The sequence below is a fragment of the Perca fluviatilis genome, chromosome 16, assembly GCF_010015445.1.
Source record: "Perca fluviatilis chromosome 16, GENO_Pfluv_1.0, whole genome shotgun sequence".
NCBI classification, from domain to species: Eukaryota; Metazoa; Chordata; class Actinopteri; order Perciformes; family Percidae; genus Perca; species Perca fluviatilis.
The window spans coordinates 31,743,215-31,880,714 of record NC_053127.1 but is presented as its reverse complement, the minus strand read 5'-3'; the positions used below and the strand labels follow the sequence as shown (position 1 = coordinate 31,880,714).

General features: G+C 40.9%; 7 protein-coding genes and 6 non-coding genes across 15 annotated transcripts in view; 7 read left to right on the top strand and 6 right to left on the bottom strand.

The window, feature by feature from the left end:
* The window catches only part of kptn (kaptin (actin binding protein)), a 14,112-nt gene extending 7,803 nt beyond the window's left edge, over positions 1-6,309 (top strand). Inside the window, exons 8-12 of the mRNA XM_039778213.1 lie at positions 2,525-2,629; positions 2,755-2,818; positions 2,953-3,088; positions 4,465-4,638; positions 5,421-6,309. Coding sequence (XP_039634147.1) covers positions 2,525-2,629; positions 2,755-2,818; positions 2,953-3,088; positions 4,465-4,638; positions 5,421-5,651 — 710 coding nt within the window. The 3' untranslated portion in view covers positions 5,652-6,309. The remainder of the gene's footprint in view (positions 1-2,524; positions 2,630-2,754; positions 2,819-2,952; positions 3,089-4,464; positions 4,639-5,420) is intronic.
* Positions 6,310-7,304: 995 nt separating this feature from the next.
* Positions 7,305-30,609, top strand: nova1 (NOVA alternative splicing regulator 1). Of its 2 annotated transcripts, none has more exons than XM_039778245.1 (4): positions 7,305-7,953; positions 16,121-16,264; positions 26,834-27,000; positions 27,380-30,609. In XM_039778245.1, the coding sequence occupies exons 1-4, from the start codon at positions 7,776-7,778 to the stop codon at positions 28,397-28,399; spliced, it is 1,509 nt and encodes a 502-aa protein (XP_039634179.1). In that variant the 5' UTR covers positions 7,305-7,775; the 3' UTR covers positions 28,400-30,609. The 2 variants fall into 2 exon arrangements, with proteins under 2 accessions (XP_039634179.1, XP_039634180.1); XM_039778246.1 differs by lacking the exon at positions 7,305-7,953 and adding an exon at positions 12,801-13,487.
* Positions 30,610-48,004: 17,395 nt separating this feature from the next.
* capns1a (calpain, small subunit 1 a) lies at positions 48,005-59,491 on the top strand. Its single transcript, XM_039778156.1, has 11 exons — positions 48,005-48,134; positions 49,336-49,392; positions 49,483-49,519; positions 49,610-49,702; positions 50,358-50,415; positions 50,563-50,627; positions 53,671-53,739; positions 56,136-56,214; positions 57,448-57,564; positions 57,693-57,751; positions 57,873-59,491. The coding sequence occupies exons 2-11, from the start codon at positions 49,346-49,348 to the stop codon at positions 57,897-57,899; spliced, it is 651 nt and encodes a 216-aa protein (XP_039634090.1). The 5' UTR covers positions 48,005-48,134; positions 49,336-49,345; the 3' UTR covers positions 57,900-59,491.
* Positions 59,492-60,238: 747 nt separating this feature from the next.
* zgc:153990 (uncharacterized protein LOC768125 homolog) lies at positions 60,239-64,017 on the top strand. 2 transcript variants are annotated; one of them, XM_039778528.1, is made up of 5 exons: positions 60,239-60,446; positions 61,239-61,439; positions 62,194-62,613; positions 62,730-62,783; positions 62,882-63,318. In XM_039778528.1, the coding sequence occupies exons 2-5, from the start codon at positions 61,310-61,312 to the stop codon at positions 63,316-63,318; spliced, it is 1,041 nt and encodes a 346-aa protein (XP_039634462.1). In that variant the 5' UTR covers positions 60,239-60,446; positions 61,239-61,309. The 2 variants fall into 2 exon arrangements, with proteins under 2 accessions (XP_039634462.1, XP_039634463.1); XM_039778529.1 differs by lacking the exon at positions 60,239-60,446 and having other exon boundaries at positions 61,310-61,439; positions 62,882-64,017.
* Positions 64,018-71,808: 7,791 nt separating this feature from the next.
* trnas-gcu lies at positions 71,809-71,890 on the bottom strand. The gene has a single exon. It is a non-coding gene; the product is annotated as a tRNA-Ser (tRNA).
* Positions 71,891-72,910: 1,020 nt separating this feature from the next.
* trnas-gcu lies at positions 72,911-72,992 on the bottom strand. The gene has a single exon. It is a non-coding gene; the product is annotated as a tRNA-Ser (tRNA).
* A 626-nt stretch (positions 72,993-73,618) lies between these two features.
* On the bottom strand, positions 73,619-73,700 carry trnas-gcu. Its single transcript has one exon. It is a non-coding gene; the product is annotated as a tRNA-Ser (tRNA).
* A 1,291-nt stretch (positions 73,701-74,991) lies between these two features.
* trnas-gcu lies at positions 74,992-75,073 on the bottom strand. Its single transcript has one exon. It is a non-coding gene; the product is annotated as a tRNA-Ser (tRNA).
* Positions 75,074-75,531: 458 nt separating this feature from the next.
* trnas-gcu lies at positions 75,532-75,613 on the bottom strand. Its single transcript has one exon. It is a non-coding gene; the product is annotated as a tRNA-Ser (tRNA).
* A 2,189-nt stretch (positions 75,614-77,802) lies between these two features.
* On the bottom strand, positions 77,803-77,884 carry trnas-gcu. The gene has a single exon. It is a non-coding gene; the product is annotated as a tRNA-Ser (tRNA).
* Positions 77,885-81,516: 3,632 nt separating this feature from the next.
* dlb (deltaB) lies at positions 81,517-88,503 on the top strand. Its single transcript, XM_039776646.1, is given in 8 exon segments — positions 81,517-81,739; positions 81,842-82,081; positions 82,251-82,308; positions 82,871-83,037; positions 83,039-83,129; positions 84,764-85,125; positions 86,034-86,250; positions 86,939-88,503. Coding segments are annotated over 8 exon segments (1,905 nt in total). The 5' UTR covers positions 81,517-81,688; the 3' UTR covers positions 87,658-88,503.
* Positions 88,504-90,457: 1,954 nt separating this feature from the next.
* Positions 90,458-97,927, top strand: ppp1r14aa (protein phosphatase 1, regulatory (inhibitor) subunit 14Aa). The gene is made up of 4 exons (XM_039778671.1): positions 90,458-90,699; positions 93,498-93,578; positions 93,892-93,924; positions 96,663-97,927. Exons 1-4 carry the CDS (start codon positions 90,496-90,498, stop codon positions 96,843-96,845), a joined length of 501 nt encoding a protein of 166 aa, XP_039634605.1. The 5' UTR covers positions 90,458-90,495; the 3' UTR covers positions 96,846-97,927.
* A 5,075-nt stretch (positions 97,928-103,002) lies between these two features.
* exoc3l2a (exocyst complex component 3-like 2a) lies at positions 103,003-116,645 on the top strand. Its single transcript, XM_039777069.1, has 13 exons — positions 103,003-103,213; positions 105,270-105,833; positions 107,217-107,437; positions 107,922-108,663; positions 109,307-109,421; positions 109,504-109,614; positions 109,716-109,816; positions 110,071-110,181; positions 110,277-110,412; positions 111,506-111,628; positions 112,254-112,409; positions 113,968-114,089; positions 115,747-116,645. The coding sequence occupies exons 2-13, from the start codon at positions 105,295-105,297 to the stop codon at positions 116,066-116,068; spliced, it is 2,799 nt and encodes a 932-aa protein (XP_039633003.1). The 5' UTR covers positions 103,003-103,213; positions 105,270-105,294; the 3' UTR covers positions 116,069-116,645.
* The last annotated feature ends 20,855 nt before the right edge of the window (positions 116,646-137,500 follow it).

Sequence of the window (137,500 nt, the reverse complement as noted above, 5' to 3'; positions counted from 1 at the left end):
GGAAGGGTCTGGCTACTCCACACAGCATTCGGGGATGGGAGGAAAACATGCTCTGGTTTAATGGCTTTTCTTTAAACCAATCACAATCTTCATGGTCGGTGCTAAACTCCGCACAGAGCCGCTGCGTCACGACATTGCATCCGAAGCGGAGGGCCTCGTGTTGCCAGTGCTCTGATTGCATAGTACACTTTTGCTAATCGTCACTAGCTAACAAGCTGTGGTTACATCGTGACTTGCAATCTAGTTTAGCACTAGCTTGCAGTACTGCTTTCTCGCTGTCTCACTCGACCGCCGTCAAGGTAATCTATGTTCAGAGATGACTTGAAGAAGCACGGTTTACTGCACTGCACTGAAGTCTTTCAGTGGTAATATATATGTTGATTGGAGGCATCCCAGCTGAGATGGGGTTGCTCCTTCTATTTCCCTGACTGAGGTGGGGTGAATGAGGGGGAGACTGCCGGATGCGTGCAATCCCCAAACAGCCTCTGGAATCCGCTATTCCCTCCCACGTGCCTCATTTCACCAGTAAAGAGCAACCTAAGCACTTTGCATTGCTGCACTGATACACAGGCTGTTTCAAATACATATCATAGTTGATTAGAGCTCCCGCACCTCTGGGTGGGGTTGCTTCTGTCTCCCAAACTCAAGTGAGGCGAATTCAGGCAGATGTCTGATGCATGTTTTTCTCTGGCGTTCCCCATCTTTATGTTTTCTCTGCCATAGCCCAGCGCGTCTGGGCTGGCTGCGTCTTGGTCTTCCACATTACCTTTCATACAGTCACATCTCAGGGATATAACATCGGACTCTGCGTCTCATTTGGTGCTTGGTGCTACAGGCACCTTCTGGTTCAGGTTCATGGTTTTTGGTTAGGTTGTGGGATCCCTGTAAGCGGGTGGTGCTCAATGGCCTGACCATGTGACCTCTTTCACCCAGGCACCGGTTGGGTCCGAATTGAGTCTGGGCCCAGCTGTGAGTACATTGCCTCTAGTGTTTACCAATAATGAAGCCCGTTAGAAGGCGTAGCACGTACGAGATATAATTAGTAGTTACTTGATGTAACTCCAGTTCTGCAAGTACGTGCATAGCCCTAACTACAGACGTAGCTGGCCCCTGTTCTATTGCTGTTGCTGAGTAAAAAAAGCAGATGAGCAGGATGTTTGCTGGTGTTTATAGGGTGTGATTGCTACCTCCTGACTGCAAAGATCTGTGTCAGGGTGCCAAGGCAGAGCCTCGATGGGGGTAACTACTAGTTTTCCTGCTCTTCGCATTCTGCTGACATTGTGTGAAATCACACCCTCTTTCACTCATTCACTGTAGGACTTTTTCACAGCAGACATTTTGACTAGTCATATTAGGAAAAGCATTTGTTAATAATAACATTACCAATGGCTCTGTTCAATTCAAGTGTTCCAGTAAGGCTGCATTCAGACCGACTTGAGCCCCGTGTGAAAAAATGCACCCCTTTTATTCATTTGATTGGAGCCAGTCCTGTGGTGCAGGGGGTGCCAACAGAGGGGGCTCTGTCAAAACAATGCAGGGTCACCTCACCTGCCGAAAAAAAAAAAATTAACCAGGCTCAACTTTTGCTGCAACGCAATGTGACATCATCCAGCAAGGCGCTGTGTTGGCCAATTAAATGCATGCAAACTCCCATTCCTGGTGGATTGATTTCTAACATAAATGCCGTATTTAGAAATATAAGATAGTTGCCACTGTGGCAACTATCCCGAGATGTAAAAATATCTCAGTCTGTGAGTTTTACAAACCCTTGTGGAGTGTTTTGGCGTCTGATAAGCTTTTAAATGATTTATGTTACTCCAACTGGACTCCAACTGGTACTCTCACTGGTAACTTAAAAACATTCACCAATCAACGCAACGCTCTGTTTTAATGCGGGGCCGTGGCAGTGTGACAGTGTGCTAATACCAGGACCTTGAAAGCTACATGGAATTGAGCCATCATTCATTTTATCATTATTAAAGTTATTATTTACACCTGTGTCATGGCTGTACATTCTGTATCTATGAGATGCTCTGTATCTAGATTGCTAGCAGAGACTAAGTTACATGCTATGGATGCTACTGGTTTCATTCCATTGTGGAAACTGTTGAAGGCACTACGTAGTGAATACATTTCACACTCATTCAGGCACTGGTGGACAGTAAGAATAGTGCATAGTAAATTGGGAGTGATTTCATATACAGCCAAAGTCTAATCAAATCACCTGTGGGTGTGCAGGGACTTTACAAATACTATATTCATGTTGGAAGCAAAGGTCTTAGTTTGTCAATTTGAGTATAAAAACTGGTCCTCCTATTCCTCTCTGATGGGATTTTCAAAATCTAACATTTGTATGATTTCCATCTTGGTTCAATGTTGAATGACTACAACATACTACTGTTTTAAGGCTATATATATATATATATATATATATATATATATATATATATATATATATATATATATATATATATATATATATATATATATATATATATATATATAATGTATCTGTTTTTATCAGAGGTTTTGCAGAGCTGGCGGTTCCAGTTCGACAGTCCAATCTCTTCAGTGCTGCTGTTCCCTCTGAGCTGCCAGACTGAGCCCAACCAGCCCAGCGGAGAGCAAAGTATGTTCCTGCTCCTTCCTTTTTCTTCAGTTTGCTCTTTTTGGATAAGCGGTGTAATTTATGTCTGGTCGTCACTGTGATACAAAAATCAAACATTTTGATTGTCTGTGTCTTTCCTTTTTCAGGTGTGGAAATGGAAAGCTACAACCTCCTAGTAACCAGTAGTATAGAGATGGCAGTCGTCTACAGGTCAGAATCTGATAACTTTATAAAGACATCAGTGGAGTAATCACTTGGTTTTGTGCATTTTCACTCCGGCTGTTTGGCTCCAGGCTGAGTTGAGAACAGTGTGTTACAGTATTTGTGTGTCTGTGTTTCCTCAGAGATGTCCAGGAGCGAGGTTTGTCTTGCTCGGTGTGCCTCTCAGAGAGTGACCAGTGGGACGCTGTGCTTTGTGCTCTGGTCATTGACCTGGATTTTGACGGGCAGAAGGAGGTGCTGTTGGGAACATACGGGCAGGTCAGAGCTCCTCTTTACTAATGGACTTTATACTTTATACTTTATACTTCCATATCCACGACATTCCACTTCAGGGATTGCTCCGTTGCCGACGGAAATTCCACATGATTTCACTCATTTAGGCCGGATATCCGTTACCTTCCTCTTTCTTTGTGTTGGTGTTCTAAACTCCGGTGGATTTGTGAGGACTATGGTTAACTGCTCCTCAGATCTCTGCAGGGTAAATCCAGACAGCTAGCTAGACTATCTGTCCAATCAGAGTTTTCTGTTGCACGACTAAAACTACTTTTGAACGTACACATGTTCTACCAAAACAAGTTCCTTCCAGAGGCTATTTTGCAGAGGGACCGTGGCTCCGTCTGGCGCTTAGCACCACCCAGGACAATTGTGATTGGTTTAAAGAAATGCCAATAAACCAGAGCACGTTTTTCTCCCATCCCGGAATGCAGTGTGGACTAGCCAGACCCTCCTCCACAACACTGTAGAGGAAGGTCTGGCAATGCGAAACTAATAATAGGATAAAGCTGGTCATATTCTAGATTTTTTTTTACTGTCAATAAATTCCATGAAAAGATCAAAACCTCAGTGGTTCCTACTGAGGACGTAAATCTTTTTGATAAAATAAAATACATCCTACAATCCTAAAACAGCTTTTTTTTTTTATCAAACATTACTAAAACAGGAGGAAATAGGGAATTTGTTGGGTACTATTCCCAGCCAGGATTACTACACATTTGGTGCTCTCACTAGAGCACCAAATGTATTTGTGTATTTGTAGGACGGTGTGTGTGGAATTAAGTCAAAATAAACTACTGTGTGTGTGTGTTCATGGTAATAAGGGATACATGTCACCAGTGCAACAGTGTGGATCACTGATGTGTTTTTTAATAGCTTTTAGCTCAACAATGGAGCTCTATGGTACAGAGCAGGAAGATATGTCAGGCTTTGATACACACACAATACTTAATACTTAATATTTATTGATTTTCCATCCATAACAGACTTATTTTACCTGTAGACACAGCATTAACCCTTTACCCTTCTCAACTACAACAACATTACATTGATAATAACAAAGCCTAGGGGGCTTTAACAGCAAATGCTCAGTCACCTTTGGTTTTCAGCCGTGACAGCGGAACAGATAGCACAGCGTTGCCTGAGGATCTCAGGCAGCGTGTTTGGTCATAAGGGGAGAGCAGCTCGGAGATATAAGGAGGTGCCAAAGCAGACAGGGCCTTAAAAAATGACATACAGTAGGTCAAGAGCAATGGAATGTAATGGAACATGACACAATATGCCACGTTGATAATTAGAATGGCCGACTGATGTGGCGAGATCTTGATGATGACTGTGTTATCTGCCTGTGTGCCATGCAGGAACTTCTTTGTTACAAATACCAGCCGGCAGGGAGAGGACAAGACGGACAGTTTCAGCTGCAGTGGAGGCGGAGCTTCAAGAGTCCTTTGCTGTCCATCATCTACTTAGACTTGACCGGGGACGGTTTGAGAGAGCTTGCCGTCCTCACACTGAAGGGACTGCATATCTTACAGGTACGTAGCAGAAACTGCCTCACAGCGATCCAAGATACTAATAACAGATACGCGGTAGCTTCCTGCCAGGGCCGGTGCCTCTCTGCTGTTGAGCCTACTGTTGTTCTGCATATTGCCATAATAGCTAGATAATCTGCTCACTAGGGTCAAACACAAAAAGAATACGCTCTTGAACTGGGAAAAGATATGATTTCTATTGGAGAAGAGACTTGAAGCATCAAGTAGTTGCTGACCTCCACTGGCCACCAGAAGAAATTGCCACAGAATAGAACTGATTTTACAGTCCCTTTGCATGTTTTGTCTCCTCTGTTCTTTTGATCTGTGGTGGCCTGTAATTGTCAAAATCAATCAATTTTTACGTAAAAAAAGAAAGAGAGAGAGAGCGAAAGAGATCCAACACAATTATCTACTTAGACAATGAAAACAACGCTTTTTTATTTGCTTTTCTACATTGAAATTATGTTTTTCAGTGATTTTGTGATGCCTCTTATTGCATCATTCTCCATCGCAACAACAACAACAAAGCCCAAAGAAAACTGATTCCCATTAACTGCTATTAAACATAAATATGTCACTTCATGTTCCTTTTCAGCTTTGTCTCCCTCACACGTCCAACACCAGCTCAATACAGACCCAACCAGGCAGCTGCTGGGTCATATCTAGAGCAGAGATCAGTGCTGACATTTCTCTCGTGCAAATGAATTCAACTGACTTTCTCAAATCTGTCTTACATACTGTATATCTCATTTGATGTTGTGTTGTTTTGCTCCATGTCTTTTCAGCATTCTCTCACCAGCACTGCTGATTTGGTCCTGGAGCGGCTCGCCCTCAGGGTGTCAGCCCTCTCAGCTGGGTCCGAGCTGGAGTCAGCCAAAGCACGAGACGCTGAGGAGAAGGATGCTCCGGCTAAGGCAGAGGAGAGTACAGCGCCGACACCACCGACAAAAGAGAAACCGTGCATTGTGTTTCCATGTGGAAGTCTTGACGGTTCGGACTCAGGGTTTCGCCCATAAAAGTTGTTAAGCCTTAGGCAAGTGTCTTTTTGAATTGGAGATTTGAAAATATGACTATGTCTAAGTTTCCAACCGTTTTTCTAAGATTATTTTTTGGCCATTTTCAACCTTTATTTTGATAGGACAGCAGAAGACATGAAAGGGGAGAATGACATGCAGCAAAGGGCCGTAGGTCAGAGTCGAACCCGGGACCTCTGCGTCGAGGAGTAAACCTCTATATATGGGCGCCTGCTCTACCAACTGAGCTATCAGGGCGCCCTTCCAACCATTTTAAAAGCGTCTTAAAATATATAAAAAAATACTTCCCAGTGGCTTAGGCCTTGTGGGGAGAAACTTAGGCCCACCAGGCTTACAGTACACTGGGGGAAACCCTGAGACTGAAGTGTTTGCCTTATTTACACGTGGGACGTGAAGGATTTTCTCAGGGGTGTGTATTCCTGAACAGTTACATTGTAGTTGTGCCGCTAGTTACAAAATCCAACATCACATTAGCCACCAAAAACAGTGCCACTCTGCTTTGTGGTGGAATACTGAACGTAGGTGACAGTAAAAGGAACTGTGTGAAGAGCTGACATTAAGCTATGAGCTGATACATTGATACACTGATATGTGCTGTACATTTGCAGATAATAAATCCCGTCTGGGTCTATACACTCACTGTTGTGGTTGTCTGCTGGGTTTTTATCGCCTGTGTTGTCACCGTGTTCTTCCTTTTTTAATTTGAGTTAATGTTGACTTTCAGAATGTTACTTTAAACAAGTCAACACTGATGCCAATGGAGTGGGATTATTTAATCCTTTCCAGTTCATCTTCCTGAGACTCTCATGTGGCTCAGGATAGCGACACCTGTTACTGGAGAATTCACACACCTGCACCACTTTTCTTTATTCATTTTCTGTATCAATAAAAATCTATGTATATAATGAAGTAGATTTTAATACTGAACATGGGATCAGATGAATTTTTTTTTTCCAGTGCTTAGTAGAGCTGGGCGATATGGAGAAAATCAAATATCCCGATATTTTTGACCACACGCCTCGATATCGATACCGCAACGATATTGTAGTGTGGACTATTGGTGCTTTCACAAAATATTTATACAATGAGATTTTAGATAAATAATCATCAGTAATGTGGATATAATGTCTAAGTGGGTAAAGGCAAATAATAGAACAGCTAGAACAGTCTGGTAAGTTCAGAAAATGACATCACGTTACTGTAATGCAGCCTTTAAAACCAGGAAAAGACAACATTTATGCCATATTACAATATATAGTCTGCTATCAAGATATCGATAATATCGATGTATTGTCCAGCTCTAGTGCTTAGTATTACATAATCATGAAGTTCCCACTGCTGTTCTCATTTTACCTTAGGTGTTCTATTTTGAGGTTCAGACCAAACTAGAAAAACTAATGTAAAAAAAAACAACAAAAAAACATTTAGGTAAACTATAAAAATCTATTCAAATATTTTTTTTTCTAAAGATGTAAATGAAAAAAAACTGCGGCTTCGGTGCATATTGCTTCCCACAGATGGATCTTTGCCTTATTGGCCTCGTCTTTCAGCCGGTCAGTGGCACTGCAGCCCTCCCCGGAGCTCTCCAACTCTATTCCCCCCGTCCTGCACTACAAAGGCAACAATAACAACAGCTGCACGGAGAAACACGGCGTGGAGATGACTTAAGAAAGCTATGTTCCAGCGCCTTTGCCTCTGCGTAGCTGTTGCACTTGTCCTAATGGCTGATCGGCTCTCACACCGTGGTGCTGCTTTATTTTAAGCAGCGGGCTTTGCTCTGCGCGTCAACAATAAGGAGCATGCTGTCGGAGCGGCGGCCAGCGCGTTAAATGAGCACATTTCACTCACTGGGCTTTTTTAGATTTAGCTCTGTGAGGGACGCACTGGACGAGCAGCAGAGGAGACTCTGATCCCGGGCTTTTCTGACATTTTGATCCATTTGAGACCGTTTGAGCCCCCCCCAAAAAAACTTGTCGTTCATATCGCGGTGCGCGTTGTCAGGCTATGTGGTGCTGAGTGGCGCCGTGTGTGTGTGTGATTGTGTGTGTGAGTGTGTGTGTGTGAGGGGGGATACCGCAAATCTATCTACAGCTCCCGGGAGAAACGATGATGATGATGGCCGGTGGTGTCGGAGCAGCCGTGGACCATAACGGGATCTACTCTAATCCTAACCTCCACAGCCTGCAGCAGCCCCTCATGGAGGCTGACAACCCGGACTCCCGCAAGCGACCGCTGGAAACTCCGGCGGAGGAGGCCGGCTGTACCAAGCGCACCAACACTGGAGGTAAGAGAGCCGCACAACGAAGAAGCAACTCATCCACCTTGTGTCCTCCGCACGAAGTCCAATCTGTTGTTTTGTAGAAGCCTTTGCATGCACTTGTAAGAGCAAAAACACCGGCATCACTATGAGCCCCACTGCATGCAAATAGACTGTGTCTGCTGGCCGCATGTTCGAGGCTCTAACATGGTCCACCTGTGCAGTTGGCACGCTTGAAACCCTGGCTGTGTTTATGGCTGTGTTACTTCACATCCCAGCAGGGAGAGCAGCAGCCTGACTGAGCGAGTGGCCTCCTCAGGTCAGCTTTGAATTCTGAACCCAATCACCTCTGTGCTCCACATCTGGAGTTATGCTATCAAGTCCTTTCATCCAGTGGAGAGATGATTGCGTGCAGAGGCTTTAATAATACAAAGGGGATAAGTATTTAGTGTTGGTGTGGACTACCTTATGATTTCCTTTACAGAGGCCAATGATAAATCTGAACATTTTCTGAGCAACACGATGGGAGCAGGCCTTTGTTGACCGATCACAGGGTGAAGAAACAGAGAGAACATATGGCAGACATGGCATTGCAGTTTCTTTTAGTGCTGACATCCTGTGAATCCATTGTGGAGTCAAACATCTTGCCCCTGAGCCCTGACTCCTAGCGTTTGGGAAGCACACACCGTTGTGTCTTGGTACAGTGGACAACAAACATGTCTCCCACTGAAATAGCGTCACTTAGCTTCATAATGTCTTAATGGCCTAACAACCCTGAATACAATGTGGACAGTGTGGCTGTTTTAGGGCTGCGCGACATATGGAGAAAATCAAATATCACAATATTTTTTACCAAATACCTTGATATTTAGGGTTGTAGGGTTTACTATTAGTACTTTCACAAAATATTTCCACAATGAGATTTTGGATTAATAATCATCAATAATGTGCTAAGTAATTTGGTAGAGGCAAATAATAGAATAGCTAGAACAGTCTGGTAGGTTCAGAAAATCACACAAATTTACTGTAATGCAGCCTTTAAAACCAGGAAAACCACATGTCATATTACAACATTACGATATCCAAAACTAAGACGATATCTAGTTTCGTATCACGAAATAAATATGATACCGATATATTGTCCAGCCCTAGTTGCCGTTTGACCTTAGAGGGAACGCAACTCTCTGATCCTGGAAGGTTCAGTGCTGACTTGTGAACGCTGACGTGAAATAGCAGAGCTGTCGCGTTCACCTGAGAGCCGTGATGGACTGTAGGTTTAGTTTCGGTGCTCTGGGAGATTCTGCTTCAGGCGTGACGTGACGCTGATTTAGATTTGTGAAATGGAACACTGTCAGGAGCTGTGTGTGCGTTTCAGAGTACAAATGTTGAGGTGAGCTAAGCAGGAAGACCGTCTAGTGAAAATCATACAAGCCTATAGATAGTCTCATTACCACTTGTAGCCTAGATTCCTATCAAAGTCAGGTTATTTATAGGTTGCAGCGGGGTGAGCCAAATCTCAGCATCTGTTAGCCTGTCATGATGTTGATGCCACACCAGCTTTTAGGCTGTGTGACCCGTTAGCGCACTATATAATGGTAAAATTACAGTGAGTGTACGAGCAGAGCTGGGCCGTGTAGGTGTTGACAAATTAGGAGCTTTTATTTTGGGACTCGCACATTTTAAATTGAAGGATAATAACAGATTGGAAATGTAACAAGCACATCACAGAAAACGGGGGGAGTAGTGAGGACAACGAGAGCTACTTGGTGTGGGGAAGGACTACAGAAACACTGCAGTGCCATTTTAAGCTAATTGATCCTGATTTCTTTTTGTGGAGGAGAAATAGTGGCGGCCAATACAGAATCAACCAGGAGGTGTATATGTGTGTGTGTGTATGTGTGTGTGTGGGTGTGTGTGTGTGCACACTTGCTTTATTACTCATCAGTAAGATGTCGGAGTGCAGTAGCCGGGATGACGGCTGATTCAGTGTGCCAGCTACTGTACATCTTATTTCAGCTTGTGATTGTTATGGTCTGCGGCTCACAGGGACCACTTATTCAGGAACTTAATGTTAATTAGACATCCGTGGAGAACAGGCAGTCTCTTCGCCATATGTCACTGAGATTTGCTTTGTCTGTCTTTGTGTCTGAGACACCCCACCGTTCCATGATAGCAGCAGCATTATATCCCATTTCTAACAGAGTGCGTCTTTACAGCACCCCTCTGCCCCGCAGAAATGTCATTTCAGCAAGGCACATAAGGGCTCTTGTGCCACCAGACAGTGTTTTTAGATCAGATTCAGCCTCATATGTCCTCCATCAGCACCCCTAAAGCCACTGTAGAATAGGGCTGCACGATATGTGGAAAATATGCGATACCGTTGTTGAATATCGCGATAACGATATTACTTGTGATAAATAAACCGATATTAAAGTGTAGGCCTACTCAGTTCTGCTGCTTTCAGTATTCTGCTAAGACACAACACATTGCTTGTTGAATTTATAACAAATGAAATGAAATCATTCCCAACATAATTTTATTGAACAAATTGAACATTGCATTGAACATAAAAAAAAGACAGATACATGTAAATGTACAGTTTTCTACTGATATTTTCTTTCACGATATGTCGCAGCCCTTCGCAATGTATTTATTGTGCCAGTTGATATCACGATGGCGATGAAAAAAAAGCTAGATTGCGCAGCTCTGCTGTAGAATGGAGAAGTCACATAGTGCTCCCGCTTCCTCCACTTCACCATGATCTCCCCATCCAATATCCAGGGGATATGAATTGCATTTGGAAAATCTTAATAAATGCACAATTCACACAGACAGCTCTGACTTTTTACTGCTGTCATTGCACACCATTTTACCAGCCTGACTCCATGTTCTTTTCAAGGCATCTCTTTATCACAGCCTCGCTTTACGTCTAGAATCTGCTGCTGCACAATGAATCCAGTCCTGATGATGGGCTAACTCTGAAGAGGCCGCCTCGTTTTCTCACAGGCAAAGGTCTTCCACACGGCTTCCTAAACAAGATCCTATCTGTGTAGAATACCTCATCACTTCATCAAGGAAAACAATGAGAACATTCCATTTGTAAGCATCAATGTCTAACTGCCCTTATTTAGTGCGTTTTAGAAAACCAGGTGGACACACAATTCATAATGCAAATTATAATACAGTAGGTGTATACTTTCTGTCACCACAACAACCTATGGTGACCCATTTTAAAATAAAAGATTTAGGTACTGTATGAACTGAAAATGCAAAGGAATAACTCATTTTGTGGGACCTTTCACATGGTTGATTTTTAACAAGTACAATTTATTTCATGTATAGTTTGACCTGAACAGTTGAGCCAAGCAGCATCTGTGTTCTGTGAAAACACTCTGCAGGCCCTTTATTGCTCTCCAAAATCAATATAAATTTATTCAAGGAATTTTATTCTAAAATAAATGACATTTATGTGGTTCAACTGAGCCCGGCATTGTCTGTAAGGTGTTAGCATATAAATGCAGCAGCTTACCAAAATTAGATTTACAGAGGTGAAATGGCAGCCAATCCTCCGGCCATTCTGATAAGTATCTGAGGCTAATTTGGACCACGGCGCTGCAGGCTGAGCTCAGGAACCGAAACACTCTGTATATGTGCACATGAAATGCACATTTAGACCATTTGTGATGACTCCCGCACAAAACAGATGCTTTTTTTTTTTTTTTTAAATATCTTTGCACCCTGTGCTTTATGTGATGTGTTTTAGCATCACCTCCCGTTTCATGTGATCTACATGCATCACACTGCAAACCCACAGCCTTGTCTGCCAGTAGTGGTAGACTGCCTGATACTCCTCAGCCGTCCCTGTAATCACCAACCCCTCGACTACGTCTGATATTGATCACGTTATTCCTACCGAACTGATCATTAACATGACTGGCAGTTGCAACAAAGAGAAGAAAGCCTGTGCTCTTTCAAAGCTGAGCCCCCTCGTTGTGCATTACGAGCCGTGGACACTGAATGAGCGAAATGACTCCTCTTTTATCAGCATTGCCCTTCTCTCCTCAGAATGAGCATCTTTCATTCATTTCTCTCCCTAATTACCCATACTCTGAGCCCATGTTGCTGGCAAGCATGTGCCTTCCAAAAGGTTGTGTGGCTGAGGGATTATGTATGATCTTGTAATGTTACTAATGGAAAGGTTGGCACAGGAATGTGGGCTGTATTTATTTATTTTTTAATATTTTTTGGTGGGAAGGACACAGGTGCCCTTGCAGAGCGATGTGACGTGAGCGGACTGTGAATTTGCCAGGTGGCAGTGAAAGAGAGAATGAGAGAGAGCGATAGAAATGAAGACAGAGCAAAGCGGAGAGAAAAGGAGAGCTACATAGACCGTGAGAGGGAGTGGAGTCTACAGGGAGGCTGTGTCTATATAATAGAGCATCTCTCAGTGAATAGTAGAAATTTCTGGAAGCCATTCGCTCCAAAACCAAACGGGCCACAGTGTTAGGGTTTGATTTGTGGATGAAACTAATCGGCAGCCAGGATAAAAAAAAAAAAAAAGGAGTTCCCTTTTTACAGGTTCCCTGGAAAGCACTATCAAAAGAAGCTGGACATCCCATGTCCACACACATGCACTTACACATGCACATTGCAGTTTTTACACACATTCAGTCGCTTAAGATACCTCTTGGCGTAAGATTTATAGGCGTAGTGATTGGCTTCATCACCCCCCTCCACCATTCTGCGGCACTGCCATTTGCAATGGTTGATGAGCCCCTCCGCCCTCTCAAACATGGCCGTCTAAGGGATTGGGGGTGGGGGACAGGAGGAAAGAAGGGTGGGTGGCGTAAGGCACGCTGCCTCAGATCACTCCTCCTCCACCTCCTTCATCATCTGCTTATGCTATCCGTACACCTCTTCAGCCACTGTTGAAGGTCACTCTACATGCTTCCCCATTCAGCGCTGAAGCCCGCTCCCCAAGCCACTTCACCTTTGTCACTTTCCACTAAAGAAAGTGAGTGAATGGACTGCCATACTTTATAGTGCTGCGTCAAAAGAGGCGGAGTAGAGGAGAAAATTAAATTTTTTGGGACCGGCATCAGGGGGTGGGGACATGACGTGCTTGAGGGAGGAGGCTACCCATTGGCCGAGCGAGGTGTCAGTCCTGCGTGCTGCTGCAGACGGACAGGCCACTCGATGAATATGGATGAGAGCAGTGAAAAGGGTGATGCGGCAGGGAAGACCCCCCCCCCCTTCAAACCGATGCAGGCTTGAACAATGCGTGCCGTCTTTCACTGAAAACACTGAGAGCCTGCATTAGCATTTTCTCAGACAATTGAGGCTCTGGCCAGCTGCAGGCATGGCTCGGATGCTGCGGTGAAATCTCTTTTTCTGCACCCACTGATGAATTAGACCTCGGTGGAAAAAGTCGACCGGCCGCATTCCTCAACACTACCATTGCACCTATGCCGAGGCTAACGTTCAGATCCCCTTTAGAGATTTTGCCCCGGCATTGATGGCGATCTGACAGAGGACTTGAGAAGCAGCAGATCTCAGAATGGGTAAGCCTCAAACTCTTTTTGTCTGACTTGTTGAATTTATCCATCATGATAGAGTGCGTGCAATTTCTAACACCTAAGGCTCATTTGTCCGTTATTGCTCATTTTTATTCCATCGTCCTTGCTGCCTGTCAGCAGCAGGTTAGTCCATTGAAATGCAGAATGGGTACTTGGAGGGGTAGTGAGAAAGGAGGGAGGACGGTCACAAGGCATTTCCTCCTGACCCACCCCCCTTGAGTGACTTAACTAAACACATTTGGCTCAGCGTCCGTGCTTCTCCTCTAAGCCATCCTTCCAGCGTTGGAGGCAGGGGTTTGAACTAACACCCCACTGGCTGAGCTTCCCAATGTGCCCCGACTGCTCCCGTTCCCTGGCGGATTGCAGCAACAGATTGCCATGTTTACTCTACCACATGACGCCATTAAAACCTGTTACTGTGATCTCAGACACTAGGGCAGAATTAATTATTGACTAATGACAGCCACCGTGGCTGTGAGGGCAATGGAGAGAATCTTAGTGGCTTCCTCTCCTGCTGGGTTTACTCTGGTTGAAGAGGAGTAGAAAGTTACGCAGTGGGTTTTTGGCTTGCCTGTCAACAACAGGTCTTTGGATGTTTGGATCAGCGTCATTCAAATTCAATTCTTTGTGTAGCTACGGTATCGGATATCTTGTGATTAGGAGTGAGGGCTCAGAAGCTTTACGGCCACCGTGTCAGACATGCATGATCTTTATTTTTCCACCAAGGTCATTTTATTGTTATTCATCGTGAGAAAAGCCAAGAGCTGACTGCAATATAGCCTGAAATACAAAGATCCGACAATGGCCAGAGATGAACATAGCTGGTTATGTGATGTCCAAGTTCAGGTTTATCTCCTATTTCTCTTTCTAGGATGTTCTCAGAAAAAAATTACATATTGACCAGCACCTGACATATTTACTAGCTTTCGATGGTGATGTAAATTTTCATTTCATGTCTGTGCTCTCAGGTAAACGCATGCGGGATATGTTCTGGGATTTGGGATTGTCGCCCCAACTATGGCTAATTAATCTAAATCAAAAGTGAAATTCCATTAACAATCGTGTCATTGTCCGCATATTTGTCAGAGCCATTGATTACGAGTGATGTGCACGAAAACAAGCCTGTGTCTGAATGGAACATGAGGGGCATATTAATGCAATAAGGAGAAGAGCTCCTTGTAGGCTGTGAAATTCCTTAATGTCACAGTGCCATGTTCATTCACATCTGAATCTAATGAGTGCATTACTGAGGCAACAGGTTGGTCTCAGTGCAGGGCGGTCCTCCTCCATCCATCCGTCTTGTCTCCCCGCCATGCCGGTCAAGCCCCCACATTCGATACCCTCCACAAACCATAGGATGCAGTGACATGTCGGCCGACCGTGTGGCTTTGACATCTGCGATCCGAAATCTCTTATCACACTACACCTGAAAACGTATTAGAAATCTGGCCCTACAAAGATGGACGGTGCCTTTTTTACATCTCTGCCCGCTCGAGTGACGTCACCCTTGAGGCAGCTGAAAAGGATCGAACATGACGTCATTGCATCGAAATCAGCATGCAGAGGAGATTATTTGTACCAGTGCTACAAACGCACCTGAACCAAGTGTTTACCATGATGTCACCGATATAATATTTGGAATTCAGTGGGGAATCAAAGCCGCTCCACATCAATAGATATGTTACTTTTGGTGTTGTCAGGTTTTTTTATTATATTTGGGCCAAGCGCCATATACTGTACATGGTTGATTGCTTTTTACTAGATTAGCACACTCAATGTGATCAGGGTTTTCTTGGACGTACACTGCCCACTTTGGTGCGGATTCATTCTTAATTAGCATTGCAGGAAAAGGAACTTCCACAACTGAAAATGAGAAACATGTTTGCTGGCAAATTCTTCCAACTGACGGGCTGTCAATCACTGACTGCTACCAGCCACTGTACAGTAAGCCACAGAAGCACCTTCCAAAATGGAGGAGATTTAGACCATCTTGGCAGTATACCCTTTGAACAAATCTGTGGGATTGGTTCCCATATGTTCTTCTCAAGTCTGTTAATTACAAAGGATCACTCTGTATTGGCGTTCATGAACACTTGTGTTTGCAACCCTCCGTGTGTAACTTTCTTTCTTAGAATAGACAGGCTACCTTGTGCAGTCAGATTGGACTGTTCATTCTACATTCCTTTTATCCATGTTTAAAGAATTACTGGTGACAAAGGACCTGGCTTTGTATTTAGTCAGAGGTTTTCTAAAACTCCTTGAAAACAGTTAAAATTAGACCTCTGCAAACTGGAAAGGAGGTCATCATTTACTCTACAAGAAATCTGGGACAGGACACAGAACATGTCACAGTCTCTGATAAAATGTGAATACACTGAAAGCAGCAAGGAACTCAAATGGCAAAATCTTTTTCCAAATAACTTCCTTCGCCAGAGCAGTACAGACACAAGATTCTATTATTGCTTTTCCCCGTATATGTCAAAGCTATGTTTCCCCATTGTGATGTATTCGCTTGCTCAGGATATTGGGGGATTGGGCACCAGTATGGTGTATATGCTGATGTACAGAGCTACTTCACGAGATGTGACCCTTTCCCACTTTGTGTGTCTCTCCGCCAGAGGAGGGTGAGTACTTCCTGAAGGTGCTGATCCCCAGCTATGCAGCCGGCTCTATAATTGGCAAGGGCGGCCAGACCATCGTACAATTGCAGAAAGAGACGGGTGCCACCATTAAGCTGTCCAAATCCAAAGACTTCTACCCAGGTAAGAATGAACGCTCAGTTATTAAAATCGATGAGCATTAAAGCTTATTATATATATATATGTATATGTATGTATATATATATATATATATATATATATATATATATATATATATATATATATATATATATATATATATATATATGAGAGGAGTGGTCTGTCTGAAGGTGTGATGCTTTGGTGCAAGAGGGCATTTGATACTGTATGTCCTCTTCATTTGGCTTCCCCCTAGTAATTGCAATCTATTTTAATCACAAACCAATCATAAACACTTTGGACTTGATTCTTTTTATGTCATTGAGGGATTAAACATGCATGTAGATGTTAACGTTAATGTTAATGTTTTTCCATGTTCGGCCATTGGCCATATCTGGACACATCCGGTCTGACGCCGTTTCCGGGCCTTTTCGCGGTGCTTTTCCTGGGCGACGTTTATACACATCCAAGAACATATGTGTGGATTTTCATATATGTACGTGGACATTTACATGTCTAATTTTGATGAGAGAAAGCAGTAAGAATGCATGGGCCACGCTCAGGTGGTGGTATAACTTTACATTCAAAGTGGAAATTTAAGGAGCTTTTACTGCGTCATTTGGAGTTGTTGAAGCATGCAATTTCGTTGTGAAGAACAGAAGGACCGTCCTGGATGTGTTGACAGGATTGATGTTAATTTGGAAGACTCGTTATTAAAAAACCAGCAGCGCCCAGTGAGTTTTTACAGTGGGGAGATAGGGGTGTCCGAGTATGGCCAGGGGTAGCACACGGCAAATTCACCGGTATTAGCTTCATTTAGCAGATTCTTATAAAGACAAAGCTAAAGTAAAGGGTTAAAATGATATTCCGTTAGAAAGGTAAGAAGTTACACTTTAGTTTGACATGACTAAATTAACTGAAAACATTACAAGGATATTTATATTCATATTTAAACAAATATTCTAATTGAACATTAGCCTAAAAGCTTCCGAGCATGAACAGTGCCGTTCCAGCTGTCAGACGCAGCATTTAAGTCTGCCACAATTTCAGTTTCAATTAAGGTGCTTGCTAGCAGGTTGCAGGGTTGATTTGCTTGTACAGCATTCGCAGTTTTATGCCGGTGCATTCACTCACTTTTATGGGGAAATTGAATGAACGGGGCATCCATTTTATTTCCCCCCCCAAAAATGAGCACAAATACTGTGACGCAGAGGGCACGGCATACATCGAAAGCATTTATTATGCCGGAGAGTTTCACGGGCAACAGAAGTATGGTTGTGCAGCTCGGTGACCCCTATCACATGGAGGTTAAAGCTGAACCATCTTATCCTGCAAACACAAGTGGCTGAGCCGTAGAGGAGTCTGGGTGTTCGTCCTTCATGCCTCAGAGGAGGCTTCAACCTGCTGAAAAATAACAGGTGCTGAGCATCTCGCTGCTTATTAGGTCCAGATGTTTTGTGTGATACCTGATGCAAGCAAATAATCCCTGTGTAGTAGTACACTATTTACTGTATACATATTAGTATAAAACAAAACCCTTACATAGGAAATGGCTAGCCGTGCACAAGACCTATGAAATACGAGTAGCACAAAATATGCATGTGAAAAAATACAGATGTTTTTAAATGATAGGGTTCACGGTCAGTCCTCTTTAACGCAACTACCACTATAAAGCAGCAAAAGCAGAGAAAGATTTCTCCCCAGAACTCAATTTTGCATCCTAACGGCTACCTTCATTATTGAATCTGTCCTGTGACATCTGCAATTTCAGCTGATCCTTGGATTATTGAGAACACAAGATGTTACACCTACTGTACAAGAAAAATGCACAACGTGGGTTGAATTAGACCGGTTCTGTTGGGAGTTACATTTGATATATTGGACTGACAGAATCGTGGCAAAGAATTACTCGGCACTGGGGGAGAGAAAAAGAAGGATGTGCGAGCAAATATTTGTTCTGTACTTTTTCTTCCACCTTGCTTCTGTTCTGGTCTGCCATGATGAAAGGATGCGTGTTCGGAGGGCACGGCTCAAAATTCTCCACATACGAGGCCAACTATGTTTAAGGGAATGAAGTATGGCTACTTCACTGGCATGGGAACAAGGAGTGATATGTATCCTTATTTCTCTCTTTGGATTGTAGATGTGTTCATAGGCCACCACCTGCTCTGCCCATCCCCCTACTCATTATCGTGATGAGTGAGAAGAGGAGTTCAGGGAGAGGGTGCTGGCAAGGATTTGATTGGGTGCTTGTTCTGGCCCACACAAGTAAAATGAAACGACTGCTACTGTACACTTCACAATAGCTGAGAGTGCCACTTTCTGAGAAGTCAGTACAGGCTAAAGCTTTAAAAACCTCTAACTGTATTCAAAGTCCAGTCCTGGATTTTTACAGGCGAGCAATTCCGCATTGTCAAACTTATCAGCTACATCGGTTTTCCCTTCGTTCATTGTTGAATCAGCTGCAGTTTGGGCTAATATGGCATGCTAATGCCATTACACACAGTCCAGGCCCTCACCTCTCATCCTGCGGCAGCCTGGGCGCACTCCAACTACAGCACAATCGCACACTAGAGAAATCAAGGGACAGCAAGCGATGCAGCCATTTTCTTCTGCACTCCTTTCTGTGATGGCTCAGTCTGAAACTCCCACCCACCTCACATCTCCCATCCGTCAGTGTAAGACGCGAGACCCTGAATTCAAAGGTCTTGATAGGAACTGTACAACTGGGCCCTGCTGTGTCCGACTGAGATGGATGAGCGGAGATAGTGAAGGGTGTGGATGATACATGATTGTATGTGAGCGAGGGACGGGGGCAGGCCCAGAAATAGCCTGTTTCAATCTCTCTCTGTGGACATGACCCCTCTCCCAGCTGTAGTCAAGCTGCTCCAACACTTGCCAAGTTTCCTTTTTCCTCCTCCCCGCACACTGTTTCTCTCAGATTTGGTTCCTGGTAGTTGGGAGAGTTCAGGCCAGATAAGATGACATCATACTTCTCTTAAAAGTTTGTTTGCATGCTTGCCTACTAACACATGGGCAGTGACCGTTTTGTTTTTACTATTTGGTTTGAACCCATCCGAACGGTTGCGTGCTTAATTACTCGAGCCCCCATAAATGCAGCACGCCGTGCATTCACCCACTCGTACAGCGCATGCAGCACATACACACACCTACTCACACCTACTTACACACATCCGCATATTTAAGCGGCTGCAGTGAGAGCCGTGGGAGTTCACGATTTGATCACAAACTTAGAAACAAAACTTCAAACCCTTGGCTTGGTGCTGCTGGCCTCCGGCCAAGATCATGTATTATGTTACTTTGTACAGCACAAACAGATGAGGCTGTTGTGATGTCATAGTAACACTGGGTGTATGCTCTCCATTATGTGATCATTTTAATCAGTCACAATATGTGACCTCAAACTGGAAAACACCACTATTCCATTAGGTGAGGTATTTCCCTCCCTCAAAAAAGTCAAAGACAGACAAAGAAACTACAGCAAAGGCACAGATAGTTGTTTTTCAACTGTAGCTTCATACGCAGTATACTTACTGCACTCACTAACGCTCCCTATAGGACAGAATCACTTCTGTCTGAGATGACATCATGGGCTTCAAACTAACCGCAGCCTTTTTCTTTCTCCAAATTGATGGCTGGAGTGAATAACAGCTCTTCCTGGTGACCATCAGGAGCAGTTGTAGTACACTGTAGTAGTCTGAAGTATGGTTCTGCTTTATGGTGCAGTATTGGAGGGCAAGCCTCTCTATTCGCACAATATCGGATGTTATACACAACTTCCGAACAGCTGCCGCCATTGTTTTGTGATCGGCAAAGGTCAGTCGATTCAAAGGGCACTCCACCAATTTTACACATGGAGGTCAGTTTACTACACCAGGAGTAGTGCTCAGCCTGTGGAAATAGTTGATGATGCAATCAGGGTTATCAGCTTGTTGTCATAGACTATACATTTTAATTGAAAGCCTTCATTACAGACTGGAGGTGTGGCGTTTTAAAAAAATGGACGTTTATCAGTCCGGGGGGGGGGAGGCGTGGGGTCCTAATGACCATTCAATCATTATGTTTGTATTCCGTGTATAAGTCCCCAAACTTTATGGAAGTCCATTACTATATTGCCGAAATATCCCTTTAAATAATAAACTTCTCCCCCAAACTAGTGGCTAGCATAGCTGCTAATCGTGACTAGTTAGCAGCTAAGCTAGCAACTAGTTTAGGGGAGAAGTTCATCATTTAAAGGGGTATTTTGGCTATTGCTATGCTAGCCACTTTTAGCAGCCATAAGTCTTGAAGTGATAGCCTACAGAATTAAAGTGCTAGCCATTTGGAAAAATAGTGACTTAATAAGGAAAAGAAATGAGGCAGAGGCAGTCATTATGTAGAAAATATATATTTTGTGCTTCTCTTTTCTTGCCCACTAATGAGTTAATATGTTGCCAGACATTGCCTGATTGCTTTTAATTACTGCAAGCTGTTTTGTAATTCCATACAAAACTAATGCTACCAGCTACACATTTTTACTAATCACGACAGTGCAGTATTTTGGTAGTAAATAAGATATTAATGTGCTTCATAATTTTTTGCTAACAGGAAATTATACAAGACGCAAATCATTTGGCATAAATAACCGTGACTTTAGAACCTTACAGTCAGGGTCACATTTTTAGAAGTTCACTGTTAGTGGTAGCATTCACAAAATGTCCCTGGATTTGTGTAGCTGCTCCTTTATGTTGTACATCATGCAACATGGCATCCATCAACACTATAATCAGAGATCTAGTCATTTTAGTCTGCAAATGTTGTCATTTCTTGGTTAGAATTAGCATTGGAGCTGAACTCGCTGAAATGATTGTACAGTCTCATTCAACGCACAGCAAGATGTCCTCACATGAAACTGGTTTACAGTGTCACGTGACCAGCCGACATTTTCCAAGTTCACATCTTGTTTTAGTTTCTTATTGCAACTCTCAACTCTCATGTAATTTATTTGATGTATTTGATTTGTGTTTCTGATATGTATTTCTGATACATACTTGAAAAGTCCGTTTTAGTAAGGATAAGTCTGGTGCTATTTTCTATTTTTGTTATTGTCGACAAATCCCACGTAAAGACCCAAACCAACTATGATGTATGTTACAGTACTATCAAGTATTGTGTGTGAATCTAAAGCCTATTTTTCCTCTATGCCATATAACTCTAATGTTGTCCAAAAACTACTAAGATCAGTCCAATGAGAAACTGTTACAATAGGTAACATGTTCCTTCATTACCATGTACACACACACACACACACACACACACACACACACACACACACACACACACACACACACACACACACACCAGCACACACACACACACACACACACACACACACACACACACACACACACACACACACACACACACACACACACACACACACACACACAGTAGTTTATCCCACATACACCAACCTGCTGCCCCAGATACTTGCTAAAGCACCACCATGTGTATTAATTCACTGCTGAAAATAGTCGCCAACAAATGCAAATGTCCTCCTGTTTTAGTAATCTTTACTAAAAACTACAGTGCCCTGCTGTTTTAGGAAATCACTGAGCTTTTTGAAAAAAATGAAACAATACACTTGCGACCTGTTTTTAAAGATTTAGTAGGAACCAATGGTCTTGGGGCTGACTGGGGAAAGAAGTGAACAGTGGACTAATGTGTTGTTGGATCTTTTCAAGAGATTTCTTGACATATAATAATAAAAATGTAGGATATCCCCAGCCTTACCCATTAACACCCTTAAAATGAAAATTGAAGGCTTTAAGCCTTCCTTTAGGTCCAACCCTGGAATAGAGGATGGATACCAGAACCGAGCCCGTTGGGACCCGACGGTACCCGACGGGCCGGGCCAGGTTCGGACAGATATTTAGAAATGATGTTGGGGTTCGGGTCGGGCTCGGTCACATCAGTGTGATAAGGCATTGAACATTTTAAATTTTAAAAAGCTTATTATGTAGGAGCGCGCCTGCGTTAACGTGCGCTTGTTGCCCCGTGTGCGCTGATGCTTCATCTGTTGACATTTCTGAATGCCTTTCTACTACAGTTGCTTAATAAAAGCGGGCATTCCACACAAACAAACGTATGTGTCATTAGTATAAGAAAAAAAATAGATTTTAACTGTCTCGGGCTCGGGTCGGGTTCGGTTACTGCTCTGTCGGACGCGGGCCGGGCTCGTATAGAAATATGCGGGCCGATAGCACCCTACCCTGGAAGACTGAACTTTATGTCAGTAGTCCCTCTAATATTAAAATTCCTGGTGAATTGGAATGCGACAGACATCAAATCCTCCTGCAGATTACTGCAGTCCTACTATCTATTATTCCAAATGTCCCACAGTATCCGGTTTCTGCCTACATTATCAATTTACTGGTAAAAACTGTCTTACAGCATGTTAGGACCAGGTACATGACAGTCAGTAATTGAATGGCTTATGTCTTTATTCTAAATGCCAGAAAAAGTCTATTATAAGCATGGTGTGGTTACTGTCTTTTTTTCAAAGACGCCAACAGGGCTTGTTGCGAACGTGTGGTCAGGGTGTCATGTCATGTAAAAGTTGTCCAGCACACTGATTTACTGGATATAAATAGCATGCTACAAAATATCCTTAAAATCAGTGTTTACATTTTAGAAAAGCAAGCCATATGGCAACAACGTGACACAAAGAATATATTCAGCACTGGGATTTCCGGAAAGAAAAAAACAAACATTCCAGCTCAATTTGTAGTGTGAATAATTACTTTAAAAATCTGCTGATGTGTTGACAGTAATTATAAGTGATACTTTATGTGTGGCATGCTAACAGTCTGAATAAATCAGAAAAAGTCTCATCACAGAAAAGCTCAATCAACAAGACAGAAGTATTGAAACTGTCTTGCTTCAAGATCAAGATAGAGTCATTGGTCTCTTGGGGAAAGCTGAAGCCTATGATGTGTGCTCTCAGGGGCACTGACACATTTCTCCCCCTCCTGCCAACAAAAGGGCGAGCCAACTCTTTCTGCCTTCCCAAACCCAGAGCTTTTATTCTGAAATCCATCACCCTCAAGGTGAGACGGAAGGCAAAAGCTGATGCAAGCAATTAAGGAAGTGAAACGGGTTGAGAATAAAAATGTAACATTCAGACAGTTTCATGTCCTCTTTATGGTGTGGACAAAAGTTGTAGTGATGGCCTCTGTCTTAGGATAAACTCACCTGGATGCAGCACTGTCACTCCTTCAAATCCTTTCTAGATGCAGAGATGTTTAGAGGATGCTGTACCAAGCGAAGTAGAGTATTCCAATAAGTCAGACTAAGGTGAAATTGCTGTCAGCCTCTGTTTTTTAATGCTTACCTCTAGTGAGATTAAGTTTTGCATGCATACATTTCACTTCCAACCTCCTCGTATTTAAAAAGGCATGCTATGCAGTTTCCATTTTTGTCAAACAGCTACCCCTAGAGTCGCTGTGGAGTACTTGTATCTAACGTTACTGTCGTAAATACCACTCACACAGAGCTGTCTCTGCACTCACGGCCTGATCCCCTCCCCCCTGTAGGACTGGTCTTATTATCAACAGTGGATGAATCAACAACTTCGTAAATTAGATTAGATTAGATTAAACTTTATTGTCATTGTGCAGAGTAAAAGACAATAGAACGAAATGCAGTCTACGAATGGAAGAAAAGCAGAGAATTGCAATGTGAAAAACACAGGAATGGTTTTTTTTTTTTACTACTGTTAGCGCTCTCAGTAGAAAAAAAGGCCGGCATCTTACAGACATGTACTCGAGGTCATCGTCCCATTATTACACCAGTTCTCATGCACGTACATACAGAGTCCCCCTCCTCTGCTCTTACAGTCCTCAGTCCTGTCCCAGGGAGCAGAGTGCGGCCTGCTAGCTGCATGCTAGCATCGGGTATCCCCGGGTGAAGCCAGGTTTCAGTGATAATCAAAACCCAGCAGTCACGAACACAGCGATTTCCAGCGAGTTGTAATTCCAAGTCGTCCGTTTTATGCATGGGATGTTCTGCGTATAATGAAAGACACTCGAAATAGATATCTGGTGCTGGTCACCGATGTCCAAAAGGTTCTGGCGGGTGTAGCGGATGTTCGCAGAACCGACAGTAGTAAAGCAATTTGTGATTCTTGCGAGATTTGGCGGGGCGCCACGTACCAAACCTGCATTGTTGGTTTTCTCAGAGGCGTCCCTCCCCTGCTTTGCTATCGGGGTGATTCGCCCTACTACGAGTTTGTTTACCATCGAAATGACTTCGAAGCTGTTATATTAAAGTGCCCATATTATGAAAAAAATCACTTTTTCTGGGATTTATTATATATATATATACATATTTACACATATATATATATATATATATATATATATATATATATATATATATATATATATATAGTTATTTTGTGTCTCTGGTGCTTCCACACGCATACAACCTTTGAAAAAAAACATCCATGCTGTTCTGAGTGAGATTCGGTTTCTGAATGTGTCCTGCCTTCAGTCTCCGGGTGAGCTGTTCAAAATCTGCACGGCTTTCTACGTCACTAGCCGAAACGAGCTGGCTAACCGCAACCGTTAGCATGCTAGCGCTAGCATGCTACCTCGTTCTCAATGGCAAAGCACTGCTACAACACACACAAATTCACCATAATCTACAAAAGAACTACTTCCATGTGCGCCCTCTTAGAAGAAGTCTCCCAGCTAATCCTGCCTTGTAACTGACCGAAGTTGGAGAAACAGGCTCTCTTTTACTGTCTATGGAGCTAGCTGACATGATCTACATCTGAGCTACTGAGCATGTGCGAGTGCAGTCAAAGATAGTACAGAAGAAAAGATGTCTCACTCTGTAGCTAAAACAGAGACCTGAACACAGGGTGAAAAGAGGAGCTGCAGCAGTGAGAGAGAGCTGTGCAGTACAACAAAAATATGGTGTTTTTTTGAAAATGAAACCATGTAAACCTTAAAATACAATTATGAACCTGAAAATGAGCATAATATGGGAGCTTTAAGGTACAGATATTGCATAGTGTGCCTTTAATAATTTGTGCCTTATGTTTGTATCCTGACTGCACATACAAGAGCATTTAATACACAATAAATAATGTTCTTTTACAATTTCCTCCAGCAAGACACCCTTAATAGAACAATGGGAAACAGCAGTTTATCCTGTCTGTTTCATTTTTAAACACCTGACTGCAGATTTTATGGGCCGACATAAAAATCTCAAGTTGCCTGTACTCGCAGGCTTCAGCCTGTCACTTTGTCACTTCAGGAATGACCGGCAGGTGCAGCACAGTAACACCTGTGCTTCTTCTTAACATCTTAGAGATGTCATGTATAGCCTGCTTATTTGTCTTTCAGCTGGATTTGTATTTTGCTTTATTTTGGTCACAAAAACTGTTTTATTTTAATGTTTTTCATGCATTATGTAGGCCTTTATGTCTATAATGGTGAACTTAATAACTATGGCAATAAGTTGAGGCAGATCAGGTGCCCTTTCCCCAAATTTGCCCAATTAGAAATTCCTACTGCTTTTCGTGCTTTATGTGCTTGAACCGCCCTATTGACTTTTTACATCCATTATTAGACATGTCTGTGCCATAAAGCCAATCAGGTCTGACTTTGACTTATTTCCCTGGATTCATTTTAGCATTTTCTGTGTTTAAATGGCAGAAATGGCTAGGAGGACCGGTACAGATGTGTGTGTGTGTGTGTGTGTGTGTGTGTGTGTGTGTGTCATCCAATCTTTTAATTTGAGATTCAATTGAATTAGAAATGCAAATGCCAACAATGAAAGTAAAGCAGTGCCTCTCAGACACTACAGAGAAACCCCTTATCAGCTGGTCTTACCATTTACACATTTTACTCAATCAATGGGGAAAATGTGACACTTTCCTCTGAGTAAAATATTGACCTTATTCAGATTCATGCAGTCTGCTAAGTCATCTAAGAAAATCAGGAGACATTTCATATTTACTTCAGCCAAAGAACAGTGAAATGTTAACAAGGCAGGGAGGGTTGATACAAAAGGGAGAGTGTTTTAAAAATCGTGCAAGCAAGTATAAAGGACTCGCTGTTGCATCACCTGTTTCCACGGCTTGGCCCCTTTACCATGGCAACGGAATGCCGGTTGGGTCGTCAATGTGGGTGTAGAAAAAAAGCCTAGAGGAGGAACAAGCGTGTGTTTAGTCTATTGGAGCTGCAAGGCAAGGACGGGCTCGGTATTATTATCTGAAAGAGTTACATCATTGAAGAGGAATCCTCCCCCCCCCCCCCGTGGCTCGCTAACCAAGCACGGTTCTGTCTTTCAGCTGTTTCTCTGTTGATTGTGTAAATGGAGGAAGCGAGGAACAGCTTAGTAATTGGTTCTCTTTGTGAAATGTCAAGAAACATTTTTCATTGCCAAGACATCTTAATATAAATGTAGATTTTTAGTCCAACCCGTTGCAAATCCCTCAAATCTGCTCGCCAAGTACCCACTCAGAGCACATTACAGTAACGGATCACTTGTGTTTGTCCTCTTCCTCCTTTATCATCGCAGGAACAACAGAGCGCGTCTGTCTGATACAGGGTACAGTTGAAGCCCTCAATGGTGTCCACAACTTCATTGCGGAGAAAGTCCGCGAGATGCCCCAGAGCGCCCAGAAACCTGAACCAGTCAGCATACTGCAGCCACAGACCACCGTCAACCCCGACCGCGTCAAACAGGTGAGCTAGTGTGCGGTCAGTAAAGGTCATGAGGATGTGTGGTCACTATGTGGTACTAACAGTTCACTTCCAGGACACCTTGTTTATTAGTCTGGAGTCTTATTGGTTCTCTGGGCCATGACCCACAGTCCGGTGGGGTCAGGAAAATGTGAGAGTATGTGGTTATTTTTACCTTCAGTCTTTCATAGCAAGACAGAGCCGTGTGGCAGCTGCAGCCTAAACCCCTGGGATTAACAAATTGCTGAGTAAAGCGGGGGCTGGTATAGTACTCTGACTCAGTGAGAGATAGCCCTCTTTCCGTCAACCATTTATGCTGTTAAAGCCTTCTCTTGTTGCCTTGTTCTGCTACTTCAATCTGGTTTTTTTTATTTCTCCACAGGCCAAATTGATCGTGCCCAATAGCACAGCTGGGCTGATCATTGGCAAGGGCGGAGCCACAGTGAAAGCAGTGATGGAGCAGTCAGGGGCTTGGGTGCAGCTCTCCCAGAAGCCAGAGGGCATCAACCTCCAGGAGCGGGTGGTAACCATCAGTGGGGAACCCGAACAGAACCGCAAGGCTGTGGAAATCATAGTACAGAAGATCCAGGAGGACCCTCAGAGCAGCAGCTGCCTCAACATCAGCTATTCCAACGTCTCGGGCCCCGTGGCCAACTCCAATCCCACTGGCTCCCCCTACGCTAATACGGCCGAGGTGCTGCCCAACGCAGCCGCGGCAGCTGCCACTGCCTCCAGCCTCCTGGGCCAGGCCGGCTTGACAGGAATGGGCGCCTTCCCCGCTACCATGTCCACCTTCTCTGGCAACGATCTGCTGGCCATCACCTCAGCCCTCAACACGCTGGCCAGCTACGGCTACAACACTAACACCCTAGGTCTGGGCCTCAACCCTGCCGCTGCTTCCGGGGTCCTTGCTGCAGTGGCAGCTAGCGCTAACCCGGCCGCTGCGGCTGCAGCTAACCTACTGGCCTCCTACGCTAGCGATGCCTCCGGCGGCGCTGGCCACCCCGCTGCAGGCCTCGGGGGCTTCTCCCTGGGTTCTCTAGCAGCTGCTACAGGGGCATCCAATGGTTACCTAAATGCTTCGTCCCCACTGATGGCCTCCTCCCTATTGGCAACAGAGAAGCTGGCTGATGGGGCCAAGGACGTGGTTGAGATTGCTGTGCCCGAGAATCTGGTTGGCGCCATTTTGGGGAAAGGAGGGAAAACGCTGGTAGAGTACCAGGAGCTAACGGGAGCCCGCATCCAGATCTCCAAAAAGGGAGAGTTCATTCCTGGTACTCGGAACCGTAAAGTTACCATAACAGGGTCACCGGCCGCCACGCAAGCAGCGCAGTATCTGATCAGCCAGAGGATCACTTACGAGCAGGGCGTGCGCGCTACCAACCCACAAAAGGTGGGCTAAAAAGGAAAAAGAAGAGGAAAGAAGGAAAGGATGAAGACAGAGATAGAACGGAATTGAGAGGGTCACAATGAATAGAAAAAAGAAACGTCCAAATATCTGTTCAATATTTCAGTCTCAAATGAAAGAATCACAAAGGAGGAGGTGGGGGAGACATCCAAGATAAGTGTGTGTGATATGTGAATGTGTTTTTAGGACTGACGTCCTGATGTTTTTTAAAAAGTTTGTGTCGAGTCCTTTTGACGATGGTGATCAGAGTAAGCTGAACTGGTCCACTGCCAAGCTGCAGATTCAAGGGTGAGGCCGCAGGGTTTCACCCTCCTCCAAAACCTCATAGCTGTTTCTTTTCTTTTGGGTTTGGGTTTTGTTGGTTTTGATTTGGGTTGCAGACCTCAGCTCCCGGTGAGTTGAGCGGTTCAGATGAAGTTCTAGCCAGCTGATAGAGCTGTTTTACAAACCTTGCTCTTTGTATACAATGCAGAAGGCATTGCTAACAGGGGAGAGGTTTTACGACTAGCGCCTGAGGTCATCTCAGTGTATGGGGAAGCAATCTGAGTATCATATCTTTAAAGAAATCACATCTATGTTGACTTATGTTGAATTCTGGCTCGTATCATAATTGAAGTTTCTAAATTTGGGTATTTTATATTTGTTATCCTTTTTATTTATTGACATGGTCTCATTCAAACACAAATAGATTATTTAAACCTGCGAATGCAGGTTGATCTGAATGTAAAAACGATATTAGCCTATCGCTATTTTTTATTTACAGGGATCAAATATTGTGTTGCAGTGAAGAAAAAAAAAAAAAAGATGTATAACTCAACCCCAGTCTGAACTTCACTGTTGCTGTCTGCAATTATAGTTCAGGGGTTAAATAATCAATGTGAGAGGATAGAGGAGACACACAGGAATGTATGAATATATTTCACACGAACACGCTTAGATAACGCTCCCACAAACACTGGAACACATTTGCATATTCAGTCACAGCTACAAACACACCGAAATATGTTGTTTAACCCGTTCTTGGTGCTATAGGATTAGGTTTCTATCTCCTTTACCATGAATTCAAAATCTCTCTGGCGACTATTCTCTTGGATTAAAAAAGCTGATATGTCGTCCAGCCATTAGTAGCCCATTGGATCTGACCCAGCCTCTCACCTACTGAAAAAAGGATTGATTTCAGCCTTTCATGTTAGAAAGCAATCCAGTCTTAATATTTCAAGCCCATCCGCGTTCCCAATGCAGGTCTTTTTTTTTTTTTTTTTTTTTTTTTTTTTTTTTTCTTTTTCTTCACAAGAAAATTGGCCATTCTCTTGATTTTCACCTGACAAAGTGTTTGCCTTAGTCACACATTTGTAACTCCCAAGAAACAACTTAAAGCTCAGACTACCTTTTGAAGCAGTGTCTAACCAGTTCAGTCAGCAAAGGGAACAAAAGCACTACAAAAGCATTTTTCGTAAGAAAAAGCTGTATGAACCAATATCTGTGAACAAAGAAACGATTGCCTTTACATTAAGGGTACCAAATAGTCAAGAGACACGCACCAATGAAAAAGGGAAGTCGAACGACACTTGAAAAGAAGGTTTGGACTCACTTTTTTTTCTTTCTTCCGTGAGCCGTCCTTCCCAATTTGCATCAAGACAAAAAAAAAAAAAACGATACTTCAGTTCAGGCAGCCTGTTATCGTTCCAAAAACACGTTAACGCTCACTGACTGCGGGTGGAGCACGTAATAAAAACACCGTGAAGTGTTGCGGCATCGTTGTCTTTTATGGGCAATTGTTTGTCTAATGCAGGGAGGCTAATTGTCTAGAGCATTTCCAAGCACTCGAAGATTACCTTGGCTTCCTTCTGTGCTGCTATCCATGGTGTTCATCCTGAGTACACTGGGTCTCTGAAGACTGCACTGTGAGACATTAAGAACACAATGTAAAGCATGTCTGTCCCTGCCGGGATGTGAGTATATTTTAATGTGCACATCTATGTCACATAAACCAGACCTATACCAGTACTGACAGAAGGGAAATATTTCCACAAGAGCATTTATTCTCCAGCGTCTTGTGATGTTTCTGTTTTACCAGTTCCAATGCATTGCACTTAAATTAGCAGACGTTCTTTTAATTTCAATTTTTTTCAATCAGCGAAACCACAAATGATTCCCTCCACACTTTTCCCTGCACTGTATTTTCTCCAGTCCTATTACGTCCCGTCTCCACACACACACACTTTTAAAGACATTTTTCAATTGTCCCCATCAACCCAAGCTCTATGATCAGCTTCCTGAATACACGGCTGTGAGGGTTGGTGCTGAACAGTGTCCTAGAAAATCGGAACCATTCCCGTTTTTTTGGGGGGGGGGCGGGATTTAACAAATAGCCTTTTTGTTTTCTCTTTTCACTTTTCATAAGTCATGTTTAAAAGTAAAGGGATTCTGGAAGTGTTTGAAACAACTCTTTGTGTCTGAACATTGCAACAGTGAGCCTTTCTTCCTAACTGAAATCTCTCCTTTCACTACGTGTCTGGAAGGCTTCACCGTCATCCATAACTACGTACAATCTGGCCACCGATGCAATCATAAAAAGCATAAAAATGACCTGTTACTGCCCAAGAGTTTAGCATATAATAAGATACAAGCACAACAACAACAAATGGGGATGTTTTATCAATGCAACTGGACTGCTTGACTGCAGAGAGCTGTCCTTCAAAGCTCTCCGATCATTACATTGTGCCAAACACTATTTCTCTCTGCCCCCTTCATTCAATTTCCTCTTTCTCTCGACATTTTATTCCCCCTGCATGTCGCCGTCCCTCGCCGCTCTGAGGTTCCTCCTGTGTCCTAATCCCTGTATGTGCTTCTTCCTACACTGTGCTCTCCCCCTCTTTCTCCTTTCCTCCTGTCTCGTCTTCTCATGGGTGGCGTGTCGGGTGTGCTGGTGGCGGGAGTTATGCACTATAGGTCATAAAGGGTAAGAAAATATTCCCCCAGGCCGTAGAGTTCACAAGGCTAAAATGCACAGAAAAACACCTGCCTCCGAAACTGTGACACCCACAAGACCAACCAGCAACGTTCAACGCTCAAAGTATCAAATTCCCTCTAGAAGAAGAACACGTAGGATTTAGAAACGTTTAGACCGCGAACTATGGCCTTTTTTTAAGGGAAGAGAACGTGGCGTTTTTTTTCTCCCAAAAGAAGGCAGATCGTGGTCGAATAGATATTCACACGTCGGCTGAACAAACCGAGCTCAAGTTTCAGCCTCTAATGAAAGTGTAGTAAGGACAGAATGCGTAAGATAGTGAGAGTAAGGTGGGAACTTGTTTGTGACCTCAAGCCGAAACAATGACATCCTTTATGCATATCCTCTTATCTGAAAAATGACTAGAATTCATTTCTGTGGAATACAATATGTCACGTCATATGATCTATATGTACTTTATTGTAGCTATTCTAGTTTGTAGTCCAAATGCAGTCCAGCGTTGTCGATACAATGTGAACTATGTTATATTTGTGTGGATGATGAGAGTGCCAACTAAGCCTGATTAAGATTAGCTTCGCAAAATTTGTTTGTGCATTATGATGACTCATCATCAACCGGTGGTGTCCATATTTCTGTCATTGATGATTTAGTTTGACAGTAAGAAAATGTAAAGAATATTGGAAGCAATATAGTAGCATGTTGTCCTGTTTTGTGTTTTATGTCTGTTGTATGAACCTTTGAAATTACTAAGATTTTTGAATGAATAGGTTTACATGTACTTTTTGTAAGTTATGAAAATGCTGCTATTTGATAAGTAAACTATACAAAATATTTTAGTTGAAAAGATGTCTGGTCTGTTAAATAGAAACATGCTCTAAACGGCTGGAGCATAAAACGAGGTGTATAGACTACTATACAGTATTGGTAAGATAGTAAAAGTAATAATAGACTCCATAGTACAACCTGTGCCAAACTAGACCTCCGCAGCTTCTGAAATTGTAGATGTGCGATCAAATGTTAGATATCAATAACTTGTTTAGAAGTGCTGATCAAAGTGCCAATCAAACACTGTCTTTTAAGTTAAGAAAAAGATAATCAAATACATAACTTAAGAAAACAAAGAACTTTTTTGTGCATTGTTTTTATCCCATAGGTACATAGAGTAAGAGTTAAAGATTGTGATTTTTATGGATCCATGTTGTTTTACACGCCATGCATCCCTTGTGTGTTTGTTTGACCTGTGGCTTCAGTACTGCTGTCTCACAAATGTCTCTATAGGCCAGCATGGACTAAGCATAACATGTTATAAGCATTCATAACATACCATTAACAATCAAAAATGTGTTTGTGGAGTTAGGTGTTATCTTTTTGCACGTCTTCTATTGCATGGTATCAAAGTAAATTATGGAGGAAAAAAAAAAATTAACAAAAATTTTTGCGAGGTGTCTCGCAACATTCAAAGACATTACGCTGCATGCAGTCAAATGTAAAGCACTTAAGTTTACTCGCCTCATGTTAAAAAAAAAAAAAAAAAAAGAGTTGTTTTTTTTTAATGTTGGGAGTTGGGAGGGAGCTCATTATTGTCATGTTGGCCCGAAAAAAAGGCACACACACACACACACACACACAGATCAAATCTTCATCGATCAAGTTCTTGTCTCTAAACATCATCCAAGAAGATATTTTGGGTTTTAGGTACAGTGAGGAGTATTACAAATGTGAAACAAGCAAACGTGAAAATGTTATTCAGTGCATTGGCTCCTTGTGTTTTTTTTAGGGTATCAGGCACACATTTCTTTGATGAACAGGTTGAACCTCATATAACCTGTCCCATAATGTTTTTTTTTTTAGATTTGTCACAGCTTGAAAGCCCAGATCTAATCTATGAATGTACCCATTTACTCTTTTTTTCTTCTTCTTTCATTTCTGTCGAATGTTACCAGTCTATTAATGTAAATTCAGGGCAGGAATGTCAAATACATGTAGAGTTAATATCTATGTCAATAACCGATTTCAACTATAGTCAGGTAGGCCACACACGGCCATAGTCATGAACCAGATATGGTTTTTTTTTTAACACAACTTCCGATTCGCTGTCAACATTATCTTGTTTGTTTGGTGTTGCATAAATGCACTTTACTGATCAGTGGGGGTCATATTGGGCGTGAAATGAAGCGAAACCATGTTGGCTTTCAACAGTATTTGATTTGTATTTTGCCATTCTTTGTTGCTCTGATGTTACTTTTCTTCTTTGTCTTCTTATTATTTATTCCCTGATCCTGTTGGGTCTCATGAATGATGGAAAGGGCTGGAGTCTCAGACAAAATAGAAAAGTAGCACCTGTTTTCCTCGCTCGAAGGCTTCTCCTTCACATTCCCTTCAGCAGAGGTTTGTGTCAATCACTGAGTGCTTCTGTTTTTTGAACTAACCAGGAGGGATCTGTACACTTTTGTGCTTTTGTATCCTCCTTTTTTTTTTTTTTTTGCTTAAAATTGCAAATTGGAAAAATGCGTTTCATATCTCCAGCAAATTGGGATTGAAGCACTGGGCTGAAGGTACTGAGGGATGTAAGCTCAAAGTCTGGCTGATGTAACAGTCAGATCTGCGAGACCTAATCGGCACCAGCATAAATGAAGATTGCCTCTGCCACCTCAACGCGATACAGATCACGTCACAGAGGAAAACCCGGTAGACTTTGAGTGGTGAAGGCCGCGTTACACGAATGCTGTTTCTCTCATTCTTTTGTGTCACAACCCCGTCCCGGTCCCTTGCATTTACCGCTTCACATCCGAAATGCCAAACGAATTACAGTATCATTCCAGAAGTTATGTGTCCCGGACGTTGATCCGCCCCCTCACGGAGCCCTTTCACGAGAAGGCTAGGACTGGTTTTAAACACAAATACAAACTGGCTGAGACTGCTCGCTCCTCTCTTAAAAGCTCTTCCCCCTGAGCGTCACTCTCTCAGCCCACACCGCATCGCCATTTGTGTTCCATCACACCTAGCACCTGCTACTGTGTCCACCCTTTAAACGGATTAAGGTATTTCTGAGCCCTTTCGTCTGAGATAAATACAGGATTCTTTGCCAACCTGACATGAGGCCATTTTTTTTATTTGATTTTTTTGTCTTTGACCCTCTGAACCTCCCATGAACTTAGTTGACCTTCTCCATCCCCCGAAGAACACATGTATGTGTTGGATATTTTACACCTCGTTATCTGTCAAAACTCTGCGAGACTGTTCTTTTGTTTTTCTGGTTATCTGGACAATTCTGCAGGGTTCCAACGCTTGCTTTAAGTGTAAACTGAAGAAAGCATGCCAGTACCTTGCAACCATTTTCACGTCATTGTAAAATTTCTTTTTCCGGGTTTCAGTTTTTTTTTACTTCGTTAAACCTCTGTTCTTTCCATCTCGGGAAAAAAATTAATAAAATGGACTGACAGCATAAGATCAAATATATTCCAACCTAAGAAAAGTGATGTTTTGTTGATTGGGTACATTTCTCTTTGGTATTAATGACAACGGTTCTGTCTTACGTTTGTGACGAGGAGAATCTGTGAAAGTCCACAATGTTAACTACCTAAAGGGCTTTCTAGGACAACATTTATATGTCTTTTAAAATGAAGAAAAAAAAAAAAGTCCTCTGAATATATTCAGAAATGAGAGGGACATGTCTTCTTGTGCCATTTTCGAAAAAGTGTGAAAGCTTTTTATGGCAAATATTTGTCCGAAAGAGTGCCAAATAATTCCATACTGAGCCAAAAGGCTGCCAGCCTACATAACTAAATGTTAGATCACTGGAATGGTTACGTCCCATCTCCACTCCCCTTGATAAACATCACCCTAATTGTGCGACGTTTGAGCTCATGTGCCATTATTGTTATGCTGCCAGTCTGTTTTCTGCTTTTGTCAGAGAACCATCTCGGAAGCAGTATATTTTCTAAATGATACACTGTTGGTAAAAAAAAAAGACAACAGCTACTATGGCGAGGAAGTGAGAGGATTTTAAAAGTGTCATTGTTTTTATTATTGGTTTATTTGAACATTCTTCATTAATAGATTTAACGGTAATGACTATTTAATGTAACTGTAGTACTGTGTTTGTAAAAGAAATTCAGTGAGTTGTGTTTTATGACTCGTGGACTACCAGTGAAGTCAGCATTTCAGTGTTAATAATTGAATTGTTTTTTAAAGATTATTTTTGCGACGGCAACAAAGAGTCATTATAAATGTTCATTTTAACATCACTTCTGTCTTCTGTTCCTTTTATTCTCCACCTTGTCCCTCCACACCAGGACTGTTAAAACTCAACTTCACCAAGGGCCACACTGGAAAATGAGAATCGCATCAAGGGCCAGACACATGTAGTTTATTGCTTTTATTTCATCAAAAACGTGAAATATCTCTCACTGTATTATTGCATGTCTCATATGGTCTTCTCACTTACAGTTTGGTCGACATAAAGCCCTTAAAAAGTCAGCAAATAAGTTCCTTAGCCATCGTAGAGTTTAGCAAAGCAAGCAAAACGATGATTACGTTTTAAAGGTCCCATGGCATGAAAACTTCACTTTATGAGTTTTTTAACATTAATATGCATTCCCCCAGCCTACCTATGGTCCCCCACTGGCTAGAAATGGTGATAGGTGTAAACTAGGGATGCACCGAACCCAAAGTTCGGGTTCGGGTTCGGCCGAATATTGGGCTTTTTGACTGGTTTCGGATTCTGCCGAACCTTAGAATTTTTTTCCACCGAACGGAACTCTACCAAAGAGAAGTAACAAGAGGCGAAACTCAATAGAACGTTCCATTGCAACAAACGCACCCGTGACCGAGCTGCAGCTCCGCCATCTTGGTCTGAACGCAACACAACGTTCTATTGAGTTTCGCCCCTTGTTACTTCTATACTCTTTGACTCTACGCTTGCACTACGGGCGCTACGCTGGTCGACGTAATGACGCCGCCATTGATCACGGGAAGGTGTTTACATAGGTGGAGCATTCAATGCAGTAGGCTGTGAGAAAGTGAAAATGGAACTGGTGAGCAGAAAAAGTTGTGGTTTGGCAGTACTTTCAGTCAAAAGAAGACCATTCAAGTCCAGCTCCATGTTCAATTTGCAATGCCGATTTGTCTGGTGGTGGCGAGGACCCTAAACTATACACAACATGGCCGCTGTTACAACATTTGGTGTGAAACATCCAAAAGAATACGAGTTGTGCATGAAGGAATCTACAGACAGCAGCAACTTCAGGTATGGCAAAGGAAGGACAGTCACTGATAAAAACTTGTGCACTTCTGCACCAAGGCTGAATTTTGGGAAAGAGACTTCAGATACCTATTAGGGGACCACTAAGGTCTATATAAAAGAGACTTCAGATACAGTATTAGTGGACCACTAAGGTCTATATAAAAGAGACTTCAGATACCTATTAGGGGACCACTAAGGTCTATATAAAAGAGACTTCAGATACAGTATTAGGGGACCACTAAGGTCTATATAAAAGAGACTTCAGATACCTATTAGGGGACCACTAAGGTCTATATAAAAGAGACTTCAGATACAGTATTAGGGGACCACTAAGGTCTATATAAAAGAGACTTCAGATACAGTATTAGGGGACCACTAAGGTCTATATAAAAGAGACTTCAGATACCTATTAGGGGACCACTAAGGTCTATATAAAAGAGACTTCAGATACAGTATTAGGGGACCACTAAGGTCTATATAAAAGAGACTTCAGATACCTATTAGGGGACCACTAAGGTCTATATAAAAGAGACTTCAGATACAGTATTAGGGGACCACTAAGGTCTATATAAAAGAGACTTCAGATACAGTATTAGGGGACCACTAAGGTCTATATAAAAGAGACTTCAGATACAGTATTAGGGGACCACTAAGGTCTATATAAAAGAGACTTCAGATACAGTATTAGGGGACCACTAAGATATACAAAAATAACCTGGATGCATGGATGTATTTTTGTATGGGACCCATACAACGTTCTTCGCAGGTAAAATGAATGATTACTTCGCATTTTGGGTGTTTTATTTACAGGATATTTCAGTACAGTATCCTGACTAAACTTTGACAGGTACCCGTCAGTGATCCTCTGATCTTAACTATTAGTCAAAATAATTCATAATTTCTGCTTTGTTTTAACTAAAAAAGAAATGGGTATAATTTCATATAAATTAGGTTTATTTAAAATGAAATAAGTGACAAAAACTTTGTAAAATAACCATCAAAGGCATCGGAAAAAGCGTCAAAAACGTTGAAAAAAAGAACAAAACAATTACATTTTTGACCCGGAGGGACAACGTTCATGGTCGATGGGAAGACAACACAGGTGTTAATTTGAAAACTCTCTGGTTGTGTGGGAATTTTGTATTCTGCTTTGAGTGTTGCGTAATTGCAGTTTAAAAAAAAACAGTTATTCAGTTTTTGGTTCGGCGCACAACTAGGCGCACAAAAATCTATTGTGAACCTAAATTGATATGCGGGCTGGATTAAAATTTCCGAGGGGCCGGATTTGTCCCGCGGGCCTTGAGTTTGACACATATCCTCCACACTGCCTCACTTGAGTGGAAGGTTGAGTGTATAAATAATTGCGACCAACGCGTTTTGTGAATAGATCGATTCCTGTAGTGCTGAATCTGAGCACATTTGAAATGTTAAAGAGCGCTGTGTTTACATGGACACAAAGCTTCCCTAATGAGGAATCAGATTGTGGTGCAACAGGCCCGTGGTGACAAGCAGCATAAATTTCACACCTGCTTTACATGGATTTATTTAATAGTTGGGTTTGTTTACTGAGTGTAAGGTGTTGGATAATAGATACTAGATTTAGTAGCTCATTATGTTGTCCAGATTAAAGAGCTTGCTTTGTTTCCATAGAGTGGCAGTGCCTGAAATGGGCCAGTACTCACCAGTACTGAGTACCGGCAATAATGATTTGTGATCACATGATTACTCTTACTTGTAATTGTTATTAAAAGTATTAGTAATATGCTGACATATATAAATCGTGATTTATTGGGAGAAAATAAGAAATTCTATGTAAAATCAACATTCAGCACCCCCGCTATATAACTGGAATGATGCTGCGACGATTCGACTGTGTGATTGACAGTCGAATCAGGTTCTTTAGATAGAATAGTTGAATAGTTGACTATTCGGGGTCAGCCCTACAAGATATATGTATAAATATAAATATGTCCAAGTACACATGCAACTATAATGTCATTCAGCTGCTGAGTTAGGGTGCTGGTACCTTTTTTGGTCCAGCCCAGGCGCTGTAGAGTGGCCATGGCTTTGGTTAGAGACCATTTACAAACATCCGCATTTGGATTACACTTCACACAATCTGCTACACCAAAATGTGAGTAGTTAGTAAGATAGGAGTGAGGAACGAATCGGGAACGACTTGATGATTAATAACTGTGATTCAAGGACTATATGAGTTACTAGAGAACCGACAGGAATATACCATATCACTGAATCATTAGGTAATGATCCGTTCATAAATATCCGTGAATCAGAATAACGACCACTTTCTTTATGAGTCTGATAAATTGGGAATAAGCCACTGAGCGGCAAAAACTAGTGACATCTCATTACTTAATCACTGCTAACTCTTTTTGTGCCCCCCCTACAGTACAGTGGTACATCATATTTAGTTAGTCTCTCAATACTTGATGATTATCTGACCCTTACTTAGCTTTCTGTGCCCCCATCATTATCTATGCAGCCATCGATTTGGAGTTATTCAGAAAGTACTTTAATTAATTATCAGGTCCTCATTACTATTTCCATTTTTGCGTAGCTTTAATGTCTGTCTCCTCTGTGATCACATTTGAACGCAGGCGGTTTCACTGCAAAATAAACTGATTATGGGATTTCACAGGACAGGACCAATCCACTATTTTATACCTATATGCCCAAAACACTCACGCAGGTATTTGTGGCTGGGTCCGTGAGGCCTTAGTCTCGCATTGCCACACCTTCCTCCACAGCGTTGCGGAGGAAGGTCTGGCTAGTCCACACAGCATTCTGGGAGGGGAGAAAAACATGCTCTGGTTTTTTGGCAGGGGCGATTTTAGGATCAGACCATTAAGGGGGCTCAGCCCCTAATGAGAATGTGACATGGATACAGTGCCTTGCAAAAGTGTAATAAATCAGTAATTTTACTGGATAACAATGAATACATGTATTTATTATTATAACAGACTGGGGCCATGCTCCATTCATTTACAGCAGCTATGTGCAGTATTTTTTTAAAAACCATTTCATAATAGAATGCTTAACAACCTGCACATTATTTGAGAGAAATGATAGTTGCCAAAGAAAAGACTCCTCCTGTAGAGCCTGCATCCTGTTTTGTATCTAACTGTTCTCCAACTGTCTTTACCATTCTGAAACCAGAACACAACAAATGTTGAGAATTAATAATTTTCACCTCGGCCACCTAAAAAAAGGGAAAAAATGGATGTTACTATTTCATAATGTACAGTAGTAAGGGTAGTAATTTGGCGACTTGTAACTTCAGTCAAGTTAGTGACAATTCAAAGTTCTGCAACAGGTTAGACCGCCATGCCTTTTATGTAATGACGTCTGTGAGCCATCCAGCGCACAGCCATTCCTCCTACACTGTTTGGCCTTGTTCATTATCCAGCAAATACATCCCTAATCTTCTGAGCTCAGCCACCCAAGTGAGTAAGGTGACATCACACGCGCATGTGCAGGGCTGTATACTGAGGTTGTGTCCGCAGTGTTTCTTTAGGGAAGATGTTTTCTTTTATCGACCTGAGAAGCAGGAAAAATGTACCTGTTTAGACTACGATAAAAAGATGAAATAAAGGGGATTGAATATTTCCCCACAAGAATGTTGTTCCTGGCAGTGTTGCAGTGTGAAGAAGGACAGAGGCCGCACCTGGCCCATGCCAAGAGGCAGCATTTAGACCAGGGGTGTCAAACTTAATTTCACCAAGGGTCACACTGGAAAATGAGAATCACATCAAGGGCCAGACATGCGTAGTTTATTGACATGCTTTTATTTAATCCAAAAAGTCTAATATCTTTGACTGTATTATTCCATGTCTCACATAGTCTTCTTACTTACAGTTTGATCGACATGAAGCCCTGAGTAAGTTCCTTAGCCATCAAAGAGTTTATCAAATCAAGCAAAATAATGACTCCATTTTTAAAAGCTGACTCACAGCAACCTGTTTCACAGGCTGAATATGAAAACTCTGCTTCTGGGAGTCAGCAAATCTGCCAAATTCTGCTTTGAGTGTCAATATAATTGCAGTTTGAAAACAGTTTCCGGTCTTTTTTGGTTGGTGCACAACTAGGTGGGCTAAAATGTATTATGAGCCTAAGTTGATATGCTGGATCAAGTTTTGTGAGGGGCCGGATTTGGCCGGCGGGCCTTGAGTTTGATACCTGAGATTTAGACCATCAATGCATATCAGAAACTGAGGCCAATAAGTCAAACATTTAAAAGTGAAATTAGAATTACATAGGGAACAAATAGATGTACAAAATTGAATTAATTACACTAACTATACATATATATATATATATATATATATAATTACAGTAAATATATATATAATTACAATAAATATATATAAAAGGTGTATATATATATGTATATATTTATATATAAACAATATATATATATATAGTTAGTGTAATTATATATATTTACTGTTTTTGGTGTGTGGTCAAAAATGATCTGGGGGCAGACAAATGTTTACAGCAGTGCTTGTGGTCACGATCTCAATATTTCTATAATTCTGAACATGAAACATTCAGTCATGTCTGATAGTTCCAGTATTTCCCCTCTTTTCTCTAACTACTCTGGGTTTTCTAGAACTCAGAACTAAAGGTGTATTGCTAATGATTTAAAATACCTTTGGAAAATGATGACATTCCTTCCTGGATGCTTGCGGAATTCAGTGAAAGAGACACACAACAGCAGATGGACTTGCCTCGCGGAAAGCCTGCATGTAGCTTGCATAACAATTATCAGAATGACTAACTAACTTGCAATTATGGCCTGACAATTAGGCAAATAACTGCCTGAGCAAGTCATTGGAAATAGCAACCACCCTGAGGTCACTGGTGTTTGGAGAATTCCATGTTGCCAATTTGAATGTATGAACTCCTCTCTCCAATCCCCTACAGTTCATCCCTCTAAATGCCACGCCAGTTCGGAAATATTTTGAATGCTTAAAATATCTGCCATGTGGTTTAGTTCTGTGATACACAACAGCATGTTCAGTCTTGATTCTCTTATTATTTTAAAACAGTATCTTCCCATATCTGCTTTAATCATCCAATCTGCTTTGTGGTTAGCACTTTACATCAAAAGCGCCTCTAACATGTAAAGGCAAGACAATCCTCTTACATTGTTTTTTGTGCAGCGACAGAGTGAAATCATAATTCAAAATGTTCTGCACATCTCAACCCATCCGATGTCTCATTTCTACCTTGAATTGAGGTGTAAAACCCTGCAGCAGTATACATTTAAGGCACATTTGATTCCTGCTGTGAGACAGGGTAGCAATGGGCTTGAATGATAAAATTGCGTTGTCAAGGTAACAAGTTGTTCTGAAGACTGCAAATATGTCGTACTGGGGATGCTCCTATACAATATTTCAACCCGCAGCAGCCTCTGTAGCTCTCAACTACGTGAGCTCTGCATTTCACTGCCTCAAAGTCAAGCAGGTAACCGCAGGTGTAATATGGTTTGCATTCATAATTCAGTGATATTTAATAGCCATTCTGTCTTCATCAATGTTATTGAAATTATTCACTGCAAATCTCATTTGCAAAACCAAATCATAGCTGTCGGAAACCTTGAGGTGCCACAGTGATTTCTTTCAAATGATGAATGAGGAAAAAGGTGGGGACTGCAAGAGAACAGAGATACGCTGAGGCACCCTTTAACATGGCTCCTGATGTAACCATGGATACCTCTATTTCATGGATGGAGTAATTTTAGCTGGAGTGGGATCTGAAGGACACATATCACGTTTTCTGCACTACACATAGTATACATATGATCACATCTTAAACATCAGGTTGCACTCCAGTGGTATTGAAACACAGTAGTAAACAGCAGTTGTGAATATCAAGCCTGTAGTTTGGCAGAGTAGATGCCAGCGAGTGAAGAACATTCAGTTTAAGGGGGAATTGCAGAGTTAATGTAAGGAAGAATAACTGAATCACCATCGTGATCACTGTTAAAGCTGTGACTGTGCTGGGAAATGCTCACAGATTCTTTAGGATTGCATGTGAGGTACTAAGGGGGCAGTAACTAGAGAGAGGTTTTGAAATGGAACATTATTTGAAATGCTGTTCATGGCCATGTTGCTGTTGTATTTATGAATCGTATGACTGTGTGGGATGAGAGTGGAGAATACTGAGACAGGAGAAGTCTCTGCACTGTCAAGGCAACCAAGCTAGAGCTGGCCACAAGGGATTAAGGGGAGATGTAGCTACGATAAAAAAAAAAATACAGAGCAGCACTGCGACCAACTCAGACACTGTCTTGAAGTCAAGAAACAAGAGACTCAAAATGTCAAAGTGTCAGAGACTCTCGCTAAATCCACTTTTATACGGCGATTGGTGTCATGGTTTAATGGGAGATGAAAATAGATAGTGATCAATGGTGCCAGGGTACTTTCTATATACAGCAATATCAGCAGGTAGAGGTTTACAGATGATTCTTTAAGGTTATAAGCACAAAATATCTGATGATGTCATTGTATCAGGTTATTTTGTTGTTGAGTGGTGCACGTGAAGGATCCTGTTGTAAACTGATTTGTGAAAAAAAAAGATTGTTATCCATCAAGAACCTTGTCATGATTAAAATATATATCACTACGTCAAAAAAATACAGTTAGACAGAGCTTGAAGGCCTGACTAAAATGCACTAGTACAGACGGTGGGGGGGCACAGTGACATCAGCCATGGCTACAGTGAGCGAATCGTAGACAGATCTAACTATGTGTACCTATTTTGTGCATTCGAAATGCAGAGTATACAGTAATGTGTGTGCTCTAACTCAGCTCTGTCAATTGCTCTCTGACTCCACCTGCTGGTTTTCACACACACACACACACACACACACACACACACACACACACACACACACACACACACACACACACACACACACACACACACACACACACACACACACACACACACACAAGCCACTTTTTGATGAACAAGCTCTTAAACCTGTGTTCAATCCAATGACTGTATACATCGGTTCAATCGCAGGTTTAATGTTTATTTGTATAGGGACAAGTATGTAGCATAAACCTGTACCACACACCACAGCATTTATAGCCTAAGCTAATTTGCAATGCCTGTCCCTAGATGGGCCTTTAAAATACATAAAACTCAACAACAAATACATGAAAGACCAAAATAAACACAAACTCAACAATAGACACATACAATAACACCAACCTGAGGAGGCTGCTGTTCTGTGGCTGAGCTTCTTGTAGCAGGAATGATTATAGCCCACATTTGATCTTTGTGCCGATATTGTTCATATTCAACCATTTACATGCCAGTTGGCCAAGAATTTCAGTAATACAGTATGTATAGTAAAGATGAAATACAGCTAGTTTTTTTCTGATATCTCCATAAACAGTAAAATTGATGGACAAAGCGACTCCGTAGACTTCCACGGAGACCAGTGAAGTATATTAGAAGCACTTTTCCGGTGCTGGCTGAGCGTTACTGCGCAGCCTCCAACTGAGCTTGAAGACGTAGATGTGACGTCAGCAACCTGTCTGAAAGTTGTAAGTCTTCTGGTAGCTGTGCCAAGAGAAATCTCAATCATTCCTAATCTTACAGAGACGGAGAGCGTAGGTATATGTAAGGAGATAACATGGGCACAGGCTAATTATTGCTAACTAAAATGCTAGTTAACATTAGTAATTCAACTTAAACAGCTAATGTAAGTCCAAACTGCCTGTGAGCTTCTCCTGTACTATACGGTAATTCCTCTACTGTGTGACAGTAAGTCTCGTGGTTATGACCCAATCGTTAGCCTATTTTTACAAAAACGTCTGCTACGGAGCCATAACGTGAGGTACAAGGTAATGGAGCCTTTTATACATTGTCATGTTTCTTTAGAAATAAACAACGGACAAATAGAGTCTTTAAACGCTTCAGATGTGAAGTTATTCGCTGTCAAAGTGACGTCAAAATGAATGGCAGTCAATGGAATGCTAACGGCAGGTGAGTGTTTGGTAGCATCAAAATGGCGCCATAGGAGCTACGCTTTGCGGATGCTCACTTACCCCCTTGGATATCTCCTCCGGCAGACTACAAACTGACCCCACTGGTTTATCTTCCTGTAGAGTGAAACTCAGTAGAAGAAATAAACTTCATGGCTTTGCGGCTTCTTTTTAAGTGGTTTTTCTTGTTGACATTTTTGTGCTTCTATTAGTAGGTCGACAGTGGAGGGATGATGGGACAGAGGGATAATAATAATAATAACTTTTATTTATGCAGCGCCTTTCATAAAACCCAAAGACACTTTACAGAATTACTGTGGCTAAGCTAAGGGAGATTGTAGGCTGTGGTGAACAGGTGGTGTTTGAGGAGTTTTTATTTTTTTAAATGTATAGCATTTTGGATATCTTCAGGGAGGGTGTTCCAGAGGGTTGGGGCTGCAACACTTAAGGCTCTGTCTCCGAAGGTACAGAGTCTGGTGTGGCGATGGGGAACTACCTGCAACAAAGGTCCCCAGTTGGACATGAATCAGAGACGTTGTGGTTCATGGTCAGCGCCTTAAACCCCAAGCAAGGCCCCAGTCCGGCTGGATGGATAAAACATACTAATACTTCAGGCTCTTCTCCATATGCAGAAACAGAAGCACTTTTCCTTGATATTAGTTCCCCCCTGGCAGTTTGGCACAACCCATTACAAGTATGGGGTAATCATGTCTTATGATCCAATTATCAGAGAATAGGATTCTGTCAAAATAAATGACAACACAATTGTCTCTTCATTCTCATTAAGCTGTGTTAATTATGGTGTGCTATCATATTTAAACACGCCCCAAGTCCATTGGCAGATATTCAGAGGGATTGTTAGGGTTTCTTATACACTAACAGTGCTCCAGTTCCTCTATGAAATTGTTTAACCGCTATAAAAAATATTCTTCTCCGAAGACATCTTTAATCGATAGATGTAGCAAAGTAAAACTTGAAGGATGTATGGCAGGGAGAAAAAAACATCCTGCTCAAGCTCCAAGCTCCAGCGGGCTTCAGCTGTCACTTTAACGCAGCTGTTCTCGAACTAAATATTTGTTGTTAAGATGTGCATAATTCCTAAAAAGAACCATCCCAAAACACGTGTAATGTTTGAAATTTGCAGAAAGTTTTAAACGATGCAGCAGATTAATCAATTGATAATAATATTTACATGAATAAAACCATTTGCATGCAGAAAAGGCACAAATTGTACAAAATTGCACAAAAATTCACCAGAATGCAGGAAATAAAGCGTTTGATGCTCGAAATTTGACCCTGGATATGATGTGTATGTATGTATGTATGTATGTATGTATGTATGTGTATGTATGTATATATATGTATATATATACAGTGCCTTGCGAAAGTATTCGGCCCCCTTGAACGTTTCGACCTTTTGCCACATTTCAGGCCTCAAACATAAAGGTATAAAACTGTAATTTTTTGTGAAGAATCAACAACAAGTGGGTCCCAATTATGAAGTGGAACGAAATTCATTGGCTATTTCAAACTTTTTTAACAAATAAAAAACTGAAAAAGTGGGCGTGCAAAATTATTCAGCCCCTTTACTTTCAGTGCAGCAAACTCTCTCAGAAGTTCAGTGAGGATCTCTGAATGATCCAATGTTGACCTAAATGACTAATGATGATAAATAGAATCCAGCTGTGTGTAATCAAGTTCCCGTATAAATGCACCTGCTCTGTGATAGTCTCAGAGGTCCGTGTAAAGCGCAGAGAGCATCATGAAGAACAAGGAACACACCAGGCAGGTCCGAGATACTGTTGTGGAGAAGTTTAAAGCCGGATTTGGATACAAAAAGATTTCCCAAGCTTTAAACATCCCAAGGAGCACTGTGCAAGCGATAATATTGAAATGGAAGGAGTATCAGACCACTACAAATCTACTCGAACGACCCGCCCGCCCCTCTAAACTTCCAGCTCATACAATGAGAAGACTGATCAGAGATGCAGCCAAGAGGCCCATGATCACTCTGGATGAACTGCAGAGATCTACAGCTGAGGTGGGAGACTCTGTCCATAGGACAACAATCAGTCGTATACTGCACAAATCTGGCCTTTATGGAAAAGTGGCCAGAAGAAAGCCATTTCTTAAAGATATCCATAAAAAGTGTTGTTTAAAGTTTGCCAAAAGCCACCTGGGAGACACACCAAACATGTGGAAGAAGGTGCTGTGGTCAGATGAAACCAAAATCGAACTTTTTGGCAACAATGCAAAACGTTATGTTTGGCGTAAAAGCAACACAGCTCATCACCCTGAACACACCATCCCCACTGTCAAACATGGTGGTGGCAGCATCATGGTTTGGGCCTGCTTTTCCTTCAGCAGGGACAGGGAAGATGGTTAAAATTGATGGGAAGATGGATGGAGCCAAATACAGGACCATTCTTCTGGAAGAAAACCTGATGGAGTCTGCAAAAAGACCTAGAGACTGGGGCGAGATTTGTCTTCCAACAAGACAATGATCCAAAACATAAAGCAAAATCTACAATGGAATGGTTCACAAATAAACATATCCAGGTGTTAGAATGGCCAAGTCAAAGTCCAGACCTGAATCCAATCGAGAATCTGTGGAAAGAACTGAAAACTGCTGTTCACAAACCCGCTCCATCCAACCTCACTGAGCTCGGAGCTGTTTTGCAAGGAGGAATGGGCAAAAATGTCAGTTTCTCGATGTGCAAAACTGATAGAGACGTACCCTAGCGACTTACAGCTGTAATCGCAGCAAAAGGTGGCGCTACAAAGTATTAACTTAAGGGGGCTGAATAATTTTGCACCCAATATTTCAGTTTTTTATTTGTTTAAAAGGTTTGAAAATATCCAATAAATTTCGTTCCACTTCATGATTGTGTCCCACTTGTTGTTGATTCTTCACAAAAAATTACAGTTTTATATCTTTATGTTTGAGGCCTGAAATGTGACAAAAGGTCGAAAAGTTCAAGGGGGCGAATACTTTCGCAAGGCACTGTATATGTGTGTATATATATATATATATATATATACATATATATATATATATATATATATATTATATATATATATATATATTATTTTTTTTTTTTTAAGCGAAATACAACAAAGATTATATAGCTAAGGAGAGGTATATCGTCTATCCCCGAAATGTTGTCGTGTTAAGACGGTACGTTGCGCATGTCCAAAACAAACATCTGCACATGGCATGACAACTGCACATGGTTGACATTTGCGCAACCAGACCAACCTTACAACGAAAGAATAATTTAAGTGTATTGATTCCATAGATGGGTCGAATCATATCGAACCAATCATTTTACTGAAACCCACAGCAAAGACGGAAACACGTGTGAGTCATCCTCTTGTATCCCATTTTCTCTCTGTAGCGTCAGTCGGGGCGTGTCACGGACTCCTGAGTTCAAGAGTTAGAGCAACTCAAATTATCCTGCTAGCGAATCTACGAAGTGCTGTTGCCTTACGGTAAATACACACGTCAAGTCTTATATTATCAAAGTACCAACATAGGATTAGATAGTTGTTAATTACGGTAAAGTTTAGCGGAATTTGACAGATAGTGTACCTAGCCATTGCGCTAAATTAGCTTAATTCTAGCCTGGCTAACGCGAAATTAGATGGCGTTAGCATCTTTACATCGTCAGTAAGTTAAGTTCTAGCTTAAATCCATACTGTTTAGTTAATAGGTTGCACGGTTTGTATAGTGTTTTGATGGTATTATAAGTAGGCAGACGTAATTGATTAGGTCAATAACATAAGCTAACATGACATAATGCCAATAATCGAGCGTATAACGTTAATGTTAATATACTGTAACGCTAGCTAGCTCTAAATTAGCTAACGTTATATCTTCTGCGGGGTTAGTTTCGTTATCTGTTAATTTTAGTAGTAACGGGACATGCTAATTATCTACTACAGTGGACTCTTTAAAGTTCATTACATATTATGCACCAATATAACTTTTTAAACCTGGTCTTTTTTTCGCAATCTGGGTGCGGCATTGAGATGTTTTACATATTTCCCATAATAGGAAAACCTTTTTATCAGGGAATAGTGGGTGTGCCAATAACACGGTGGGATTAAAGACAAAACAGGACATGCCATGGCTTGATGGATAACAAGCTTAACCAGTTGTTGTATGTTGTATGTTTGAGTACGCTATAATTCTGTGTGCCATCTAGTCCTGCTTTCTGATTCTTATTGGTAATTATATTTTCGCAAGGAATTAAACAGGCCCCATGCACAGCACCAAACAATTCCCAGAGTAAAAACACATCTGAGAGGAAAAACTGCAGCACATTGGAATTAAGGTCTAGTTAGTACTAGGGCTCTGGGGGTTACGGTGAATAAGCTAAATTCCCAATAAGTCGGCGTGTTCCTTGAAACTCAGAACTCTCATACATTTTTCACATGTGGCCCTAATACTCTTGTTCCATAATTTAGTTTCTATAGTCAGTTTTGTGACTTTCTTTTCATTTTTTTACCTGTATTACACTAGTAACAAGTGATCACTGCTGCCATAAATTCTAATTCATTTTTTTTAATTATACTTACTGCATAGATACATGCCTAAAACCATGCTCCCACGGTGCTGAAGTTGTTAGTCAAGAATCTGGACTTTGGTGCAAATCGTTTGCCTAATTCATGTTGCATTTTGCATTCACAGTTGACAGAAGATGTTTTTTGCCAAGAAATTTATGAGTGGCCTCATTGATGTTGTCAGGTGAGAATCTGCACAAAGTCTAACCTGTCTAAGCCAAAAAGGTGGTTTGTGGCTAAACTTCTGTCTTACCCGTTGCTCCTGTCTTTGTAGCAACATCGACCCAGCCCAGTTCGTGCCTTCTGACCCTGTGAGTGACAGCCATTACATGTCCATCTCTATCTGACCATCAGCTCTGCTAACTGTGGATTCTAATGTTTGCTGTGACTCTGTCCCGCAGCCTCCCCCCCGCAGACCAGTCCAATATGCAGAGCATAATGAGAGCAATGAAGAGAAACAGTTCCGCAGAGTCTTCCAGCAACTTGCTGGAGATGTAAGTGCTATGTCTGCCTGTACTTCTCTTTGATTTTCTGTTGTTTTCGGCAGCAACCACACTATCTATATACAGTGTTTTCCCTCGATTTGTAGAAGATTTAGGTGCACGTATTTGTCGGGGGTTTAGGGTTTATCTGTCAAAATTTTTTTTTACGTTTGTCATTATTATTACCATATCTGTGTCTAAAACGTTGGAAAAGCTAGCGCAGATAATAAATAACACTCAATGTGGCCAAAGAAGTCCACTGGGGACCGACTACAATCATCAGAACTGGGAAAAGTCTTTTAGTCAGATTCGTTCGGCATAGGTGCATAGGGTTCAAAACCGCTCGGGTGCGGCACCTAAATCTTATAACGGTAGGGAAATCCCTGTGTGTGTGTGTGTGTGTGTGTGTATGTATATGTATGTATGTATGTATGTGTGTATATGTGTGTATATATATATATATATATATATATATATATATATATATATATATATATATATATATATATATATATATATATATACGGCAACATCTAAGACTACAGGGGGTTTGAACGGTTCAAAGAATGTTTCTGCATCATGCATTTTGTTACACCATACAGTTGGGTGTCTGTACAGGTTTCTGCTGACTTTGGGATGTTTACAGTGCTTAATATTTGTCCTATAGGATATGGAAGTGAGCCCATCTGAGCTGATGAACATCCTAAACAGAATCGTTACAAAGCGTAAGACGTCATATTTACTTACTTCTTTCTTTCACAGCCCTGCGTGTATTTCTTGCAGTTCTTTGTGATCTTCTATGCTCTTTACACATTTGTATGTATCTTTTAAAAGAGATAAATGACATGGAAACATGCTTTCTTGTATTTCAGATCAGGACCTGAAGACAGAGGGTTTCAGCATTGAGTCTTGTAGGAGCATGGTGGCAGTCATGGATGTATCCTTTCTATCATTAGTAGGCTTTAAGTGTTGTGTAACCCAGGTGACAGTGAGGGCACAGTAGAAATACACAGAACAGAACACACACGTCAACAGTTGGCTAATGTTAAGGGCCGTGTTTGCTCACCAGACTCCATCACAGCCACAGCTCATCAAGGCTGCGGACAGACAGGTATACAGTACAGGCCAAAAGTTTGGACACACCTTCTCATTCAATGTGTTTCTTTATTTTCATGACTATTTACATTGTAGATTCTCACTGAAGGCATCAAAACTATGAATGAACACATATGGAGTATGTATATCACAAAAAAGTGTAAAATAACTGAAAACATGTCTTATATTTTAGATTCCTAAAAGTAGCCACCCTTTGCTTTTTTGATAACTCTGCAAACCCTTGGTGTTCTCTCAATGAGCTTCATGAGGTATTCACCTGAAATGGTTTTACCTTCACAGGTGTGCTTTGTCAGGGTTAATTAGTGGAATTTTTCCCCTTATTAATAAAAAAGCAAAGGATGGCTACTTTGAAGAATCTAAAATATAAGACATGTTTTCAGTTATTTCACACTTTTTTGTTAAGTACATAATTCCATATGTGTTCATTCATAGTTTTGATGCCTTCAGTGAGAATATACAATGTAAATAGTCATGAAAATATAAAGGAAACTCATTGAATGAGAAGGTGTGTCCAAACTTTTGGCCTGTACTGTATACAATGAAACATTATGGCCTATTACTGCCATGTTTTGGCCACCAAAACAGATTTTCACAAGTAGGCCGAGCCGCCACTCTGTTTGGATGATGAGGATGATTGACTTTGAAATGTGTGAGGGTTAACACCAGAACTGCCAGACACTTTATGGGTACTATGACTGCTAGAGATGGTCCAATTCCGTTTTTGGTTCCCGATACCGATTCAATACCTGAAATTGAGTGTCGGTCTATACCGCGTACCGATCCGATACCAGTGTGTTAAAAAATACGTATATTTTATTATGTTTTAACAGCTGTATACTACTATCCCTGTATGGATGTGATATAATTGCTATCTTTGTTGTCGGCCTGGCTCGGGTTAAACTCTTTGTGAAACATGAACAAACGCATACGAGTGTAAGCATTCAGTTTGAATGGGGGTAGTGTGTGTAGGCTGCAGGGGTGGGGACTGCAGGAGGGAGACAAAAAAACAACCTGCGGCAAAAAGTTAAGACCGATTAAACTTTTTAAAGAGAAACGCAACCCCACGTCACGCTGCGCCGGCCAATCATGTAACCGGAGATCAGACCTGTCGGTGTGTTTTCAGGCGGTGTGAGAGTCCCATACAGGAAACAGGAAACATCACTGCCTCTATCGCTGCCAGAAAGAAAGTTTAATACACCAAACGCAAGCACTGAACTGCCCGGGAGTTTGTGTAACAGCTGGCTGTTTCCTCTGTCGCTTTGTCTCTTTTCTTTCTCTCTGTGAAATGAAGGTGCCTTCAAGTGCGGTCCGAAAAGTTGAGCCCTATAAACAATTTGACGAAAAACAGTAACTGTGAAATATAAAGTCTTCTTGTGCTACGATGTGGGGGGTTAAAGCACACAACATGACGTAACACAAATGGGCCGTTTCAGTGACCCTCCTACAACGCCGCACAACCCAGCATATTTCCCCTTTTGCTGGTGTTAACTCGCCCTAATCAGTCTCCATCTCTTTAGAAGCAAGGGCCCACCCATACGCAGCCCCCACAAACCATACACAGCCAGGTAGCCTGTCTAACAGCTTGAAGCCACACAAACCATGTGAGGTCTTAGCAGTGTAAAATCTGCTATTTTGCTATTTATTTTTAGAATAAAATATTTTCACGCTGTCACCCGATGCAGCCACAGTCAGGCCGTTTGCGCTGTATGTTCAGTTCAGTACACCGTCTCAGAGGTTATTGTGAGACACACCTGCAAAACAAACAAAAAAAATCAATTTCACGAAAAAACACCTCTATGTTCTATCTGATGCTGATCGGAGTTGTAAGCTGCATTTAACCTGCAAGTATAAAACCTAAAAGGCTGGAAAGGAATGCCCCAACACATTGGAATCATTTTCAGCATTTTTTATTTATTAAAACGAAAGATTGACATCAAATTGAGAATTTGTCTCTCCAGCTCTCCCGTGTGCAGTGTGTCTTTCAGTTCAACAGTCAACAGACACAACCTGCCATCTGATCGCACACATCAACACCTACCTAAAATCATACGATTTATTTGTTCAAATGAGTCACATAATTAACATTTGTGACGTTATTAGTGTTTAGTGCACACACGGGACTCCTGTGACGGGACACAACTTTTTTTAGTCGGGTAGAAAGTGTAAATGTTAGTTTCGCTTTCATTTCTGATATTTTACACATGTGACAGGATGAATACTGGGGACCTACATACCTTAGTGTGCTTGTGAGTGAATATTGGCATGCAAATTAGTTTCTATGTTCCATTCATTGTCTCAATGCAACGTACGGCCATCATGCCAATGCCTCAATTCGGCTGCAGGAGGAGAGGTGATGAGAGTACCACCGTTAATCAGCCCCTATCCTGGCGACTGAAGAGGTTTTTTCTTTGTGAAAAACGGCACCAATTTTTTGGGGGGTTTTCTCAACGTTATTCTGTCATTATGACGATACAGGCATATGCAGAATGGGTATTTAGGGAAAAGTCAGGGCAGGAGGGAAACAGCACACATAAGGGGATAATTTTTAGAATCCCAACGTTAAATGGTTCTAGTGTTAAGCACTCAGCAGATATTAGATTTCCAAAAAAATAAGGGGCCATGATCACAACAATTAGGTGAAACTGTTGAAAGTTGTGTATGCTGGAAAATGTATTACTAGTCAGTGGGTTGGAAAACAAAGTTGGCATTCATTCTCTCCTGTGAATTATATACCACATGAATGAGGAAGTCGCGGAAAAACACGCCTTGGGCAAATCCAGCGTGTTCCCAAGAAATGCAGCTGTTTGTCTAAGCTGGAGCCATAGAACTACACTTTTTGTCTGTTGTCCTTAATGCTGTTTCAGGAGGACAGCACTGGGAAACTGGGCTTTCATGAATTCAAACACCTCTGGGACAATATAAAGAAATGGCAGGCAAGTACAGCAGACCCACGTCACCTGTCCTACACATGGTCCTGCGCTCCAGTTACTTTACCACGGCCGGTGTTAATCATCTCCAGTACATCACATTTGCTGTTTCCTCTCCATCCATTTTCCCTCTTGGCCTCCAGCTAAGATGTACACCCTTCTTTCTTTTTTTTGTTTCGGTTCCTTTTACAAAAAAATAATTTTTTAAAACAAACAAATAAAAAAACAACTTTTTTAAAAAAAATTTTGAAAAAACCAAAAAAAAATATAAATTAATTTTTTAAAAAAAAAAAAAAAAATATTTTAATTTTTTTTTTTTAAAACCTTTTCATTAAAAACTATCCACAATATTGTGCTTCTTCATCCTTTCCCTTTCACTCCACTCTTCTTGTCTCCATTCTCCCAGCCCTACAATTATTTTGCGGTATATCTCTATCAGTTTGCATCCAAGACTGTTTATTTCCACTCCACCTTAAAGGCGCGAGCTCAGTAAAGTTGGATGGAAGCGTTTGTGAACAGCTTTCCAGTTCTTTCCACAGATTCTCCGTTGATTTGGCCTGGCTTTGAGCAATTTTTCTTTGCGCATTCTATGTTATGTATGTTGTACCTTCTATTGTACTATATGTTTGGATCATTGTCTTGTTCTGTCCATCCATCTCCAGGGCTTTCCATCACAGGTTTCTTCAGGTGGTCCTCTAGTCTTCACTCCATCCATCTTTCCTCTTCCTATACCTACTAAAAAAAAGCCCAAAACAAGCGCCAACAACAATTTTACAAGGGGGGTGGAGTGTGTGGAGTGTGGGGTTTGCTGAAAAAAAAAAGAACAAAAAAAAAAAATAAAAAAAAAATATATTTAAAAATAAAAATAATATATTAAAATAATAAAATATATTAATTTTATAAAAAAAAAAAAATTTTAAATTATTATTAAAAATTTATTTTGTTCTCATATTAAAAAAAAAAAAACCCAAAAATAATAATAAAAAAAAAATATATTTAAAAAAAATAAAATAATATATTAAAATAATAAAAAAATATTTAATTTAAAAAAAAAATAACATTTTCATTTTACCCTTCTTCCTTTCTTCTCTTACTACATTTCTTTCCTTCTTCCAGTATTATGCTCATTTTCCTGTCCTTTTTATGGATATCTTTGGCTTTCTTCACCTCTTCCTTAAAACCGTTATTACAGTGTCTGCGATTGTTGTCCTGGACAATCTCCTTCGTCTCTACATTCATCCGTGTCTGCCTCTGTACATCTCATATCAGTCTCTCATGTATAGCTGAGAGTTAGAGGGCCGGCGGGTCTTAGTGTGGTAGTCTGTCTCACTTATTTATGTCTGCTTGCTAGTGCTCCTTGGGATGTGTGCTTCCATCTTTTGTATCCATCCGTTTGCTTCTCCACTACTGTGTCTCTTACTACCTGGTGTGTTCCTATTCTTCCTGATGCTCTCCTTTAGGTCCTCTGGCACACAGAGCAGGTGCATTTATGCGGAGACTTGGTTACACACAGCAAATTCATTTTTTGGTCTACTTCTGGCCTCATTATTCATTGCGTCTGTGGGATCGTGTCCTGGCGCTTTTGCTGCGCGGTTTGTTGCCTTGGCTTTTCTGTCCGTTCACCACCCACCAAAAACCAAACTTCCCTCACCCCCTCCACTTTGGTTGTTGTTCTGTGTGTGTGTGTGTGTGTGTGTGTGTGTGTGTCTGTGTCTGTGTCTGTGCTGCTGCTGTGTGCCTGTGTGTGCCTGGTGTGTATGTGCTGTGTGTGTGTGTGTGTGTGTGCCTCTATGTGTGTGTGCGTGTGTGTGTGTGCTGTGTGTGTGTATGTGTGTTGTGTGCTGTGTATGTGTGTCTCCTATGTGTGTGTGTCTCTGCTGCTGTGTGTGTGTGTGTGTGTATATGTGTGTGTGTCTGTGTGTGTGTGTATGTGTGTGTGCTGTGTGTGTGTGTGTGTATGTGTGTGTGTATATATGTGTGTGTGTGTGTGTGTGTGTGTGTGTATGTGTGTGTGTATATGTGTGTGTGTGTGTATATGTGTATGTGTGTGTGTGTATATATGTATGTGTATATGTATATGTATGTGTATATATGTGTATATATATGTATATATATATGTGTGTATATATATATATATATATATATGTGTGTGTATATATATATATATATATATATATATATATATGTGTGTGTGTGTGTGTGTGTGTGTGTGTGTGTGTGTGTGTATGTATGTATATATAAATGTATTCATTTTTTACATTATTCTTTAGAGGAATTTCTCCTGTAGTTGTCATGTTGACAGCTATGTAGGTTGTTAGAGATAAACTGTTGGTTGTGAATCAGCTTACCAGGGAAACATTTTTGACATGCATGCTTATATACTTTTTGTTGTTATTGTTTAGGGAGTGTACAAATCCTACGACGCAGACGGTTCCGGTTTCATTAGTGCAGATGAGTTGCCCAACGCTTTCAGAGCTGCCGGTGAGTTTTATTGTTGTTCCACAGCTACTGAAGAGATGCAGGCAAAACACAACTTGATTAACACCAGTAGTAAGAGCCACAGGTAAAGCAGTAATCATGGATGCAGTAAGAGCTTAAAAAAGGGCTTTTAATTAACCGTCAACATGTGGCTGGGCATGATTTAACATAGAAGGTATTGGATTATGATAGTTTCGTAAGACAGACCTACATGAAAACATGATTATTTAACCATTATTAAGATTCTAGCACATGTGGAATTTGTAAGGTTGGGTTTAGCTTCGCCTCTGCAAGCATCCTTTTACTGTAGGGCTGCAGCTATCGATTACTTTAGTAGTCCATTATTCCAGGATTATTCCGTTGAGTTATCGGATAAGAAATCCTTTTGCTTCATTAAAGAGCAATCGTAAATATTCAAAAGACAAAATAAGACATGTCTCTTAAAATGAACAACTAACCCAGTCAGCTAACCAGCTCTTGTGTCACAGCAGTGTGTGGGCTCCCCACACATCCGCCTGCAGGGGTCCCCGGGTTTAGCATCACCCGGCAGACTTTTGGCAGCTCTCCTCTCAAACTACCAATCCTATTAATTGCTCCGTGAACTGGGTGCGTGACGTTAGACTGGATGCTTTCTGCTGAAATGATGATGCTAAGCTAGCTCGGTTTTACAAATAGGCACACTGGACAGAGTTTTTTGTTCTGTTTCAGCTTGAAATGATTCCAAACGTTTGGACACTTTCTGTCGTTTTCTCTGGCCTGTCTCTTCTCTTCGCCCTTCGCTTATGTCTCTCTCGTCGTCCATTTTGCAGTCTTCTTCACTTCATCTGTACACAGCCCGTAAGCTCGTTGTGTGACAGTAAAAATCATCCGTGCAAAAACAGTGGGCTGAATGTAGTTATATGGATTAAACAAAGCTTTGATGATTTTAAGTTATCAAATTACTCAAGTTACTTCAGGAATCGGTTCAGCCCTACATAGTTTTATTATCTTGTCATGGCCAGTGAACACTAGTTGCATAAATAAACTGCTTGACCAATATCCCAACACCTTGACAGATATGGGCAACCAGTCCAATATAAGTCAACCTTTTCTGATGTGTTAAGGGTTAATGATTTGAATATCATACCAGTTGTTTGTATATATTGGTGTTATGCCTATGTACAGTACATGTACCCTTTGTGTGAATGCTGTTTAATTGTAATAGGCAGTGATTTAATGTGCTGATCTCTTCCTCAGGCTTCCCCCTCAATGACCAGCTGTTCAGCATGATAATTCGCAGATACAGCGATGACAATGGGAACCTGGATTTTGACAACTACATTGGCTGCCTTGTGAGGCTGGACGCCATGTGCCGTACGTTTGAAACATCAGTCCTTAAATAAACAAATTCATGTATTTGTTTAGCGGCTTTATCTGTGTGATAAGAACGGTTGACTCATAAAGTGAAGGTGTTGAAGGCGTAATGTTTGTTTTTGATTCAGGTGCCTTCAAAACCCTGGATAAGGATAACAATGGGACCATCAAAGTCAACGTTCAGGAGGTAAAGTGATCTCAGTTGTTTTAAATATTGATGGCGATTTGTAAAAGCATTTGATTGAATTGATAGGAAACATTCCCTGTTAAACTCATCCTCTCTGCTCTTTTTTTTTTTTTCCCCCCAGTGGCTTCAGTTGACCATGTACTCTTGAGTCCAGACGATGTCTCTCCTGCTTGTTATATGAAACCACTTTTTGTTTGTCCATGCAGTGCAAAAAATATATTCTCAGCCATCTCTACAACATCCTGTTGTCCAGCAGTATCCCTTGTGTGTGCAGGTTTCTTTTGTATGTTAATGCAAGTGTTGTGGGATTGTTCACTGTTCCATTATACTTGCGAGACAGAATGTATACTGTATTAAGCTAACCAAGAAAAGCACAAACCTGCACTCACAATGGTACCCCATAGCTGAGGATCAACTCATGATTTAGGTGCATAAAGATGCTAGTATGTTGAATTGGTATCATTTGGTCCGTCTATTTGGCATATACCTTTTGATTTTCCTCATGCCTGAGAGCAGGCAGGCCAACATCAAGAAATTTTACACAGTGACTTTCATGAAAAACCTAATGTGAAAGCAGGAAGCTTCCGTTCATATGTGGCTGCGGCTGGTTTCACAAATACTGTATGTTAGAGGGATCTGTGGAGATAGGCCGATATTACTTTTGCTCTGAGACTGTTTAAATGGTAAAATGGTGATGCTGGACAAAAAGACGTCACACCTGACAACTCTGTCACTTGCTAGCAAAATCAGGAAAGCCTACCTCACTCGTCACTGCAACAAAAAAAAAGGCACACAAATTCAGATGTTAACAGTGTGACGCTTTCTCTCTGCTGTTATTTTTGTTATACCTTTAGCGTTCATATTGGGGGAGTTGTGTGACCAGATTGCAAAGATTCTTAGAAAAACTCCACCCAACTTTAACCTGAGCAGGACTTACCAGCTTCCCCACTAACTGAAAACACCTGTGAGGATGTGCAGGGCCTTTGAGAGAGTGTTAATGTACCCATATGGCAAACAGCAAATCTGTCCTAAAGGCTCAGCACACAGCATATTTTCAGGTATTATGACTGAGTACACCTCTGATTAGGGTGAAGTTGGGTGGAGCTATTCTGTGAATGACTTACCAAATCCCATTAAGTCATAAGAATCATGACTAGGGTGTTGTCCCAGCCAAAGGGGGAAAACAACACTAACAGGAGCGTTGGCGAAATGGCAGTCAGTCTGTTCACACCTACAGTATGCAGCCCAGAGAGGAGGCCTAATTTGGGTAAATATAAACAGGTATGGGTGGAACGTGTCTTTGCAGAGACTTTCAGAAAGACTTAAACAGACAGACAGCTTTGTAAAGTTCAAGGTGTAACTTCACTATTTCTTAGACCGCAGTCCTATTCAATATCCTTGTGAAACCAGCCCCAAACCGGTAGGCTAATATTTTTCCATTTAATGTTCAATGCTGGTAATGCAACTTGGCCATAGAAATCTCCCATGTTTCAGCTCACTGATCCCTTTACTTATCACAGTATACTTATTCAAAATGCCTGCACCAGATCATGCCCGCACAATGTGTAAATTGATAATATATGACGTGTGTATGCCACTTATGCATGCAGCCAATAGTAAAGATGCCATTAATAAGTGTTTTTAACCACTTAGTATAGCCACAGTCATTTACGTGTTACTGAAAATGCTTGGTTGATAAATATCTGTGCCATATTTGGAATAAAAAGGGTATGTTAAAATCTGTCACTCTTATTCTTGATGCACTACCAACAGTTGTTGCAGGCTAATTTTAGACATTAGTCAGTGACCTTGCGCAAAATTGTTTGCAATTGAATGCAGCTCTAAGTGGTGTTTCAAATGTGGTTCTTGTGCTTCAGAGCTTTCTGTCCATACATCCAACCTTAATGTCCCTATTAGATAGTGTATCTATCTAAATACATATAAATCAAAAATACTTTATCGATCCACAGAGGGAAATAAGGTTATGTTACATTTGCTACCATTCTACAATATGCAACAGTATATAGAAAAAAATAGTAACACAATACAACTACAATATATAATGTAAGTAGTGTAAATAATGATTCTGAAAATGGGATATAGATTAGAAAATGGGATAGATTAGTGTTAAATTTTATATATATATATATATATATATATATATATATATATATATATATATATATATTATACTATACAGGAATAGTATACATATCTATTACATATACATGTACATATAGCGTGTGTGTGTGTGTTTTTTTGTGTGTGTGTGTGTGTGTGTGTGTGTGTGTGTGTGTGTGTGTGTGTGAGAGAGACACCAAGTCAGCCTGAGCGATAGGCGTGCTCCTTCAAAATAAAAGCACGTTATTACAACGGGAAAATATATGAAATAAAACGAAGCGATGCACTTTTAACAAAATCACCAGATTATTCGTGGTTATTGTTAAATTACACGTGAATCCAATACGCAAATGCCCCGTATTATTGTCATACTAATATTAGTATGTTCGTCAATAATCCTTTAGCCAGCTGCTTTAGTTAACGTTAGCTAGCTAGCTAGCTAACATTTGACGTTAACCGGACATCTTTTGTGTCGCGTTAGCTTTACACTGGCTAGCTTGACAGTAGCTATCTTGCCGATAGGGAAGTTTATCATTACGTTTCGGGACCAAATCATAACTTCTTTGACTTGGGGGTATGTTTATTGTCTAATTAACTATTTTTTTGCCATTACGGTGTTCATTTCGAAGTGCGGTAACGTGAACTAAGTGCTTCATTAGCCATTTCTGTCTCTAAGGTAGCGTTAGCTAACGTTGTCTTGCTGCAAAGAGAGCTAACCTAGTGTGTGCTGTTGTGTAACATTAAACCAAAGCTAACCAACTAAGTGCATGTTTCACAATATGAGGGACATTAAATAACAGCTAGTTGTTAAGAATAAGCAGGCCAGTGTTGGTATCAAGGTATAATTCGAGTGGAGCCACGAGTGGGCTCTACACAAAGCTAACTAGGCTGTCGTGTGTGTAAACCGACCAAAGCATCGTCCATTGTCCATTCACTGTCACGGCTAGCACTGACATTGTTATCATTAACGTTACGCGAAACATGCTCCAATTCCATGTTCAACGATATCAAAACCGTTAGACCGATGCATGTAATAACGTTTCAGTTACATGTTTTTAATATTCATTCATTATCTGTTAACATTCATTTATAAGCTATCATAATCGATTAACTAGCTACACCTCCACACACGCTTTTTGCTCAGCTGTTGTGCCTGAACGTATGTAACGTTATCACTGTATTAATACTAAAGTCACTTATCTTTCATCGAGTCAACTTTTTGTGTAGACTATAACCTTCATTCTTAGTCTCAAATATGTATTGCAAAGCAAAGTTTGTGAATCAATACACTGGTGACACATTATTAGATTCATCATGAACACTCCCGTGCTCTTTTAATGTTGTCAACTCAACTCCCCCCTGACAGGCAGCTGGAGAAGTTGAAGCACAGCAGAGACTACAAAGCAGCTGTATACCTATTGACACTGTGTGGGGAGGATGTCTTCGCTACATACATACTACAACCACGACAGTGTTACTCGCTTCAAGAAAAGAAAAGCACGTTTCTCTTTCAGTGAAGTCCACATACTGTTGGATGAAGTAAGGAAGCATCGTATGGTTATTGTGGGTATGTGTCTTCAAGTGCTTGTCTCATTCAGAATGAAGATATTGTGTCAGGGTACCTGGAACGTGAACGATTGCACGGTAGCTAGTTAATCAAAACCATAAAATACACAAAGCAGATGAAATAAAATGGGCTAGAGGTGTGAATCTTCACCCATCTCCCGATTCGATTACGATTATCATGTCAGCGATTCACGATGCATCACGATGCGTCAAATACATTTTTACTATTAAAGCCATTTAGGATATTTAATTCATAGCTTTTCAAGCTTCAAAAACAAAACCTTCTGCAGTGCTCTAACACTAAATTAAACTAAACATAACAGAATATGTAAACCGAAAGGTTGTTAGGCATACATTAAATTGTAAACAGAAATAATCGATTATGGCCCAGCTGATTATCGATGCAGCATCTTCCACGATTCGATGCGTCAATTATTTGATTAATTTCAACACCTCTAGTTTGGGCATATAAGGGTATAATAGACATTATAGTAAACCTGTGAATTTTAAACTGTTGAATGTGGCCTGATTTCTGACACAGTGACATTTGAAGTCGAGTGCTTAAGGTCAGGGGGTGTGGCACAAAATTCTGGGCCCTGTAGAAAGGCATTCTCTATGGGCCCCTACCCACATCCACATATTCGTTCTAGCATATTTTTGGGCCCTCCTCACATGAGGGCCCGGGTACTCAGTCCCCTTTCCACCCCGAGTCCGTCAAACCTCTCCTTAAGGTCATTTTGTTTTTCCTCCCAAAGGCAAATTCAATCGTGGTGTGGCAACAGACATAAAGAAACGCACATGGGCAGAGATTACTGCACGTGTCAATGAGATCGGGGAGTGCCAACGTGAGGTCATCGAAGTCATCAAGAAGTGGTCGGATTTAAAGTGTGACACCAAGCGGAAGGTGGCTGCCATGCGGTCAGGGACAGTGCCCAACAGGGGCCTCAACTCTCGTCTCTCCCGAGACCTTAATCAGACTGAGAAAATAGTGCTCCAGATTCTGGAGATGGGCGACGAAGACCAGAGCACGGGGGACTTTGGCCAACTGGGAGATGACGATGATGTGCCCGAGGAGGAAGAAGAAATGGAAGAGGAGGATATGATTGGAATGCAGAGTTCTCCTAATGGGGGGTTGGACATGGGGTCTATGCCCCCACCAACTTCCTACAACATGAGTGAGTGCCAAAAAACTACTTTTTTAAAGTATTTACTCACCTTTATTTCAGTCTAAACATGAGTGAAGTTTATATGTCTAACTAGCTGTTTTATTTAAATACTGTGAATGTTGCAGGGGACTCTTCACAAACTGTCTTTGATGTGCAGTATGAAATACCTGCAACAGAAGGTGAGCTTACAAGATTTAGGTACAGATTAAGGTCATTTTTGCGACATGTTTTAGTAATAAGAAAACACTAATGAGCCTTTTTTTTTTCTTGACTCAAGATGCTGAAGCTGCATTTGGAGACTCGGACGATGACCAAAGAGACGACATGGCTCCTTCCACTCCGACCGCAAAACCAACAGAGGATCACCAAGGAAACAACGGCATCCAGAAACAAGGACAACCTCAGACGTCCTCCGGACCGCCAACAGCCACGCTTCCGGTGCCAGGTCAGCCCTCGCAGAACACGAGGGACAGCATGCTACATAACGCATCGCTGAGCCTTCAAGAACAGCACGCCACCAACATCCTGTTGGAGACGGTTTCCCGCTCCCTGGAGCTTCTGTCTGAGTCGGTGCAGCAGCTGGCAGAGACCCAGCAGGAGTTTGTACGCGAGTCGCTGCAGCTCCAGCGGGAGACGGTGCAGGTTCTCAGAGACTTCACAGGCGGAGCCATTGCGCTTATGCATGACAAACTGAACGGACGGCCAGCATTATAGCAACAAAGTGTCACACAGAGATGTTGTTAAGTTGTGTCACCGACATGCATACATACTGTACATGGCCTTCAGGTGCTGGAACCTTTAAGTTCCTTTTGGACTGCACCGCAGGTTACTGTACTTTTTGATAGTACTCCACAGATTTTCTGTTCTATTTTAAACCTGTATTGTAGATACGTTGTATCCATGGAATTGCTGTCTGTGAGGTTACATGAAAAATGGATGGAGAAAATAACCAATGTTTGCCACAAAGAAAGAACATTTGGAGTTTGGTTTTGTTTTTTTTGCTACTGAAAGTGAGACTCCTATCACTTACGTTGTAAAGCCTTTTTTTTATTAAGCATACACCACATTTAAAGCCTTTACGTTCTGTTAATATTGACATGCAAAGAACCAGTCTTTGATTTTGAAAAGTCAGTCCAATCCGTTTGTGTGTCCTTGTATAAGTTGTAGTTGCATCAATGTCTGGAGATTATCACGTGTACTGTAATAATGAGTGGATTTCCACACCTGACCATTATATGGTCTATATGTCTGGAAGCTAAACAAGGTGTGTGAGATTTTTTTGAAAATACCCGTAATTCAATAAGTTGTGATTGCCTGATTTTGTTTTTTTTACATTGCAAACATGAACACTTGAATATAAGTTTCAATAATTTCTCTTAAATATGAAATAAACCGCTCATGTATGTAACAGAAGTCCTAGCTGTGTCCTAGCTGTGAGCCTGCAAACAGCCTGGGCATTCAGAAATCCAGTGGTCAGAAGGTGTAAATCCATCTGGATTCGGGGGCTGCACTTTCCCTTCCAGTGCTTTATTGGCTTATAGCCTGTATCTTGATGTATTGATAAACTGATCTGAGTTCACTGAAGATAGTACATTTCAAATCCTCATTAAAGGGGCAGTACTCGAATATTGAGGCTGGGAGCCTCCACACGGCTCTCGCAGACCTAACTCGTTGACAACCCTTTGTAGTGGCCTTCGGCATCTGACACCAGCGCACAAGGCAGGCGCTCACATGCACTCACATGCAAGCACAGCCAGACCGGCTATCACTGCCAACAAATCCCATGAAAAGACCAAAACTTAACAATGAATTGATCCTGATGAGTATTTTCTGTGTATCCAAATCCTGATATATTTTATTCCTATGTGTCATAGAGGTCCATTATTGCCCAAAAACACTGAATCCGTGTTCTTAATTTGAATCGACACCCCTACCACGCTCTGCTACCGTAAATACTCATAAAGCACCAAATGTGTAGCAAGAAAATAGTCCCTAACAAATGACAATTTCCTCCTGTTTAAGTAACGTCAAAACACTTCCAGTGCCCAGCTGATTTAGCCTCTTTTTTTAAATTTATTTTTTAATGAAAGCATTTATTTGTAATCCATTTTTTAAAGAGTGACATCTTCAGTAGGAAGGAATCTTTGTAATTTATAGAGCGTGGTCTAGACCTACTCTGTAAAGTGTCCTGAGATAAGTCTTGTTATGATTTGATACTATAAATAAAATTGAATTGAATTGAATAGAATAGACCTACTCTATGTGTAAAGTGTCCTGAGATAACTCCTGTTGTGATTTGACACTATAAATAAAATTGAATTGAATTGAATTGAATAGGCTTTGGGGCTTAGTGCCACAGAAAAGATACAAAGTGAGAAAGCATCGAGAGACAAGACAAACACATTGGTTTTGGTGTTTTTTATGGGATGCGCTGACAATATCAAAAAGGTAGAATAACACCAGATTGATTCAGCAGAGACATGCGATGTTGCAGTGTGTTTGATCATCCTCTACTGAAACACACCTTGACACTGTTGTCAGATGGAGACAAATGTCCAACAGGCACAGATGTCTAGCCCATTTTGTAGCTTCATAGAAATTGCAGTAGGGGGCTCTGCTGTCTGTCTTGAGAGGCCCGGCTGAGCTGAGCTGAGCTGAAGCCATATCCAGAGGTTGCTCTTCTCAGCAATGTATTGGGCATCAATACACTCAAAACCTTTTTTTTAAGGATGGCGTGACATTTGAAATATCTCTGGCTTTTACCTTATTTTATCATGTCATGTCATGTCACAACAGGTATCCTTTCAGTTTTCCTATAAATCAGTTCAATCAGGAATTAAACTTGAGTCTAAGTGGCATGAATCATGCATTTATCGTGCTTGGACTTGTGCTAAGAGCTTCATTTCAGATCACGCCTCTAGCAGACATATTACATGACCAAACAGGCAAAAGAGCCAACCTTTTAAAATGGGAAAGACGGTCAGTGGCACTTTTTAAAATGATCTGACACTTATGATGAAACTATAGAGATATTTATGACAGAAAATCCAAAAAATTAGGAAGAGTTATGTCGGTCTAATTAGAGACAGGAATAGGATTTTATTTTAATGTGTTCAAATGGTAATGAGAGGAAGCAGTTTTTGCATAGTTTGTTTCATTATTGGGCCAACATATATTGTAGTCACGTGGTAACAATTCATCTGTACAGTAGTAATACTACATGACGGGTGGTTGGCTAGTCTTTATTCACAAGATCAAATATCGCTGGATTTTCTCGTTGGCGTCTTAATAAAGATGCTGACCTGCGGCTTAGTGAAAATCTATTGTATTGTGACTGCGCTACATGTAATAGTGTAAAACATTTTTCCTTACCATCCAACATGCTCCAGGCACCATTTGAGGGCGTTCCAGGAACTGCTGATGAGAATAAGAAGGACATTGGATGCATTTTTAGGGAGAATTTTCAACAAGGTGCACCAAGTTGCAGCTTGAAGTGATTGTGTGGCCTGGTCATTGTGCTCTCTGTTAAATCTCAACAATTCATGTCAGGAGGACCATCCTTTTGTTTGGGTTTATTGCACCCCCCGGGTGACTATTTTAGCATGCTGATTAGATTGGCCAGAACAACTTTCAATCCGTAGTTTGATTTTCCCAATTACAATGTCTGAAATAATATTTCAGTCCAGATAGCTGAAGTGTTTCCATTCCACACTCCGTTGCAGAGTCGGAAGGAGAACCGCTATTCTTGTCACAGATGGGACGTTTCTTTTTAGTTCCATTTATGTTGATAGTTTTAACACAATCCTTGTGCAATTGGGTAAGGTCATCTCTACAGCAGTGTAACTACTTGGTTATGCTCTGAGCAGGTCACATCAGTATTAAGTAAGGTGGAATGATACTGGCAAATTCAGTTCTATTAAATGCATTTTAGGCATTTTATAACAGAGGAATTTCTTTCAAATTCTTGCATATGTACTACTGGTAAAAATGACTTTATATACACAATTCCACATTGGTGTAATAGTCAAGGTATTTAAGGGACAGTTCACCCCAGAATCAGAAATACATATTTTTCCTTTTACCTGTAGTGCAATTTATCAATCTAGATTGTTTTGGTGTGAGTTGCCCAGTGTCGGAGATATTGAATATATGAATATATGTATCACGGCGCACAAGGAAGCGCACTCATGAATGAGGGGCTCATCGTCCTCGGCTGAGCTGTAACCAACCTGCTACAGCTCAGCCCAGGAGGACGCCATTAATGTTTACGTCTCACACTGTCACACGCACGAGCCTCTTGTCCATTGACGCATTGCTGTTGAGTTTTTGAAGTGTGTTCTTATGGCGCTTTGAGCACCGCAGGCTAAGAGCCATCTAGTTCCATTATATATGGAGAGAAGGCAGACATCTCCAACACCGGGCAACTCACACCAAAACTATCTGGATTGATAAATAGCACTACAGGCATGAGAAACTGTATGCATTTTTAATTGTAAACTGATACTCAGCTGCAGCGGATGTAAGAGTTCTACAAATGTGTGCATCCTAAAATGCGAGTGAAGGCATTGACACAGGTTGCTGTGGACTTTCAGATTAGTAGAAGATTTTGCAGAAATCTCCTTTTGCCTTTGACCACACTTAGTACTAAGCAGAGCTTTTACCATACATGTTTACCACAAGGATGTTAGGATGGGGGCTAGCTGATCCATGGGGTCCAATTCTTAAATAGTCACACACACACACACACACACACACACACACACACACACACACACACACACACACACACACACACACACACACACACACGCAAGAGGGAGAGTTAAGTCACATTGTTCCCCTGCAGCCCCTTCTGCCTCAGTTGGCTAAACAGCTGCTGGGGCCAGCCCAGCGTGCCGCAGCAGGGAGGGGAGAAGGGCGGGATGCAGCAGGAGTTCAACAGTCTGCTCGGTCTTCCTCCATAGCTGGAAGGCAGGGGCCAGCATTAGTGTCTGGCTGAGGAGGGGGGGGAGGCTGGGCTCCTGAATAGGCAGCTGTATTCACATTGTGGTCTGGTCTTTTACCTTCAGTTCTTTACGGAGCCCTTAAACCTGAGACTTAAGCCTTTCTGAAAAGGCATTATTCACTTGGAGTACCTATAAACTGTATTCTACCAATCTCCTTTCTTCAGATTAAAATACGACTTAATCTATTTTACTTAGAAACACTAAAGCGGTGCCTGATTCAATTCAATTATTAAATTCCTGTAAAGGCTGCATTTCTCTGTACTATTCCACATGAATGCAACGCCTCAATGTGGTATGCGGTGATCTCACAGAGAAATGCAGCCTTTCCCTTGCTACATCAGCACAAAAATTGTTAAGGATAAAAAAAGAAAAGAAAAAAAAAGTAAAAAATAACTCAGATAATGTACAGTACATTCAAACTAATTGCAAATAAGAGAGCAATTTGATTGAACAAAATATTTTTCAAAAAAATGCCAACGCAGCCATTATGTTTCTCCAATCTTCATCTTTCTCCAAGCATGATTCTGTAGACATTTTTCCACATTTCAACAGAGTTGGTCGACATCTGGCATTAGGAAACATGGATTTTGAGAGGCGCAATGTAAAGGAAAGAAAAATCTATCCATCGATCGGTCCCTCTGCAAGTCTATATGTAAGTTTCCTCCCCCTTTCTATTGCCCCAGTTGACCCCTGTGCCCTTTCCTTTTTTCTTCAGTTTTAGCCCCCACCTGTTCCCATTCCCTCGTTCCTCCCAGCTCCCTCTTTCATCTACCATCTGCCACTGAAGCTGCTGCAGGACAGTGTCTGGGCTGCTGGAGAGGAAAGGTAGGATTGAAGGAAGGCAGATCTGTCGCTCAGCTTGGATGGGATTAAATAATTATCATGCCTCCTCCTTTTGTGGCCCAACAAAAGAGTCCTTATACATCTGCTGCTAAGCCAAACAGTTGTGTTTTATTTACCTCAGCAAATCGGTTGTTTTGGGGGAGGATTTGTGACGTGATAAATGACTCACAGAGACAGATTTGTTTGTTCCATATGTTAAGGAAATAATCAGATTGTATATTAGAAGTGTAAGATTTGTGTGCTCCTATTGCAACAATTGTACCACTTTGTCTGGATCTTTGTGCTCAGATTGATTACATAGAATTAACTAGTTTCTGGTTCAAGCGATGGAGATGGAGGAGAGACTTCTGTATATCAGAACTGATGGAGAAAAGATGATTAAAAAGGGTTAGACAAAAACTGTATACAAACAACTACATGCCGCCCGTCATCACACAGGTTGTGTGTTAAACAAGCAAGAAGGAGTCATACACACGCACGTATCAGACTCACGAGTTCGGAGTGCAATTTCCCCATAACACAAATCATACGGTACCTGAACAATCCCGTAAATGAAACGTCTATATTCAGCTGTTTTTGCCTAATCATGGTTTCCTTGCGTCCCTTTAGCAAATGCTCCGAGGCCCAGTAGCGCTCAGTAGTAGGTTGGGAACCTCTAGCTTGGTAGATAAGACTGCCCACCTCAAGAAGCTGCAACATTAAAATGCTGCTCACATTGTCAACCCGCCAGTATGAGAAGCCGCCTAGGCCAGAATGAAATACTTCACTTGCACATACTGGTACCAAAGATGGCAAAAGTACTCACTTCCCAGTCTCAAGTAGAAGTACAGATTCTTGTGTTAAGAAATACTCTGGTAAAAGTAGAAGTACTGATTTACTCAAGTAAAAGTAACTATGTACAGGCTTGGAAATGTACATAAAGTATAAAAGTAAAAGTAGCCTTGCGAATAACAACCATTTTTATGCAAAGCTACCTGGACCACGCTAATGTTAGTAGAGTGCAAGCAGGAGAACAAATGTAACTGATCATTAACGTAAAATTAATAAAGTTACTGAAACAAACAACATATAGCATTTGATAACAACAAAAAGATGCATTTACCTCGATGTTTTTTATTATTATTCTACGGTGAATTCTTGAAAGCCAGCAGTTCGTGGTGTTTCGGTTGGCACAATTTGCAGCACATTGGCCAGGAGTCATTCTTGGTGCTTACTATGTCAAACATCTCTCTCAGATAAGGCCAAGGATGACTGGGAATGTCTTGCTGCTTGTCTGCTGAATCTCTGGGATCTCCGTTTTCTTCATTTTTAATCATGTCGCCATCCATACTACTATGTGCTAACGTTACCGCCATCAAGCTGCAGTGATTTGCTGCGAACGAATGCCGCTGAATCTGTCGAGTCGTCTTGTAGTGGTGGGTCAAGTGCAACGTATGTTCCCATCCTATTAGATTGAATTTGGTATTGATGACGCGAAAAATAATAACGTTAACTCCAGTGAAATTATTTGAAGCTAAAGTAACGAGCCAATTTTGTAAAATGTAAGTAGTAGAAAGTACCGATATTCGTGTTAAAAATGTAATGGGTAAAAGTAAAAAGTCGGCACAAAAAATTAATAGTAAAGTAAACATATCTGAAAAATCTACTTGAGTACACATAACAAAGTGTGTGTGTCTATGTGTGTGTGTGTGTGTGTGTGTGTGTGTGCTTAAGTACTTAATTTATGAGCATGAGGTTGGCAGTTGGGGAGGTTGGCGGGGCACATAAACCCAGGACTTTTACTTAGTAGGTCGGGGATCAAGGCCTGTCCAAGACCATTGGTTCATTTGCTGACCTAGTAGTGTTGCTTTGCAAGACCATCCACGGCACTGTGGAGGAAGGTCTGGCTAGTCCACACAGCATTCTGGGACCGGAGAAAAATGTGCTGTGTTTATTGGCACAGTTTATGTAGTGGTAAATTAATCGCAAATAATCTGTTTGTGAATACTGTCGTATGTGATATTTAAGTTAACTATCTATCTATCTATCTATCTATCTATCTATCTATCTATCTATCTATCTATCTATCTATCTATCTATCTATCTATCTATCTATTTCTCTATGTCTGTCTGTCTGTCTATCTATCTATCTATCTATCTATCTATCTATCTATCTATCTATCTATCTATCTATCTGTCTGTCTGTCTGTCTGTCTGTCTATCTATCTATCTATCTATCTATCTATCTATCTATCTATCTATCTATCTGTCTATCTAGCTAAGTACATTATAGCAGTACTGTTCCAGGAGATCCAGGCAGGATCATCAAGCCAAAAAGGAGACAATAAGACCGTTTACAGCAGCGCAGCAGCAGTGTACCATAGGGGATGATGCATGTGGTCGCAGCAGTGTGCAGCTTACAAGCTGTTCAAGAACAATGGGCAACAACGTGTTTGAGACCCACCTGAGCCCAACCCCATTATCAACTATTTGGCCTGCACGTCTCCAATACGGACAATGTAGGAGAGCCACGACCCTGCAGGAAATGTGAGAGGAAGTGGCACTGATTAGAAGTGAACAGTGGTAACCGATTGATGCTTTGCTTGTGTGAAAGGGATAATGATGGAATATGAGGTGATGGGTAATTACTGATGAATGGCTCATACTGGTAAGGATGTGGTGGATCTAAATAATGATAAAATAACATTGACATTATGATCATGAAAACAAGGTGTTCATTTGAAAGAAATGTTTAATGTTGCCGAAAGTATTTTTTTACTTAAAAACTAAATTTAATTGTCCTGATTGAAGAACCTTACAGAGTTAACAACTGTGGTTTATTTTGTTTTATGTAAAAGTATTCTCAATTAAAATTTCTCTCTGTAAAGCACTTTGGTGTATGTATTTTTGTGAATGCTGATTTAGCATCAACATTCTATACTATGATTTTTTTCAATATACTATACTATGACTTTTTTTTCTCAGTTGTTAGCAGTACTATTCTACATACTATAATATAACTTAGCAAAATACTATACTATGACTTTTAATAAATTTTTTCGACCTTGATTTACTATGACTTTTTAAGATTTTTTTTGATATACTATACTGTGACTTTAATGGCTTTTTTGTTACATACTATACTATGACTTTCATCACTTTATTCTACATACTATACCATGACTTTTTTTTATCACTTTGATGATATAGTCTACTATGCTTTTTTATCTCCTTTTTTGACAAACTATACTATGATTTTTTTTCAACATACTATCACAATAATGTATCTGGGAGATACTGATAACATTATTATAGGGATCAGTATTTGAATATATATATATATTATGTAACTGTAGCAGAACAATAAACTCTGCTTCGACGAGGATGGGATTCGAACCCACGCGTGCAGAGCACAATGGATTAGCAGTCCATCGCCTTAACCACTCGGCCACCTCGTCTGTTTTCGTGATATTATAAAGTAAAGATAGATCACGCCCTGAGTCTTTACATAGACTTACTGTACTATGACTTATTTAGACATACTATACTATGACTTTTTTCACTTTTTTGACTTACTATACTATGACTTCATAATTTTTTTCAATGTACTATAGTATGACTCATTTCGACATACTATACTATGACTTTTTATCACTTTTTTCGACATACTATACTATGACTTTTTTATCACTTTTTTCGACATACTATACTATGACTTATTTCGACATACTATACTATGACTTTGTTATCACTTTTTTCGACATAGAATACTATGATTTTTTTCCGACATGCTATACTATGACTTATTTCGACATACTATACTATGACTTTTTTTGACATACTATAACTTTTTTATCACTTTTTTCAACATACTATACTATGACTTATTTTGACATACTATGACTTTTCAACACTTTATTAGACATACTATACTATGACTTTTTATCACTTTTTTCGACATACTATACTATGAGTTTTTTATCACTCTTTTCGACATACTATGTTATGACTTTTTATCACTTTTTTCGACATACTATACTATGATTTTTTTTCCGACATGCTATACTATGACATTTTTATCAATTTTTTAGACATATGGTTTCTTCTCTTGATTTGACTTAATCTACTTTGTACTATAACTTTTTTATCACTTTTTTCGACATACTATACTATGACTTATTTCGACATACTATACTATGACTTTTCAACACTTTATTAGACATACTATTCAATGACTTTTTATCACTTTTTTTGACATACAATACTATGATTTTTTTTCACTTACTATACTATGACTTCATAATTTTTTTTCGACGAAGATGGGATTCGAACCCACGCGTGCAGACATGCTATAATATGACTTTTTTATCAATATATTAGACATACGGTTTCTTCTCACGATTTGACTCAATCTACTAGTGTTTGAATACAGCCAGTTATATTGTTGACATGTAACTGCAACGGAACAATAAACTCTTCGACGAGGATGGGACTCGAACCCACGCGTGCAGAGCACAATGGATTAGCAGTCCATCGCCTTAACCACTCGGCCACCTCGTCTGTTTTAGTGATATTATAAAGTAAAGATAGATCACGCCCTGAGTCTTTACATAGACTTACTGTACTATGACTTATTTAGACATACTATACTATGACTTTTTTCACTTTTTTGACTTACTATACTATGACTTCATAATTTTTTTCAATGTACTATAGTATGACTCATTTCGACATACTATACTGTACTTTTATCACTTTTTTCAACATACTATACTATGACTTATTTCGACATACTATACTATGACTTTTTCGACATACTATACTATGACTTTTTTATCACTTTTTCCGACATACTAACGTATAAATTTTTTCGACATGCTATACTATGACTTTTTATCAATTCTTTCGACATACAATTCTTTTTTACTTTTTATAAATTTTTAGGCCATATGGTTTCTTCTCTCGATTTGACTTAATCTACTTTATACTATAACTTTTTCGACATACTATGCTATGACTTTTTATGACATACTTCACTATGATTTTTTTTCGACATGCTATACTATGACTTTTTTATCAATATGTTAGACATATGGTTTCTTCTCACGATTTGACTCAATCTACTAGTGTTTGAATACAGCCAGTTATATTGTTGACACGTAACTACAACAGAACAATAAACTCTTCGACGAGGATGGGATTCGAACCCATGCGTGCAGAGCACAATGGATTAGCAGTCCATCGCCTTAACCACTCGGCCACCTCGTCTGTTTTCGTGATATTATAAAGTAAAGATAGATCACGCCCTGAGTCTTTACATAGACTTACTGTACTATGACTTATTTAGACATACTATACTATGACTTTTTCACTTTTTTGACTTACTATACTATGACTTTATAAATTTTTTTCAATGTACTATACTATGATTTATTTCGACATACTATAACTTTTAAAAAAACTATACTTTTTATCTCTTTTTCAACATACTATACTATGACTTATTTCGACATACTATACTATGACTTTTTATCACTTTTTTCGACATACTATACTATAATTTTTTCGACATACTATACTATGACTTTTTTATCAATTCTTTCGACACATAATTCTTTTACTTTTTATAAATTTTTTAGACATATGGTTTCTTCTCTCGATTTGGCACTTAATCTACTTTATACTATAATTTTTTCAATGTACTATACTATGACTTATTTACCATACTATACTATGACTTTTTATCACATTATTAGACATACTATTCTATGACTTTTTATCGCTTTTTTGACATACTATGATTTTTTTTTCACTTACTATACTATGACTTCATATTTTTTTTTAGAGCAGGATGGGATTCGAACCCTACGTGCAGAGCACAATGGATTAGCAGTCCATTGCCTTAACCACTTTCGACCCCTCGTCTGTTTTCGTGATATTATAAAGTAAAGATAGATCACGCCCTGAGTCTTTACATAGACTTACTGTACTTCATGACTTACTTAACATTACTATACTATGACTTTTTTCACTTTTTTTGACTTACTATACTATGACTTCATAATTTTTTCCAATGTACTATACTATGACTTATTTCGACATACTATACTATGACTTTTTATCACTTTTTTCAACATACTATACTATGACTTATTTCGACATACTATACTATGACTTATTTTGACATACTATACTATGACTTTTTATCACTTTTTCGACATACTATACTATGATTTTTTTTCGACATGCTATACTATGACTTTTTTTATCAATTCTTTCGACATACAATTCTTTTACTTTTTTATAAATTTTTTAGACATATGGTTTCTTCTCTCGATTTGACTTAATCTACTTTATACTATAACTTTTTTCGACATACTATGCTATGACTTTTTATGACATACTACACTATGATTTTTTTTTCGACATGCTATACTATGACTTTTTTATCAATATGTTAGACATATGGTTTCTTCTCACGATTTGACTCAATCTACTAGTGTTTGAATACAGCCAGTTATATTGTTGACATGTAACTACAACAGAACAATAAACTCTTCGACGAGGATGGGATTCGAACCCATGCGTGCAGAGCACAATGGATTAGCAGTCCATCGCCTTAACCACTCGGCCACCTCGTCTGTTTTCTGATATTATAAAGTAAAGATAGATCACGCCCTGAGTCTTTACATAGACTTACTGTACTATGACTTATTTAGACATACTATACTATGACTTTTTTCACTTTTTTGACTTACTATACTATGACTTCATAATTTTTTTCAATGTACTATACTATGACTTATTTCGACATACTATACTATGACTTTTTTGACATACTATAACTTTTTTATCACTTTTTTCAACATACTATACTATGACTTATTTTGACATACTATACTATGACTTTTTATCACTTTTTCGACATACTATACTATGATTTTTTTACGACATACTATACTATGACTTATTTAGACATACTATACTATGACTTTTCAACACATTATTAGACATACTATTCTATGACTTTTTATCGCTTTTTTTGACATACTATGATTTTTTTTTTCACTTACTATACTATGACTTCATAATTTTTTTTAGACGAGGATGGGATTCGAACCCACACGTGCAGAGCACAATGGATTAGCAGTCCATTGCCTTAACCACTCGGCCACCTCGTCTGTTTTCGTGATATTATAAAGTAAAGATAGATCACGCCCTGAGTCTTTACATAGACTTACTGTACTATGACTTATTTAGACATACTATACTATGACTTTTTTCACTTTTTTGACTTACTATACTATGACTTCATAATTTTTTTCAATGTACTATACTATGACTTATTTCGACATACTATACTATGACTTTTTATCACTTTTTTCAACATACTATACTATGACTTTTTATCACTTTTTTCGACATACTATACTATGATTTTTTTCCGACATGCTATACTATGACTTATTTCGACATACTATACTATAACTTTTTTTGACATACTATAACTTTTTTATCACTTTTTTCAACATACTATACTATGACTTATTTTGACATACTATACTATGACTTTTTATCACTCTTTTCGACATACTATACTATGATTTTTTTTCAACATGCTATACTATGACTTTTTTTATCAATTCTTTCGACATACAATTCTTTTACTTTTTTATAAATTTTTTAGACATATGTTTTCTTCTCTCGTTTCGATTTTAACTACTTTATACTATAACTGTTTTATCACTTTTTTCGACATACTATACTATGACTTATTTCGACATACTGTACTATGACTTTTCAACACTTTATTAGACATACTATACTATGACTTTTTATCACTTTTTTCCAACATGCTATACTATGACATTTTTAACAATTTTTTAGACATAGGGTTTCTTCTCTCGATTTGACTTAATCTACTTTATACTATTACTTTTTTATCACTTTTTTCGACATACTATACTATGAATTATTTCGACATACTATACTATGACTTTTCAACACTTTATTAGACATACTATTCTATGACTTTTTATCGCTTTTTTTGACATACTATACTATGATTTTTTTTCACTTACTATACTATGACTTCAAAAAAAAATTCCAACGAGGATGGGATTCGAACCCACGTGTGCAGAGCACAATGGATTAGCAGTCCATCGCCTTAACCACTGCTACAGTTACATGTCAACAAATTAACTGGCTATATTCAAATACTGATCTCTATAATAATGTTATCTGTATCTCCCAGATACATTATTGTAATAGTATGTTGAAAAAAAATCATAGTATAGTATGTCAAAAAAAGTCATAGAATAGTATGTCTAATAAAGTGTTGAACAGTCATAATCATAGTGTCGAAATAAGTCATAGTATAGTATGTCGAAATAAGTCATAGTATAGTATGTCGAAAAAAGTGATAAAAAGCCATAGTATAGTATGTCAAAAAATTGATAAAAACATCATAGTACAGTAAATAAGTCATAGTATAGTATGTCGAAAAAGTGATAATTAAGCCACAGTATAGTTAGTCTATGTAAAGACTTAGGGCGTTACCTGGATCCAACCTTTACTTTATAAAGTCATGAAAACAGACGAGGCGGCCACCTCGTCTGTTTTCACGACTTTATAAACACTTTTTCGACATACTATACTATGACTTTATCATTTTTTTCAACATACTATACTATGACTTATTTAGACATACTGTACTATGATGTTTTTATCAATTTTTTGACATACTATACTATGACTTTTTTATCACTTTTTTTAACATACTATACTATGACTTTTTTCAACATACTATACCATGACTTTTTTTTGACATACTATAACATTTTTATCACTTTTTTCAACATACTATACTATGATTTTTTATCACTTTTTTCAACATACTATACTATGATTTTTTTTCGACATGCTATACTATGACTTTTTTATACATTTTTTCGACATACAACTCTATTACTTTTTTATACATTTTTTAGACATATGGTTTCTTCTCTCGATTTGACTTTATCTACTTTATACTATAACTTTTTTATCACTTTTTTCGACATACTATACTATGACTTTTTTTCAACATACTATACTATGACTTTTCAACACTTTATTAGACATACTATACTATGAGTTTTTATCACGTTTTTCGACATACTGTGACTTCTCTCGATATGCAATAGTATGACTTTTACATTACTTTGTTCGTCATATTATAGTATGATTTTTTCAACATACTATCACTAAAACAATAATCAGATGTAGATGTCTATGGGAGATACTGATAACATTGTTATAGAGATCAGTGTTTGAATATAGTCAGTTATATTGTTGACATGTAACTGTAGCAGAACAATAAACTCTGCTTCGACGAGGATGGGATTCAAACCCACGCGTGCAGAGCACAATGGATTAGCAGTCCATCGCCTTAACCACTCGGCCACCTCATCTTTTTCCATTATATCATAAAGTAAAGTTTGGATCCAGGTAACGCCCTGAGTCTTTACATAGACTATACTGTGACTTATTTCAACATACTATACTATGACTTTTTTATAAATATTTTCAACATACTATGCTATGACTGTATACAGTAGATCCACTTGGCTTTACTAATCTTAAGAACTTTAATCATGGGACTAACTGAGCAAGAAAAGGTTCCGTATGTGTTGTAGCAATAAGGAAAGGGCAAGACTTCAGAGTCCGGAGCAAAGCTGAGGTAAAGTACAGTATTACTGTCAGCCAGCTGTCCTGCAAGGGTCTGGAGGAGGGCTGAAGGCACAGATGGCCTAAGGGAACAAGAATGGCCTACAATGTTTCAAAACACTGATTTCACAAAGGAATTGTTACAGAAACAGTACAGTATTTCAGTCTAGCCAGTGATTTGCCTAATAATGCACCTACAAACACGTCATGCCCCTCTGACTCAGCCATAAATTTGCACAATGGGGATGTGGCAGGGCTGTGTGCATGTTTAGGTACCCCATAGTAGTCCAGCATTCAGCATCTTAATGAGATCAACCAATCAACCAAATGGTATGCATACATTAAAGGCTGTATATATGCTGACACACACACACACACACACACACACACACACACACACACACACACACACACACACACACACACACACACACACACACACACACACACGCACACAACATCACGGCCCACCAGACTCCCATTCCACACCTCCTATTGTCCCACAGTCAGACAGCAGGCTGCAGAAGTGGCCACAACAGGCCGACTTCTCCCCCAGGAGCCTGCAGGTGTCAGATTTGCAGCAGCTCCCCCTCTCTTTCTTCAAGAGTCCTTGGGGAGCAGGATCTCCAAGCTGTTGTGGGCTGGAGATGAGGCAGATGCCGGCCACTCAAACTAGTGGGAGGTGGGGAGGGAGGGGGGGGTTGACTTGACTCCTCTTTGGTTCCCATGCCCCGTGGCACACTCGTGTCACACTCCTGCAAGTAATACAGATGATAACAGCAGAGAGGGTGCACTGTCCATCTGCTCCTGACACAAAGACACACACATCCTCCCCCACGGAGAGATGCAGCAGGTATACTGTATGGACGCGGTGCAAACTTTTAAAATGAGTGTTTCTGCCCCTCCCAAAGAAAAACTGGATGATGTGTGGGGGCTGCGTGTGTGACATCAGGATTGTAGGATGTAAGAGATTTGATATGATGTAACACACAAACCCACACACATGTTCAGCTAGGCACTGTATGGAAATTATTGTGGGGGTGTATCTTTTGCCGTTTTGCTAAAGGGAGTGTTATCATCCTTTGGGGGAGAGCAGGAGAGGCTCTTATTTTCACATCTCAGATATAATTTCATTCTCCCCTTATAAGATCTGTTGAAAATAAATTATCCCAGGGTGTGTGGTGTAAATATCACGATGCTCCAGACCAAGAGCAGCCACAGAGCTGGTGCATCTTTATTCAGATCATACACAGGCTGTAACTTTTGCTTATGTTTCATAAAAATATCATTGTAAGATATTGGAAGGAGGGAGAGCTTCTTTGTAAGCACCTTTTGTCTCCTCTTTGTGAAAAATGATACCAGTTCATCCTCAAATATTATAAAGCACAAAGCATGGGGGTACTGCACCAAACTCATGACCCAGTCAGTAGAGCACATTTAAAAAGTTGACTTTAAAAACACACAGATACACTGTACTCCTCCATTAAATATTGCCGGACACAAGCCATTTTGGCACTGAAAAGTAAATTTTTAGGGAACATGTTGGTACTCTGTGAGAAGATGGAATGAAACCATAGTGTCGTGCTCTGTGTAGTGTCCTCTCTCTACTTTTGACCTGCAGAAATGGTAGTAAAATCCAAATTGTCCTCATTTTGTAAGGGGAAGCTGGAATTCCTTGGGAGATGATTGGTCCCACTTTTAGACCCACTGTTCTGGACTAAGGGTTTGACATAATGCTGTGTGAGTGAGCTGACCACCAAGAACCACAAGAATCTGCCCCAGCCCTTTTCCTTTAGCTTAACTTACTTCACATACAAGTGTGATAGTTTCCTCCCTCGTTTGTCCTCGTTGTCCTGCAGGGAAGCGTGCCGGGATATACAGGGGGCCACCTCAGGCACGCGTCCTCTTTTCTCATTAGAATATCAACAGGACCCCCCACTCTCTCACCACTAGGACCATACACACAACCCAACGCACTTTGCAGTGTGGGATTGCTAAACACTGAGACTTTTAATGCGGTTGCCATGTGGAAATATTTGACTTTATGTCTGTCGGTTGAAATGTTTGGAGTCCTAATGACTCGTTTCACCTCCACAGTCGCTTTTTATATGTCATCCTTCCAATGGCCACCACCACCAGAAACTCTCCTCCAGGCGACGCTCACAATAAAGATAATAACCAAACACAAATCAATATTTATTGTTAAGGGTCTTGAAACCCCTCGTGTAAAATTATTTCAGAGGCTGCTTATTGTTCCATTAAATCAGTCATGCAGTGTTAAAGATCAGCTTAGTTTAGGTGTGTTTAGTTTAGACCCTCTGCCAGCGACAGGTGCTGAAACCGACAGCCAACGCAGTCCTCCCTAAATCAATACAGGGTTAGTTAGCGTGTGTGTGTGTGTGTGTGTGTGTGTGTGTGTGTGTGTGTGTGTGTGTGTGTGTGTGTGTGTGCGCGCGCGCGCGCGCCGGGGGTGGAAGCTTTGGGGAGACAATAGCCGGGTTTGGAGCCGCACACGGTCGACCATGTGCCGTTGATTACCATACAGCTGTTCGCATGAGGTCCAGACAAAAGCAACATGATAGTCCAAACTCTGCAGGACACACACGCGCGCGAGCAACACCCCCCCCTTCTGTTGTCCCCCCGCACCCTTCTTCAGGCCCAGGAGCGCGACAGAAGAGGCCTGAATAGCCGCTAGACGCACAATGCGTTCTGCTCCGGGACCTGCCCACCCTTTGTCCCCCCACACGCGTCAGAGCAATTATAATGTTGGATGTAAAGAAAGAAAAGCTACCCTATTCTTCCCCGCTTCCTTCTGAGCTTTGTTTAGTGTGTAGACAAGATCCAAAAAAGAAAAAAGGAAAACTTTCTGAACAATGATCTATACATTGGTGTTAAAGTTAACTGCTGATGAAATGCAGAAGGCCTTAATTATATAATGTCCTGGCACTTTGTTCAAATCTGAATGCCTAAATAATAGTTTATTAAGCTACTCACTTAAACTATATATTAAAAGTTCTTAAAGTCTGAAATCACTAAAACTTGGATAGTTTGCTGTTTTCAGACCAGTTGTAGATTTTTTGGTCCATCCAATACTTCTGTGGCGATTCAGTTTTATCACCCACATTAGCTTGAGTGGTTAAGATTCATGCAGTAGCCTAACGTTAAACATGTCTGCCCTGCGTCAGCTTCTTATGCAGATTCCTATCAAGGACCAGGTCCAGGTGTAATGTGGGTTGTCTAAATCCCCAGGCAGGCCCCCTGTGTCAGGCTGGTCCCCTGAGGTCTGCTCCGGCTCCACCTCCTTCTGGGACGCGCAGCATCAGAGGGTATAAAAACACTGCAGCGTCTTTTACGCAGCAGAACCAAAGTGCCAACAATAGGACGGAGGAGAAGACCATCGTTAGTAGACAAGGATTTAAGAGACACCAACAAGATCACGGAGTCCAAAGTGATGAAACTGTTTTGAGATTTCTTCAACAACGTTTGGGAATATTATTGCACACGACGAATGCGGCCATCCACTTAGAGCTGGAAAACTCTGAGAAGAAATGGCACATTTACACCTGAGATACCTCTTGGCTCTGGCCTTATTACACGTAGTAAGTTGGCTTCTGTTTGTGCCAAAAAAAAACAACAACCGATCTCATCGTGTCTTTACGCACAGCGTGTGTGTCTTATATCATGTTTTTCTGTCATTGCAGGTTTTGTCCTCTGGTGTGTTTGAGCTGAAAATTAATTCATTCCACACGGCGCAACGCATCTGCAGAAGACACAGGGACTGTCACATATTTTTCAGAATTTGCCTTAAACACCCGGAGGATGTGATCTCCGCCGAGCCGCCTTGCACCTTTGGCACCGGAAACACCAACGTTATCAGGGCCGATCACACCTCGATCTCCAGCAGCGCTCCCATCCGGGTGCCTTTCCACTTCAAGTGGCCGGTAAATGGAAAACCATAGTTACACAAACGATACTGTTGTTGTTAGGGTGTTGTATATGATAGGACATCATGTATCTACCAATTCATTATCAATGCCAGATGATTGCGTAAAATGGCCACGTTAACTACTATTGTAATAATATTAAAAGTGTTGTTTTTGTCTGTTCTAGGGGACATTTTCGTTGATCATTGAAGCCTGGAACGCTGAATCTCCCACCGAATACACAGGTGGGTTGTGTCTTTGACTCGCTGATATCGATACAACTTCGTATTAATTGGATTTACATCTGACGTCTGTTTTATAAATCATAACGTATACATTATCACCTGAATGGGTGTTACATCCTGTTAGTAAACTTATTACCACACGTTTTACACTTGTTTTGGGAATTCAGGGTCAACAAACCTCATGTATATGAAAGTATAGCCTACCTAATTTTTGAGTTTGAAAAAAGCTGAAATTATCAATCATTTTGAATAGTTAAGATCAGAGTATGCTAAATGGATAGTCGCATACTACTGGGCTATCTGTTTACGTCAGGAAACCGTTTTAAAACCATTTTAATGTTTTTTTCTTTTCAAATGCTATAAAAAAGGAATAAAAGACCCACATTTCAATACAATCCTTTATTTTACTTGCGAAGAGTGTTGGAATCCATCCATGTTATTTTGGGCCAATTTGGTTGAAAGAACCCCAAATTTCTGATATAGAAACTTTAAAAACGGCTCAGTTTTTACCCGAGGACAACCGGAGGGTTCATAATAAATGTCTCCCCGTTCCCTTCTGCAGACAACCAGAACAACCTAGTGAGCCGCCTGGCGACCCGGAGGAGACTCGCCATCGGGGAGGACTGGTCCCAGGACGTGCACTTCGGCGAGCAGAGCGAGCTGCGCTACTCCTACCACGTCTTCTGCGACGAGTACTACTTCGGAGACGGCTGCGCGGAGTACTGGATGGCCGAGAGACGACACGCTGGGCCACTACACCTGCGACGAGGAGGGCAACCGCATCTGCCTGGAGGGCTGGAAGGGGAACTACTGCTCGGAGCGTGAGTGCATATTACAGCAATGAGTAGCCTACCTAGGAGTCCTGCAGTAGTTGTGCAGTTCAGTGGTTAACCTGCCGGGGAGGAACAAACACTGCATTCAACCCATTCAACCACATGAGTAGCTTTTATGGATTATATATTACACATTAATACATGATGGTACTGGTAGCAGGGGCGATTTTAGAACTTGTTTAGGGGTACCGAGGCACCCCTTAACTTGATCCCGGAACCCCTAAAAAATAATTGCAAAAAAAAGAAAAAGAGACTAGTGTCTAGTGACTAGTATTGTGAGCGAAGGAGCTCTGCTATAGGAATATCACCGCATTGTGAAACTAAACCCAGAATCTAGATGCCTATAGATCATTCAGAAAAAAATCGGAGCTATTTTCAGGAATAGTGCTTGTCAGCCATTACTCAATCGCATAAATGTCTAATTTTCAAAAGTTGTCGATACTGCATTTTGGAAATGTCTGCTTTTCCATAGATACATATCTGATTTCATTCGTAATACCACTCACCTTTGCACTAATGGCCCTGTGGCTCAGTATTAAAGTAATTTTTCATCTATCCTAATTCTAAAATAGAACCGCCCCTGAATGTAGAATGTAACCTGTCATCATGTTATTTTGTAGTCTTCTATGATAACCCAACTAGATATACATATATTTATTTAGTGAATGAGTCATTTCTAATTGTAACAATAGCCTAATAAAATCTAATTTATTTACATGGCATAAAACAAAGTTACAAACTATTTAACAATGGAAAAAACTAATTTAGAAGGTAGGAAACAGAAGCAGGATAAAAACTGTAGAATAAAGAAATAAAACACATCAAGTCAATGGCATCCTTCTGATGTTTCCTTAAAAGGAGGATGGCCACATAATTAGGGGTTTTCGATCCAAACTCTCCTTCACGACACAAAACAGTGTAAAGAGAACATTTCATAAACGCATACATCTGAGTACGTAAAGAAATTAAGGGAATTCGATGAGTGGAGACAACCAAAAGCATTTGTATTCACTCACACATTAGTAACATTGAGGGACTGGATTTTTGCAAGACAAGCAACCCAGACGTTTTTTCCTCCCAAGACATGAAAAATTTAAAAAAGTTTTGTCAAGGCAGGAATGGAATTTTTTTTTTAATCTTATCACCCAGGTTGATTTGTGATCTCCTACACAGACAGGAATCTTTTCAGAGCATATAGAGTGTTTCCTTTATGTGAGCGATGTGCCGTAGTGTGTGTTTTACTCTTTTGCAAGACCTTCTGTGGTGTTCCATCTGCCTTTTGTTCTCTGTTACAATGAAAGAAAGAGCTGTGGCCCCCATTACACACACACACACACACACACACTTTTTTTAAGGTGACCTGGGTGTGTTAGCGTGTGTATGTGTGTGTGTGTGTGTGTGCGTTTGTGTGTGTAATGGGGAGATAAAAGAAAGCATTTCTCTCCGGCAGTGTGCCTACCAGCTGCTTGGCTTAATACTTAACCAACAGTGAAGTCTGGAAAAGGGCTGGGGTCAGACAGGGGGCCCTGCACACATGTGTGTGTGTGTGTGTGTGTGTGAGAGATGTATGAGAAGGCGTGCCCATTGTAATCATACACCCTCCCTTCTCCTCTCCTCCCCAGCCATCTGCTCGGCCGACTGCAGTGAGAGGCACGGCTACTGCGAGGCCCCTGGGGGCTGTACGTGTCGCATGGGCTGGCAGGGCCCCTCCTGCGGCGAATGCGTCCGCTACCCAGGCTGCCTCCACGGGACGTGCAGCCAGCCATGGCAGTGTAACTGTCAGGAGGGTTGGGGGGGGCTCTTCTGCGACCAGGACCTCAACTACTGCACCAACCACAAGCCCTGCGCCAACGGTGCCACTTGCACCAACACGGGCCAGGGCAGCTACACCTGCACCTGCCGGCCTGGCTTTGGAGGCACCAACTGTGAGCTGGAAACCAACGAGTGCGACAGCAACCCCTGCAAGAACGGAGGCAGCTGCAATGTGAGTACACACCGTGATTAAAGTCGGTTTAGTTTAAAGGTGCACTAAAGTTACAATGAAGACACAAAACTATCACAGATAAGATAAGGCCAACCATATTGATCCCATGGACTTCCTGTCCCTTTGTCTCCAAACATTTCACCTCGTCTGCATGTATGTAGATGTTGCAGAAAACGTCATACTACCAGTATATACATTAGGAACATCTACCTTAAACAAACAAAGAAAGTTCCAAAAAGAAGAAAGGTCCAAGGCCCTCTTCTTGCAAAAAGTGAAAAAGCTGTTATTTAGATGGCTATTCCACACTGAAATTGTTAATACTCTAACAAATAGAGCTGGGTAACAACCCACGCGTAGCAGCATCAACCGCCTTCTTCAGCGTGTAGCCCTCTGCACACAGTTTCCCCTTTTTTTAGCTACAAGATGATTGCCAACACCAGTGAACTCACAGGTAACAAATGCAAAGTATGACCACCAGATGGCTCTACAAAATGTATAGAAGAAAGAGAAAATAAGGAAAATAAGAAAAAGGTGGCTGTGCATAACAGAAAAATAGGAAAACAAAACAAAAATTAACAAAATCTAACTTTCTTCTCATAAAAACCTATTTAATTTTAAACACACCAACACAACTACTGACTTTGGGCTGTCTTGAGATAAATAGGTGAGGGAATGGAACTGGTTGGTGGGTAAACTGTCTTGTGTCAGCACACATAGTGTGTAATGTTAGCAGCTTAAATACAGTTCGGTTCATGTCCACTGATCTCATAATGCATACTAAAAATCAAGAGCTTTTATCTACCCTTCAAAACAAATGAAAACGCTCCAGAACTAGAAGGCGCCACACATCCCTGCCGGACTTCATTTCCTCCTTAACGTCAAGCTTTTTTTTCTTCCTCTGTGCACAGGACCTGGAGAACGACTACTCATGCACCTGCCCGCAGGGATTCTACGGTAAGAACTGCGAGATCATTGCCATGACGTGCGCAGACGGTCCCTGCTTCAACGGCGGCACCTGTGTGGAGGCGATGACCGGAGGCTACACCTGCCGCTGCCCTCCCAGCTACACGGGCTCCAACTGTGAGAAGAAGCTGGACCGCTGCAGCAACAGGCCCTGTCTGAACGGTGAGTGGGCACGAGAGGGCCTCCCCTCTGGCGACACCTTGTGGCTGAAGTGCGAATCAGCAGTTTGGAAACTGAACATGAAATTGTTTTAGTGAATAGGCATAGTAATTGCCTATTAATTTTTTAGTAGTCAACACTCTACTAAAAATACTCTCTTACAAGTAAAAGTCCTACATTGAAAATGTTACTTAAGTAAAAGCATTTAAGTATCATCAGGAAAATGTACTTAAAGTATTAAAAGTAAAAGTAGTCAATGCAGAACTGTCCTCCCATTGTAGAAAGAGTAAAGGATCCAACCAGTTGTGTGTTTAATGGTCTCATCATCTCAGCTGGACTTGTAGGCCGTTATATTGTTGGCTAGTTTACTTTAGAATCAAACATCAGATTTTATAAACTACATGTGTTCTGTGTGCAGGAATCTTAACGTGTAAAGTAACTAGTAGCTAAAGCTGTAACAGATGAATGTAGTGGAGTAAAAAGTACAATATTTCTCTCTGAGATGTAGCGGAGTAGAAGTAGAAAGTGGCATGAAAAGAGAAGACTACTGAAGTACAGTACTTGAGTAAATGTACTTAGTTACATTCCAACAGTGAATTTTATTCAGAGAGAGTGTTGAATGTAACCCTACGCTCCTTGGCCGTTCCTGATCTCTTGGGTGCTGAACAGAGTATTTCTCTCTCCTCTGCAGGTGGTGAGTGTCTGGACCTCGGCCAGAGCGTCCTGTGCCGCTGTCAGGCGGGCTTCACCGGCGCCAACTGCCAGGTCAACATTGACGACTGCGCCTCGACCCCCTGCCAGAATGCCGGAACCTGCCAAGACGGCGTGAACGACTACACCTGCTCCTGTACCCTGGGGTACACCGGCAAGAACTGCAGCGTGCGCTCCGACGCCTGTGGCGTTCACCCGTGTCAGAACGGCGGCACCTGCTTTACCCACTTCACCGGGCCGGTGTGCCAGTGCCCAAAGGGCTTCATGGGTCCGAGCTGTGAGTTCACGCTCCAGCCCAGTTTCAAGCCCGCTTTGCGCCAGACCTCCCAGCCCTCCTCCGCCACCCTCACCGTCTCCTGCCTCCTGGCCATCCTGGTGCTGGTCCTGGTGGCGGGTATTATCTTCTTGAGGAGGAGGAGGAGGAGACTGCAGGGAAGGAAGCAGCTGAGCGACAGCGCAGTCTACAACGACTTGGATTCGGTCAACAACATGGGAGGAAGCGAAAGAGATTCCTTCCTGAGTCCTAACGGCCTGTTCAAGATCAGCAACGGCACGGCTCGCCTCAGCCTCTCCCTGTGCCCAGACGGAAGGTCCGGGTACAGGCCCAGTCCTGTGGAGAGCAGCCCAGCCAGAGGCGAGCGTCCGGACTTTATGTGGAGGGACGAGGCCGGCCTGGGCTCTGGGGCGGGGCTGAGATGAAACCGAGAGAAATCATGGACGTCCACAAGGGGTAAAGGAATATTAGCACTTGTTGCTCCTCTGCCTTCATGCACAGTGAAGAAAGGAGCAAATCCATGAGTTGAAAAAAAAACCACTCTGCTTATGCAGGAGATAACGTACCATTCAAAATGTAAGCATAAGAAACAAAATGTTGATGAATGAACTATTCTGATGAAGATGATTTTACAAAGATTATTAAAAAGTATATAGGGCAAAGCTCTACCATGTTTTAAGACCCAAAGAAACTAATAATACCATCCACCTTTCTTAGGACCTACAACACAAACCAAATACAGGAAGTCACAATACTCTGACCACTTTTGGAAAACCATTTTTATTGGGTTATTGTTATTAAAATGTTCGCTTTGATTTATTTTTTTTTGCTTTTCAATCTTCCTTTGGATATTATTTCCGTATTGTGCGTATACCATCATTTTTATTCTTTATATTATTTATTTGAAAAAAAAAACAACGTATGTTTATGGCTTCTCTTCGATTGTCACAGATGTAAAGATATATTTATATGATGCTGAATGAAGACCGACGCTTGATGTTGTACCTGGATGTTTTATGGGCTGTGAAGGCTGCGTGAAATATCCCAAAGATATTCAGAGCAGGGATAGAAGGAAAATGTGCTTTATAACACAAAGTCAGCCGTTACTGTAATTTATATATATCATTTATACACTAGTGATCGCGTTGCTCCTTCGTGTGCCATTTTGTGTCCATGCCAAAGTTTGTGTTATGTTACATGTTTTCATTCATATTATTTAATTTCATCATGTTGTGGTTGTGATGTGGAATAAAAGATTTGCTTTGATGTGATTCTGGAAGTCTGCCATGTTTTTCATAGACAGAATACTGTATTAGAGGAACTTAAGATGACATTATAAATGTGTCTTTTTACATGCTATAGGCGCCTGGGTATAGTGTGTTATGAGTTTATGCTGCAACTAACAATTATTTTTATTCTTGATTTATCTGCCCATTGTTTTCTCAATGAATTGGCTAATCGTTTAGTCAAAAAAAGAGTCAAGTTGTCTGTTTTGTACAACCGATGGGCCCAAACCCCAAACAATATTTGGCATCTTTGCTTTAAAAATGTCCGTTAATCATCATTTAACTAACACCATTTAAATGAGATATTACTTGATGTAAGATATAATTATGACGTGCTAAGTATCTATATGCACGTAGACCTCTGTCACACAACTATCACTCTAATTGGCTGATACACTGCAGGAGTCCCTGTGATGTGTAAAACATAGAAATCAAATATAGCCAGCAGAATTGAGTCATATTGGAAGCTGGTAAGAATAACAATAATTATGGATTCATTCATTAGAGTGGTCACCAGTTTCTGTTTAATGTATCTTGTATAAATTAAGTATTGTATTATTAAGTTCAGAGGAACCTAATCAAAGAGGTCTATCGTTACAGGACACTTGGAGTCCCACAAAGAAGACGGTAACACTTTGTATTAAAAGGTGTTACCAATACTAAAAACCTATACCCAAAGTATTTAAATGTTGTTTTGCATATTATTTGTCCTGCCTGTTTTAAAAAAAAATTATTTCACCTTTTATTTTACAGGCAAGTCAGAACAGCTTCTTATTTACAATGGCGGCCTGACAAGTGACAATTGCCTTCCCTTAGGGTAAGGGAAGGAGTGCTAGGACTAGGAGATATATACCCAAGTGCACAGGTACGTGGGTGTTATGCTGATTATAGACATTATAGACTTCATTCAGCAGTCAAGAGGCCCGAGCAGTGCTGGCAGAACATTTAACATCAGAGATCTGAGTGATATGATGAAACTTCCTGATTAATTGGAATTTATTTATTTATTTTATTTTATTAGTTTATTTGTCAGGGACCATGCACAGTTCAGGCCCTGTACCAGAGTCAGCTATACAGCTAATTTACATCTGTGGTCCCTGGGCAAGGGAGATAAAAGGACAATATAGACAATATAGACAATACAGACAATACTATCAAAACAGATAAAAGCTTAACATCAAACAACATGTGACAAGCATTACTCACATATAAACCAGCTGGTAGGCACATCATGTTATAAAACGATCAATGATCACATAGTTGATTCGCCTTCAGCCAAGTCTTTAAGGACATTTTAAAACTGCTGAGACTTACACAATATCTAATGTGAAGTGGAATTGAGTTCCACTTTTCTACTGCAGTAAATGAAAAAGCTGATTGACCAAATTTAGTCTTCCTAAATTGAGTGTAACAGTTACCTCTTACAGAAGCCCTGGTGACCCTTACATTATCTCTGCAAAATGACACAATCTACCTGAACAAAGTTATGGTTAGGGTTGGGGGTAATGAAAAAGAGACTTATGGACAATGTACAAGAACAAATAATTGAAATGATAAAAAAAAAATGATCAAAGTGGGCCTAGCCTAAATAGTGGGACAGCTTTTCTTAAAGAGGCATTTTCCATCAGCCCATTTAAGGATTCCTTATTAGCAATGGGTGCTGATGTTGTTTACCATAGACATAGTTTAGGCGTCACGAGACCTTTGGCTGTTGACGTGCTGATGTTCTATCTTGCAAACTGAGCTAAGCAAACAGCTGGAGCCTGATACCAAGTTGCAAACCTGTAATAAACACTTTATAAAGTTAATTATTAATTATTCATGAATTAAAGACATGCAGTGTTTTCGCAGGATCTGTATAGATTCCCTGTAGCGCAGCAGTGTGTGCACGCCTCCCCCACTCCCCCCCCGTGCTTGATAAGGGGTTGAAAACAGACGAGAGACCAGTCAGACCAGTCCGACCAGTTCAGACCAGACATGGCAGCCGATCTGACAGCGGCGACACTGGAGGAAACTGAGGATGTTCATTCATCAGACTTTGGGTTGCTGCAGGATCACGTTGGGACTATCCCGAAGAGACATGCCCGGGTTACCGTCAAGTACAACCGGAAGGAGCTGCAGAGGCGGCTGGACGTGGAGAAGTGGATCGACGAGTGCCTGGACCGGCTGTACTCGGGTCAGGTGGGTGGATGAGCAGCAAAAAACTGCTTATTACATACTGTGTTATATAATTAAACAATAGCCTATCCAAAGATTTTGAAAAAAAAAAAGGATTATGTACACTTTTAACCTAGGCTACAGCAAATGACGCAGGCATTGGAACAAGATGGTGCAGTCCTGAGACTCATTGGGGGGGGGGATTACTGGAATTATTGGGTCTTTGTAAATTATAGAGTGTGGTCTAGACCTACTCTATCTGTAAAGTGTATTGAGATAACTCTTGTTATGATTTGATACTATAAATAAAATTGAATTGAATTGAATTGAGTGGAGAGGAAGGTGGGGGGCAGACTGGTTCTCCATACAAGGCCAGCATCCTGTAGCTGTGAGGTCCACGGCTGTCCTCTTCTCTCAGATCGGTATCTTTCTCGGGGCTTGCCTTACATGGGCAGGGTTGAACCGAGAGAAGGATAATTGATGTGAAATGGAAGAGGGGGGCAGTTCCAGAGGAGGGAAGGCGTTGTTGTCGGTCCCAGGAGGAGGTAAACACTGCACATCTGGCCGCTGAGGCAGCTGACAGGAGCTTGGGGTCTCTCGTGAGCACACCATGGAGAGACGAGTGCATTTTTGGACATTAAATGCAGGATTGTGTTGTGAAAGCCAAGTATGTTGATTGTAAGAAAATAGCAATCAGATCATGTCAATGATAATGCAGCTCTGTGAAGGGCCCAGCTTTCACACAGAGTTTTGCCCCAAGCCACAGGCATATTCACATGAACCTTGTATCCAAAATATTGCTTTTATGTCACATTAGGAGCAAATCCTCCTTTTGAAAATTCAGTATATAGTTTAAATGCTTTGAATTTGTTTTGTTGTTGTAAAATGTCCCATGAGGATAACAAAACCACTCAAGACAAGTAAGTTTCTTGAAGCAAGTCATGTCCCACGCACAAAAACAGAGAAACTCTTCTTATTGTATCAGTTTTTCCGGTGAGAAGGACCTGCCTGTATGAGTTTTAGTGTGTGCAGATGAAGAGCTGGAGTCCTGTATGTGGCAAGGGAATTACACAATCAATGCAGTGGTATGGATGGGTGGATGAGTCTCTTTCGCCCAGATCAGCTGGTACAATGGCTGTTTGTTCAAACAGAACAAGCCACTGTTACAGTACTACTTGAACATTGTTACTATTCAGTCCCCAGAGCCTAAACATACAAGTGATGGATATGCAAAGTGTGCCGGCTTTGCATTCTGAAGTCTTCAGTTGCATGTTGAACATGGTTCACATATGTACACACACGCTTCTCAGCCAGCGACTCTGCGTCTGTGTAGAGAGGCCTGCAGGACATCACCAACAATCCCCCTCCCCCCTCCACACACACACACGCACAGCACACACACACACACACACACACACAAACACACACACCCCCCCCGGCTGGCCCCTGTGCAATTTACATCCGGGCAATCACCTCAGTGGATGATGCAATCAACATGGGACTGCACTACATCCTGCAACACTCTGACTCCCCAGGGGCATACGCAAGGACCCTGCTTGTGGATTTCAGCTCAGCGTTCTTCTTCCTCAGCTCCAAACTCACCCAGCTCACTGTCCCAGACCCCCACCTGTCAGTGGATGACAAACTTCCTGACAAACAGGAGGCAGCAGGTGAGGCTGGCAAAAAAATATCCCCACAGGGATATATACTTTCCCCACTGATCTTCTTCCTCTACAATAACGACACAGAGACACGGCTGGTAAACTCCTGGAATTTGCAAAAGACACAGCAGTCATCGGCCTCATCTGAGAGGGTGACGAGTCTGCATACAGATGTGAGGTTGAACAGCTGGCCCTCGTGTGCGCTCAGATCAACCTGGAGCTGAACGTTCTCACAACTGTGGAGATGGCGCTCAATGGTGTTTTAAGCCCCCAACGTCTCCTTCCAGGCAGCGCTGCAACCGTTGACTTCAGGGCACCTAACCCTAACCTTAACCCTAACCATAACCATAACCATTGCCTAATCCTAGTGCCTTCCAGGAGACGTTGGGGGCTTAAAACACCGATAAACGGAGATGACACTGGACTTCAGGAGAAAACCCCCATCACTGGTCTCCATCACCATGCTCAACAACACTGTCTGCTGTGGAATCATTCAGGTTTCTGGATGTCCAACATTCAGGTAAGGATTTTAAACTGCATGTAAATGCACTGTTTGGTTAAATTGGCCACCAAACAGGACAGGAACAGTCAGACTGCATCGGACAGTCAGGACTGCAGAGAAAATCATTGGTGCCAACCTGCCCTCCATCCAGGACTTATGCTCCTCCAGAGTCAGGAAACAGACAAGACGCATTTCTACAGACCCATCACACCCCGGACACAACCGGTTTCTGCTTCTCCTCTCTCGTAGTCGCTACAGAACCCTGTAGGCCAAAACAAGCGCACACAGGAACAGTTTCTTCCCACAGGCCGTCAACTATGATGAACACTTCACACCAGTCCACAGTGTCAGGATCAATCCCTGTTTAATACTGCCGGGCATCCACCTTTCAGTAAATTATATATTTTATAGTTTTTAACACAGCATTTAAACATGTAAATATACTGTCGTATCCACCTACCTCAGCAACCTATTCAATTAATATGTATTTATTTATTCCAGCACCATTTGCACTTTTGCATCCCCCTATTGTCTTACTGTACAATCCTCATAGAGCTGTTCCTTTACTTACTTGTGTGTACCGTACGTACGAAATGTATGGTGACTCATTAAGAGTGTGTGTGTGTGTGTGTGTGTGTGTGTGTGTGTGTTTACATCAGGAAGGTGATATGCCAGAGGAGGTGAACATTGATGACTTGCTTGACCTGCCTAATGATGAGGAGAGAGTCAAAAAGTTACAGGTAACATGAGCAGCATGTATATCATACTGTATAAGAGGGTTATGGCGAGGATTTTCTAAATGATACAGCAACAGCATTGTTAATGGTTTCATTTCACCTCACGATTAGAGAGTTTCTGCACCAAGACGCACAGATTTTGTTGAGAGAGTCACTCAAATAGGCATGTTTGCAAGAGTTAATATCGTTGTACAGTACTTATTACTGAAGGAGATTTTTTTAAGTGAAACATTGCAGTATTTATGGTTGAATATTGAAAATTAAAATATATTTATGTGGCTGGTTTGTAACAAAGTAATGCCCCTTTTCTTAACAGGAGCTTCTTCAAAAGTGCAGTAGCAGCACAGAGGTATGTTTGAACTTGGAAATTGATGAGTCATGATGATGCACACATTACATATACATACATACATCAATGCATACATACATACATACACACACTGGCCAAATGCACCTAAACTGAAGCTGCAGCTTTGGATGCCTCATCCTATAGTCACTCCACATGCCTCAACAATGGCTTTCTGTGCCCTCTTGCCTTTTTCTTTTCATTTTAAGCCTGAAACAATGAGTCTTTCTGGACTAGAGCGTTGGTCTCCGCCTCGCTGTGGCCTGATCAAAGATGCAAACACAGGCAAAAGAGCAGGGAGGGTCAGCGGAGCTGCTGCTTTTTCTTTTCTAGTTTATTGGACTCTGATGTGGAGCATCTTTAAAAGATAGGTTCGTGTACAACACAGAAACAGTTTCTGCGTGCTGTAATCATTCCTCCTGTTTAAACTAAGATCCCTTTCCAACAATTCCCAGTTCTTGGTCTGTGCAAAAATATATCAGAATCAGTTTATCTGAAGTTAATATGAGTCTTCAATGGTCTGAGTAATCAAATGAAGTGGGCATCTTCCAACGTTCAAGTCTTTTTAAAACAGTTTGCGTGTTTCCGTGCTGAGCTGATGTGGATGGACCGTAACACAAAATATGAATTTCACACCAAAACCAGTGTAACATTCGAAGGTTGATTTGCCTATCTCAGACTGCTGAAGTCTTATTTTTCTCTTTCATTGGAAAGTGGCATATCCTAATGGCTAGTCTAAAAAGGAGGGATAATTACAGGAAGCAAACAACAAACAGCAGCTTTCAACTAAATAGGTTTCCAGGAAATATGCCACATCATGTGACCCATGTTTTTACATAAATGCATGAACAGACTCACACAAAACAACAACTTCCATTGCTTGTGTGAGATTTTGACAAAGCACAGTTCCCCTTCCCTGAGATCTTTATTCATTGTAAAGACTAGAATCAACTTTACTACTGCTGATGTCTGATGATTATAGAAAGAATAAGCAGGTTTTTTTTGGTCAGTATTTATTAAGTTGGGACCTATTTTGACAGTGTTGAAAAGTAACTTGTGAGCAACACATTTACACCACAACACAAAACAGCAGCAACCCTCCCCACTCAGTGGCCTTCCGCTCATCTGCTCTCCAAGGCCTTTTTCCATCTATGGACATACTGTATGAACACTCAACAAAAAAGGGTGGGAAATGACCAAACACTACATTTATTTGCCACTATTTCACTCCCAATTGCTGCTTGTTTAGTGTTCTGATAAGGGCCGTTGTTTTAGTCATTTAATATTGGTCTTGGAACAAAATGGTAGAATGCTTATCCAGCTAATAAGGCCTGTACTGCAATAGTGATTTTATTAATGCTGTCTTTCCGTCAGTGGCAAGTAATTGAGATGTTTCCATATAAAGTATCTAACTGGGATCCTTCCCCTTAAAATGACCACATCCCTCCTCTGCAACAGTACGGTTTTTTTTACCAGAGCTCTTCATTTCTTTCTTAAAATGTCCTCTTTGTACTTAGTACACACATACACTCCCATCCTACACACACACACACACACACACACACACACACACACACACAAACACACAAACACACAAACACACACACCTCCTATTGTTTAGGCTATCTTCACCTCTCACAAACTGAGGGTCGGCAGACTTCAACAATGTTTATAAATGTTCCAGTTATATATTTCAGTTTACATTAAGGTAATGTAAACCGTCTTAGTTGAAATCAACAATGTTTCAATTGAAGCTAGTGCTGAAGAGAGGAATTTGCAGATGTGTTTAGCTGTGATAATGTGTGTAGCAGAGAACCAAGCACAGATGTATCTTGTGCTGCTGCCTGCCTGTCTGTGTGTTGCAGGTTAACCTCTAATTACCTACTCTATACATTCATATGCTTTTAGCATTGGTCTTTTGATTAGATTTGCTGACAATAAATATAGAATAGAATATTGCCAGATTTAGTGTGTACATGCTTAATGTCAAATTCAACACGAATATTAGATAAGCTATTGGGAATGATAAATCACATTGAAATATATAGATGGGTGACTAGGAAATACTTACTAACCATTGGTGATTTTAGACCTTTTGATTTTAGCCCCACACTTCATCTCAGCCCCCATAAAATATAATAAAAAAAAGTGCTTCAAGTGAGAGTTTGTGAACTTGTCTGTTAGTGACAGACGACAAACAATTACAGGTTCAACGGGCTTGAAACAGGTTTAATATCCTGTGTGTCTGTCGGCGATGCTATGCACCTGTAACCCAGTCAAGGAAAGGGTTAACAGGAACGTAGTGTTGGCCAATCAGAGGAGGTTGTGCCAGACTCCCGCCTTTGGCTGAGTCTCTCTCTGATCTGTCAGAGGGAGAGCAGGAGACGGTTGTGAAGTTTAACGTTGGTAGTCCCCAGAGAAGAACTTGGTGATTTCATGGCGCAGATTAGAACCCAAGTTGAAACGTAAGCAACTAAAATTGCTGAATGTTAGAACATCGAGTCAAACTGGTCGTTATCACTGTGACTTATAAAGTGTCAGGTTTCGTTCCATCATAGTGTCAAAAAACGTTAGCTGACGTTGTTATGATTATGAGATTATATTAGAACTGCCTGATCCTAGAATCGACCCCTGTTACTAACACTGTCAAATAAAAGATTGTGGTTGTACTGACACATGTAAAAGACCTGTTGGAACACTTACTAAACTCTATTTAAGCTGTGCTCCCCCCCCCCCTTTAGAGCTTCATCAGAGAGCTGCTGGAGAAGCTGGAGGGCGTTCACAAGCAGGACGAGCTGCAGAGCGAAGGCATCGAGCATCCGGTGATCGTCCACAGCCACTACCGCCATGAGCCCTACCACTTTAACAACCCCCGGCAACAGCAGCACTCCCACCACACCCGAGGCCAGAACCAGACCCTCTGACGACCCCCCCCCCCACCCCTCCTCAACCAAGACACGCTGCATACGCTGTCAGTTCTATTGGACTATGGAAGAAAAAAATCCACCTTAAAACGTACTAATTAAGACCCTATATCTTGTGTTGCCTGGTAACATCACAGTGAAGGAAACCACTGCTCCTGGCTAAGGTACAGTCTGGCACATAGTCGGCCATAAAAACACAACCACAACTATTTTTATATTTTCCAAAATGCCAAACTATTCCTTTAACCACTTATTAAAGCAACAGCTATTTGTGACACATCTCGTGGGCGGATAATTGGCCAAGGATAGGAAGACATGGAATAGGAATACATTTCATTTTCAATCTAGGAGCACTATCGCGATGCCATTTAGCACACATAGTCAGTGATCATGCAGGAAGAAATACATTGTAGAAATAATCATACTTCCACTCACAGTATTCCCAAAAGAACTTTTATTTGCAGCACCAAAACCTGTGACTCTCATTTTTACTAGACTGGAAAAAGCTGTCTACTGTTTTTATTATTATGACTGTCTCCATGTACACATAGTTGGATGCAACAGTTTCAAATGTCTGATGAAAGTTACTGAAGGAAAGCAGGATCACCAAAAAATAAAATATATACCTCTCTTCATTTTAAAATGACATCCTGCTACATATTGAACATCAGCCACTGATCCTTTATCATTCACGTTGCAAGCATCCCAGTCTGCGCTGTGACACAGTTACAGTATGCTCCGTTTTCCACTCAGCACATAGTCAGCTGCACCATGTTTTAGATAACACTGCCAGATTACATGCGTATGACTTATTTAACATCTATTAGATTATAAAAGTTATTTATGATTACAGGACATGGAGATAGATCCAGCATACCAGTATGATGTAACAATGGGAATGATCCTGTTGCATTGCTTACACACTGTAGCTTTTTTAATATTTCACTGTCGTTCATGCCTTCTGTTTTTCAGATGTATTGTTACTACATTTTCAGTTTGGTCAGTATACTTTCACTAAATTTTGATTCTGCAAAGAGAGCTACTCCTTTGCAGGAATTGCTAATAAAAACGATTGCTTTCAATGTTGCTGTATGTTTAATGTACTGTATTGTGCTTTTGCATGTCATGTGTTCTTCAGATCAGGAGCCACTGGCAATATGTGGGTTACGTGATCAGTTTGACAAGGACACTGAAACACCAGTTTATTAGGTACACATACGTATTAGGTACGACAGAGCTCTTCAACTAGGGGTCCGGGACCCCTAGTGGTTTCTCTGAGTGACTGCAAAGGGTGAAAGTTATTTAAAAAATGACAATGTCTTACCATGAGTACAACAATTTAGCAAATATAACCTATTTGTGAGAATAAAAATGAATGAGTAAGGTAGTCATTAAGGTAGCCATCCAGATACAGTGAATCCTAAGGATGTTGTATGTTTTAACATTACAACATGATTTATAAAATCATGCCAACAATTCTTTCAATAGCCTATTTCAATAGGTGTGTATAAAGGTTTAAGGCCACCCACACATTATTGTAGGCCCAGTTTAATATGCAACTACATTTTATACAATATGTACTAGGGGGGTCCCTGCTCCATCTCTTTCAGCTAAGGGGTCTTTGGCTTAAAGCCATATTGCGTAGTTTCTGTCGCCCCCATAAGGTATTCTACGTAATGACAACAATGTCGGTGCGCCCCCTTACCCCCCTCCTCCACACAGTTGCTAGTAGTGCTGAGAGGCCACAGCAGTGCAACTTAAGAAAATGCACGCAAATAGATCACAATCACCTCTGTGTATTTATATCCTTACATATTTTTTATGTGCAATAAAGTCATTTATTTTCAGTCAGTTGATTTCTCTTTTGGTACATATGTTTAAAGTCATTAGGTACAATAATCAAATCATAGGAATACTATAATGGTATTTTTGTTTGTCAGAATGTAAATTATTCAAGAAAAGGCCAGACTCAATGTCATCTTATACTTCTTGCATGCAAAATAACCTCTACACAAATGTGATATTAGAAGATGTCCCTTAACAACGACCATGGATTAGAAGACAGGTGACTTGTGTCAAATGTATGTTATCAAATGTGCTGAACTACAAAACAATTGCTGCAGTGGTGTATTTAACAAGGCATGTGGCAAATCTGCAAAATCAGGAGTAGTCAGTTGACAAAAACATTCCCAATGGTTCATATTTATTGCATTCATTAAATATAATTATTTCGCAGCTAATAATACAACTTTTTAAACTTGAACTCGAGCCTGCAAGTTCTTTAAACTGTATTCTTAAAAATATGCAATGACTATCTTGCATCAGTTGTAACAATAGAAGACCCTATACAGGAAAGAAGTTGAACCTATAACTAAGTAAGAGTGATTCAGTGATCCATATATAGTGCTAATGAAAAATGGGTCTGTCTACATCAGAAAAGCTGAACTGTATTTTGATGGTAGTATCATCTTCATAAGTCTTTTGAGAACAGAGGATGATGTCTAGAGCCCGACCGATAAAGGATTTTTAAGGCCGATATCGATTCAAATATTTGGTGATTTTAAAATATGATATTCCAATATATTGGCCAATATATATTTTTAAAAAATCCAGAAACGCACAACAAAACATACTCAGATTTCCCTAACATTAGTTATTTTTAGTTATTTAGGAGTCCTCACTAAAGTAATATGATAATGCAGTTTAAAAATAAACTTGATTTATTGTCACAACAGAACAGAGGAACATCAAAATATATTAAAGTTCTGATAAATTAAATGTATAAAAATACAAACTTAAGATACGAAACTTAAAGTCCTTTGAACAAATACACGATAACAAAAAAACAAAAAAAAATCAAATAGTATTGCCAACAGCGACGTTGTAGAGCGCCCTCTGGTGGACAGACTATGCAACGCCAACACTCAGAACACGGTCGAAAGGTGTTTCGTCCATTTTTATTTTGTTTTTGAAATATTCATTTATCGGCCATTATAAATGCCGATACAGATAGTTTGGAAAATGCCTAGTATTGGCCGATAATATCGGCCCACCGATATATCGGTCTGGCTCTAATGATGTCCATGTTGTCTTCCTTCTCCACACCCAGAAGGATGGCGGAGAGGAGAAAGTGCCAGAAGTAGTCCACTTCGGTCTTTTAATTTCAGTTCAACTCACACCCACTGTTTTTTCAAATCCGCACACTACACTCCACTCCACCGCAGAAGGACCCTAAGTAGTTGATTAGATGAAACATCTGGACAACTATCTATACAACTTCTAAGAAATGGTCTAAATGGTTTAAAACATTTACTTATAAGTAAAAAACATTCTTAGTAAAAAGTAGGACTTAGAAGTGGTGTGATTCTGCTGACTGCAGTGGCTCCACAGTGTTGGATAATAAGGACTACAATCATGTCTACCCACAGTGCCTTCCCTCAAACATTGAATCAGCCAATGGCAGACGTCCTAAAACATATCAGTCATCACAGCTTTATGCACACCCTGAACCTTGACACGATTGAGACGATGTGACTGGCTAAAGCACGCGGCATATAGACACAACATCCCTGGTTGGATTCAGACATCGCTCCACCTCTGCCTCCATACCAGCCAATAACCAATAACCAATAAATGCAAACATGCCAAAGCAGTAACATCCATCCTTTGTTGCGTGTAATTCTTGCAGACTTCAGCATATTGTATCATGCAAGAGGAAAACCTATATAAGCCTCTGTATATGTTGACAATATCAATATATTCTATTTTGGATATTATTCATTAAAACAAGTTTAAATGAGGTAAAGAAGGACATAAACAAATTAAAGTCATAATTGTCTGTGGGGGTCCTAAACATTTTGGTATGTGAATTAACTACCTGTTTAATTAATAATGAATTAAGTCGAGCCAAACAATAACATTTCTATTGAAAGTTTACTGACAGGTTGACATATTTAGAATAATTATAATTTGTCATGTTTTGTTATTCATTGTGTTTCAAACTCACCAGAATTATAGATCAGCTAACATAATGCACATTGCACATTTCCTAATGGAATTGGTTTCCTATCCCTTCCTAACATGATTCCGATGAAAGTGACTGGGGACAAAAAAAAACAACACAGTCCTCCTTCTGTCCAAAAATACAGTATATTCCAAAGTTTATCTGAAGTTAATGTCAGGCTTCAGCGGTCTGAGTGAGACAACTCCCCCATCAACAGTGGAAGAGCATTAGGAAAGGAACTTCCAATGGCCAGTATGAACAGGAAGCAAACTGTTTTACCGTCCACATGGGGACCTGCCTATTGTTTTAAAAGCTATCCTTTAATGTGAAGTCACTGGAGGAATACCACAAACACGAGTCAGCAGTTGACCGTATTCATGTGAATCCATCATCAGGTCATGAACTTTTTCATGTTGTCTAGGTTTTTTCGACAGACTTTACATATTTTATAAACTTATCCTAATACATTCCCAAAGTATGGAAAATACACACTTAGGAACATGTATGCCTAGCACATATTCTAAGAGACAAGTGCAAAATTACATAATTTTTAGAATTTTGACACACTTAAACACCAAAATGTTACTCATGAGTGGTTTTAAACACACTGACCCTGCTTACATTAAATTGTAGGTGTACTTATTAATAGGTAACTCTGCGTTATGCACAGTACAGGCATTGGTTACAGTTGCCAACCACATTTGTCTCGCATTGCCAGACCTTACTCAACACAGCATTCTTGGATGGGAGAAAAACGTGCTCTGGTTTATTGGCATTTCTTTAAACCAATCACAATCGTCTTGGCGCCGGGAGTGAGCCCCGGTCCCTCTGCTAAATAGCCTCGGGAAGGAACTTGTTTTGATGGAATGTGCTAAAACTAAAACCAGCGGTATAGTTTCAGTTTTATTTGTATTTTTAGGAATTTCTGCCTTTTTTTGATAGGAAAGCTGAGATATGAAAGGGGAGAGAGAGGGAAGACGTGCAGGAAAACCCTCACAGGTCAGACTCGAACCCTGGACCTTCTGCGTCGAGGAATAAATCTCTGCACATGTGCGCCCGCGCTACCGACATAGCTAACCAGCCACAGTTTAGTTTTAGTTTTTATTTTGTTTCAGTTCACTAAAAATATTTTTCACTGCTTATTTTCATTTTTTTTGTTTTGTTTCATATAATAACCCTGTTGTGGTTATGTGTGAACAGTCAGGTGAACTGGAGTGGGACACTACCTCGTGTCCTACACCAGATTGTACACTAGGTGGTAGGGGGGAGCCACAATGACTACAGGTATGTTCGGGAAATGTTTAACCATAGAGTTTCTTACCTTGTTGACATGTTGCTTTGGTTTATTTTTTTTTTTTTATTGCACAATGCAACTCTGAGTCATTTGCTCACACACTCCTCTCATATATCCTTCAGTGGTTCTGTTCTCTGTGAGACATTAGAGGCCTGCCTTGGCTACAGTGACCCTGAAGCTCTGCAGTAAAGCATAGACAACATGGCAGCAGCACCAGAGCTGATTGTCATTTCAGCTCAGATCAGTCCACCATAAAGTCTTCCGCTGAGGAAGATGACACTGCAGATGGTGACTGAATGGAATTTGGACTCAAGGCCATGGACACTTAATCATCCTTGTAGTTCCAGAAATCACACACACACACACACACACGCACGCGCACGCACACACACACACACATATACACACACACACACGCATGCGCACACACACAGACAGACAGACACACACACACACACACACACACACACACACACACACACACACAAACACACACACGCACAGACAGACAGACAGACACACCACACAAACACACACATATACACACATACACAAACACACACACACACACACGCACACACACACACACACACTCACACACACACAGACAGACGGATGCACACAGACACACACACACACACACAGACAGACACACACACACAGACACACACACACAGACAGGTTGTGCATAGCTGATAAAAACATAAAACACTGCAGGGGGAATGCTCTGTCCTACACTACCCTCCTCTACTGTACAGTTCATGCATTTTGTGTGATTGGAAGGGTCCCCAGGGTGCGGGTGTGGGGGTGAAGAGGAGGTGGAGGGTCGGTGGCACAGGAGGGGGACGGCCTTTTCCTCAGGAAAACATATCACCTTCCACCACAATAGAGCCCGTCAGGAAACCACAGGCAGCCACATTGCTCTCTTGAGTCTCCGAGTACTTTCGGACACGCTCTCACACTCATCAGTCACACACACACACATGCACACACACCACAGCCTGGCAGCCCGCTCAGCCAGCACACTCCAGGATGACATTGTACTGAAACACTGCAAGGCAATCTCATCAGGTAAGGGCCATTCTCTGCATTCACAGACAGCGTTGGAGTTTGGATTGGGATGCTTTGATTTTCATTTGGGTCCATGGAGAGAACGGCTTGGTTCATTTGTTGCTCATTCTCATTAATGTCAATGTTCAAATGATTAGCTTTCTCTGTAGAAGTTATTGTGTTTGGAGATTTTTTTTTCTTCCAGTTGTCTATTTTACCCGTACATAAATTGGTGCCTGGACATTTGTTGTGTTCTTGAAATAGGTTTGAAACTGATTTAGGTAAACACGTAGTTGTCCTTGTTGTGTGCTTCAGAGATTGATCTTGTATCTGAATAAATCACATCGTACATGTTATAGTGAGCAAACATTTGAGAGAGATTCTCGCCATCCTGGTTTGACTTCAGATTACTATGTATTTGAACTTAATAAGGGCCGAATTGTTCCAACCTTTCTAAAATGACGAGGCACCCATAGTGATGTCTGCTCTCTACACATCCCCTTTTGTTTTCTCAAGAAAAAATGTTTTTGCTTTAAAAAGGGTCGTTAACCCCTTTACAGCCATCAAGGGTTTTCCTGTCCTCCACTCTTCTGATAAACAGTGAGAAGAGAGGATATCACATAGTTTCAGCACCACACACAATGGCTGAGTGCTATGTTCAAACATGGGAAAAGGTGGCCATTAATTCAGAGTATTTGCTGTACAAATGATAAAATAATATTTTCCTGATGAAATGATTTAAATCCAAATATGTACATTTAGAGCACATTTGCATTCCCCAAACCCTGATCCTTTTCAGGATTGCATATTGGAGCAGATTATTTAAATATAGATCAAGTGAGGCTATAATATATGGATTTTGTTTAAATGTAAAAACTTAGTAGTAAGTAAGTAAAACTGTAGTAGAAACTATATATTTGGATAGTATGCAGGCATAAGTGTTTAAAATGCTTTAATTCTGCATTGGGTGTTAACCAAGATCCTAAGTGTCAAACACAAATATTAAATAATAATATTTAAACCAGTTCTCACATGCCCACATTTACCCTGAAACAGTTATTGGTGGCTGTAACCATTCCTCCTGTTTATACTGGCTGTGAAGACACCCCTCTCTAACGCAGTATTAATGCAAAACAAAAATTATGCATTTTAAGTTTAATTTGAAGCTAATGTGAGACTTTCTGTTTTTGTGTGTGTATTAAATTCTTTAGTTGTCCTTTTTTGACTAAACAACAACAAAGTTCTTCAAAAAAAGAAATCTTAAAAATCCCTCTCTTAAAGGTGGGCTCAGGAAGAAATGTTATATGATATTTTTTTTAAATACAAGACATATTCCCCAAATTAGCAGGAGAAAGAAAACATATTATCTATTACTTTTATATGTAGTATTTGTTTCTGAATAATATCATATTTATACAAGCTTGTAGTTCTGCATGTGTAAACGCAGCAGCATTTTGAATACATATTTCCTATTTGCTAAGTGAAGTGCATTCCATGACCAGCATGTGAACGGATGTGTTTGCTTCCAGTTATATAAACTGTCTGACGGCTGATGCACCACCAGAAACAGTTTAACACATTTTATAAGTTCAAGTTCATTCATAATTTCCTATGCACTGAAAAGAACGGAGTCGGGGACCAGGAATCTTGTAAGATATCCGTGCTATCAGTGTTGACATACAGGATTCCTATGGCTTGTGTTTTTACAGTAGTACCAGATTGTGTCTGAGTTAAATGAAAAAAAATATAATTCTGAAGTTGATTTTAAAATCAGTTGCACCCTTTTTATAATGTTCGGTTGCAAGGTAACCTTGGTTCTCTGAGTGAAGAGACTATCTCTCCAGGGCAAGGTTGCTCGGATACCATTATAATCAATGTTAATAAGTGAAGCCATGCACACCTGGGCCTTTCATGCCCTGGCATGGGCCACGTAGTGTTGTGTCTTCAAGTGATATCCATGTCAACTGCCCCAGTGGGTCAGTTCCCCCGTATATATGTAACTCTGTGGAGGGATGGACTCGATATGATAGAGAACTGATCGTTATGACTACATCTGACATTGTCCTTGTTTTTGCAGTTTTGGTAAAATCTCAAGTGCAAGCATGCCCATTCTGAAGAAGCTCCCGGGACGGTCCAAGAGCTGCCACGAGTTCCCCAGAGGGAACGGGGAACTGATCCTGCCCCGGCTGGACCTGAACGATCTCAACGATCTCAACGATCTGAAGGAGCTGAACGACCTGAAGGATCTGAACAAGAACTTAAACCCCTTCGAGGATGTGGACCTGTATGAGGAGGAGAGGAACGGAGGGGACATGGGCCTCATCATGGGGGAGGGCAGGGGCAACCTTCAGCTCAGGTCCTCCCGAGACGGAGAAGAGGAGGAAAACGAGGTGAACGCAGAGAGGCACGGGGCAGGGAATCCTAAAGGCAAGCCCCTCAGGGGGACACTGGAGCGGATCTGTGGCGTGTCGCCCCTCAAAACCCTCGGGAAGCTGGGAAAGGGGCTGCGCATATCGGGACGCAATGTGTGGGGGAACAACTCTCCTCACTACAGCCCAGGGAACTCAAACAGTCTCCCACCAGAGAGGGAGAAAAGGAAAGGACTACGCAGGGGCTCTGAAGGAATTATGACCCTGCTCCGGTGAGGAGGGGTGGGGAGGAACATGATTTTAGCTGTTGTGTGTTTCTGAAGTGGGAATGGTTTGGATTTTTGATATAAAGAGTTAAACACTTTAAGCGCAGCTGTGGATGACATTCTTGCGGAGTGCACACAGAAAAATTGAACCCCTTCAAAAAGTATGATTTAGATATTATTATTATTACAATACAATGTATACTGTATAAACCCTAAAGATCCACATGATTTAAGAAAGGAAAAGCATTATTACATGGTGCTGTGGAAAGCCTTTCTTAAAGCAACACTATGTAACGTTTCCCACTTCAGTCCCCCTACAGGTTGGAAGTGTAATTGTCCATTACGTTACATTGTCCAGTTCATTCGAACTACAGATCGGAGGCGTCCCAATCTGGCAAACTTGCATAATGTAATGTAATGGACAATTCTGCTTCCAACCTGTAGGGGGACCGAAGCGGTTGTTGAAAAAACAACAACACAACAACAATGATACATTTATGAGACATTAAGTAAAGAAAGGACATGCAAAGGAAACCCTTTAAGGGGCATGGCATGTTGGGTTCCCTAGAATTATTCAACAATACATGGCATGAATGAAAAAGAAAATACATACATTCTATGAAAAAGGAGAGAATGAGGAGAGAAACTAAAGAGTGAAGAAAGAGAGAAAAGGAAAAGAAATCATAAAAAAGGACAAGAAAACTTTTAGGTGATTGATACAATAAAATATTTTTTTTTAACGATAATGTCCATCCATCACCTGATGAAGTAGAATAAAATGGTAGAAAAGCCATCTTATCTTATCAAAGCACATTTTCAGGATTAATAAGCAAAATAATATCTATATTTTTTATATCTAACACGAAACAACACATAAGATCACAAAACATCAACAGAAATCAAATTAAATACATAACCTCAAAAGAAAAACTGTTATACAATAAAGAGGTCAATGCCTTTATGAACGGCAGTGCAACCACAGAGTTCTAATAGTGTGCTGAATTAGCCTCTGAGTCCCAGAGGAGCGGGGGACAAATGGAAATTCCCTTGCAGCTCAGTGATAGAATAGCATAGTGTGCTTATTTCCTCAGGACTTATGTAATATGCTATAGCAACTTGTTGATCTACGGAGCCTCTTTTGTTTTCAGTGGCATGTTGATTACTTGCCGTGCTTACTCAATGGGACTATTTTTAACTCAGACAATCATGCATACACTTTAACAGATGTGTGAATATGTGGCATTCCAAGCATACTAAGCCATACTGTAGAGAACAATACAAACATCAAGTCCCATAAATACTTTCCTGTACATGCAAATCACGCTGTCCGAGAGTGTATCTTATTTAAAGTCATTCACGTTCTCCGTTGCTGCTGTTGATGCTGTGCAGCTTTACAGGAGGTCGTCGTAAAGAGGAGCGCAGAGAGAGCCTGCCCTGCGGAAACCTGAGCACGGACAGCGAGGCGGAGGCTTCCAGACGGCCCTCCTTCCTCAGGATGGTGAGTCTGGGCAAGCTGAAGAGGGAGTCCATGTCAGACAAGGCGTCCCAGGAGGCAGAGGAGGAAACAGAGGAGGAGGAGCCGGTGGTCAAAACCAGAGAGCCCCTCTCAGGTAATAATCAAAGAAACATCAGGTGTAGCAAGCCAAAAAAAATGTATCAAGAAGAAATCTTGGTAGTCTTTTGCTAGGAGTTTGCCTTACATTAGAGAACTTTTTCTCTCCCTGCGCAAGCTTCAGCAGTACATCTTCCCAATCCTAGACAACTCTCTAAAGAGGCCGTGAGGTCCCCAGATCCCTGAGTCACTGAGTTCAATCACCACCAGACTGTGAAATGAGGAAATGACCGCACTTCCTCCTACCCCAGGTTCCTCTAGATAGAAGTTCAACCAAGCTACTGTTCACATACTCCACAGGGAACCTCGCTAGGAATAGAAGAGTGTGCAGAATAAGCAACAAATAACACAGTTTGTCAGTCAGGCACACGCACACCTCTATAATCATAAGGCATACCCTTCCTAGTTTGTTGGTCAAACCCTCCGTTTTGTGACTGTTGCAAATAAACATAGCTGCCCTTTTCTCTTCTTGCTCCCAACAGTACTGGAGATCCTACAGTTGGTCAACAACAGGGACCTTCTCCTGGCCGACACACACATTCAGGAGCTGGAGCGAGAGTGTGAGCTGCTGTCTCTCATTCCAACCACAGCTACTTCCACCCTTACTCCTACCTTTTCTCCCAGCACCCCTCCTGGCATGATCCCTTTATCGTCCTCATCCTTAGACGAGTCCAATGCAACCCTGGACTCAGGCCTGCGGAAGGCCAAGGATGTGGAGCTCCTGTATGAGGCTCTGCAGAGGGAGATGTGGGACGTGGTGCGGGAGTCCCTCCGCCAGCCCAGCGCTGGTCCCAACCTGGGGCTGGTGGTGCTGGTCATCCAACAGGAGGAGCATGCTGATGCTACCTGGGCCCTGAAAGAGGAAACCAAGCCAGAGCGAGAGGGCCCCCAGATCCAGCCCAGCCATCGTCCCCGCCGACTTAAGATGAAGTGGAGGCAGGCTGTGATGGAGGCTGCAGACTGGAGCCTGCCACATCAGGTAGACACTCAGGCGGGCCAGTTGGCCTCATACCTGGAGCGCCTGAGGGGTCGAATGGTGGACGACCTGGATGCAGCCAGGAGGAATGCTGTATCCATTTACCCAGAGGAGTTTGCTGCCTTCCAGGTGTATGTGGACAGTTACCATCGCGCCGTAGCCAAACGTCTTCGGGCCATCACCAGCGGCCCGCTGCAGATCACAGACGTCTATTCTTTACTGGACTGGTTCTACAACATCTACAACAGGTAGGATACCTTGTTAGACAGGGATGCTCCAATGCTCCTCCTAACCATTCGATGATATGAGTCCTTTATTTCTACCCTCAAATACAACCCGCAGGAGCGTTTTCCATCCTCATATCTAAACGAGAGAACGTACCGCAAAGTTCACGGCTTTAAACATGTCTCTAATGTTGTGAAACGGTTGCAGTTTGGTTACGTTTAGGCACCAAAACTACTTGGTGAAGTTTAGAAAAAGATCGTGGTTTGGGTTAAAATCAGACGTTACTTCACTTCCGGTTACACACGTTGACGCTGAACGTGATGTTCGTAAAAGTTAAAAAACAACTTGTCTTTTACTTTTATCTTCCAACGGGCTCTAACCTCACTCTCCTGGGTGAAAGTCCTGTGTTCGTTTGACCCATCCTCCACCCCAACCTGCCTTCTTACACAGACATTTGGCTCTCTCATACTTCACCTTACTTCCTGCTTTGCTCCCGTCATAATTACTATGACCACTAGTGAGTGCCGTAAATAAACGTAAATATAGGTCGTAATTGCTGCTTGAAGAAACGAGCTATGGGAGCGTTTTCCGCTGGAGAACAGTCTTGGATGATCCCATCCAGCGATGATTTTGCGGGTTTAGTAATGATTTGTAATTTCCTGACAGGGATGTCCTAGGAACCATTAGCACAACCGCCGCCATCAACTATGCCACACTGGAGCCCATTCTGCCCCAAGACACAGTGGACAGGCTGGAACAGGACTGCATCAGTATCGTCAGGGTAAAAACTGTTCTTTTCACACAGCTGTTCTTTAGAAAGTCAACCTAGAAGATGCATTTTAAGTTCACGCTGTGATTTTCAGGAGAACGTGACAATAGAGCTGATCCAGGTTCTGGATGAAGAGGAGAGGCGATGGGCCCAGACTCTGCACATAGAGGAGTACCAGTCCCACCTAGCACGCTCAGTCATCCAGGTACAGTGTCCCAAGTTATTTTCACTGTGAGATGATTTTAATAAATGCCATCTTAGCCTACGATACAGATGTTTTATGACTCGTGTCTTTCACAATTCCAGAGGTTGAAGGTGGACTTGGACAGATCTACATCTGTGAACCAGTTTCTAGGTGCGAGAGTGGCTCGCTGTAGTCTCATTGGACTGGCTGATTTTCTCTACAAGTGAGTATATGCTGGCAGTCGGAGAAACATTTTAACCAAACTTGTAAAACACTCAGAATTATAATTATAATAATTAAATAGGTTGTGCAAGTAGTAAACAATACACTTGGTTCAAAGTAGAGTACACTTTTGAATACAGAGTTGTTTCTTTTGGGCATGCCCCGTGTTTTTACAGGACAGTCACAGGACAGGATTGTTCATTTATAGATTGTATTAGCATTCAGCAGGTTTTCATAAAACCTCTATGTGTCCAGTTTCCAGAGGAAGGTGGAGATGTTTCATGAGACTCAGGCAGAATTTGGAGACCGAGGGGACGGATATGTTTCCAGGACCATAGCTCTGGTCAACTGCTGCCCTCCTCTCAGGTAAGACAAACGATTCATTATCCAACTGAAAATGTTCATTTTCTGCAGTAATTTGCTGATAGTCCAACTTCATTATCTCCTGTGTATTCCCGTAGAACCTTAGTGGAGCGCTGCAGGCAGTGCGACCCACAGGGCAGCGAGGAGTCCGTGCAGCGAGCCAACTCCTCCCTGGACAGGATCATCAACCAGTCAGTGAGGGTGCTGACTGACAGACTGTTTGAACACATCAGGGTGAGTAAGTCATGAGCAATGTCTCATCTCAGGCCTTAAAGCTTGTCTCTCTTCATCAAGATTCGCCGTGCCATGGCCAGGATATAGAACTACTGTGCATATGCCCTCTGTGGTCTGAGGGGAATTTTACATTCCTTTTTAAATTCACCTTTTAAGGGTCATGCATATAACTGATCCTTGTGTGTTCCATATCAAAATGTTCAGAACAAAAAGCTGTTCGCTTTTTGAAATTTTTCAAATCTCTTGAGAAAACAAAATGACAATCAGTTGTTTTGGTGCTTGAAATGAGTTCACAGAAGTCTTGGGTTCACAAAAGTAGCGGAATATATGAATAAAATAGAAAACTAAATGTCTAAATGGAAATTTTGTTACATCACTTTTTGAGTAGGAGTGTTGTCAAACATCGCTTGGACTCGCCGGTGCGTCTTTTGTCCTCAGATGGTTAAATGTGAAAACAAAGTCATCTTTATATATCTCAAATTCACATCCACGGAGTATGTTTGCTTTTTAGTGGTGACATATGTAAAAGTAGCAATCCCACAGTGTAAAAATATTCCACTATCAGTGAAAGTTGTCAGAGTTGAGTCTCTCGAAAAAAAGGCATTGTGAAGAAAAAAGAAAAAAAAGCCTTCCATTCAAAATGATACTTTAGTACAAGTAAAAAAATCATCAGATAAATTAACTTTTGATAAAGTACTCATTCTGCAGCCCAATGACTCATCGCAGCATTTTAATACTTATATATTTCATTATTAAATCACAGTTACATATGCATTAACGTACAAGCAGCATTTTTTTGTTGTAGCTTGATGTCGAGCTACTTGTAACTTTCTATATAGTTTAATCAAATGAATGATTCATACTTTATGACAATCACACGTTTTGTATGTAAAATATGAATCTGCAAAGTCATTACAGCCATCAGATAAATGTAGTGCAGTAAAAAGCACAATATCTGAAATGAAGGATTAATGGAGTAGAAGTATTAAGTAAAAAAAAAAAAGGAAGTACAAGTACCTCAACAGTACATTTAAGTACAGTAAGCCTACTTGAGTAAATGCACTCTGTTAATCAGAACTTGTTGTTGTTCCAGCCTTTCTTTGACAAACTGATAAAGAGAAAATGGCTGAACAACACAGAGGCCTTTGAGGCCATTGAAGCCAGCATTAAACAACACTTCAAGAAGTTCAGAAGGATGGACCCTCCGCCTTACCAGGTAAGCTCAATCGGAGGTGGTGTTTAACATGTTTAAGTACTCTGCAGCATTTGCTTAAAGGTTATATGCAGCGGTGTAAGAAGTATTCAGATCCTCTACTTGAGTAACTGTACAAATACTCTGTTACAAGTAAAAGTCCTGCATTGAAAATGTTAAGTAAAAGTATGTAAGTATCATCAGGAAAATGTACTTCAAGTATTAAAAGTAAAAGTAGTCAATGCAGAACTCTCCTCCCACTGTAGAAAGAGTAAAGGATCCAACCAGTTGTGTGTTTAATGGTCTCATCATCTCAGCTGGACTTGTAGTCCGTTATATTGGTGGCTAGTTTACTTTAGAATCAAACATCAGATTTTATAAACTACATGGGTTTTGTGTGCAGGAATCTTAATGTGTAAAGTAACTAGTAACTAAAGCTGGAACAGATGAATGTAGTGGAGTAAAAAGTCCAATATTTCTCTCTGAAATGTAGCGGAGTAGAAGTAGAAAGTGGCATGAAAAGAAAAGACAAAAGTACAAGTACTTAAAATTTGTACTTAAGTCCAGTACTTGAGTAAATGTACTTAGTTACATTCCACCACTGGTTATATATAACCAGTCAGTGACTCATTGTGTGAATGGCTGGCAGACGCTGGTGGGAGAGGTGCACCGGCGGGTCCTGGTGGAGTATGTCCGAGCCATCATGCGGGGGCGGGTCATCTGCACATCCTCCAAGATGAGAAAGAGGATGGCTTTCCGCTTGCAAGATGAGGCCAAACAGCTGAAAGGACTTTTTAAGGATCTGGTTAGTGCGCACTTCACACAACACATTCTATTTTTGAACTAATCGGGTAATGTCATTAAAGTCTGGTTTAACCTGCAATGAACTCTTCAGTGTAACAGAGTACAGTCAGGACCTCTAGAAGGAGAATTTCAATTCACCCAAAACAGAGCTAATAATCGCTTCTCAGGAGAGCCTGAGCATTGTAAACAGGGCTTTATATGAACTTATTTGATCACCAGCCAACACGGTAGAGTTTTAAAGTTACCAGCCAATCAGATTTTCCACTAGCCACATGTTTGTTTTCATCCTAACTCGCTTAACTTTAATTTTGGCTCCTCTGGTTTGTTTGGCTCTGTTCTGTTCGCCTTCTCCGTTTCTGCGTAGCTTGTAACCCATACCACGCACGCTAGGCTCGTAGCCACGTAGCCACGTAGCCAGCGGTTTTCTGACGCGTCACGACTTAGTGTTCGTATGAAATGTAGGACAAGTACTAGTCTACAAGCAGTGTTTGCCAGATAAAGATTACGATTCCAAGCCAAAGACACACAGAACTGCCCAAATGTCTTGGCAGAAAACAGACCAATCTGGAAACACATTGCAGCCTGATTGAAACAGACACTTCGCTTCATTCATCAGCGGCCAAATTGGCAAGTAACTTTAAAGTGTTACTCGCCAAAGTTCATTTTTACCCGCATTTGGCGGGTTGGCGGGTGTCAATTTAAAGCCCTTATTATAAATAATTCCAATATGCTGATTCTTAAAAACACTGAGCAGAGCTGGCACAGGGAACGCAGAATCCGGGGGCTGTGAATGGAGCCTGACCCTCTGACTTCCCAGGTCAGGAATAACTCAGACAGTGTTGATACAGCAGTGAGCTCTGAAAAATGGCTGCCGTCAGTGAGATGGAGATGGATGGACCGGGCTTACGTTAGCACTTGCCAGAGGAGGGAAGAGGGTGTAAAACAACTAGGCCTGACAGCGTGGCATTTGCCCCCTTTTCTGTGTGCGAGTTCAAACAAGTGTCCGTCACCTCGGCTGACAACAGGAAGCTGCTGTGTTCAGAAGGAACTTCCTGTTCCTGTCAGCTGGCCAGCTTTGATGTGGCTCTGGGATGGACTTGATGGCCTTTTTCGCCGAGAAGCCGGGATGAAGTGTCTTGTGGAAACATGGAATGTGTGTGTGGGGGTTAATGTCGGTCTAAAAAAGACGTCGTTATTTTTAGTGAATGCCAAGCCAAAGAATTCTGCTCTCTTTTTCCTGAGTGTTTGGAGGAAAAACATGACCTAGAAAAACAGAGGTGGCGTTTTGTTATTCACTCATTAAATCACCTCTGGCCTTTAAAGGTATCAATCTGTGTTTCCTCTGAAGGTTTTATTGTTCGCGGCTAGTCGCGCCTCATCTCAAAAACGCGAAAGTCATTTGGATGAACAGCGATAACAAGCGCAGTGAACCTAAACCGTTTTTTGGTTTCTAAAAAGTCCAGTTGATCAATTTAAAAGAATGTTTTAGTTATGGTAATGAATACTTATTGCTGGATAATGAAACTGTCGCTACGCTCCTTGTCTACTCTCTGCTGCAGGAATCCAGTTCATCCTGGTTAGACAGCATCATCTGCCACCTGGCTGACGTCATTCTCCTGGAGGACACCCCCTCCATCCAGATGGAGGTGGCTGTCCTGGTGAAAGAGTTTCCAGATATACGGTGAGTTCTTTTGGTTTTAACAAATTAACAGTGTTGGAACATTTTCTATTGCAACCAGGAAGCGTCTCGAAAAACACATATTCTCTCTACTATACCCCCCCGAAGGTCCTATATTCTTTTATGCTTATGGCTACACATTCACAGTGCTGTTTTTGGCCCTTAGCCAAAGCAAGGAAAAAGTAAGGCTATGTAGCCTATGTTTGGTTTTGTTTTTTTTTGAGTCACAATGGATCAAAACAAGGAAAAGGAGCGTGGAAACATATCTACTTAACTTTTGCTATTTTTGGAGTGGAGAGCGGGTCTGTTTTGAGAATGGATGAGGCGGAGAGGCCTCGAGGGGGCTGGGGAGGGGAGGTGGGGGGGCTGTTTGTGCACAGATTAAAACTCAGGTGACACTTGGCAACCTACGACGGGCCGCATGTGACGCATTACCCTCTGCGGAGCAGACGGGAAGCTGCTGCCGAGTACTTCCTGTTCCTGCCACCCTGCAGGAGACAGACTGGTGCCACGCTTGGAATCAAAGAGGGAGAGGTGTGGAAGAGGAGAGCAAAACATAGTAGTTCAGACCCGGAGACATGCTAACTCACTGCTTGACTCACCCCTTTTTTTTCTGTATGGCATCCCCCTGCTGGTATTTTTGGAGATCAAAGGGCTCGCGGCCTTTCTGGAATTCTTTGGGTGCTTCATGTTACTGCAGCAGAGTCCATTCACGCACACGTGACTGTGAATACACTCGGGCATACAAGTCAGTCCTTCAAACACAGATCCTCCTTCTTCAAACATGTACTTAAGTGCCAACTGTTGGCTCTTCAAAACACAAGTTTACAGATGCTTTGTAAGATTAGTTTTAGGACATTAGGAAGAACAGCTTTTGGGTCCCAAGGTCGTGAAAAATCCCTTGATATGACAATTGGTTTGTCACTTCATCACTTCAAAAACACTCAAAAACAACTGGAGATTTAATGGATTATTGTAAAACCTGTATTTATAACATTAACACCTGCAGACCCATGAGTATTACCAACACTTATAACTGCATTGTTTTCCCGGATATAAAAGAATAAATGCCAGTCAAAAGGGATTTTTCACAACCTGGATGAACAACGATTCAAGTTTGCAAAGATGTTTTTGTCTATGTTCGAATATTTGGATAAACCTAGGCTACAGTGTAGCAAGTAAAATGGGTAGTGAAGCTACATGTCAAAAGACTAGTGTGAAACAGGGTTATTACTACAGCAAAAATGTCTTCCTGAAAAACTGAAAACAAACACTATGAAAACTAACTACAACCAAACTGAAATGAAATTGAAAAAACAATTCAAAACTATCATAACCTTGATAAACAATTATAAATATGTGTAAAATGTAACTTCTATGTATAACACAAGCTCTGTTTGTTATTGGCTTACATCTAATATATAACCATAATATGCCATTAATATAGTAACACATATAAAATCCTAACAGATTTTAAAAAATAAAATAAAATTTAGAAAGTGGCGCCAAATGTTCTATTCCTTCCCAGAAACCGATGCTATGACTCAGAGAGATGTGACTGTTACTCAAAGTCATGAAAGCCTTTGCCGACACCAAACAGACCCAATTCCCATTAACACCCGTCTACCTCCCTTCCTCCCCGTATCCTTCCTCCCTACAGGAAGAAGCACGTCTCCACCCTGCTGAATATAAGAGGGATGATGCGGCAGGCCGAGCGCCAGGAGATCCTCAACATTGTCAAAGACTTTGAATGCAGAAATGCCCTCATGTGCAGGGACCACGCCCTATTTTCCGACATCCCCATCACCTCGGAGGTGCACTGCATCAGCCTGGGTCTCCTCCGCCTCGCCATGACCGTCTCCAACTGGTTCTCAGAGCACCGTCCCAGGCGAAACCGCAGGGCAAGTAGCAGGAATGAAAAACCTCAACCTGCAGAGAGCCAGAACATGGAAGACATAAATAAACTTCACCGAGAAGACTAGCTGTTGGTGTTTGTGTTAGGAGAGCAGTCACAGGCACACTGTGAAGATAGTGATGAGATGTGCATGCACCTTGAAACTGATTGTACCAAATATTGTTACCAGAAACTTGACCTCAGGTACTGCTCGTACTGTCACTGACTTACACTGACATTTCTCCATCTCCAGATGTGCATTTTTAATGGAAATGTGAAACAGACTGTGCATCATAACAATCACAATGATTTCTAGTTTTTTATATATATATATATATATATATATATTGATCTACACATCTACAGAAGTAAACAAGTGGTATCAAATATCCTCAAAATGTAACTTCTCCAGTCTTTTTTTAGCCTTTATTCCCCTGCATTATTACAGAAGCAACTGCTAGCAGATGCAATGCAATATGATCTAGGATGTTTTGCTGTTTAACATGTATTTACCCAACCATATATACCCATTCTCTGGTATATAGTCCACATGTATGTGAGGATATAGTGTATAAAAATGGCAATGTGTTGAAACTCACTGTGAATGAAATGGATCTGTTGCTGGAAACGTAATAAAAACCCATTGATTGGGTAGACTAAACAGATTAAGCAGCTCTGTTGTGTTCTGTGTATCAGGTTATGTCTGCTGTAGTCAGTATCAACGGAAGTACATTAGCCAGGATAATTGCCCATTGCTCACGTGCTGGATGTCCCTCATTATGATTGTAAAGATTTACAAAGAATATGTTTCACGGCATTTCCTCTCTAACTGGGACGATTTGGGGCAGATTAGTGGGAATGCTGTGGACGAAGTACACACGGTGATACACTGACACTGGTAAGAGCCAATGAGGTTTAACCATGTATCAGCTAATTTAAATATCTCATTGTATTGTGTGAAACTTCATTTAATATTGTATGTGGCGTTTTCTTCTACGGGGTGAAAATGTTCCACCAAAACAAGTTCCTTCCTGAGACTATTTAGCAGAGCCACCGTCACTGAGTCCAGAGCTTAGCACCACCCTAGACAGTTGTGATTGGTTTAAAGAAATGCAAACAACCCAGAATGTGTTTTTCTCCTGTGTGTGAATGTATGTGTGGTCTAGCAAGACCTTACTCCACAGAGCGTGGAGATAGGTCTGGCAATGTGAGACTATGTCCACTGCCAAATCTTAGAGTGGATATGGTACTGCACAATTATAGTCTTATTGTGCCTACTTCTAAGTTTATGTGTTGTGGCCCCTGCACATGGGAGTGTCAGACACTAAGTCTACAGTTATGTTAAACAATACATACCAAAAGGCACTTTGACAAACAGACAAGGGTCTGACGCAGAACTACATATACACACATACTTCATGCCTTCTTTGTTTATCTTAAGGATATGGTAGCTTTGTTCTGTAAACTGAGATCTTGAAATATGGGGCTCCACCACGGCTACTATATGACGCTCTACCGCCACACTGCAAGAGGGGTCACACACCCCGAGGCCAACAACGGGATGTTTTTCGATAAACTAAGATTTCCTGTTGTCCACCGAGGTGCCAACGGATGCTTTTATTGGAGCCAAGTTTACGTTATGTGCTAGGAGGGAACTTCCCCTCTGCTGTTCAGAGTGAAGGTGAAGCAGCAACGGTGCTTTTCATGTCCGAGCTGCTCGTTGGCTTCTCAAAACAAAGTCGGCCAGCCTCAGCAGGGGTTATTCTGCACACTGACCACTGCAAGTTACTCAGTCTATGTCTGGATTTGAATGAGCAGCTGCCTGCATCCAAATGTATAAATTACTACTAAAGTTGTGTTGTCAGGTTCTTGGAGTTTGCAGCTGGTAAATGGACACGTTTATCTGGAAATCCTAAAGTCTGGTCAGGTGTTTGGGCATCTCAGCAGTGAGGTCGGTGTGGTAAAGTCTGGTCACAGGTCACACAGGACATGATGGGCCTCAGTTCATCTTAGTGATCCTATGAGTCTCTTAGATTTTGCCCCAACAGCTGGTAAATCTAAAGTGTACACACGATTTTTTTAATTAAATGTATCATTTTTAGTTTAGTAGTAGTAGTAGTAGTAGCTAGTAGTTGTAGTAGTAGGCTAGTAGTAGTAGTAGTTGTTGTAGTAGTAGGCTAATAGTAGTAGTCTTCCTCCCTCATTGAAATATCCAGAATCTATTAATATACAAATATTGTTCATTTCAAGTTTCCACCTCACATTTGTGTAATTTGCTTACTGGAGTGGATCCCAATTTTACTTTCAGACATTCCCACCAGGGGTTTTCCTGCAGTGAGGAATTTTTGGAGGTTTTAGCCAGCATTAGTGTTGTAGTCAAGACCACCTAAAACAAGACCAAGTCATCACCAGACCAGAGTGTACCGAGACCGAGACAAGACCAAGACCAGACCAAACAACTTAAACATACAGTATACAACTAACTAATATGTATAGCTAATATTCGCTAAATCCCTTTGGGTGAGGGGCGAAGAGATTTCTGGAGAGTTTTGGTACAGAGGCAGGTTGATAACTTTAGCTAGCTAGCTTCGCTAGCGTCACTCACTTACTTAAACTTACCTTTCTTTATGCTTCCTTACTTAGTGCAGATCAAAAATGTAGGTGGTCCCAGCTGTGTCCGTTAGCGCTAAATTGCAGAATTTACACACTGCTGTGTGTTATCTTTTAGATGCTGTTTTGCAAATAATCACTTTAAAAAATATAATGAATAAAATGTAATAAATCAAATGTTATGATGATTTGGCTGACATCTCACAGACAGCCACAGCTTCTTCTCCTCTCACCTACATTCACTTTGTAGGAGCGTGTTAAGGGGGCGGGAACAGGGGTTAACAGTTACATATTTCAAACTAGAAATGAGTCCAGTTATTGGTTGGTTGCATTTGAAGCAGGAAGTTTTACATCCAATCACACTAATGATGTTAACACATAAATCAGGTGATACACAGACAATTTAGTGATATCCCTGCAGTTGAGATCTTGAAACAAAATCCTGAGTCCTCTTCATCCGAGACCTAGACAATACTGAGTAAAAATGTGGTTGATTCCAAGACAAGACCGAGACCTTCAAAAAGTGGTCTCAAGACCGAGACCGGTCTCAAGTACTACATCGTTGGCCAGCGCCAAAGGACATTCACCAGTGCTAAAATTATAAGAATTGAGAATTCTGTTGAACAAGCAGAACATAAACTTGAATAAGAGCGCTAATCTCAGTTTTATCGTCCATAGTCAGGCTGTACCGGACTCTCCCTGTGATTCTAACGGTAGTATTTATGTTTTTAATCAGTTTTGTTAATTGGGGTTTCATTTACTCAAGCATCATATACATTTGTGTTTATCAAATTGTCAGAAATAACAGGAAAATGCATAGATAGATTTCTGCTAAATAAGTTAACACAGACTCAATGTCTTTACTGTATGCAGAGTGATCATGCTTACTGTTGTGCGTAGTGACCCCCCCCGCTCCAAGGCCCATTCTGAGTCACGAAAACCCCTGCCCACCCCTATTGGATGAACTCAAGTACCCCTTCATCAACACCACTCCCATCAGGTTCCAAATGTGTTCATTTATCATTAACTGAATATTATTGAACACTATTGACACAATTTAACAATATTTTACAATACTGTTACAGTATTATTCCATACAATTAAACTGTCAATGTTTAGGTCTATTTGGTTAAGTTAACATTTGTATTATTGGTGGCAGAAGCTACACGTTTAGCTATTTTAACCGTTTAGCCAGTAGCTTACTATTTCAACAGCATATTCATTAAATTTAACACTTTCAGACACTTATCCATTACTTTTAGTTAGCTACTTGATTATTTTATGCTACTTTTAAAGCATTTATTACTTTAAGCTAACTGTTTAAACTTTTCTGCTCGATTGTTAACTACTTTCCACGCACTCTCAACTGCAACATATCAGCTGACTCAATATATGGATATATTTTTTCATTTTATCAAATTGTTATTTAAATCTTTTGAAATTACTTGAGCTAGACCACAATATTTCCATCTACCCCCTGGTAACTGCAAAAGTACCCCCTAGGGTACTACATAGTAGTACTGTTGTTTGATCATCACTAGCACCTATTGGCTCCCAAACATAGTCTGTAAAAATATTTTTCCTTAGCTATTTCTTCAAGCTGTTTACCTGTTACAGTCAATAGATCTTAGATATCGCTGACCTTGGACTGCACTGTGCACTTGTTTTTATTTTGAATAAGTTCCACGAATTTGTGGAACAGGAAGAACCTTAAGTGAAGTTGGCATCAACTGAATGTTAAATTTGGCAGTGTGGTTTTTGAGTCATATGTATATCTCAGAGTATTATCAGACATCCTTTCATATAGCAGACTACAGGCGGATGTTGAGTCGCTGTTTTCCAGGTATCCCAGGCAGGGATCCCCATCTGACTGACCAGGGCAGGTAGGACTTGGGGCCAAACTCTTGGAGGTTTCCCTCGATCAAGCTGCTGAAGGTGGAACAGTCCACAGAATCACAATGCAATCCCTGGGAAGCACTCCCCTGCTTCCTCTCATTAACACAGCTCTGCAATGGAAAATCCATCTGGCTCTATTCGCTGTTTGTTTTCGGAAGCAAGCCGTGCCCTGTCTTTGTTCACACTGTCATGCACTTTTGGTGGTTCCAATCTTTTCTGTTTGTTTACTCCTCATGCAGTATATATGTAGTTATATAAGTATATATAAAAGTGCTCTCTTGTCTCAAGTCAGTTCTGAGTACCGGGGCTTGTTTAGTCTAGACCAGGTAGCTCCAGTCAATGCATCTATGCCAATAACTCAGGCTAAGGGACTCATAGTTCAATGAAATATTGAGCTGATATTGACCAGATCTCTGCAGGGTAAATCCAGACAGCTAGCTAGACTATTTGTCCAATCTGTGTTTTCTTTTGCACGACTAAAACAACATTTGAACGTACACATGTTCCACCAAAACAAGTTCCTTCCCGAGGCTATTTTGCAGCGGCACCATGGCTTAGCGCCGCCCATGACGATTCTGATTGGTTTAAAGAAATGCCAATAAACCAGAGCGCGTTTTTCTCCCATCTCTGTGCTGTGTGGACTAGCCAGAACCTCCTCTGCAGCGCTGTGGAGAAAGGTCTGACAAAGCGAGACTGACCACATTGCAACTTACCGAAGAAATTCTCCTTTTGATAATGCTCAGATAAATGAAAGTGTCCCTCAACAGCACTAACCCTAATTATGGGGAACACTCAACCATGGCGTGTTTTTGGAACTTTCTTGGTTTAAATTGAATTATTTTAAAAGGGGGTTATTGAACTACATTATCAAATTGAGGTCCAGTCAGGGCCAGTGGCAGCTTAATCAGACATCTAACATATGTTATTCACTTAGTCTGGGGGGTTGAGGTGTGGCCCTGTCAGCCAACAGAACGGGTCACTACATGAGGTAATGAGCCGCTCTGACATGACCCTTCATGGCAGGATTCAATAGAGAGAACCTCCTGTCCTCTCCCATGTCCAGTATACACTGTCTGTCAGGATGGCTGCCCACTTTAACCAAAACAATGGTGCACTTCGTCACTCCTGATGGGATATCCTGATTTATGTTATCTGAGTGTATCCATCAAGTGGATCTTTATTTAGCGATGAGGAGGTGCAAGGCCCTGGCTGCCACTGCCTACTCAACTCCAGATCAGACCTAACAGACACGCCAACCTGTTTGTTTCGTTATCAACAGTCACATTCAATCATCGTTCTCAGGCCTTGGCCACAGACAGAGCGCAGGAAGTTAACCTTTGTTCATAGCAGAGACTGCAATCTAAAATAAACTTTGAACATATCTTAAATCATTTTTCGTTCTTAGAATGCATCAGCAAAACAAGCCTTTATTTCTTTCACTGTCGATACGTTTGATTTGTGCTAAAAGTTATCCAGGGTGGATATAAATATTTTTGCTCAGGTCTTCGCTGGAATGATGCCACTTACACTGTAAACATCCCAACCTGTGGAGTTATTTGTTTTCCTTTGTTTAAACTATTTTGACGTGTAGATAATAGTGAGAAAAAAACAGGGGGAGGCTTTGTTGCTCCTGAATGTCTGTATTTATACGAGCACATCCCCTTGCCTCACAGACTTGGCCTCATTACAGCAGGATGCTCAGCATCAACGCCAATCAACCAATGAGACAGCGGTAAGCGGTAAGAGGATAGAACTCCTCTGAACTCCAGATGGTGATCATCATAAAATAAGCAAACCAAGGCACTTAGAATGGATGGATGGATTACCACGAAGCCGCCTACACATAATCCGCGGCCAAACCGCGAGGTAGGGTGCAGAGCAGGAACGTTCTGGAATTGGTTGAGCCTTGAAAGGTCAGCGGCAATTAGGTCAAAGTTGAAATAATTTGAACTTTGAGCGCAGTGCACGGTGGCAATTCAGAGCGGTGTCACGGCGCCAAGGGTAGCGGTGTCGCGCCGCCAAGGGTAGCGGTGTCGCGCCGCCAAGGGTAGCACTGCGCCTAGTTGGGCAGCACCGCTCTCCCCACAGGAAAACAATGGAACTGCCAGCGCAGACCAGTTTTACCACGGATCATGTGTAGGCAGCTTAACATTTTGTGATAGGGAGGAGCACGACCTGGGTTGGGGTTAGTGCGAAAAGGTTAAAGTGAAATATCTTGAGTATTCCTTGATGGATTGCCATTTAATGTGGTATAGATATACATGTCCCAATCAGGATGAACTTTGATGTCCCTTCACTTGATTTAAGACCAAATCTCTGCAAAAAATGCTAACACGCTTAACAGTGCCTGAAATGGGCCAATACTCACCAGTACTGAGTACCCACACTTCTGATTTTTGTCCACATGAGTACTCTCACATATGATTGTTTTTGACAGTATTATTAATAGGCTGATAAATAGCCGGTATATAAAGTCTATGGCTGATATTTATACCAAATTAGGCTATATATCATGATTTATTGGGAAAAACAATTCTATGTAAAATCAGAGATTCCGCACCCCCATAAAGCCCAGTGGAACACTGCAACTTTTCAACTGACACGTGATGAACATTTCATGCAGCTGCTGAATTATGGTACTTTTCGGCACTTTTTTTGGTCCAATTCAGGCGCTGATGCTAAACAAAAACTATAAACATAGTAAACTTTATATTATACCTGCTCAGCATCAGGGTGTTAGCATTGTCATTGTGAGCATCTTGTTGATGTTAGCGTTTAGCTTAAAGCACCACTGTGCCTACTTATAGTCTCACAGAGCAGCTGGCATGGCTGTAGACTGAAATTATTTTACATGTTGCAATGATGTTAACGCTACATTTTTAGCCCACGGAGATTCATATTTACCCCAAAAATGGTTGCCAAGTTGAAGAGGTACAGACCAGTACATGGTGGTACAGTACCCTCCATGATTTTCATGTTAGCAGTCAATCTGTTTTTCCTAGCCTCTTCTCGTTGGCGACTGCATTTTGTACAGCTCCCACAATAACTTCACAAAAACAAGAGGTTAAAAATAGATGAGAGGCAAAAGAAAGAGGAGAGAGTGGGGATGACAGTGAGTGACTGTGCTGTCAGATCTTTTCATGGAAAACAGGGTGGACAAGCGGACATCCTTAAAGGCTGTGTATTTGTGAGGGAAGTGCATGGCCTGTCCTAGAGGCCTCACCTTTACTCTCTGGGAGGACTTTCTGTTGTTGTAATCCCTAACACAAACATGGGCATAGCTGCCTCTAACAAAAAAAAGGGTCAGGAGCCAATTTTTTGATATGCTCAGCCCTGGTTTATGTTACCAAATGTGAAAAAATTCAAACATTTGGATTATTATAAAGTCTGTCTTGTTGTGCTTGTCCTGTTCTGTTCTGTTCAATACAATCACAGCTCACTCCGTTAGGAAATGTTTCAAATGAATGAACAAATGCATGGATCAGTCAATCAATAGATCAATCAAGGACTTCTTGTTGTCAACACTTGAAAGTGTTCCTGAATATTTTCCTGATGACAACGTTTATGCGTCTGCCAGTGTTTGTGGCAAGGAACAAAGGCGATGCACCGTTTGTCCAACTAGGAGCTGCTCCGGTATTGGCGATGAAGCCTCCCCCCCGTGTTCTTTTGTCACGATCTCCACCACCTGCCAGCAAGTTGTCTGTTTCTACAGTTAACAACAAATTTATTGGCCCAGGCCAATTGCAAGAACGGAAACTACTTTGCATGGCAAGGAATAAGTGTTGAGTTAAACAATGGTTCCTCTTGTGAAATATTGCAACAAGGTCTCACCTTTGGCTCCTTGTGCCTTCTCCCCCGGCTTATTTACGTAAGCAGGTTGTGTTCTGTACCCCCATCAGGAAGAGGTGTTGCAGGAAACCCAAGTCTGCGGTAGGATATAGAGTAAACTTTACGTTAGACCCCAAAAGAGAGCTTATCTGATCCCTCAAGCAGGTGAAAGAAAGGGTAAACACAAGTGTGACCTGTGCCCCAGAACCCACAGGGAGCCAAAGATTCACTTTACTGGATTTGATTGGAGGCCGTGTTGTTTCCTCATTGTTCAGACAGAGGCTATGCTGACCTACAGCCTAACCTGCCTATTGTGTTTGATTCCACCAATACCAATTATCACTAAGCTGCTTCTAGACTCACATTAAACACTCAACAGCAACAGTTTATGACGTGATAAACAGCATCATGAACATTAGATGAATGTACCGGAAGAAATCATTGACACACTGTTGAACAATATGTACTGTTCCTAATGGCTGTAGCACGGATGTCTATCATGCTACCTAGAGCTAGAACCTGTGGAAAAGACGACCTTTTGGATTTAGGTAAAAGATTAAGGTCAAAATCTTTTACTCTTACTACTTATATTTAAAGGTCCAATATGTAATATTTGTACTGTAATAAATCCAAAAATGACACCAATGGCTCATCAGATATTAAGGAAACATGTTAAACTGAAATACTATCTTTTCTGACAACAATGCTAATTTCAGTATTTTTCTTTTAGAAATTTACATTCCGTGACGGAATTTATGTTTATGTTTTGATCTGTGTGTTGTTATCAACTGCCCAGTTTGACAGCCAGGCCGGGTTGCCAGATATACCTGTAAAAACGTAAACCCAGCGCGCTACAGCTGTAACGGTAGTACAGCCATGAAAGCAGCAAACAAACGAACAGGATCAACAGAGATAGATTCTACCCAACCTAAAAAAAAGAAAACAGCATTTTTCTAACAGTTGCGTGACCAGAGACGTAACAACCCCCTGGTAAATATTGGAGATGTATTTGAAAGATGGAGACAGCTTAGAGCCCAAAAGGACGCAGAATTGGCTTATTTCCTCCTGAACAGGTAAGCATTAGCTTCAGGCTAATTTATCACAGCTACTAGGGGCATTTTTTGTCATTTCAACATTTGTGTACTCACATTGAATTATATAGCTAGAGTACCGGAGTTGGTTACTTGCAAAAACAATTGAGACAGTAAAGTGATCCCGACTGGTCCTGGCTAACGCTGCCTTGCTAACCCTGCTTACTGCTAACGTTACCGGAGAACCAGGCAAGCCCATGGCTGTTTACAGCATGTAGCCTCTTCAGCGGCTGGAGCCGACAACGGTGAGTTATTTTAAACCACGAGAGGGGGGCTGTAAATCGGAAAGAGAGGACTGTGAGTTTGCAGTGTGTTTAGCGATTGTTGCCGTAATTCTAAGCCAATGAAGTGTGTTCCGTCGGCAAGGTAGTGGTATTTTTAGCGTTTCGTATTGTAATTCTAAGCCGAGGAAGTGTGCCTGACTGGCGTGTGGAGAGGACGGTGAGGTTGTTGTGTTTTTAGCGGTTCATACTGTAATTTTAAACCGAAAAAGTGTGTCTGTCAGTTGGTTACAGAGCCCCGAATGAGCACGGGCTTTTATGACTGTCAATATAGCCAGAATCTAACGTTAGCTACGCTGTTCTGTGGAGTAATGTCTGGCTATGTGAGACTAGCATCTAACGTTAGCTACTCTGCTGTGCTGTGAAGTAATGTCTGGCAATGTGAGAAAAGCATCTAGCAACATTGTTGTGAATGCTGCGGTCTCAGCCTGGCAACCTCCGTGAACTTCGAGTCTGGGCAGGAGGGGGCGGGGGAAACGACTCTCCAGTATTTTGAATTTGTACTGCAGTAACTATTTTAACCGCTAGCTGCCAGTATTACACACAATATTACATATTGCACCTTTAAGAATATACCGTAAGATATTCATTTCTTTTTATCCCAGTGGTGGGAGAAGTATCATTTACTTTGATAAAGGTTGTAATACCAGTGTACAATCACACTCATTTTCATCAAATTAACTAAAAGTATCAAAAGTAGCACTATATAAAATTGATGCAGAAAAAATCACCAGGATGCAGAAAACCATGTGTTTTTTTGCTTACAATTTCAATTTTGCTCAAAAGTGGAGATCTCACACACTGAATAATAACAAAATCACTTTCTAGCCTTTTATAGGCTATCTGTGCAGTAATTACTTGAACTTGGGCAGTCTGTGCTGGGATTTTCCTCATTGCCCCTGGTTACGCCCCCGACAACAAAATATTGATTTTGAACTTTTTGAAGCTGGTCATCATTATGTAAGGTCTGGTTATTGGTTATTATTCCCGGGCCCAGATCCTCAGCAACTCTTGAGTTCCAATAAAAATGTGATTCTCAAACAGACAATTCTTTAAAACATGTTAGAAATGTACTGATAAACATTAAATGAAGTACACAAAAATGATTTCTTGTGGCTTACAGTACAAAAGAAACTCTTATATCAGGAGTAGCAGAGTGTATTAGTGTGAGGCGTTTGAGCCTTCCAAATGAGATGTGCCAGGATACATACTGTAATGCTACTTCTGCCACCTGATGCAACTTTTTAACAACAATTTTCATGTAAGTATCATTCATAACCAGTTCCCGACATCACAGTTTTTTTCTTTCTAGTTCATTTTCATGTGGGTGAAAATAAATAAAAGAGAATCTATAGAAATATTCGTCTTACAGTACAGATAAGTTCAAACAATGCTGTAAACACCACCAACCAAACGAGGATGTGACTGCAACATGAGGTTTCAGCAGCTTCTCTCACCCCCTCATGACCCATCCATCCTTCATCAGCAGAGGGCTAAAGTTTGAGCGTAATGACTCCACATCCTCTCTGCCCTGCTGCTGACGGCGCGACACCAACGTGCCCTCACACACTTAACAATTGGCCCATTAGACCTTTGACGCATGAACCTACTCATCTATTTCACACCCATCGGTGCATCTGTACGAGCACGCCATGCGTTCTCCTGTCTATGTCACACAGCAGGTCATAAGCATTGGCTGGTGTGGATCATGAAACCAGCTGAGGGCCAGTTGGGCACATACTGGCTCATCCTAACCCAGGAGGTGTTTACTGTTAAATGGAAGCTCAGCAGCGAAACCTGCAGGCTAGCAGAGGTATAGCATAACAAGGTAGCAACACTATACTGTAGTACAGTGGTTTTCAAAGTGGGGTCTGTGGACCCCCAGGGGTCCTTGAGGGGGTTCCCCATCAAAAATGGGGAATCATTTATTTTCACTATAATTTCCATCCATAAGTAACACAGTGACAGAATGCATGACTGTTTTGGTCATGGGTTTCATACACTTCCTGTGATAAAACATATGCGCCACCCTGGGATGAAATTTTATAAAATGGGCGTCCATGGTCTAATTTGTGTCAGTTTAGGGGTCCTTGACGTGAAAAACATGAGCCCACAAAGTAATGTATCCAACCTGAAGAATGCAAAGTATATTTGCTGATCAAATATTGTATGTATGACCTGATCCATAATGATTAATAATATATACCTTTTACTTTTGGGCTTAAAAAAAAACTCTTTTACCAATCCAGACAACAATGGTTAGTGGCATCAGTTACACATTGCCACCCTCTGGTGACTTTTATTTGGCATTACAAGACCAAACTGCTCAGACCTTTAACTAAGAAGGCAGGATGAGTCTATTTTAATAAGCACCTTTCAAACACAGAGATCAGAGATTCAAAGTGCCTTAAGTAAGGCCACGTTTAGACATTTCTTCTATTTCTTCTTCCTTAATGGCGATGGCTTCAGTCCCTAGTTTTTTCGAGACTTGTTTTTGCATCACAACACCGTCTAGTTGGTCTCTCAGAATTTCCATGCATCACATTTTAATGAAAATGGTAACCAAACAGGCACACAAGAAGGTCACAACGCCCTCTGATATGCTGGGTTTGTAGTTTTTGACTGGCAAAGTTGTTAAATCATGCACATTAGGAAATAGTTTTCATGATTACTCTCTAGTGGCCAAATTATGAAATTGTAATGCCCTTGAGATGGAATACTTGATGGCTCCTAATCATACACTGTAAAAATACAACAAACAACCTCCAAATGCTTCTGTTTCCACTTCAGAAGGCATTCCTTTTTACATGGGTGCCATTTGGGTCTGGCAAGGAATGGGTGCTTCAAAAGTAGTGGAAGCCTGTTGTAAAAATCACTCTATCATGATACTGTATTTCCTTTTATTTTCTATCATGATGCAAATATAAAGTCCCTAGGGCTATGCTATCCAGCTTGTGTCATCTGCTTGAGTTACAATTTGATACAGCGTAGAGTTGGGAGATATGAAGATGTATTCCAACGGATGATAGAAATTTGTTAACAGTCAGGTTTACTGTTTATACAGAGTTAGCTGTTCCCTATAATCTCTGGTTGTGCCAGGTCATTGTGGGCAATGTTGCAGATCAATGAGCAGGACTATTTCATGGAAATATTAGATTTACGTTAGCTAGCTAAGCAAAGGGCATAGCTCTAGGGATGGTAATGTTGTTCTGTCAGTCAGTCGGTTTAATCCGCATGAAATTTGGATTGCCATGAAATTTGGTTCAGATATTCATAGTCCCCAAATGATAAATCCTACTGACTTTGATGATCGCCTGACTTTTCCTGCGGTGCCATTAGGTTGACATTTTTGATGTTGAATGAAATGTGTCGACATTGATGTTCCTCTCAGGATGACTTGTAATGATTTTGGTGATCCCTTAATGTTTCTTTTCATCTATCACCGTCATCCAGACAACATTTAATTTTTTCCAGTGCAAAACCATTGACAGTCTCATCATTGAAACTATAGACTTGACCACATCCATTCATCACAAACACTCCTGTGTGGCATACCTCAGGTGGGGTTTGAACCCACATCTCCTAGTTGTCTGTCAGCATCCTTCCCCACTGGACCATCTCCAAGGACAACGAACATAAAGAAACTACTTCATCTCGGTTAATCTGCAGACAAACTTTGTTTGTCTTTTCCTTCTGTTGCCCCCTGATCTAACCCTAATATAATGTAATACATTTATCTACTGATAAAATAACCTGAAATCTACTCCACAGATGTGAAGCCACTCCGTGATGTTCAACCTTATTTGAAATATTGAGTTGTTTTTTTCAGAGACCTGATAGCTAGAGGAGAGGTGTTCCACAGTCTGAAGGTTGTGAGTTCAAATCCATAGTGTTATTTATATTTTTTCTGTTTCACAAAGGAAAGGAGTTTAACCTGTGCCTGAACTCATTAATAAAACTCAGAGGAGCAAATCAGTCTTCTTTTAGGACGAAGAGTAAAATCCCTTTATAAACTCCCCAAACAGGAAGTGACTCATAACTAAAAACGGCTCAGAGGAGTTTGATCCTGACATAGATGTGATGGAGGCCACGCTGATGTTTTTAACCTGGTCTCCTGCGATATATGTACCTCTGGCCACATTTTTGCAGCGCCACAAACCCACCGGGTGGTACATTCTGCCACAGGTTTGAGAAACAAATGTCCACTGGAGATGCTAAAGAGAAGAACATAATGTGAAATGTGCCCTGAAATGGGTTTTAGTTTGTATTCTGACTGAGTAGCAAGATATGAATTCAATTGTGATTCTGTGAGAATTCACAGATCCAGTTTCTCTTTTTAATCTGCCCCTTAACATTTAAAGGAATCTACATGTATGTGTGTGTGCTCAAATATGGCTTCTGGAAAGAAAATAAAGGATGAAATATGAATTACTAAACCGACATTAATTAAGAAGTTTCCCATACTTTTTAGAGTTACAACTAACAACAACTAGATGGCAGCAGCGTATAAGAAATGAACTGACAGCTAGTAAATCTTTGAACATGGAGTGCTAATAATAATAAATGTAATATATCAGACTCACTTTTCTTCATTTTCAATAATGTTGCCGTACTATGTGCTATTAATGTTACAGTTACAGTTTTTAAATGGACTGTATTTATATAGCGCTTTTCTACACATAGCACAGAAACCATTCACCATTCACACACTGTGGCCAAGGCTGCTGTACAAGGTGCCACCTGCTCATCAGATTAACATTTGCGCACATTTAAACCTTTTGCCCAAGGACACTTCAACATGGGACTGAAGGGTCAGGGATTGAACCACCAATCTTCCAATTGGCAGGCGAGCGCTCTACCACTGAGTCTCAGACGCTCCGTGTCCTCCTTGGCTACTAGCAACTGTGTGGAGGAGGGGTGGGTGCGCGCACGTGAATTTGGAAGTCTTGTGTCATGTGGATGCAACAACAGCGGTGTTGTCATTACTTAGAATTCCTCATGGGGGTGACAGAAAATACGCACTATTTTAAATAAATGCTCATTTTGATCTGTGTCTCCTGAATATGTAAAATAGGCAACTAACACCTTACCCATATTAACTGTATAGTGTGATAATATGGTAACCTTGTGTGTACAGATTGTTGTAAGCATTGAAAAATAAATTAATGCTAAAGCAGTGATTCCCAACCATGAGTAAATGTACCCCTGGGGGTACAGTGATTCAGCAAGGACTACTGTATATCTAGCCTGGAAAAAAAGATCCCCATCACCCGGTTCAGTTCAGGTACAGTTCAAAGCATAACAGGAGACGCCTCCAGTTAAGGACCATATCAATGAAAACTGCATGGTCTCTTTCTCATTTCCTGTCCCTGTCTTCTCAATTCCTGATTCTGTCTGTCCTTTTCTTCATATACTCTGACTCTGCACTGCTTGAGAGTAATACTTTGGCTCACTGTCTATCAAATACCATTATGAGAATGCCTTAGTGCTTTTAAAGCATTGTTATTGTTGTGATCAAGGCAAGATCTATCTGTCCCCTTATCACACTATGAAGCTCAGCAGAGCGGTTTCTCCAAAAGAAACGTTATATTATAATTCTGGGTACATTCTATAATGTACCTTTAAATTAAGAATACTATTGTCCACAGCATCTATCTTTCTGCTTATCACACTTTTACTGACATGGCTCTTTTATAGTAACTCTCTAACACTTATTACACTCATTATGTACCTTTCTGATTTGTTGCGTGATGCTGTGCATGCTCCCCTTTACTCTCTGGTCTGGCGCCTTGTGGTAGGGCCTCATCTGAAATAGAATTATTACAATCAGAATTAAGTAACTTATATATACAGTTATACTGTATTTTTTTCACTGCTAAAAAACGCACTTACACAACTGAACACTATTGCAGCCAGTTGGTCACCTTACTTCCTGCTTTGCTCCCGTCATATCTACTACGGCCACTAGAGGGAGCCACCACTAAAAACATAAATATGCTGTAGGTTGTGATTGCTGCTTGAACAAGCAACCTCTGGGAGCGTTTCTTGGAGGACAGTTTCTTTAATATTAATCATCTCTCTTTCTGTGTTGAGGGTCACATGACACAAATTGTAGTTACCTGTGATGTAATTCTGTATATGTTAGGCGTTTAACACTTTAAATACTTTAATAATTTCCAACGAACAGCCTGTTATCACATTAAAACAAATTTAATGTGATAACAAGTAATTGTTTAAAAAACATGGTAATTTGCAAGTTGAAATCGTTGTGGAAAATGCACAAGTAGAAATCGCCGTTGGAAATGCACAAGTTGAAATCGGTGAGAATTCGCACGGTGAAATCATCGTTGGAAATGCGCAAGTTGAAATCAGTGAGAATTCGCATGGTGAAATTGTCATTGTAAATGTGTACGTTGAAATCGGTGAGAATTCGCATGGTGAAATCGTCGCTGGAAATGCGCAAGTTGAAATCGTCGTTGGAAATACGCAAGTTGAAATCGTTGAGAATTCGCACATGAAATTGTTGAAAGTTCGCAAGTTGAAATCGTTGATGAAAATTCGTCTGTTGAAATTATACACTTCCACATTATACCACATCCATTCATCACAAACACTCCTGTGTGGCATACCTCAGGCGGGGTTTGAACCCGCGTCCCCTAGTTGTCAGGCAGTGTCCTTCCCCACTGGACCATCTCCGGGTATGATAAACTTACGAAACTACTTCATCCTACTTCCTTCTCTTGCCCCATGATCTAACCCTAATATAATGGAATACATTTATCTATTGATAAAATGACCTGAATTCCACAGATGTGAAGCGACTCCGTGATTTTCAAACTTAATTGAAATATTTAGTTTTTTTGTTTTTGTTTTTCAGAGACCTGATAGCTGAGCTGGAAGAGAGGTGCTCCACAGTCTGAAGGTTGTGAGTTCAACTCCTGCTAGAGCTATTTGTAATTTTTCTGTTTCACAAAGGAAAGGAGTTTAGTCTGTGCCTGAATTCATTAAAAAAAACTCAGAGGAGGAAATCAGTCTTCTTTTAGGACAAAGAGTAAAATCCCTTTATAAACTCTCCAAACAGGAAGTGACTCATAACTAAAAACGGCTCAGAGGAGTTTGATCCTGACATGGATGTGATGGAGGCCACGCTGATGTTTTTAACCTGGTCTCCTGCGATATATGTACCTCTGGCCACATTTTTGCAGCGCCACAAACCCACCGGGTTGTACATTCTGCCACAGGTTTGAGAAACAAATGTCCACTGGAGGTGCTAAAGAGAAGAACATAATGTGAAATGTGCCCTGAAATGGGTTTTAGTTTGTATTCTGACTGAGTAGCAAGATATGAATTCAATTGTGATTCTGTGAGAATTCACAGATCCAGTTTCTCTTTTTAATCTTCCCCTTAACATTTAAAGAAATCTACATGTATGTGTGTGTGCTCAAATATGGCTTCTGGAAAGAAAATAAAGGATGAAATATGAATTACTAAACAGACATTAATTAAGAGGTTCCCTATAGTTTTTAGAGTTACAAATAACAACAACTAGATGGCAGAAGCGTATAAGAAATGAACTGACGGATGGAGGGCTAATAATAATAAATGTAATATTTCAGACTCACAATTCTACGGTGAATTCTTGAAAGCCAGCAGTTCGTGGTGTTTCGGTTGGCACAATTTGCAGCACATTGGCCAGGAGTCATTCTTGGTGCCTACTATGTCAAACATCTCTCTCAGATAAGGCCAAGGATGACTGGGAATGTCTTGCTGCTTGTCTGCCAAATCTCTGGGATCGCCATCCATACTACTATGTGCTAACATTACCGCCATCAAGCCGCAATGATTTGCCGCGAATGAACGCCGCCGAATTTGTCGAGTTGTCTTGTAGTGGTGCGTCAAGTGCAATGTACTGTATATTCCCATCCAATTAGATTGAATTCGGTATTGATGAAAATAATAGCGGTAACGCCACTGAAATTATTTGAAACTAAAGTAACGAGCCAATTTTGTAAAATGTAAGGAATAGAAAGTACCGATATTTGTTAAAAATTTAAGGAGTAAAAGTAAAAATTTGGCACAAAAATAGGACCACAATGGAAATAAGTTTGTAACTTTCTTGTGTTATCCTCGACAGTTCTGATAAATGTACAATGTCACTGTGTTGGCATTTTGTTATGCATTTATTTCTGTTACTGTCTAATAAATCAATCAATCAAAAAAAAAGATAGTAAAGTAAAAATATCTGAAAAATCTACTTGAGTTCCTATCTCTGATGCTAATTGGCAAGTGTTAGCATGCTAACAGGCTAAACTAAGATAATGAACATGGTAAACATTAAACCTCAGCATGTTAGCCTTGTCACTGTGAGCATATTAGCATGTTGGCATTAGCATTTAGCTCAAAGCACTGTTGTGGTTATGTACAGCCTCACAGAGTTGCTAGCATTTTGTTCGTCAGGTTATTTCCAGAAAATCTATCTACATAAATATTGTGATAAAAAATTGCATATGGAAGATTTTAGCCATAGTTCCTCCCTCTAATAATCAAATGTCAATCAAAGTGGACCCAACTGGACTATAACCCAAGGACTTAATGTAGAATGAGACATTGCACAATACAACTTTCCTGAAGTACCTTGTAGTAACAGTAATAGAACACTCCCCCTCCACCCAGGGCTGGGATCATTTTTTTGCTCATTACATTACATTACATGTCATTGATCTGACGCTTTTATACAAAGCGACATACAATTGCTCTATATGTCAGAGGTAACACCCCTCTGGAGCAACTAGGGGTTAGGTGTCTTGCTCAGGGACACATTGGTTGATGTATCGCAGTAGGAATTGAACCCAGGACTCCCACAACAAAGGCAGGTGTCATATTGACTGCGCCATCACCATTGCTCAATTTGAACCACTGAACAAACAATGTGTTTTGGACAATTCTGGAGTTTTTTTTTTTTAATCTTGTTCTAAGGGCAGCTGTGGTGTGTCAATAGACCTGATGAAACTCAGGGAAGATGGCACCTCTCTACCTCTTGTCTTACTGTTCTCAGGGAAGAGAGGTGTCTGGAGCCCAATCTGACACTTAGAAACAAGATGACGCGGTAGCTGCAGAGGTTAAGGTAAGCAAGGCGTTGGATGTATGGGGTTGAAATGAAAGGACATAGAGCACCAGTTAGCCCTGGGCTACACCCTGTAACCAAAAATATTTCATATTAAAAAGAGTGGAAGATATCCACTTGATTTGTCTAACCAAGACTGCATAAGGAGAAGATTCCAGATTGGCCCATCTGAGCTTTCATTTTCTCGAAGGTAGATGCAGGATACCCAGGGCTCGGTTTAGGGGACCACTAAGGCCTATATAAAAGAGACTTCAGATACAGTATTAGGGGACCACTAAGGTCTATATAAAAGAGACTTCAGATACAGTATTAGAGGACCACTAAGGTCTATATAAAAGAGACTTCAGATACAGTATTAGAGGACCACTAAGGTCTATATAAAAGAGACTTCAGATACAGTATTAGAGGACCACTAAGGTCTATATAAAAGAGACTTCAGATACAGTATTAGAGGACCACTAAGGTCTATATAAAAGAGACTTCAGATACAGTATTAGGGGACCACTAAGGTCTATATAAAAGAGACTTCAGATACAGTATTAGAGGACCACTAAGGTCTATATATAAAAGAGACTTCAGATACAGTATTAGAGGACCACTAAGGTCTATATAAAAGAGACTTCAGATACAGTATTAGAGGACCACTAAGGTCTATATAAAAGAGACTTCAGATACAGTATTAGGGGACCACTAAGGTCTATATAAAAGAGACTTCAGATACAGTATTAGGGGACCACTAAGGTCTATATAAAAGAGACTTCAGATACAGTATTAGAGGACCACTAAGGTCTATATAAAAGAGACTTCAGATACAGTATTAGGGGACCACTAAGGTCTATATAAAAGAGACTTCAGATACAGTATTAAGGGACCACTAAGGTCTATATAAAAGAGACTTCAGATACAGTATTAAGGGACCACTAAGGCCTATATAAAAGAGACTTCAGATACAGTATTAGGGGACCACTAAGGTCTATATAAAAGAGACTTCAGATACAGTATTAGGGGACCACTAAGGTCTATATAAAAGCATCCAAAGAGCACCATGTCATGGGACCTTTAAACAAGAGACTTATGTAGGCCACCAAAAGGAATGGTAAGCAAGAAAAATGTTTTCAATGCTCAAAGGCACCTGACTGTTGTTTTAAGACAGACTTGAAAAATTCTTTGAAATCCTTTAAGTCCCAGTGCTAAGCACTAAATTATGGTGGAAATGCCCAGACATGTCTTACAGGTAGGACCTGCTGAACAGACAGGGCAACAACCATAATGCCTCCACACGGATTTCCATACGTGACCTCAACACAGACAGAAGATACATAGCGGTGGGAGTGTGATATGCCATCACAAAACCATTAACAAGCACACACACCAACTGATGGGATTTGTGCATGCCTCTTCTCTTTGCCAACCCCAGAGATGACCTCTGGAAGTCAATAATGGCCATTAGTCTAGAGTACAGGCAGCACGTCATGGACAGAGACAATACAAAAGTATGCATGGAAATGTTATCATTTCAAGGGCTGAAACAGAGTGGATGAGAAGCAATGCTGCTCCTGTATTGGCACCCCTAAAAGGCTCATCAGCTGGCTGTGTGTGTGCAGGCAGTTTTCAGTGTACTGAGAAGAGGAAAGGGTTAGCATGTAAAGCCAATTTTGGGAAGGTGAAGGCTGGATGAACATTTGCTCTGAACTGATGAAGTTCTTACTTTGTGACACACTTAATACTACTTATCTCGAAATCTTTTTTTCAATCTTTAAGTCAAGTTTTTGTAAGATTTGATTTAATTACAGACACAGGGTTTAATGTGAAGTAATACCTCTGTCTGCTTAAATGATTTGCTTTATCTAAAAGTAGAACCTCCGTAGCACCCAAGTAAAGATTGCTCCTCTCCCTCGTGCAGGCCACTGCCACACAACCCATCATGAACACCAGATCATTAAGCAGAAAACACTCAAATAAATCAGAGCCTTTGGATGGTGACAGGCTCTGCACTTCGGCCATCTTTGGAGATTGTATGCTAATTTTACGCACAGATCTACGCTGGTAAAACCGGCAGTGGGTTGTGTTGTGTTGGACCTGTAAGCATCTCTGATGTGGCGCATCTCGGCTGCGTCGAACGAAATACAGTTAGAGGGATCAGACCGGAAGAGAAGAGATACGGTTTTCAAAATAAAGGTTAGTTTTTTTTCGCTTTGAAGAACTGGGGCGTTCGTCCATCTGCTGATTTCTTCCCAGTGCCACGGATAGTGATGCATCTCCCTGCAGGTTAACACACAGAAGACAAAAGTGCTCACATTGGGATATTTTGTGTATTTGTATAATGTATATATTGTGCCCTATATGAATGATATCTTGCATTATGCTTTTATAACCAATGGAGGACTTCAGACTTCTCAGTCTATTTGGACTCCTTAAGGGAGGAGTATAGCCGTAGCTACACATACACAGAAAATAAATATAAATAAAATAGTAAAGGGTGACAGCAAGTTGAACAACGAATAAAACTATATCTATACATTTTTCTTCATTTGTTTGTTTGTGCATAAGTCACCGATATAGACTATGGCGTACCTACAGGTCTTTAGTAGTCCGATAGCCACATGGTCATGCTTGAGGAGCTCAGACAGCATAAAGCTGCAGTGCATCACTAAATTCACATTTATAGACTAATGTTAAGAGTGGTCTTT

Excerpts from the sequence above, each read along its gene's own strand:
- exoc3l2a (XM_039777069.1), top strand. The coding sequence starts at position 105,295 with ATGCCCATTCTGAAGAAGCTCCCGGGACGGTCCAAGAGCTGCCACGAG. Across the intron at positions 109,422-109,503 it reads ACTGCATCAGTATCGTCAGG|GAGAACGTGACAATAGAGCT; the intron begins GTAAAAACTGTT and ends TGTGATTTTCAG. Across the intron at positions 111,629-112,253 it reads TGGACCCTCCGCCTTACCAG|ACGCTGGTGGGAGAGGTGCA; the intron begins GTAAGCTCAATC and ends AATGGCTGGCAG.
- nova1 (XM_039778245.1), top strand. The coding sequence starts at position 7,776 with ATGATGATGATGGCCGGTGGTGTCGGAGCAGCCGTGGACCATAACGGG. Across the intron at positions 7,954-16,120 it reads CAAGCGCACCAACACTGGAG|AGGAGGGTGAGTACTTCCTG; the intron begins GTAAGAGAGCCG and ends TCTCTCCGCCAG. Across the intron at positions 27,001-27,379 it reads ACCCCGACCGCGTCAAACAG|GCCAAATTGATCGTGCCCAA; the intron begins GTGAGCTAGTGT and ends ATTTCTCCACAG.
- zgc:153990 (XM_039778529.1), top strand. The coding sequence starts at position 61,310 with ATGTCTTCGCTACATACATACTACAACCACGACAGTGTTACTCGCTTC. Across the intron at positions 61,440-62,193 it reads GCATCGTATGGTTATTGTGG|GCAAATTCAATCGTGGTGTG; the intron begins GTATGTGTCTTC and ends TTCCTCCCAAAG. Across the intron at positions 62,784-62,881 it reads TGAAATACCTGCAACAGAAG|ATGCTGAAGCTGCATTTGGA; the intron begins GTGAGCTTACAA and ends TCTTGACTCAAG.
- capns1a (XM_039778156.1), top strand. The coding sequence starts at position 49,346 with ATGTTTTTTGCCAAGAAATTTATGAGTGGCCTCATTGATGTTGTCAG. Across the intron at positions 53,740-56,135 it reads ACAATATAAAGAAATGGCAG|GGAGTGTACAAATCCTACGA; the intron begins GCAAGTACAGCA and ends GTTATTGTTTAG. Across the intron at positions 56,215-57,447 it reads CAACGCTTTCAGAGCTGCCG|GCTTCCCCCTCAATGACCAG; the intron begins GTGAGTTTTATT and ends TCTCTTCCTCAG.
- ppp1r14aa (XM_039778671.1), top strand. The coding sequence starts at position 90,496 with ATGGCAGCCGATCTGACAGCGGCGACACTGGAGGAAACTGAGGATGTT. Across the intron at positions 93,579-93,891 it reads AGAGAGTCAAAAAGTTACAG|GAGCTTCTTCAAAAGTGCAG; the intron begins GTAACATGAGCA and ends TTTTCTTAACAG. Across the intron at positions 93,925-96,662 it reads AGTGCAGTAGCAGCACAGAG|AGCTTCATCAGAGAGCTGCT; the intron begins GTATGTTTGAAC and ends CCCCCCCTTTAG.